General features: G+C 37.2%; 1 protein-coding gene across 1 annotated transcript; it reads left to right on the top strand.

Annotated features, from left to right (window-relative positions):
* The first annotated feature begins 60,480 nt into the window (after nucleotides 1–60,480).
* Nucleotides 60,481–123,821, top strand: LOC131033662 (probable NAD kinase 2, chloroplastic). Its single transcript, XM_057964928.2, has 8 exons — nucleotides 60,481–61,021; nucleotides 62,761–64,761; nucleotides 66,571–66,692; nucleotides 66,837–66,978; nucleotides 67,098–67,322; nucleotides 67,470–67,544; nucleotides 73,448–73,549; nucleotides 122,829–123,821. The coding sequence occupies exons 1-8, from the start codon at nucleotides 60,698–60,700 to the stop codon at nucleotides 123,036–123,038; spliced, it is 3,201 nt and encodes a 1,066-aa protein (XP_057820911.2). The 5' UTR covers nucleotides 60,481–60,697; the 3' UTR covers nucleotides 123,039–123,821.
* The last annotated feature ends 20,358 nt before the right edge of the window (nucleotides 123,822–144,179 follow it).

The following is a 144,179-nucleotide window of genomic DNA, read 5'->3' as shown; positions in this document are numbered from 1 at the left end:
ATTTTGCCCCTCTTTGAGACAATGCAACTTGTCACATTGTTTCAAAGAAGATAATATGAACTGATACAAAGTTGCCCCAAGATGGGGATGATATGCCCCCTCGAGAGATTGGATGAAAATGTCTGGAAAGATCGCAGACAATCTCTCGATAAAAAAGAAAGGCTAGAATGGACTGACCGAATAGGATAGAGTGACAGAGTCATGGGATAATGAAGACTGACTCGGCAAACGAGGGATAGGGCTAGGGTAGTCTATAAAATAGACCACGAGGAGAAAACATCCTCATTGTTATCTACACATCTAAGAGATCAGAGTGCAGAGAGAGAATAGAGCAGCAGCAGTCAGTAGTGATGGCATTGGTGCATAGATTCGATCGCGTTCACCAATTTCCGAGGCCAACAGATGCAGGAGAGCCGGTAAGTACCGCAAAACCTCCTTGTACTTTGTTGTAATAAATGTTGTCATAAATGCATGTCAGTTAGAGAAATAAATGCGCGTTTAGGTAATGTCAAAAAATGTTGAGGCATGTCTGCGTTGGTGCTAGGTGCGTCTAGGTTGGCTACGCACGTCTGTGTTTGTGTCAGGTGCGTCTGTGCTGGAAAAAGCGTCTGTGCAAAATGCGAGCGCGTCTGCATTGTGTAGGCATGTTTGTGTAGTGTGGGAACGTCTATGCAGAGCATAGGCACGTCTATGTATTTCAGGCGCGTCTGTGCAGAGCAGACGCTTTTATGCAGTATGTAAGCGCGTTTATGTCATGAAGGCACGTTTGTGTCAAAAATGTGCATTTATGTCTTCTAAGGCAAATCAACAGTTCTGTGATGAACATACGCTATCAATTGGATAAGCTGTTGAGAGGATACACTCAAGCAAGTCCTCCAGGGAAGACTATGATAGCAGATAGAGCTAGGATTGACAATTTTGTGATAGAACATACGTTGCCAATTAGGAAACTACTCAAGAGGATACACTCAAGCAGAGGCCCTAGGATAAGATAGATCAAGGCACTTTGTGATGAACAGGGAGTACTAATAAGAGTAGCACTTTGTAATGAATAGGGAGTGCAAATACACGTAGTACTTTGTGATGAACAGGGAGTACTAATATAAGCAGCACTTTATGATGAACAGGGAGTACCACTAGGATAAACAACAACACTTTATGATGAAAAGTGAGTGTCACTAGGATAGAGTATCATAAGCACTTAAGATAAAAAACAACATTTTGTGATGAACAGGGAATGCCACTATGACTGACATGATTGACTTGCTCGACTGCAGGAGTACCTACCTATGCTGGAGTCATGGGAGAGATTCCCATCGACTCAGAGGTTATGACCAAAGCTGACATTTGAGGATAGAGCCGCGATTGAGGTTATGGGTCTGCGATTTATTTTGTATGTGCTTGAGTTTTAGGAGAACATGGGATTGCTGACTGCTTTAGCTGAGAGATGGCACTCTGAGACATGCATGTTCCATTTGCTGATGGGTGAGATGATAGTCACCTTAGAGGATGTGTACATGATTCTGAGGATACCGATTGATGGGAAGTTGATTCCCTATGATTGAGATGGAGACGGGGAGGCATTGAGACGAGTGTTTCAGGATCTGGGACTGGAGATGAGGGCAAGACATGTCACCTGGGACACCATGACAGCGACAGGACTGGTGCTACCAGCAGTGCTAGGAGGAGTGATCAGCGGGTTCCTGTGTCCAGATAAGGTGACACGAGGGTTGGTTGTGGGATGGGGGAGCACCTTAGAGACACTGGTGACACAACATACCAGATATGCTTGGGGACCGTGCGTGCTGGCACATTTGTACTATGAGCTCCATCAATTCATTTACCATGGATCCGTAGGATTGGGCTGCAGATTTACTTTGCTACAGGTGTGGGCATATGAGCATCTGCCAGTGACATGATTGATACATTTCAGAGGGAGGGGTCATGGACCCAGCTTTGTGCATTTTTATGATATGATTTCGTCACAGCCACGGATTGGCAGGTTGGAGTACTAGCGTCAAGTCCTTGATGAGATTGATATTGTGATATGGAGGTCGTACCGAGAGTGCGAGTAGTGGGAGGATGACGCAGTGGATTTGCCATACGCTTTTAGGAGCAGATATCTGATTGGGCAGACGCCTTATGTACTGGAGAGGCAATTGGTAGACAGGGTGTGCAGGCAGTTTGGCAGGATCCAGCGGATACCACGGGGTTCCGGTATGTATGCACGGATAGTGCAAGACCAGTCACACTTTGGACCATTGTTATCATATGATCAAGCCATGATGCAGCTGGTAGAGATGGTGCCCATGCCATGGGATATGTGGCCTGAGATTGAGGATGTAGGGATGGATGCAGAGTATACTGCATATTGGGTAGAGCATCCATTTCCACGCCTGACAGATCCAGGAGAGCTGATAGATGGAGATGGAAGAGGGGATAAGGATGATGATGGAGATGGTGGGGGTACAGGCCGACGGAGGAGGTAGGGTGCAGTAGGAGAGAGGAGGGTGGCTCTGCGGAGAGAGAGTGGAGAGGACAGACAGGCTCAAGTGGTGAGGGGTCGCGGTGGGTTGCCATTATAGGTGCCAATAGCACAGGGTCCCATATAGGTGCAGGGACAGGGATAGGGGCAGGAACAGCCATAGGTACAGGCACAGGTACAGCCACCAGTACAGGGGCAGCCATAGGTAGAGCCATAGATACAGGGGGCCGAGGAGGAGGAGGATGAGCTATTTGAGCTAAGGGAGATCTGCCAGGGACAGGCAGATGAGATCCAAGAGCTGGAGAGGGAGAGGGATCGACTTAGGAGACAGCTCAGGGACACTGAGCGGGAGCGAGATCAGGCTATCCAACGCTACACTGAGGCTGAGACAGCATTAAGGGCTGGGAGGCAGGCGACAAAGGACACAGGGGCTGGATATGCCTATGTTTTGTGGGTAGGGGAGGAGATAGGTTATTGGCGAGACCTATACTATGGGGTAGTGCCACCAAAGCAACGGGCGAGGAGCTTCCGTAGACCATCGCGGACAGCGATGACTACTAGAGGGAGTCACAAGAGACAGGCATCTAGTGGTGGGTCATGGGTCCTCCACCACCACCAGATAGAGGGGACAAGAGAGATGATCCTAGGGTGGGTCCTTCCAGGGCTCAGACTCTGTCGAGGCCAAGCGGCTCTAAGGGAGGGAGTTCATCATAGCCTCAGAGGGCTCCCTATGTATCAGTTTTGTACCATTTTTGTATGATGATGTAGACACCTTCGAGTGATTGTAGCCATATGATTTTGACATCATTGTATCATGACACTTATGATTATATATATATGAGATGATTCATCTTTGCGGCAGCTATATGCATGTGTACCTATGTGATGCTTCTATATGTTTTATGTTGTATGTTTCTATGTGAGGATTATGATATGGATGCAAATATGTACATAATGAAATGCAATATTTTTTATCTTTTATGTTTTTAAAATGTTATGCATGATGCAAATGTGAATGTATGAAATGCAGATGAATATGATAATGCAAATGATGAAATGCATGAGTAAAATGTAGAATGTGCTAACATGTGTTATGTGCAGGATGTGATGCAATTGTGATATCTATATGTATGTATGAAATGCTTATATGTGGTAATGTAGGTGCAACTACATGAAATGCAAATATTTTTGTCGTGTCACTATACTCAATCATGTGATAGCAGGCTACATAGATTCAGGAAGGAAGATGAAAGTCGATCAAGAATGGGGGATGGAAGACAGAAGATATGAAAGTGAAAGAGCTTCTTGTGTGTTATCATCATTGAGCTTTATTATGTCAAAATAGGTTATGACAATCGAGGCATATGTTCAACCCGAAAAGTCATTGTACCTGTTTGCATGGAGATAAGACAGTCATAAACAAGGAATGCCCCAGTTCACACTAGACTCACAGTGTCCTCATATCCTTGGACAAGTCATAGCATTACTAAGAGATAATCCATAGACAACAAAGAAAATAGGTGACGATACCCCATCCTCACCTTTCTAGTCAAAGACATCCTAGAGATAAAATCTCTAGTCAGAGATGTCCTGGAAAAGCTAAAAGACATGTCAACAAAAGATAAAATCAAAAGAAAATCAAGACTTGACACCAACATCCACTGTAGTCCTCAAGTTTAGTGTCTCTTGTCACTTGTATTAGTCTATTTGATTGTGGTCACAATGTTTACTTTCACAAACGGATAGATAACCATAATGTTGTCTGAGTCCGTTGAAAGATTTGATTTGTTGAAGCCCATTGTTGTTGTTGTGTCTCATCTGAAACTGATACTTTTTTGCCAAGAAGACAGAACTTTATTGTGGATTGACGAGGCAAGTTTTGCTTTATTGCGGATTGTGTGTGGATAGACTAAAGAAAATTGGAAGAAACTGTACTCCTCAAAAACATGTGATGCTCTCAGTTCCACACCCATGACTAGACGTAGGATTTTCCTTAGCCACAGATAGGAGCTAATTTATTATGAATGGAAAGGGGTGAAAGGAATGTTTATTATGAATGGCTAACCAATCTTAGGTAGATCAATAACAAGCCATGATGGGAATGTGTAAAGTTTATTATGGATAGATAGGCTGTGAGTGTGTGCAAAGTGAAAGGATGAGATGGAATCCTGAAGGAGGGAGGAGCAATGTCTCTACGCATGGCGCTGGTGACCCAGTTTTTCACCATGGTACTTGCCCAGGGTGCCACCAAAGTGGTTTTCACCATTGGACGAAATGTTTTTTCTTTACTTTTTTGAATTTTTTGATTTTTTTTGTTGTCACAAGGCGCCTATTTGCCAGGTTTTCACCAAGTAACGATTTTTATGTTTTATGATTTTTTTTGTATTTTTGAATTGGGATACTCTGAAGAGCTATGTGTAAAACCTGTGAAGGTGCATGTTGTTGATAGGATCATCCAAAGGTTCACTCTCTGTGGTTGAGAGCTGATATGCACCAGATCCATATGTTGTTGTGATGATGTAAGGACCAAGCTAGTTCAGCTCGAACTTGCCCTTCCTCTCTCTGTCTTGCTGTTTTTTAGGATTATCTCTGAGAACTAAGTCACCTACCTTAAATGTGCGAGGCTTTACCTTATGATTGTAGTTGCACTGTTCCTTGACTGAATGATATGTTACTCGAGTGACTGTCTTCCTTGATGAAGGGACTGAGATAAAATTACTAGTGTGTGGACTACGTAGGCCCATATGCGTGTCACCTGAAGAAGTTTGGGCACCCATGATAACAAATTCCTTTGAGGAAGCTCCATTAAAGGTCCATGATGTATCACTAGAAGGGAAAGGATGTGTGGAACAAGTGGATGAGTTATGAAGGCTTATGATTGTGAAAAGAAGTGAAAGTAGGATAGCATGATGGAGACTTAGGATCAACAAGTATGCTTTTTGGCTTGAAATTTTAGAACTTTTGCCCCCAGTTTTTTTGATATTAGGGGAGATCATCTCTTGCTCTTTTTTCTTCATAGGAATTTTATCCTTGACTTTGATTTTTGCAAAGTCCAATATAGCTTTTTATTTTGATTTGGATTGAAGGACTTTTCTTTATTTTTGACTTTTAGATTTTTCTTTTCAAAGCTTGATTTTTTATCCCTAATGAGTAAGGTCTTTTGTAATTCTTGTTGATCCAAGTCTGGAAGTGGAGTGGAAATGGAAGGAGTGGATGAAATGGTAAAGCTATGTGAGTTCTCAAGAGGGTTGGTGATACACTCAATAGATTCTTTCTTGGAACCACTCTTAGGACTATTGATATCAAGAGGTGCTTGCACCAGTAGAGGAGATTTGCATTCAGACTTAGTAGCCACAACACTAGGCGATTCACACCCAATTCCTTGCAAATTGTTTATAGATTGTTCATGTTGACTGAATACCTTAGGAGATAGTGGGAGTTGATCAACATGAAAGATATACTCACCACATCCAATGTCTTTAAACTTGAACTTTTCTTTGAACTCTGTTTGTTTTGATGTAGAAGCTTTCAAGGATTCTGGATCCACATATGCCGATGAAGGAATAGCCTCTCGATTGGCTAGAATTGTTATTTCTGATCTAGGTCGTAGATTATTGCAATAAATGAATGGATTTGGGTCAACTTTGACGGTCACTTCAACTCCATTGTGTGGAAACTTGATAAATCGATGATATGTAGATGGTACTACGTTCATCTCATGAATCCATGGACGTCCTAGCAATATGTTGTATGTGAGCTCTAGATCAAGGACTTGACAAACCACATCCTTTGTAATTGGCCCAACTCTGAGAGGCAAGGTGACTGTGCCCTTGGATGAGCGCTCTTCGTCATCATATGCCTTTATGGTAATTTTGTTTGTAGAATTCACAGCTTTATCAGAATATCCCAATTGTTTAATAGTGCTCAATGTACACATGTTAAGACCAGCTCCTCCATCTATCAAGACTCATTTTATTCGATGTTTGTGTAGGAAGGCTTCAATGTGTAAAGGTGCATTATGTGGTTGGGTTACAGAGGTGTCGTCAGCTTCTATGAATGTAAGGGAGTGTGGAATGGAAAGATATCCCACCATGGCTTGAAACTGGTCCACGTTCAAATCAGTGGGGATAGTAGTGTCTCTCAAGATTTTGTCAAGAATGGCTTTATGTGTAGGGGATATGCGTAAGAGCTCAAGGATGGAGATGAGTGTGGGTGTCTTCCCTAACTGTTCTACAAGGTCATACTCAGGATTGGTTGATGAAGAAGCGGTGTTTTTAGTGGGAGCACCTTACAAAGTGAATTTACCTCGATGAGTCGTAACATTACATTCAGAGGTAGGTTCAGAAGAAGATCCAATGCCTTTTAGAACAATCTTGTGTCTATGGGTAGAATTCTTAGGCGTTTTGTCCTTGATGATAATGGTAGAGACATAATTGTCCATCGAAATGTGATTGATAGTTGAATCATACTTATAAGATGCTCTGGTATAATTGGTTTGGTCATCTATGGCTTTAGCTTTTCCCTTGTCATGTTTTGGGAATGGTTCCTTAAACATCTCATGTTCTTGATTGGATGAGTGCCCTTCAATCTCAATGTCACCTCTATCAATGAGATCTTGTATGATGTTCTTCAGCCGATGGCAATTTCCTGTTTTATGTCCTTTGCTCTTATGAAATTCACAATACTCATCATCATTCCACCAATTTGGTTTAACCTTTGGCTCATATGGAGGAAAATCTGGAATTGTGATTATCTTATTTGCCACTAGCTTTTTGAAAACTGATTCAAGTGGTTCTCCCAATGGGGTGTACTTCCTTCGTGATTTGGAAGTTGTTTGAGTATTCACTTGATTGTTTGTAGAACTTGATCCAGAAAAAATGATTTTTGGTCGTATCGTATTGGCATCCACAACACCATCATTGACTGTGTTCTTGTTTTTATTCCAAAATCTTGGCTTATCTTTTCCTTTAAAGTCATCTTTGTTTTCTTTGAATATCTTAATGATTCCTTGTTCAATTAGGACCTTCTCTGTTGCTAAGCCTTTTTCAATGACATCCTTGAAGATGGACAAACAAGCTTTTCTTAGATCATAACCAATGTCTTTGTTAACATTTTGGGTGAACATCTCTACCATTTGTTTTTGTGGAATTTCACAAGAGCATCTACTGGCTAGATTCCTCCATCTTTGTAAAAATGATGAAAAAGACTCTCCATCCTTTTGCTTGGTGTTGCACAAGGTAGTGACTGATATGTTTGTCTCTATGTTGTATGAGAAATGTTGGATAAATGCCTCTGCTAAGTCACCCCATGACTTAATTCCAGGTGGAAGTTGGGAGAACCATTCCATAGCTTGATCTCCTAAGCTTTGTGGGAATGATCTCATCAAATATGTCTCTTTTGCTCCTACCTCAATTCAAGTTGTGAAAAACTATCTTATGCGTGCCTTAGGATCTCCTTTTCCTCTGTACTTATCAAAATTAGGTGTCACAAAGTGTGTAGGAAATGGAGGCATTGGAATGCTTTTGTCAAATGGATATGGACATATGTCTCTCATTGTGTAAGTTGGCTTTGGTGTATTTATGTCCTCCATTTTCTTTTGTAAGTCCTTGATTTTCTGCTCCAAATTGTTCTTAGGTGGAGATCAACTTCTTGGACCATACCCCATGCCCGAACCACTGGGTGGAGGAGCATGTTGCATATATGGATGGTATTGATCATACACATGTTCATATGGGGGAGGTCTATAATGATGCTGCGTATATGGACCACTTGGTATAGAGTCATGATGAGGAACGAAATATCTGCTTTGTCCATGTACATATAAGTCAACAAAATGATTTTGCTTTCAAGACAAGCTGCACCAATTTCGTTAGCTAGATCTGAAGATGTTAGCTCAAAATAAATGAGATCTGAAAATCTGAATGATGAAAAACCAAATCAAAGAAACCCAAAATGTAACAACCACACACAGACGCGGTTATCAGAAACACAAACACTATATAACTTCACAGACGCGCTTAGATCCGACACAGACGTGGTTCTAGAACATAGACGCAGCTCCTGGACACAGACATGCCTGAAGACTTCACAGATGCGTTTCCCGGAATCTACAAAAAAAAAAAAATACTATCAAGGGCCCAGATGCGATTCCAGATGTCACAGACCCGACAGAAAACCAAAAACACGATCCGAAAGCACACAGACGCGAAAATATCAAAAGTTTGTCGGAAATGTCAGATCTGCAACTTCAAAACACAAAATCTGCAACAAAAGATGTTAAATGCAAAAGGGACAAGGGTCCCACCGGGCATGCCAAAATGTATACGGTGAAAATGGATAACAACAATATTGAAAGACCAAATGAATTCAACCACAAAACTCTAGCCTAACAACAACAAAGATCCACCATAACATATGAAGATTACCTAAGACAATGCAAATCAAATGAAATCACAAAAATTATACCATCACATGTCCAATAGGGTTTGGATCTCCATTCTTCCTATCTCCATTGATCTTGCTTGATATATTTGCTCTCAGATTTTATGTGCACAAGAGCTCAACAAAGAACGGAAGTGTGGTTGCAAGTAGGCTTGATCGCATATGAAAGAGTGTAGTCAATCGATCAGGACGCATAGATTGATTAGGGTTGATAATGAAGGAAGTATCCTCTTATATAGAAGACACTATAAGAAATGGAGTGATAAGATTGAGAGGTGTAAAATATAAATGGTCGGCTATGATTAGAGGGTAGGTAAAGAAAATAAGAAAATAATGAGAGGGTAGGTAGTGTATGAATTAAGAGATGAATGACATGTGTCATGGGTAGAAAAGGCTAATGAATTAATTAAATAAATAAAGATTCATTTAATTAATAGAAAAAGTGGGATCAATTAAATAAATAAGATATTTATTTAATTTAGGAAAAAGGATAATTTAAATAAATAAATGTATTTATTTAAATGAGAAATAAGGCTAGAAGAGGATAAATGAATTAATTAAATAAACAAGGATTTATTTAATTAATAGAAGAATTAGGTTAAAATAATTAAATAAATTAAATATTTATTTAATTAGATTGGACAATTTTAGGTGTCTACAATTTCATATGAGTGAAAGTGTTGTAAGCGAAAGACAAAAGAGTTAAGCTACAGAGTATGTAGAAGAGTAGTGTTAAATATGTTTAGAAGGATCTGATCAAGCAATTATTGTGCTACTCAAATAGATCAAACCAATCCTGTTGTTTTCTAACAATCACAACAGAATTCAAATTCCCTAACTAGGTAAGCTCTAACAAGCTTCTTTGTATAAATCCTCTAACAAGGTGATCCATTAGTTTGGGTTCAGAAATCCTCCACTGAGGTTACTCCTAATAGGGTACTACCTTTAACAGGGTATAAGCTTCTAATCAAGCTTTGGGATCTCTAACAGGATTCGCTCCTAGCAGAGCACTTTGTAGACCCTAACCGGTCAGTTATCTATTACTGTAGATAGTTAACTTGTGAGTTCCATCTCATCGTGGTTTTTACCTATTTGGGTTTTCCACGTACAAACACTTGTGTTGTGGTGGATGTTTTACTTATTGTGGATGTTGTTATATCATTTTGGATTACATGCATTATGTTTAAAAGTTTTGTTAAGTTCATCTACCGGTTAGTGTTTGAAGTAGTTTTATTTTTGGTGTCACCGATTCACCCCCCCCCCTCTCAGTGTTTTTCAAGTCCATCAAGGACCACCCAGAAGGATTGCCAGGGTTTATTTCCTGCTTGCCATCACTGCCTTTGTTCTTCTAGTCCTCATCCTTAGCCTTCGGTCGATCACTTCCTTGTCCCCTGCTTCCACCCAAGCTTGCCGAATCACCTCCTCCAGCTCCATAATTTGTGCAAACATCTTCAGCACCTCCCACCCTCTCCTCACCACCTCTTTGAATCTTGCCTTCACCACCTCCCATCTCCTAAGAAAGGGGATATACTTGCCTCTCAATTCTTGATGGACCTCCAACTCCCTTTCAAAAAAATTTAAACCCTTCGCTCGGAATAGCCCACTCCAAAAGTGACTCCATATTGTCAAGGAACTTTGCTGTTATTATTGCCTTCATTACCTGTTGGACCTGCTCGCATGAAGAATCCAACTCAAGTCCCCATGCCATGATAAGGGAGTATAAATCCACACAGGTCTAATATAGATGACCAATCACACCCATTTCTTCACCAATGACCAACTGCACACTCTTAATCAACAATGGGTCCTTAGAGCAAAACATGTTCTTCAGTGTTCACTCTGAGATCGGTCCCCAAAAAGCAGTGAGAAGTTTGGATGTCTTTGTATACCTGAAAGAGTGGTTAGCCAATAAACAAAATAGACAAGAAAGTATAACAATGAAACATAACAAAATAAAGATCTAAATGAAAAAGAAAGCTAAATCATCCATCTCCTAAGATTGTTCCATTGTTCTCTATCTCCAAGGATCCTTCAAATCAAGGTGGCTCTTAGCTTGGATGAGCACTTGATCTCTAGGATGACTACCTAAAGAATGAGGGATATATGATAAAAGATCTAAATGCAAAGCAACTAAGATCTTAGCATGATATTGATATGAAACTAGTTATGATATGATACAAGGATGATGATATTGATATGAAGCTAAATTAGCATGGAAATGAAAATAACATGATATATTACTAACATGATAAATCTATGCTATGGTGCTAGTAAAATGATCTAATTACTATTATCAAAGGGAAGCTAAAATGCTTGATGAGATGAGACTATAAACTATATGCATGAAGACTTGGATTGATGGATAATGAAGGAAATGAAGCCTATTTATAGAAGAAATGGGCAATTGGAGGGTTAAGATTGAGTAATCTTAACAATGGTTAGTATTGAATGATCTTCAATCTTTATGATATTTTCAACCCAATCCTAGGTTGACAAGTGTCACCATGAGGAGGCTTGAGAGGAGATGTAAGAGGCATTAAATGCCTAAGAAGACATGGTGGTTACCTTAGGAGGTAAGGTTAGGGTTGAGTTATTGGATAATCATTTTGTCCAAAGGATAAACTCTTGTGCAAGGGTTAATGGGATAACTAGGGTCAAAGCAATGAGTGCTTGAAGAAACCCATGTGTTGGATATGGGTTAAGTTAGAGAGAAAGTATCTAACCAAAGGTTGAGGTTGAGTTAACCATTAACGATTATGAAGACTTTAAGGGTTAACTTGTTGGAGACACAAAGCCTTTAATGGTTTATGAAGACTTTGGGGGTTTTTGAGAAGTGACATTCTCTTAAGGATTGTGCAAATGCTTGAGGGGGGGGGACTAGGCTAATTAGAATGGTTTAGAAGAATCTAGAAGGGGGATTAGACATGCAAGTGGATTTGTTAGGAGAATGCAAGTGGGAAGATATTTTTTATTTTAATTAAAATAAAATGTTTTATTTCAACTAAAATGGATGCAACTTGCATTTGTAAGAAAATGCAAGTTGGGGTGGGTTTATAAATAAATATTTATTTATTTATATACAAGAAAGGATTTTAATTAAATGTAGAAAGAGGATTTAATCAAGTAAATCGAATTTATTCAATTAATAGAAGAAAGGGGAATTAATCAAATGTTGAATTTGATTAATGGCTCAATAGGAGGAAAGGGGATATTAATTAAACCTTCTTTTAATTAATAGGTGGATAAATGATAATTATAAAAATAAAATTCATTTAATCAAGTGGACAGAAATAGGTGTCTACATTTTGCCCCTCTTTGAAGTGATGTGTGTGCACATGTTAGTTCAAAGAAAAGTCATATGTTGATGTTGCTAAATTTTTTGATATGGTGCCCCTATACTGATTTGAATGTCGATATGATATGATGATGAGATTGACCGGATTTGCCCCAGTATGTTGAGAGATGGTAATAGGATTCCCCCTCGAGATATTGTTCATGCATTTAAAGGCATGAATGATCTCTCGAAAGAAGAAGAATTTTATATGAAAGATAGAAGAGTGGATAGTTGATGACATGCATGGATTTGATTGGATTGATAAGATTGGTCAAATTGATTGGATTGATAAGATTGATTGGATTGATGAGGTTGGGATCAAGACTGGTTTCAAGAAGGACACATCCTATATAAGACAAAGATGATCAAAACATTTCATTTCAGGAAAGATATATCCTGTATAAGACATGATACATGATTGTGTTTGGTTTCAGGAAGGATACATCATGTATAAGACAAACATAGATGAACATGTCTGGTTTTAGGAAGGATAAATCCTGTGTAAGACAAAGATATATGATTGTGTCTGGTTTCAGGAAGGATACATCCTGTGTAAGACAAAGATAGATGATCATGCCTGGTTTCAGGAAGGATACATCCTATGTAAGACAAAGATAGATGATCATGTCTGGTTTCAGGAAGGACACATTTTTTATAAGACAAAGATGATCAAAACGTCTAGTTTCAGGAAAGATGTATCTTGTATAAGACATTATAGATGATTGTGTCTGGTTTCAGGAAGGATACATCTTGTATAGGACATGATAGACGATAGTTGGATTAATGATGAAGATATTAAAGTGAAGAATGATACCATGATGATGTGATATATATGCATATGATGGATGCAATGATGAATGTGGCTAAATGATGGTGATTAAATGCTTTTTAAATGATACAAAATGCAACTAAATGCACTTTAAATGATATGATAATGCAACTAAATGCACTTTAAATGATATGATAATGATATGAAATCTTCCCTCTGAGATAGTCATCCTTTCGATCAAATTTATAGTGCTTCCTTTTTATCATCATTGAGCTTTTTAAATGTTGAAAGTTAATACAAGAAACATGGTATATTTGAGCCATGTTGACCTGAGTATAACTTACATGGATTTTGATATTGCAAGATGACACAAGTGTTGAGGTATAATTGAACCAAGACGACCTGAGTGTTGGTTGAATAAAATAGGCAAGAGTTAATCTTCATCCTATACAAATTCGAAATGTCCTCGATGATGCGTTACCAATCATTTCTTGAGATAAATTTACATAGTATCAAGGATTAACTCACAAACAACGGACAAATGAAAATATCAAACTCCCTCCTTGCATCTCTAGTTTCAAGACATCCTTGAGTTGCTTAGGAGATTTGATAACAAAAATCAAACTACTATAGATGAACATGCATGCTACCCCATATAATTGTCAGATAAAACATCTTGCAAACGTATCTTTGTTTTTGTTGTAGAAATTAGTTTGTGTGTCTAGTTTTGGTGTTGATGTTTACCATTGATAGTCATAATTTGCTTTTGTGAGATATGCAAGATCATAAATAGTGATGGATTTAGATAAGGTAATGGATATTGGAGGAAGGATAATGGAGGATGTGGTAGGAAGAATAAAGTGGATGAAACTTGCCCCTAAGTATAGAGGTATCTATTTGCAAAAAGGTGATATGTAAGATTGTCACAACATCGAGCACCACCTGAATAAAAGTTCCTGAACATTTCAAAGATAGAGACCCAACCCACACTTAGAACCTCCAAAAAATTAAACTGAACATGTCTAGGGAATAGGAAGCATACTTAAAAGGGAAGAATAATCCCAAATTGGATCAAGGTACTTAGTTTTTGATTACCCATGTGTGGGCAAGTGGGTTTATTCCAGTTCATATGATCATGCCAATCTTTAGAATCCGACGTGACTAGCTACATGATTTACCCTGACTTGAAAAGCATCTTGGATAGAGCCTCACTATCAGCAAGCATCCATAGCCCTGACGAGGTTATCATTATAATATCACAAATATTGCTCCATTGCCAGTCAGTCATCCATAATCCCGATGGAGTTATTTGCATGTTCCCATAGCCAAGCATTTTGATATTGCATTTCATTGCATTTTGCTTTTCTTGATATTTATTTTCTTGCTCATGCTTTTGATCTTTTGGTATTGCCCTTTGATCTTGTTATTTTTCTTGCATTGGCTTGTAAGTGATGAAACCTACAAAGGTTTGGTAATTACAGTGGCGCTGAAGCAAGATTTTAGATTTTTCACTAGCCATGTTTTCAACTAAGAGATCACAATGATTTAGAGCAATTGATTAAGTGTATGAAATATAATAAACAAAAAGATGTTGGTACCAAGATATAATAAGTGGTTCCATTTTGGATTGAGTATGCATCCTAACCAAAAGATAATGTTAAAGAGGAACAACCTCAGATTTCGAAGCGTTACATGAATAGATATCTAGGAAATAGGAAATGGACTGAACAAAAGATTGAGCATGGGCAAGTGTGTGACAAAATGACACAAAAACTTGTTTCACATATGAAAGATTTATGCAAAGGAGTGAATGGGAGGGATGGAAGGATGAAAAATAGGTGTTCAGTAATAAACGAGATGTTGGAAGATTTGTGCAAGGATAGATGGAAATGTCTTCAAGATTAAAGTTGGCACACACCTTGTGAGGTGATGAAGTGATGGAGGAAAATTAAATTTTGGGACATGAGGACCCAAAATAGATGAAGGGGATGTTGGACTTAAGATAGTGTATTTTGAGAGGTAAGGGCCCAAAATGGATTTTGAAGATGGATAATTGTTAAATGGAGGATTGGAGGATTTATGAATGGAGGAAGCTTGTGCATTAGCAAGTTTGGATGCCAATTCGGATTTCTCTTTCAGATGCATTTCTTCTATGAGTTGCTCGGGAATCTACATGGTTTCTGATTATTTTTTTGGGGGCTTTGAGGCTTATTGGATTTTCCTTTCTTTTGGATCATATTTTTATATTGTTGAGCATGTATTTTTGATGGGACATGTTGATCCTTGATTTTTTGTGAATTTCTATCTTTATGCATTTTAGATTTGGCACATAATTTTTTTTCAATAGAAATGATATGGGTGCATGAGAATGGATGACTTGGTATTGTATGGATGGGATTATGGAGGGAGAATGTTGGAAGGATTTCAAGGGTGTGTGCCTTTGTTGATCTTGCTTATGGATCATTTGAGGTGATGGTATGGTGGATGGAGGGAGGTAAGGAACCAATATTGATGGAAGGAATGAAGGGTTTGACTTTGGAATGAAAGGACCTAAAATAGATTTGAAGGATGAAGGGATACCTTGATCTTGACTTAGAATAGGATCATTTGAGTTTGCCCTTTTCTCTTTATTTTGAATTTGATCAGTGAATGGGATGGAAGGGATAGCATGATCTTGCATAAGAGGTGGATATTGAATGGGACTTGAAAGGACACTCTTCTCTTGAGATGAAAGGGGATCATCATGGATGGAATACCAAAAGCTTAGGGGATCAACGTAAGATTATTTACATGTGGGATCTTGATTGAAAATGGGATTAGATTGGAAAGTCGTGATATCTTGATCATGATTTATGCTAGGACTCATTTCCTTTGACTAAGTGTCTTCTTTTTAAACTTGGTCTTTTTACGGTGAAGATGTGCAAAATGTGAGAAGAGATGGAATGGTTAGAATAAAACAAGAAACAAGCATAAGAACATAAACTACCAAAACCAAGTATACCTTCCCAAGCTTGACTCCTTCCTCAAATTGAGCCTTGGATGAAGTGGAGGTGCCCTTGTGCTCCACTTGATTGGATTGTATCATTTGATGTGGATGTGGATTGCTCTCCTTTTCTCAACAAGATTTCCTTATTGATTGGATATGAATTTGAGTTTGTGATTATGATGGATTTGGATAGATTTAGATTGGAAAATTGAAGGATTATGAGGGAATTATGATGGTATAATAGGAAGAAGATAGAAGAGAAATGGGCAGCATAAGATTAGGAGAATGATGTTGTTGTTTGGTGAGGAAATGATCCACAATTTATAGATTGGAAGAGGCCAATTGAGGGCCAAGATTGATTTGGTCATGAAGGGCTAGGATTGGTTTGAGGTAGTGGGCATGGGTCAAGGATACCTTGAAGGAATAAAAATGAATATAAAATTCCTTGGGAAAAGGGGGGAAAAGGAATTTGAAATTCAAAATGAGGATGCACAGGGGGATTCAAAGAAATTTGAATTTCTTTGAGAGGCTCAATGTTGATGTGACATGAGTGGGAATTTAAAATTGGAGAATAATTATAAGTGGGATGAAGAGGACTTCTAGAAGAATTGATTAGGCTAAGTGGGGACTAGGAAAGTGATTTGTAGGAATCACATGACTAGGTTAATTAATTAAAATTAATTAACTAAGTGGGTTTAGAGGAAATAATTATTGGAGGGACTTTAGAAGAATAGGGGAATAATTAATTTATTTGATAAATTAATTATTGGACAATAGTGACATGATTAATTAAATTAGATTTAATTATTACTGAGAAGAATAAGGATAACACAATTAAACTAATTAATTATGTTGACAGACTTAAATTGATTAAATATTGATTTAATTAATTTTAGGTGTCTACATTTTGCCCCTATTTGATATAGTGTCATGAAGTGGTGTTATATCAAAGAAGAATAAAGCATAGTGGAAGAAAAGGATAAGGACTAGTAGCATGATGCCCCAGTCATAAGATGAGGAAGAATGATGAGGAGGAAGGATGACGAGGAAGTAGTTGTATGCCCCCTCGAGAGGACATGCGGGTTCAAAGAACACGGGTGTGCTCTCGAAAATGGATTAGAAGACGAGGCGATAAAAGAATGAGAGTGATGAAGAAGGAAAGAGGATGGATTGGAGCCTTGTGAATGAAATCAAATAAATAAATGATGAATGGAAGGATTTTTTATTGAGAAAATATAGAGAGCAAACCTAGGTTTGATATTTCCATGGATAGTCGACACCACTGATTATAAGAACCAAGATGATATGAAGATCCGAGGCATGGACCGACGCTCAGTCAAACAGGTATGCCTTGCACACAATCATGCAAGTGTTGATGAACACTAATGCAGGGTTGCCGGTTCATACAAGGAAAACCTTCAAACACACCATACCATGAAAACTATGCCCCATTATACCCAAGCCAAGACATACCAAGATATAGGATGATCAAGGTGACCATGAACAAGTATAGTCCTGGGACACAAGACGAAAATCAAAGAGAAAAGCTCAAGCATGCAAACAACATGCAGATGACAAACTAACATCTCTTGCCAAGAGTAGGACATGGATTTGGATAAACTGTCTGACTAGGGAAGGATGCATCCCGATGGGCAAGTGATGGATTTGGATAAAATACCAGACATGGGAAGGATTCATCCCAATGGGAAGGGTGTGGATAGATTGATGGATGACAAGAGACAAGTTGGATGGGAAAGGTCTGCAGATGAGAGGATTGCCACTTGGATTTGATTAGCACAGGTGCTTGGATTAGGTATAAGTCAGTGTAAGCTTGGGTAAATGGGAAAAGCTTAGTTTGATGAATTTGATAGGATGGAAGAAGGATAAATGATTAGATAGGATGAAAAGGGGGATGGATGATTGAGTAGGATTGGATTGGGGATGGGATTAATGATTGAATTGGAAGAGATGGAGAATATGATTGGATGAGATAGGATTGGATTAAAAATATAATTGGATAGGATGGGGTGGATTAGTGGATAGGATTTGATTGAATGGAACCAATGACAAGAGAGAACCAAGGATTGGTAAGAGAATGGATGAATGGATGGAGGGAGATATTGTTTGGATAGGAGACAAATGGATTGAGTGGATAGATATGGATAGGAAATGGAGGAATAAAGGATGGAGGGTAGGATGATGGAGACCCAAGGTCTATGTTGAAAAGGAGTACAATGCCCCACACTAGAGGTAGTGGAATTAAGGATGGGAAAGATGGTAGATAATAATGTATAAGGTGGAAGGATAATGTGTAATGGATATGGATGGATAGAGGTATTAAGGCTTGTGTGTTTCAAAGCATGCATGCGTATACATTATTTTGCCTCTATATGATCAAGACCAAAGATAAGAATGGAGGATTCATTTGGATAGGATGAGGGATATGAGATTGAGGATATGGATAGGATAGTAAAGATCAAACATAAGAAAGGAGGATGGACTTAGATAAGGAATGTGGATGGTAGGATTGCGTGGATGAAGCTTGCCCCCAAGTGTAGAGTGTAAGAGGATGAGGGGATTACACATGATGCTTGTTTGCTAAGTTTTCATCATGGTACTTACCCAAGGCACCATAAGAAGTAGTTTTAACTAATAACTCAATGATGAATAGTGAGTACCAAACCGGTACTGAGAGGGGGGGGTGAATCAATACAGGCACAAAATCTTTTTCTGAACCAGTTTGATTGCAGACTGTAAACTATTGGCAATCCCTAACATCGATCCAAATCAGATTCCTACCGATTAAACACAGTGCAACCATGAAAGACACGAACCAGTCAATCTTCTTAGTTTTCCATACAACCTACTCCCTCATTTCCACGTTGTCCTTATGCATAAACAGATAATCTATCATCAGAAATATAATAACTTACTAGATCAACATGATTCACCACTTGATAGAAAACAACAAAGCATCACATGAAAAAGAAATCACATATGACACACATATTTTTCACGTGGAAACCCAACTGGGAAAAACCACGGTGGGGATGAATACCCACAAGCTGTTTTGAACTCTTTAGAAGTCCGCTTTGTTAGGAGCCTAGTCCGGTTAAAGACTGTTACATCAGGTTCTGTTAGGAACCGATCCTGTTAGGGATCACCCGGTTAAGGGATGGCTAGAATACCTGGTTAAGGGTTAAACCCTGTTAGAGGTTACCTTGTTAGAGGATTTTATGAACTCAATGGCTTTGAGTCACCCTGTTAAAGGATTTACAACAAGCTGGTTAAAGCTACCCTGTTAAGGGATTTTCCAACTATTGAAGTGATTAGAGATCAATAGGTATTACAATGATCTGGTAATAGCACTCAATGCCAATGCAGATCCGCTTTAGTTCCTTCCTTCTGCACACACACTATGCAAGTATCAATCCTCCCAACTGGTCTGGAAAGAATCACGTATCTCTGCACATAGATACACACACAACATTTGCCAACAACCTCGGCATGAAACACCACATCGACCTTATAGGAAACAGATAGGTCAGTAGCATAAACCCTAAACCCTAAACACTTAGGTTGAGAAATTTAGTCAGTTCAATCCTGACCATTGAACACTTTGCATTTGCAAACAATGGTCTTGAACAGATCTCAAGACATTCTCCATCGTTCATTCTTCGCCGCTTCTTGGAGGTGATAACCCATCACATGTTCTCCACCATTTATAGAGACTTCGCACATTCCTGAGGTAGATAGGATCAATCTCCTTCATGTAAGATCCTTCACGTGCACGAGGCTGACGTGGCAACACGATCTGATCTCCATTACAATGCTAACTCATCACATAATGCCATCGGTTGAAACACACAGGCTCGAAACACTTCAACCGGAAACCCTAAAGCTAAGACTACAAACCGGTAGTCATGCCATATGAACCCTTGATACAAAACATTCCATATACCGGTTCTCGTTCCGACATACCAGTTTCAGTTCACAACATCATACCGGTTCACTTTGTCAGTTGCTTAACTTCAATAATCCTGTTCACTCTTCATCATGTTACTGGTTCACTCTTCAGCATATTACCGGTTCTCTTTCAGCATATTGACATCAATGACAACACTATATCATCATGTCAACATATTCTGCACATATGCCAACATTAACCATTGGATGGAATGATTTTTCTTTACTTTTATTGATTTTTTCTTTTTTTTTGCTTTTTCTTTTTTTTGGTATTTTTCTTGATTTTTTCATTTTTTTGAATTTTTGGAATAGTCTGGATGGATAAGGATGAGGATGACTGGATATGGAAGACAGTGGATGCGTGAAGGAGGAAGGGAGGACTCAAGAATCTATCTCCATGGATGGTATCCCTTAGTATTTCTTTGAACTGGAGGTATGCTCATAGATGTTGGTAACAATAATTGGGGAGATGAAATGGATAGGGGATGGAAGATAAGGATTTGCAAAGGATTGGACTAACATAATGGGATTGGGAAAAATGGATGGTGGATAATGGATGGGGTTTTGAAATTTTTTTGGAAGATCAACATTGGCATACACCTTAAAGGGTGGTGGAGTAGTGGAGGAGAGGATTTTGAATTGGATGGAGGATAAAGTGTGGCTTTTGGGACATGAATACCCAAAATAGAAGGGGATGATGGAGTTGGGATGGTGGATTTTGGGACATAAGGACCCAAAATGGATTTTGAAGTTGGAGGAGTGTTAGATGGAGGATTGGAGGACTTATGAATGGATGGAGCTTTTGGATTAGCAAGTTTGGATGCCAATTTTGATTTTACTTTGAGATGCATTGCTTCTTTTGGTAGTTTGGGAATCCACATAGTTTTTGATTTTTTCTTTTGGGGTCTTTGTGGCCTTTTTTATTTTTCTTTCTTTCGGATCATATTTTTCTTTTGAGCATTTTGTTTTGAGGGGACATGTTGTTTTGAGGGGACATGTTGTTCCTTTGATTTTTGTGGATTTTGAGATTTATGCTTTTTAGATTGGGCATCCAAATTGCTTCCAATAGCAATGGGATGGGTGTATGAGGATGAAGGGTTGATGGATTTTATGGATGGTGGGATGATGGAAGGAGAGTGTTTGGAGGCATTCAATTATGTGTGCCTTTGTTGATCTTTCTTAGGGATTATTTGAGGTGATGGGGTGGTGGATGGATGGATGTAAGGACCCAAAATGGATGGAAGGAACAAAGGATTTAACTTTGAAATATAGGGTCCCAAAATGGACATGGAAGATGAGGGATGGTGGGATTTTGATTTATATGAAGGGCCTTTGGATTTAGGAGGAATGGGAGATGTACCAACATCTTGAGTGTTATCTGGAGGACCCTTATTATTTTGGAAACAAGATGTGAGTCCATTTTGAGGGGGATGGGATGTGGAAGGAAGATTAGGATCTTTAGATGGATTGGGATCATGACATAGAGATGAAGGGATACTTTGATCTTGAATAGGGAGGGTCTCATGAGATGGAGTGGGAGGGCTGATTAGATCATGAGATGGAAGAGGATCATGTGGTGGTGGGAGAGGGTTGGATAGAGGAATCATATGATCATGAGAGGAAGTGGAGGGGATGATATCATTATATGGATAGGATTCTATGCTAGCATGCTTTAGAATAAGCTTTTGGCATGTTTGGAGTTGTGGGGGTGGTGTGATAGAGGAGAATATGGAAGCTTTGATGTGAGTAGATGGAGGAATGGAGGTATCATGAAGTGCTAAGGATTGGGATTTGTTTTGAGGTTGAGGTGATTGGGGTGGATGGAGGACTTGAGGAGACAAGGCAACTTGATTTCGAGAAGGGGATTTTTTCTCCTTTGCTAGCATATCTTGGATAAGATTATGGATGATGGACTTGGAGGATGTGGATAATATGGATTTTGGAGGATTAGGCTTAGATGGATTGGGATAATGGATTGGGAGATTAGGATTAATGCTAGGAGGATTATGGAGTAAAGGATTTGGATGGGGAGTAGAGGTAATGAATGTGTTGTAAAAGGATGGGGATTGGGATATGGATGGGAGGGGAGATGAAGATATATATGTAGATGAGGGATAATATGGAGATACAGATGGGGAATAAGATGGATTTCCCTTGTCAAAGGTAGAGGAAGGATAAGAAATATGATATAGATTAGGATTGGGTATAGTGTGTTGGGATGAAATGGATGAGGATATGATAGATGGATGGGAGGTTATAGGATTGACTTGGTAGACAGGTTGAGGAGGTTCTTGAACTTCCATGAGCATCTGCTCATTCCAAGCCATGAAGTTATAGGTAGCCATGTTGAGAATAATGGATTAGATTAGAATTGGATGAATATGTTTTGAAGGAGAAAGATGATGTTAAATGGGGATGAGGATTAGGACTTGACTTCAAATGATGATGGATTGGATTGAGGATTGATTGGATTTTATTTTATTTGACTTGGACTTGATTTGATTAGATTGGTCCTTGGATTAGGACTTGATTGGATTGGATTGGATTGGTCTTTAGATTGGATTTGATTTGATTGAGGACATGATTGATTTGGATTAGGATGACATCTTAGCCTTTAGATTAGGACTTAGATGGGAATTGATGATGGATTAAAGGATTGGATGATTGATTGATGAGGGATTGGATAACCAGATTAGAAAGATGGATTGATTTATTGATTGGAATTTTGGAGATTTGATTAGATTAGAAAAACAATGATTATGGAGAATGTATAGATAATAGGAAGGAAAAATGGGAAGGCTACCCAAAGTCGGATAAATAATTTGGACAGAAATATTGGTTGCAGAAAGATGATTGTTTGAATGGATGAAAGTGGATTAGAGAATTACTTGGATAGATTGATTGGGGATTGTTTTGATGGTTGAAAGAGGAAAGGTTGATTGGTTTGAGGAAGTATGGACTTGGAAAGAGATATCAAGCAATGAATACACGTTGACCACACAACGCACTATTCTAGGAAGTTGGATGAGGAGGAAAACCTTTTCTTGTTGACTTAGGTACACACCCAATAGCTAATCAGAATACGCCCATTGAGTCTCATGCAATGGATTCTCAATGCTGTATTAGCCGACTCCAAATGCTAATGGGGGCACAAAATGGAAAGTCTCTTGGGGGAGTTACTATCTCCCTTGCACAAAGATTGCCCCTTTCGAAGGTGAACCAGGTGGCTTCTATTCCTAGGGCTCTTAGTAAGGATTTCCGTTCGAAGACTATCCTTTTTAGTCATGCAAGCACGATTGAGGCTTATAGCCCTACAAAGTAACCAACACAATGGTAGTCACGCAAGTGTGATTTAGACCTCAAGGGGTCCTACAAAGTGCTTGATATGAGTATAAACTCAAATAGCTCCATCCTTTGAGATTTTCATCTCAAAAGGCCTATTTATTACAGTGAGTTGGAATGCTTGGGTTTTAGTCGTACTCACTTGGGTCATTCCCCTCTCACCAAATCAGGAGGGCACGCCCGCTAAGGGTATACACACAATAAACTAGAAAAGTTTCAAGGGTGTGGATTTTTGATTGTCTATATAGACAAGAGCATACTCTCCTACCTCTACACTTTTCTCAGACACATAAAGAAAGTTGTTCTTTTACCCCTAATTAGATCTAAGTGCCTAAGAAAATGATTAAAAAAACACAATGTTTTCTTGCATCTCCTTAGGCAACCTGCAAAAATGATGGATGAGTAGTTTAAACACTAGATTCTTTGACAAGCGTTAGTTTGATTGATAAATTCCTTGACAAGCGAAATCTGCAAACACTTGTTAGGCTGTCAAAAAGATCAGAAAGATAGGGAACAAGGAGAGGTCAGCATTAGCATTAGCAAATTGATATCAAAAAACCCCTAAAACTCCCCTCTTTTTTGATACAAGTGAGCAAAAACAACTCGTACGAGCTTTCTCACATGCCCATACGAGTTTTCTCACCTAGCCATACGAGCTTTCTCACACATCCATACGAGTTAGGATAGACTCTTACGAGTTTTCTTAGGCACTAGTACGACAAAACATATGGACCCGTACGATGAAGAACAGAAACTCGTACAAAGTCAGAAAGAAATTCGTATGAGTATTAGTAGAAATAAGAAAAACAGAAGACAAAAACTCGTACAAGCATCCACACATGACCTTATGACAATTAGTAGATGCCCATACGAGTAATGAAACAGTTGTTCTACGTGCAATAGAAATTCATACGAGCTTTCACGCTGGAAATGTAACCTGCAACTTTTCAAAATATAAAAACTTGCAAAAATGTCAAATTAGGGACGTGGGTCCCACCGGGCATGCCAGAATGAAGACATGCAAAACGTGAGAAGGGATGGAATGGTTATAATAAAACAAGAAACATGCATAAACACATAAATTACCGAAACCAAGTATAGTTTCCCAAGCTTGACTTCTTCCTCGCATTGAGCCTTGGATGAAGTGGAGGTGCCCTTGTGCTCCACTTGATTGGACTGGCTCCTTTGATGTGGATGTGGATTTCTCTCCTTTGCTCAACAAGATTGGGTTATTGATTAGATATGGATTTGAGTTTGGGATTATGATGGATTTGGATAGTTTTAGATTGGAAAATTGAAGGATTATGAGGGCATTATGATGTTATGATAGGAAGAAGATAGAAGAGAAATGGGAAGCATAAGATTAAGAGAATGATGTTGTTATTTGGTGAGGAAATGATCCTCAATTTATAGATTAGAGGAGGCCAATGGAGGGCCAAGATTGATTTGATCATGAAGGGATAGGATTAGTTTGAGGTAGTGGGCATGGATCAAGGTTACCTTGAAGGAATAAAAAGGAATATAAAATTTCTCGGGGAAAGGGGGGAAAACGAATTTGAAATTCAAAGTGAGGATGCATAGGGGGATTCAAAGAAATTTGAATTTCTTTGAGAGGTTCAATGTTGATATGACATGAGTGGGGATTTAAAATCGGAGAATAATGATAAGTGGGATTAAGAGGACTTCTAGAAGAATTGATTAGGCTAAGTGGGGACTAGGAAAAGTGATTTGTAGGAATCACATGACTAGGTTAATTAATTAAAATTAATTAAAATAATTAACTGAGTGGGTTTAGAGGAAATAATTATTGCAGGGATTTTAGAAGAATAAGGGAATAATTAATTTATTTCATAAATTAATTACTGGACAATAGTGACAGGATTAATTAAATTAGATTTAATTATTACCAAGAGGAATAAGGATAACACAATTAAATCAATTAATTATGTTGATGGACTTAAATTAATTAAATATTAATTTAATTAATTTTAGGTCTCTACAGATGGAGATTCTTCCTTCTTAAAGGTTGAGGAGTGGTTATACAAGTGATCAAAGTTGATGTTGTTGATAGATTGATTTGATAACAAATACCTTGTTTGGATACTCAAGCCTACTAAGTCGAATAGAGGGTTTGATATGTCCCTATTGATGTGACTAAGTGCGTCAAATGATATAATAAAGCTCCCTGATGAAGGATGATGTATCTTGATTTTGGTAACGAGATTGATTTGGCTAACTTGAATATCTAGACTAAGTATTCTAATGTTGATATTGGTTGAAATTGTGTCACTTGGATAAATAGTTGATATTCCTCTGATTTTGTTGGAAGAAAGCTGATTTCTGCAATTTGTAAAGTGATTCTTGATTTTGTTGATATTTTTGCAAGATGTTTGTTTGATATCTAACAAGAACATAGCAAACACACATGAAACTAATAGTAGTTTTGGTTTTAATATAACATGAAGTGTATGTTCTTTTGAGGATATTTTCAAATCCTCGATGTTTTCACTAGTTTGGTACAAGAAAAACACACTAAGAAGACTCTTTATTCAAGGGTCATAAATAATATCACAGCCCACAGTTCGATCCTCCTTCAGCTCAAACAACCCTATCACACCCTAGGGTGCGCCCGTTGTTTTGCCTTTTTCCAAAAGTTGAACCAAAGAAGATTGCTCCTCAATCAGATCATTTTCTTGGGAGATGTATGGTGAGTGTATTGGGGGTGGATTCTTCCCCACCCTTGCACTATGATATTATAAATGTCTGGTTACTGACTCGACGAGGCTTCTAATTCTAAGACTCTTTAGTAAAGGTTTTGTAGACACCTAAAATTGTCCAGTCTAATTAAATAAATATTTTATTTATTTAATTACTTTAGCCTAATTCTTCTATTAATTAAATAAATCTTTATTTATTTAATTAATTCATTAACCTTTTCTACCCATGACACATGTCATTCATCTCTTAATTCTTACACTACCTACACCTTTCATTATTTTCTTATTTTCTCTACCTACTCTCTAATCATAGCCGACCATTTATCTTTTACACCTCTCAATCTTATCCCTCCATTTCATATAGTGTCTTCTATATGAGAGAATTTTTTGGATTTTCTTACATTTTTGGAAATCTCTCATAATTATACACAGGATCTGTTCTTTGTGATTTTAATTTTGATGTAAAATATTTCCCTAAAAATTGGATATTTAAAAATTAGGGCTTTTCCTTATTTTGATCAGATCTCACAAACGGATTCGAATTTTGGCATCAAATTTTTTGTGCAGGTCAGGAATAGTATCAAAAGGATTCAGTAAAAATTCCAAATTTTTTGGATCAAATTTTCATTTTATATGAATTTTTTATGAGTTTTCATAAAAAATTAATTTTGAGAGAAAATTATCGAATTTTTCAGATTTTCTTACATTTTTGGAAATCTCTCAGAATTATACACAAGATCTATTCTTTGTTATTTTAAATTTGATGCAAAATCATTCCTCAAAAATTGGATCTTTGAAAATTAGGGTTTTGCATTATTTTACTCATATCTCACAAACTGCATGGATTTGTTGCAGAATTCTTTTTTATACAGGTTTGGAAGACTATTAGGACTCTCCAGTAAAAATTTCAGATTTATTGGATAGATTTTGCATTTTATATGAATTTTTTATGATTTTTCATAAAAAATTAATTTTTGGAGCAAATTAGCAATTTTTTTGGATTTTCTTACATTTTTGGAAATCTCTTAAAATTTTATAGGTGTTCTTTTTTTATGATGAATCAGATCTTTGAATTGGTCAACAAAACGCATTGTTGAAGGCCCCTATTTCACAAAGTCTTTTGGATCTAAAATTTACCTAACTTGTGTGCTTGCAAGAAGGGGTGATCATTTGAAACAATCCAAACTACTAACAAATATTTGTTGCAGGACCTTGACAAGGATTTTCTTTTGACCTTTATTGTGTGCCTTGTTTTCATAGATTAGCAAACACTTCAATTGGTGCACTAAAATTGAACCATTGTCTTTTGTGTCTTGAGCAATAGGCTCTTTTGTTTAATCTTTAGAGGGTCTGTCTCCCCGTGTGGTCATTAGGACTACTAGTGAGGAGAGAACGACCCAAGTGGTAGCAAAAGAAAATCCATCTTCTTCCAAACCACTATAAATAACTGTATCCATGGTGAAAACTATGGATAACGTGTGTTGATTAGTTCATACCGACACTATGTCTCCCCATAAACCCGTTTGATCAAATTTATTTGATCAATTGTAGGGCGTAACCCCTTTCAGCTGGGAGCCTTCTATATTTACAGAGCTGAAAGTACCGCATGTATGGCCACATGAGTGGATGCCCTTACTAGCACCTTTTTGTTTTAGAAGCCAAAATCCTTCTAGTTGTTGGGGCAGGAGGTCGGACCTCTGGTAGCGGCCCACACACATACGGTTCTTAGTAGAGATACAAAGTTCGCCACAAGGAATTTTTGTGGGGACTGATGCTTGGCTGCCCCGAGAAGTGATTGTCGAGGGTGGAGCCAATGGGGTCAAGCATCTAAGTATCCGCTCTGAATAGCGTAGCCTCGGGGGTAAAACCCCATGTGGGATCAACAACTATTGTCTTGGCCAGCCATAAGAATTGTGCTTGACTTATTTTGAACAATCAAACATTCAAGACCAAACATCAAAACATTGTGTCTTTTGTGTCTTCAAGTATATGCAAAATAATTTTACATCAGACATCACACTTTCTTTGAGTCATTTTTTAGTCTAAAACTTGCAAACATTGAGTCCTCATCAACATTGTGTCCTCTTGTCACTAAAAAAATAGTCAAACATTCAGATTTGGTCACAACAAAGCAAATTCACAGATTGGAAAAAATTGCACAAATTTTGTAGAAACGCGTCTGTGTCTGACATAATAGCGTCTGTGTCGTATAACCGCGTCTGTGAAGGGCAGAAACGCGTCTGTGTTCTCAGAATCAACATTGCAGTTACAAAATCTCAGACTCGTGTCTATGTTAAACAGAGCCACGTCTGTGTCAGGAAATCACGTCTGTGCAGTATACAGGCACATCTGTGTTCAGAATTGAAAAACTTTTATAGTCCAGCAAACAAACACAGTCAGTTTCAGAATTCTTGAGCTTCCTAGGTTATTTCTCCAGGGTTTCATCTAGCATTCAACCTGTCTTTGGGTCTCACAAAGTCCATCATTGCTTTACACCTTACATTACATTCATATTTGTCTAAACTTGAGTCAAAAGGTCACTTGCTTGTCCTCATCATACTTTGTCAACACACTACATACAACAACATTTTTCTAAGTGGTCCCTCATCAAGGTCTATCACCTTTGGGTCTCATTTGGTCTTACTTAGAGTCAAGGTCAACTTACCTCATCAAGAGAAACTATCCTCTCTTTGGAAGTCACACCCACTCTACTACATACATACTTGGTCTTACATTTTGGACATTGCAAGTACACCTCAGATTCATTTACATTCCATCCAAACTCTTGGTCTTCCATACTCTTTCCATTTTCATCTAGTCTCACAAATCTTGGTCAATACCTAGTTCATGGTTGAAACCCGTTCCCAAAAATCTAGAAGAGAAACTAAAGAGGCTCAAGAGTCCGCAAACACGAGCTCCTATGAGTATGACAATGATATCTTTTTCAATTCTGATCATACTACATTACTTGACATGGATGCTTATAGAAATGTTCCAAATGCTGAGCACATGGACACTACAAACAACAATGATACACACAATGACAATATGGACAACTTTTCAGTACATTCAGTAGAAGTGGGTGACACCATTATGGATCCCCGTTTCAATCGATTGGTTGAGGAAATAATGAGGAGAGATAGACAATATTTCTTACAAGTGATGGCACAAAGTGGAGCCGAGATCCCTCGTGATTTTGACATGTCTCAAATAATGGAAAATCAACCTTTGCAACAAACTCACTCCAACATTGATCACAAGAGGCCTAATAGTGGAGGCAATAGAGGACCGCATCTTGTGCCTGAATCACCATCATCTTTGTTTCAAAAACCAGAGGTCCCATACACACATGGTCAAGCATATGATACTCATCTTCGCAGACCATTATGGAAGTCTTATGCAGAAAAATATGCTCAATCACATTCCAATGCTAAGGATCAACCACCAAAGCAATTGGATATTCAAAGGCATGCTCAAAATTTGGACACAAGGAAACCCTGTGTCAAATTTGGGGGCAACACACTAGAACAAACCCATGACATGCCTATAGAGTATGGTATACATGTACAAAGCAGATATTCCATTCCTCAACATGACTCTATACCAAGTGGTCCATATACGCAGCATCATTATAGACCTCCTCCATATGAACATGTGTATGATCAATATCATCCATATATGCAACATGCTCCTCCTCCAATCGGCGCCTCAAGCATGGGGTATGATCCAAGAAGTTGGTCTCCACCCAAGAACAATTTTGAACAGCAAATCAAGGATTTACAAAAGAAAATGGAGGACATAAATACACCGAATCCAACTTAAACAATGAGAGACATATATCCTTATCCATTTGACAAAAGCATTCCAATACCTCCATTTCCTACACACTTTGTGACACCTAAGTTTGATAAGTACAGAGGAAAAGGGGATCCTAAGGCAGATATAAGACAATTTTTCACAACTTGCATTGAAGTAGCAGCAGAAGAGACATATTTGATGAGATTATTCCCACAAAGCTTAGGTGATCAAGCTATGGAATGGTTCTCCCAAAACATGACAAAGGAATAGCTAAAGCCACAGATGACGAAACCAACTATACAAGAGCATCTATAACTATGATTCAACTATCAATCACATTTCAATGGATAATTATGTCTCTACTATTATCATCAAGGACAAAACCCCTGAGAATTCTACCCATAGACCCAAGATCGTTCTGAAAGGAATTGGATCTTCTTCCGAACCTACCTCTGAATGTCATGTTACAACCCGTCGAGGTAAATTCACTTTGCAAGGTGCTCCAGCTAAAAATACGGCTTCCTCATCGACCAAGCCTGAGTATGACCTTGTAGAACAGTTAGGGAAGACACCTGCACTCATCTCCATCCTTGAGCTTTTACGCATATCTCCCGCACATAAAGCCATTCTTGATAAAATCTTGAGAGACGCTTCTGTCCCTACTGATCTGAACGTGGACCAATTTCAATCCATGGTGGGATACCTTTCCGTTCCACACTCCCTTACATTCACAGAAGCCAATGATGCCTCCATAAGCCAACCACATAATGCACCTTTACACATTGAAGCCTTCCTACACAAACATCAAATAAAATGAGTCCCGATAGATGGAGGAGCAGGTCTGAACATTTGTACATTGAGCACTATTAAACAATTGGGATATTCTGACAAAGCTATGAATTCTACAAACAAAATTACCATCAAGGCATATGATGATGAAGAACGTTCATCCAAGGGCACAGTCACCTTACCTCTCAGAATTGGGCCAGTTACAAAGGATGTGGTTTGTCAAGTCCTTGATCTAGAGCTCACATACAACATATTGCTAGGACATCCATGGATTCATGAGATGAGCGTAGTACCATCTACATATCATCGATGTATCAAGTTTCCACACAATGGAGTTGAAGTAACCATCAAAGTGGATCCAAATCCATTCATATATTGCAACAATCTGCGACCTAGATCATAAATAACAATTCTAGCCAATCGAGAGGTTATTCCTTCATCGACATATGTGGATCCAGAATCCTTGAAAGCTTTTACGTCAAAACAAGCAGAGCTAAAATAAAAGTTCAAGATTAAAGACATGGGATGTGGCGAGTATATCTTTCATGTTGATCAATTCCCACTATCTCCTAAGGTATTCTGTCGACATGAAAAATCTATAAACAATTTGAAAGGAATTGGGTATGAACCACCTAGTGTTGTGGCTACTAAGTCTGAATGCAAATCTCCTCTAGTGGTGCAAGCAACTCTTGATATCAATAGTCCTAAGAGTGGTTCCAATGAAGAATCTATTGAGTGTATCACCTGCCCTCTTGAGAACTCACATAGCCTTACCATATCATCCTCTCATTCCATTTTCACTCCTCTCGCAGACTTGGATCAACAAGAATTACAAAAGCCCTTACTCATTGGGGATGAAAAATCAAGCTATGAACAGAAAAAACTAAAAGTCAAAAATAAAGAAAAGTCCTTTAGTCCAAATAAAAATCAAAAGCAATTGGACTTTGAAAAAATCAAAGTCAAGGATAAAAATCCTATGAAAGAAAAAGAACAAGAGTTGATCTCCCCTAATATCAAAATAACTGGGGGCAAAATTTCTAAAATTTCAAATCAAAAAGCATACTTGTTGATCCTAAGTCTCCATCATGCTATCCTACTTTCAATTCTTTTCGCAATCATAAGACTTCATCACTCATCCACTTGTTCCACAAATCCTTTCCCTTCTGGTGATACATCATGGACCTTTAATGGAGCTTCCTCAAGGGACTTTGTTATCAGGGATGCCCAAACTTCTTTAGGTGACACACATACGGGCCTCTGTAGTCCACACACTAGTAATTCTATCTCAGTTCCTTTATCAAGGAAGATATTCACTCGAGCTACACATCATTCAGTCAAGGAACGACACAACTACAATCATAAGGTTAAGCCTCATACACTTGAGGTGGGTGACTTAGTTCTAAGGAAAAATCCTAAAAATCAGTAAGATAGACAAAAGAAGGGCAAGTTCGAACCAAATTGGCTTGGTCCTTGCATCATTACAACAGCTTATGGATCCGATGCATATCAGCTCTCAACCACAGAGGGTGAACTTTCAGAGGATCCTATCAATAACATGCACCTTCGAAGGTTTTACACATAGCTCTTCAGAGTATCCTAATTCAAAAATACAAAAAATTAAAAAAAAATTAAAAAATAATCAAAAATACAAAAAATTATCAAAAATACAGAAAAAATTAAAAATTCAAAGATACAAAAAAATCAAAAAATTCAAAATACAAAAAAAATCATAAAATAAAAAAATCATTACTTGGTGAAAACTTGGTGAACAGGCGCCTTGTGACAACAAAAAAAAAAAAATCCAAAAATTTAAAGAAAAACATTTCGTCCAACGGTGAAAACCACTTTGGTGGCGCCCTAGGCAAGTACCATGGTGAAAACTGGGTCACCAGCACCATGTGTAGAGACATTGCTCCTCCCTCCTTCAGGATTCCATTTCATCCTTCACTTTGCACACACTCACAACCTATCCATTCATAACAAACTTACTCATTCCCATCATGGCTTGTTATTGATCTACCCAAGATTGGTTAGCCATTCATAATAAACATTCCTTTTCACCCCTTTCCATCCATAATAAATCAGCTCCTATCTGTGGCTAAGGCAAATCCTATGTCTAGTAATGGGTGTGGAACTAAGAGCATCACATGTTTCAAGGAGTACAGTTTCTTCCACTCTTCTTCAGTCTATCTGCACACAATCCACAATAAAGCAACATTTACATCACAAATCCACAATAAAGTTCCGTCTTCTCCGCAATGAAGTATCAGTTGCATGGAGTCAGTCAGTTTCAGATGAGACACAACAGCAACAATGAGCTTCAACAAATCAAATCTTTCAATAGACTCAAACAACATTATGGTTCAGTGCTATCTATCCTTTTCTGAAAGTAAACATTGTGACCAAAATCAAATAAGACTCATACAAGTGACAAGAGACACTAAAACTTGAGGACTACAGTGGATGTTGGTGTCGAATCTTGGTTTTCTTTTGATTTTATCTTTCTGGTGACATGTCTTTTAGCTTTTCCAGGATGTCTTTGACTAGAAAGGCAAGGATGGGGTATCGTCACCTATTTTTTCTTTTGTTGTCTGTGGATTGTCTCTTAGTAATGCTATGACTTGTCCAAGGATATGAGGACACTGAGAGTCTAGTATGAACTGGGGCATTCCTTGTTTGTGACTGTGTTATCTCCATGCAAACAGGTACAATGACTTCTGGGTTGAACATATGCCTTGATTGTTATAACCTACTTGCCATAATAAAGCTCAATGATGATAACGCACAAGAAGGTCTTTCACTTCCATATTCTATCTTCCATCCCCCTTTCTTGATTGACTTCCATCATCCTTCTTGAGTTCGTGTAGCCCGCTATCACATGACTGAGTATAATGACACACCAAAAACATTTGCATTTCATGTAGTTGCACCTGCATTACCACATATTAAGCATTTCATACATACATATAGGTATCACAATTACATCACATCTTGCATACCACACATGTTAGTACATCTTACATTTTCATCATGTAAATAGTTATTTGCATTATCATATTCGTCTGCATTTCATACATTCACATTTGCATTGGCATAACATATTAAAAACATAAAAGAACAAAAAAATATTGCATTTAATCATGTACATATTTGCATCCATATAATAATCATCATCATAAAACATCTCATAAACATCACATAGAAACATACATCATGAAATATCTCATCACATAGGTACGCATGCATATAGTTTCCGCAAAGATGAATCATCTCATATATATAATCATAAGTGTCATGATACAATGATGTCAAAATACATATGGCTACAAAATCACTCGAAGGTGTCTACATCATCATACAAAATAGTACAAAACTAATACATAAGAACCCACTAATCACTCCTGTCAGTACTACTAGTAGTGCTAATCCTATCCATGTCATGGTATCCCACACCACATGTCCAGCCCTCATCTCTAGTCCTGGATCCTGAAGCACTCATCTCAGCGCATCCCTATCTCCATCTCAATCATAAGGAACTAATTCCCCATCGATCGATATGCTCAGTATCTTGTATACATCCTCTAAGGTGACTGTCATCTCACCCATCGGTAAATGAAATGTACAAGTCTCTGAGTGCCATCTCTTAGCCAGCGCAGTCGGCAACCCCATGTTCACCCGAAACTCGGGCACATACAGAATATATCACAGGCCCATACCCTCAATGGCAGCTCTGTCCTTGAATGTCAACTCTGGTCACAACCTCTGAGTCAACGGGAATCTCTCTCGTGACTCCAGCATAGGCAAATACTCCTACAGTCAAGCAAATCAATCATGTCAGTCATAGTGGCATTCATTGTTCATCATAAAATGTTACTTTTTATCTAAGTGCGTATGGTACTCTATCCTAGTGACACTCACTGTTCATCACAAAGTGTTGCTTCTATCCTAGTGGTACTCCCTGTTCATCACAAAGTACTACGTGTTTTGCACTCCCTGTTCATCACAAAGTGCTGCTCACATTTGCACTCACTGTTCATCACAAAATGCTGCTCATATTTTAGTACTCCCTGTTCATCACAAAGTACTTTGTCTTGGTACTCCCTATTCATCATGAAGTGCCTTGATCTATCCTATCCTAGGTCCTCTTCTTGAGTGTATCCTCTTGAGTAGTTTCTCCAATCGACAACGTATGTTCATCATAGAATTGTCGATTCAACCTTGAAGATATATTACCCTACCTAGCATGCATTTATGACAACAATTAATGCGACAAAGTACAAGGAGGTTTTTGAGGTACTTACTAGCTCTCCTGCATCTGATGGCCTTTGAAATCGGCGAACGCAATCGAATCTGTGAACCAATGCCATCGCTGCTGATTGCTGCTGCTCTATTCTCTCTTTGCACTCTGATCTCTTAGATGTGTGGATGAAAATGAGGATGTTTTTCCCCTCGTGGTCTATCTTATAGATTACCCTACCCTAGCCCTAGCCCTCGTTTCTCGAGTCAGTCTTCATTATTTATGTGACTCTGTCACTCTATCCTATTCGATCAGTCCATTTTAGCCTTTATTTCTTATCGAGAGATTGTCTGCAATCTTTTCAGACATTTTCATCCAATCTCTTGAGGGGGCATATCATTCCCATCTTGGGGCAACTTTGTATCAGTTTATATTATCTTCTTTGAAACAACGCGACAAGCTGCATTGTCTTAAAGAGGGGCAAAATGTAGACACCTAAAATTGTCCAGTCTAATTAAATAAATATTTTATTTATTTAATTACTTTAGCCTAATTCTTCTATTAATTAAATAAATCTTTATTTATTTAATTAATTTATCAACCTTTTCTACCCATGACACATGTCATTCATCTCTTAATTCATACACTACCTACCCCTTTCATTATTTTCTTATTTTCTTTACCTACCCTCTAATCATAGCCGACCATTTATCTTTTACACCTCTCAATCTTATCCCTCCATTTCATATAGTGTCTTCTATATAAGACGATACTTCCTTCATTATCAACCCTGATCAATCTATGCATCCCGATGATTACTCGACTACACTACGCTTTTGAACTTTCATATGCGATCCTACTTGCAATCACATTTCCGTTTTTTGTTGAGCTCTTATGCACATATAAAATTTGAGAGCAAATATATCAAGCAAGATCAATGGAGATAGGAAGAATGGAGATTCAAACCCTATTGGACATGTGATGGTATAATCTTTGTGATTTCATTTGATTTGCATTGTCTTAGGTAATCTTCATATGTTATGGTGGATCTTTGTTGTTGTTAGGCTAGGGTTTTGTGGTTGAATTCATTTAGTCTTTCAATATTGTTGTATCCATTTTCACCATATACAGGTTCCATTCGACGCGATGAAACATAAACTCCCTCAAGAGGCTTTCCAACCTTTAAAACAAAGGCTTTTCGTATCTCCGAGATATTGGGGAAAGGCTATCAATGGACACTGTCATTAGAGGGGATTTTCATCAACCTCCACATTTGATTATAGTGGGTTGGTAAACTTGTCTTTTAGTCGTTCCCCACTTAGGTCGTTCCCCTCTCATCGGCCTTATGGGCTTCTCTAGAGGGCAGGCCTACTAAAGGTTGTATCTTATTTTCATGAATTGAAAGAAAGCTTGAAATAGTGAGTTTGACTTTTTATTCACCCAATTAAGGGGAGAGCATATACCTATCACTTTCAAGACAAAGAAATCAATGGTTCATTTTAATCCTTCATAGCAATGGTTCTCTAACCTCTATTTGGAGATGTTGCTCCAACAAGAATGGTGTTCATTTTAGTCCCACATAGCAATTTGTTTTTTACTTGAAAACAAACCTGGTCAATAAAAGAAATTGCGAAAATGATAACAACGATTTATCTTGAAAGTGAAGCTCCTAACTTTGATGTGGATTGTTCTTTGTTACCTTTGCAAAAATTGAAAGATGGCTTGTTCTTTTTATACTTTGGAAATAAAGAAAATTGTTTTGTTCTTTTTATGAGCACCAAAATAAGTGTGATCTACTTTGCAAAAGAAAAGGAAAGATTTTTTTGGTTGTTCTTTTTACCTTTTGCAAAAATGGAAATGAAGTTCTTTTTAAAGCACCAAATGATCAATGAAGTTATTTTTAGGGAGCACCAAAGAAAAAAGATGTTCTTTTTAAGACTATGCAAGAAATGAAGTGTGAGTTCTTTTTAAACCTTTGTAACAAAAAACTTGAAACAAAAGCAAAATAAAACTAATCTAACTCCTTGAAAATTCACAAGAAAAGTTAGAACCTACAAAACCCTCAAAATGTTAATCCAATATTGTGGGCTCACAAACCTAAAATTTTCATTTGTGTTACGAAATTGGGCTCTCTATTTGTGTGGATAAATCTGCACAAAAAATTTGCGTGAAAAACTTGCGTGAAAAACCAGTGTGAAAAACTTGCAGAAAACCAGCATGAAAAAATTGCTAAAAAACCTATGTGAAAAACCTATAGAAAAACCTATGAAAATGTTAAAATTATGGGAAGAGCCCCATGGTGGGCTCTAGAAATGTATACCTGAAAGAGTGGTTAGCCAATAAACAACACAGACAAGCAAGTATACCAATGAAACATAACAAAATAAAGATCTAAAAGACAAAGCAAGATAAATCATCCATCTCCTAAGATTGTTCCATTGTTCTCTATCTCCAAGGATCCTTCAAATCAAGGTGGCTCTCAACTTGCACGAGCACTTGATCTCTAGGATGACTACCTAAAGAATGAGGCATATATGATCAAAGATCTAAATGCAAAGCAATTGAGATATTAGCATGATATTGATACGAAACTACTTATGATATGATGCAAGGATGATGATATTGATATGAAGCTAAATTAGCGTGGAAATGATATTGTGTATGGTGAAAAGTGGATAATGAAGACAACGATATTGAAAGACTAAATGAATTCAACCACAAAACCCTAGCCTAATAACAACAAAGATCCACCATAACATATGAAGATAACCTACGACAATGCAAGTCAACAAAATAAAAAAGATTATACCATCACATGTCCACTAGGGTTTGAATCTCCATTCTTCCTATCTTCGTTGATCTTGCTTGATATGTTTGCTCTCAGTTTTTTATGTGTGCACAAGAGCTCAACAAAGAACGAAAAAATTATGTGGTTGATAGCTTGACCACAAAAAGACTTGATTGCATAAGATTGATTAGAATACTTAGAATGCTTAGGAGGATTGATAATGAAGGAAGCATCCTCTTATATAGAAGACACTGTAAGAAATGGAGGGATAAGATTGAGAAGTGTAAAAGATAGATGGTTGGATAGGATTAGAGGGTAGGTAGAAGAAATAAGAAAATAATGAGAGGGTAGGTAGTGTAGGAATTAAGAGATGAATGACATGTGTCATGGGTAGAAAAGGCTAATGAATTAATTAAATAAATAAAGATTAATAAAAGTATTTTTTTAATTTAGGAAAAGGACAATTTAAATAAATAAAAGTATTTATTTAAATGAGAAAAGGCTTAGATGGGGATTAATGAATTAATTAAATAAATAAATATTTATTTAATTAATAGAAGACTTGGGATAAAATAATTAAATAAATAAAAATATTTATTTAATTAGACTGGACAATTTTAGGTGTCTACATTTTGCCCCTCTTTGAGACAATGCAACTTGTCGTGTTGTTTCAAAGAAGATAAGATAAACTGATACAAAGTTTCCCTATGACGGGAATGATATGCCCCCTCAAGAGATTGGATGAAAATGTTTGAAAAGGTTGTAGACAATCTCTTGATGAGAAAGAAAGGCTAGAAAAGACTGACAAGATAGGATGGAGTGACAGAGTCATGAGATAAAGAAGACTGACACGGGAGACTAGGGCTAGGGTAGTCTATAAGATAGACTACAAGAGAAAACATCCTCATTGTCATCCACACACCTAAGAGATCAGAATGCAGAGAGAGCAGAGAGCAGTCAACAGTCAATAGCGATGGTATTGGTTCATAGATTCGATTGCGTTCGCCGATGCCAGAGGCCAACAGATGCAGGAGAGTCGGTGAGTACCACAAAACCTCCTTGTGCCTTGTTGCATCAATTGTTGTCATAAATTCATGTTGGGTAGGTCAATAAATGCATATTAGGTATGTTGTAGAAACTTGTCAAGTGGGGCAAAAGAAGTTAAGGTGCATCTACATTGGTGTCAAGTGCATCTTGGTAGGTTAGGCACATTTGCGTTGGTGCCAGACGCATCTGGGTAGGTTATGTGCATATGTGTTTGGTCTAAACACATCTATGATGCGAACGTCTATGTCAAATGCGAGCGGTTCTATGTGGTTTAAGCGCGTTTGTGTAAGGTATAGTCACGTTTGTGTGTGTCGGGTGCGTCTGTGCAGGGAAGACACATATATGCATGACAGAGGAACGTATGTGTAATCCAAGTGTGTCTATGAAATGTAGGAATGTTTGTGTAGTATTCAAGCATGTTTGTATCATGAATGTGTATTTATATCTTCAAGGTCGAATCAACAGTTCTGTGATAAACATACGTTGTCGATTGGATAAGCTGCTAAGAGGATACACTCAAATAGGTCCTCTAAGGAAGACTAGGATAATAGATAGGGCTAGGATTGACAATTTTGTGATAGAACATATGTTGCCAATCAGGAAACTACTCAAGAAGATACACTCAAGCAGAGGCCCTATGATAGGATAGAGTGAGGCACTTTGTGATGAAGAGGGAATACCATAGAAATTGACAATTCTCTGATAGGACATACATTATCAATTGGATTAGGTTGAAATTGACAATTTTATGATGGAACATACATTATCAATTTGATATACTACTCAAGAGTATACACTCAAGTGGGTGCCCTAAAAGATAAGATAAAAGCAACACTTTGTGATGAACATGAAGTAATACTAGGATTGACACAATTGATTTGCTTGACTACAGGAGGACCTATCGATGCTAGAGTCACGGGAGAGATACCCTTCGACTTAGGGATTATGACCAGAGTTGACATTGGAGGATAGAGCGGCAATTGAGGCCATGGGATTACAATACATTATGTATATGCTTGAGTTTCGGGTGAACACGGAGTTGTTGACTGCATTAGCTGAGAAATGACACTCAAAGACATGCACGTTTCATTTAGCGATGGGTGAGATGACAGTCACCTTAGAGGATGTGTACAGGATACTATGGATACCGATCGATGGGGAGTTGGTTCCTTATGATCGAGAGGGAGACAAGGAGGCATTGAGATGAGTGTTCCAGGATCCAGGACTGGAGATGAGGGCAGAACATGTGTCCTGGGACACCATGACAGCTATAGGATTATCTCTACCAGTGGTGCTGGCAGGAGTTATTAGTGGGTTTCTCTGTTTGGATGGGGTGACACGAGGGTTGGTTGTGGGATGGGGAGGACTCTGGAGACATTGGTGACTGAGCACACTAGGTTTGCATGGGGGTCGTGTCTGCTGGCACACTTGTATTATGAGTTGCATCAGTTTGTGTATTATGGATCATCAAGATTGGGATGTGGAGTGACATTACTACAGGTATGGGCATATGAGCATCTTTCGGTTACATGATCAATATACTTTAGAGGCAGGGGACATGGGTGCAGTTATGTGCATTTATATGATATGATTACTTCTCAGCCATAGATTGGGAGACTAGAATATTGGCACTGAGTGATTGATGAGGTAGACAGTGTGGTATGGAGGCCTTAGCGAGGTTGTGAGGAGTGGGAGGATGACATAGTGGAGTTGCCATACATGTTCAGGAGTAGGTATTTGATTGGGAGGACACCATATTTTATTGAGCGGCAGTTGATTGACAAAGTATGTAGACAGTTTGGTAGGATACATCAAATGCCACATGGCTTAGGAATGTATGCGCAGATAGTGAGAGATCAGGCACATTTAGGTCTATTACTGTCTTATGATCAGGCAGTAGCACGAAATGCAGGAGATGGTTCCCATGCCTTGGGAGATTTGGGTAGATGTGGAGGACGTAGGGATGGATGTTGAGTATAATGCATATTGGGCAGAGCATCCATTTCCATGACTGACAGATCTGACAGAGTCGATAGAGGGTGATGGTAGAGATGATTGTGGGGATGGTGGAGCCAGAGGCATACAACAGAGGTGAGGTGCAGTAGCAGAGAGGAGGGTAGCTCAGAGGAGAGATGGAGGAGAGGAGAGACCGACTCATGTAGTTAGGGGTAGAGGTGGACTACCTTTGCCAGCAACACAGGTTCCAGGATAGGGATAGGGTGAGGAGGGAGGAGAGGAGGATGAGCTACTATCCTTGAGAGAGATATACCAGGGACAAGCATGTGAGATTCAAGATCTAGAGAGGGATGGGGCTAGACTCAGGAGACAACTGAGGGATACTGAGCGAGAGAGGAATCAGGCTATTCAGTGCTACATGGAGGCTGAGGAGGCACTGAGGGAAGGGAGACGGGCAACAGAGGATACTGGGGCCAGATATGCCTATGTCCTACGAGCAAGGGAGGAGATAGCCTATTGGAGATACATGTATTATGGAGTTGTGCCACTTGATCAGTGGGCTAGGAGATTTTGGAGACCATCACGGACTACGACGACCACTGGAGGGAGAGACAGGAGAAAGGCGTCTAGTGGTGGGGTCATGGGTCCTCCACCACCACCAAATAGAGGGGGCAGGAGAGATGATCCTGGGGCAGGGACTTCCAAGGCTCAGACTTCGTCGAGGTCGGCTGGCTCCAAGGGAAGGAGTTCATCATAGCCTTAGAGGGCTCCCTATGTATCAATTTTTGTACCATTTTTGTATAACGATGTAAACACCTTCGGGTGATTTTGTAGCCATATGTATTTTGACATCATTGTATTATGACACATGATTTTTGATATATATATATATTTATGAGATGATTCATCCTTGCGGTAGCTATATGTATATGTACCTATGTGATGCATGTTTCTATATGATGCTTATGATATGGATGCAAATATGTACATGATGAAATGCAATATATATTTGTTCTTTTATGTTTTATACATTATGCAAAATGCAAATGTGAATGTATGAAATGCAGATGAATATGATAATGCAAATAACTATTTACATGATGAGAATGTAAAATGTGCTAACATGTGTTGTGTGCAGGATATGGTGCAATTGTGATATCTATATGTATGTATGAAATGCTAATATGTGGTAATGCATGTGCAAACTACACGAAATGTAAATATTTTTGGCATGTCATTATACTCAGTCATGTGATAGTGGGCTACACAGACTCAAGAAGGATGATGGAGGTCAATCAAGAAAGTGGGATGGAAGATAAAAGATGTGTAAGTGAAAGAGCTTCTTGTGCTATATCATCATTGAGCTTTATTATGACAAATAGGTTATGAAAATCTAGATCTAGGTTCGCCCTAGAAAGTCATTGTACCTATTTGGATGGAGATCAGACAGTTGCAAACAAGGAATTCCCCAGTTCATACTAGACTCACAATATCCTCATATCCTTTGACAAGTCATAGCATTACTAAGAGACAATCCACAGACAACAAAACAATAGGTGAACATATGTCATCCTCGCCTTTCTAGTCAAAGACATCTTGGAGATAGAATCTCTAGTTAGAGACATCCCGGAAAAGCTAAAAGACATGCCACCAAAAGTTAAAATCAAAAGAAAACCAAGACTCAATACCAACATCCATTGTACTCCTCAAGTTTAATGTCTCTTGGCACTTGTATAAGTCTATTTGATTGTGGTCACAATGTTTTTGTTCACAAAAGGATAGATAGGACCTAACTATAATGTTGTCTGAGTCTACTGAAAGATTTAATTTGTTGAAGCCCTTTGCCACTGTTTATATCTCATTTGAAACTGATCGAATCCATGAAACTGATACCTTATTGTGGAGAAGATGAAACTTTATTGTGGATCTGTGATGCAAGTGTTGCTTTATTGTGGATTATGCGCGAGTAAACTGAAGAAAACTGGAAGAAACTATACTCCTCAGAACATGTGATGCTCTTAGTTCCACACCCATCACTAGAATTAGGATTTTGTCTTAGCCACATATAGGAGCTGATTTATTATGGATGGAAAGGGGTGAAAAGGAGGGATTATTATGAATGGCTAACCAATATTGGGTAGATCAATAACAAGCCATGATGGGAATGGGTAATTTTATTATGGATGGAAAGGTTGTGAGTGTGTGCAAAGTGAAAGGATGAGATTAGATCTTGAAGGAGGGAGTAGAAATGTCTCTACACATGGCATCGGTAACCCAGTTTTCACCATGGTACTTGTCCAAGGCGCTCGAAGTTGTTTTCATTATTGGACGAATTTATTTCTCTTTACTTTTTTCAATATTTCAATTTTTTTTGTTTCACAAGGTGCCTATTTGTCAGGTTTTCATCAAGTAACAATTTTTTATTTTTATGATTTTTTTATATTTTTGATATTTTATGATTTTTTTGTATTTTTGAATTATGATATTCCAAAGAGCTATGTGTAAAACCTGCGAAGGGGCATGTTGTTGGTAGGATCTTCCAAAGGTTCTCCACTTGGTGTTGAGAGATGATATGCATCTGATCCATAGACTGATGTGATGACATAGGGACCAAGCCAATTTGGTTCGAACTTGCCTTTCTTTTTTTGATCTTGCTGATTTTGAGGATTCTCTCTCAATACTAAGTCACCCATCTCAAATATGTGAGGCTTTACCTTATGATTGTAGCTACATCGTTCCTTGACTATATGATATGTTGCTCCCTTGATTGTCTTCCTTGATGAAGGAACTAGGGTAGAATTACTAATGTGTGAACTACGTAGGTCCATATGCGTGTCACCTAAAGAAGTTTGGGCATCCTTGATAACAAAGTCCCTTAATGAAGCTCCATTAAAGGTTCATGATGTATCACCAGAAGGGAATGGATGTGTGGAACAAGTGGATGAGTTATGAAGGCTTATGATTGCGAAAATAAGTGAAAGTAGGATAGCATGATGGAGACTTAGGATTAACAAGTATTCCTTTTTACTAAAAAATGTGGAACTTTTGCCCGCATTTATTTTGGTATTAGGGGAGATCAACTCTTGCTCTTTTTTCTTCATAGGATTTTTATCGTTGACTTTGATTTTTGCAGAGTCCAATAGCTTTTTATTTTGATTTGGACTAAAGGACTTCTCTCTTTATTTTTTACTTTTATATTTTTCTTTTCAAAGCTTGATTTTTGATCCCCAATTAGTAAGGGATTTTTTTATTCTTGTTGATCGAAGTCTGGTAGAGGAGTGGAAATGGAATGAACGGATGAAATGGTAAATCTATGTGATTTCTCAAGAGGGTTGGCGATACGCTCAATAGATTCTTTATTGGAACCATTCTTAGGACTATTGATATCAAGAGTTGCTTGCACCACTAGAGGAGATTTGCATTCAGACTTAGTAGCCACAATACTAGGTGGTTCACACCCAATTCCTTGATATTGCAATTGTTTGTAGGTTATTTTTGTCGACTAAATGTCTTAGGAGATAGTGGGAGTTGATCAACATGAAAGATATACTCACCACATCCCATGTCCTTAATTTTGAATTTTTCTTTGAGCTTTGCTTGCTTGGATGTAGAAGCTTTTAAGGATTCTGGATCCACATATGTTGATAAAGGAATAGCTTCTCGTTTGACTGGGATTGTTATTGTTGATCTTTCTCATAGGTTATTGCAATATATGAATGGATTCAGATCGCCTTTGACGGTCACTTCAACTCCATTGTGTGGGAACTTGACACATCGATGATATGTTGAGGGAACAACTCTCATTTCATGAATCCATGGGCGTCCCAAGAGTATATTGTATGTAAGATCTAGATCAAGGACTTGAAAAACCACATCCTTCGTGACTGGCCCAACTCTGAGAGGTAAGGTGACTATGCCCTTGGATGAGGTCTCTTCGTCATCATATGCTTTTATGGTGATAGCATGTGTAGAATTCATAGCCTTTTTAGAATATCCCAATTGTTTAATGGTGCTCAATGTACAAATATTTTGACCTGCTCCTCCATCTATCAAGAGTCATTTGATGTAGTTTTTATAGATAAAGGCTTCAATATGTAGAGGTGCATTATGAGGCTGGGTGGCAGATGCATCATCGGCTTCTGTAAATGTAAGGGTATGCGGAATGGAAAGGTATCCCACCATGAATTGAAACCGATCCACATTCAGATCAGTGGGTACATAAGTCTCTCTCAAGGTCTTATAAAGGATGTCCTTATGTGCAATGGATATGTGTAAAAGCTAAAGGATGGAAATGAGGGTGGGTGTCTTCCCTAGCTGATCTACAAGGTCATACTAATTCTTTATGGATGAAGAGTCTATGGGCTTGGATGGAACACCTTGCAAGGTGACTTTACCTCAATGGGTTGTGACATTACATTCAGAGGTTTCATTTTTAGAAGATGAGGAAGATGGTCCAATGCCTTTCAAAACAACTTTGCTTCTTTGAGTAGAACTCTTAGGAGATTTATCCTTTATGATGATAGTAGAAACATGACTGTCCATTGAAATATGATTAATAGTGGAATCATAGTCATAGGGCATCTTCATATAATTAGCTTGATTATTGATAGTTTTGGCTTTTCCCTTGTCATGTTTAGTAAATGGCTCCTTGAACATCACATGCTCTCCATTGGAGGTATGACCATCCACCTCTATGTCACCTCTGTCAATGAGATCATGTATGATATTTTTCAATATGTGATAATTTCTAGTAAGATGTCCTTTTCTCTTATGATATTCGCAATATTCATCATCATTCCACCAATTTGGTTTCACTTTTGGCTCATATGGTGGATTATCTGGAATTGTTATTATCTTGTTTGCCACTAGCTTCCTAAAAGATGACTTAAGTGGTTCTCCCAATGGGGTGTATTTCCTTTGTGGTTTTGAAGTTTCTTGAGTATTTACTTGATTTCTTATAGAATAATTTGATCCTAAAAGAATGATTTTTGGTCTTACTGTGTTCTTGTTCCAAAATCGTGGCTTGCCCTTTCCTTTAAAACCCTATTTATTTTATTTGAATATCTTGATGATTCATTGCTCAATTAAGATCTTCTTTGTTGCTAATCCTTTCTCAATGACGTCCTTGAAAGTGGACAAACAAACTCTCCTCAAGTCATAACCAATTTCTCTGTTGACATTCTGTGTAAACATCTCTACCATTTGTTTTTGTGGAATTTTGCAAGAGCATCTGATGGCTAACCATTCCAGGTGGAAGTTGGGAGAACCATTCCATAGCTTGTTCACCTAAGCTTTGTGGAAACAATCTCATCAAGTATTTTTCTTCTTATGCTACCTCAATGCAAGCTGTGAAAAACTGTCTGATATGTGCGTTAGGGTCCCCTTTGCTTCTTTATTTATCAAACTTTGGTGTTATGACGTGTGTAGGAAATGGTGGCATCAGAATGATTTTATCAAATGGATGGGGGAATATCTCTCTCATTGTGTAAGCTGGTTTTGGTGTATTGATGTCCTCTGTCTTCTTTTGTAAGTCCTTTATCTACTGTTCCAAATTGTTTTTGGGTGGAGACCAACTTCTTGGACCATATCCCATGCTTGAGCCACTGGGTGGAGGAGGAGGATACTGCATATATGGATGGTATTGATCGTAAACATGTTCATATGGAGGAGGTCTATAATGATAATGCATGTAGGGACCACTTGATATAGGGTCATAAGTCATATCATGAGTTTGCTCTTGTGTATTGCCCCCAAATTTGACATGAGATTTTCTTGTGTCCAAATTTTGAGCATGCCTCTGGATATCCAATTGCTTTTGAATTAGGTCTTTAGTATTGGTATGCGATTGCATGTATTTATCCGCATAAGATTTCCATGAAGGTCTGCGTAGAAAGAGTTATTCATGAGATGTTCTTTCATGAATATCATAAGCTTGACCATGTGTATTTGGGATCTTAGGTTTTTGAAACAAGGATGATGGTGACTCAGGCACGAAATGTGGTCCTCTATTACCTCCACTATTAGGTCTCCTTTGATCCATGTTGACTTGACTTTCTTGAGTAGGTCGATGTTCTACTATTTGGGACATGTCAAAATCGTGAGGTATCTTAGCTCCACTTCGTGCCATCGCTTGTAGGAAATATTGTCTATCTCTTCTCATGATCTCTTCAACCAATCTATTAAAATGAGGATCCATGATAATTTCTTCCAGTTCTGCTGAGTGTATTGAAATGTTTTCAACATTGTCATTTTGTGCATCATTGTTGTTTGTATCATCCATGTTCTCAACATTTTGAATGTTTCTATAGACTTCCATGTCAGGTAATGTGGTATGATCAGAATTGAAAAAGATATTGTTGTCATACTTATAGTCACTCATGTTTGCAGACTCTTGAGCCTCTTTAGCTTCCCTCTTAGATTTTTGGGAATGGGTTTCAACCATGAACTAGGTCTTGACCGAGATGTGTGAGACTAGATGAAAATGGAAAGAGTATGGAACACCAAGAGTTGGATGGAATGTGAATGAATCTGAGGTGTACTTGCAATGTCCAAAGTGTAAGACCAATTATGTATGTAGTAGATTAGGTGTGACTTCCAAAGAGATGATAGATCTCTTGATGAGGTAAGTTGACCTTGACTCCAAGTAAGACCAAATGAGACCCAAAGGTGATAGACCTTGATGAGGGACCACTTAGCAAAATGTTGTTGTATGTATCATGTTGACAAAGTAAGATAGGGACAAGCAAGTGACCTTTTGACTCAAGTTTAGACAAATGTGAATGTAATGCAAGGTGTAAATAAATGATGAACTTTGTGAGACCCAAAAATAGGTTGAATGCTAGATGAAAACCTGGAGAATTAACCTAGGAAGCTCAAGAATTCCAAAACTGATTGCTCTTGCTGATTGGATCGTAAGTTTTCCCAATACTGAACACAGATGTGCCTATAACCTTCACATATGTGATTATTAAACATAGACTTGAGTAGATACTACACAAGCGTGTTTATGAGAATCTTGTGAATAGACAGTTTACCGTGATGACACAGACACTGATGATATGATGAATCAATAAGGATCCAGACAGCTATTGTGAGGGGGAGTGAATCAGTAGATAGAATAACCAACTAAACTTTCACCTAACTCAAAAAACCACTCATAAATCAATCTTTGAACTAACTGGTTCAAACACTGAACTACAAACTGCAACTGCACTGTCAAGTTAACCAATTGTTTGGCATAACAAAATAACAATGTAACGAATCTAAAATTCTCAAACCATTTAACTAAAACATCAAACCACTTAACTTACAATAGTAAAAGCACATTTTAGATTATTGTCGGTCATCTTAACACATCTAAGTGGATTTATTAGTTAAACAAATTAACCATATCAAAACATAACCACAAAAACCATTCACCGCTTGACACAATGATTTTTGACATGGAAACCCAAATAGGAAAAACCACGGTGGGGATGAATACCCACAAGTATTCTAAACTCTTTTGAAGTTTACCCTATTAGGAGTCAAGCCTTGTTACAAGCTTTACAAAAATGTCTTGTTAGGAACAGATCCTGTTAGGGACCACTCGGTTAAGGGATTGACTATAATTACCTGTTAAAAGTAATACTCTGTTAGGAGTAACCTCGATAGAGGATTTGAAATGCAAGCTAATGCAATCTTCATGCAAATGCCAATAGACACATTTCTATCTTACATAGACGCGGTTACAGTACATAGATGCGTTTATAAAATATGAGTGCAATTTTTCAAATTTGTGAAGTTGTTGTTGTGACCAAATCTAAATTGGTGACCGTTTTTCGTGACAAGAGGACACAATGTTGATGAGGACTCTATGTTTGCAGGTGTTTGGACTCAAACTGACTCAAAAGAAAGTGTGTTGTTTGACGTAAAAAAAAATTGCATACACTTGAAGACACAAAAGACACAATGTTTTGATGTTTGATCTTGAATGTTTGAATGTTTAAAAAGAAGACAATCACAATTCCTATGGTTGGCCAAGACAATAGTTGTTGATCCCACATGGGGTTTCCCCTGAGGCTACGCTATTCAAAGCAGATACTTAGGTGCTTGATCCCGCTGGCTCCACCCTCGACACTCACTTCTCTGGGGCAGCCAAGCACTAGTCCCCACGAAAACTCCCTGTGGTGAACTTTGTACCTCTACTAAGAACCGTATGTGTGTGGGCCGCTCCAGAGGTCCAACCTCTTGCCCCAACAACTAGAAGGATTTTGGCTTTCTAAAATTAAAAAGGTGCTAGTAAGGGCATCCACTCGTGTGGCCATACATGCGACACTTTCAGCTCTGTAAATACAAAAGGCTCCCAACCGGTAGGGGTTACGCCCTACTATTGATCAAATAAATTTGATCAAACAAGTTTATGGGGAGACATAGTGTCGGTATGGACTAATCAACACATGTTACCCATGGCTTTCACCATGGATACAATTATTTATAGTGGTTCGGAAGAGGGGGCTTTGCCTCGCTACCACTTTTGTCATTCCCTCCTCAATAGTAGGCCTAGTGACCACATGGGGAGGCAGGCCCTCTAAAGATAAACACCAAAGAGCCTATTTCTCAAGACACAAAAGACACTGGTTAAATTTTATTGCACCAATTGAAGTGTTTGCTAATCTATGAAAACAAAGCACATAATGAAAAACAAAATCAAACCCTTGCCAAGGTCTTGCAACAAAGATTTGTTAGTAGTTTGGGTTGTTTCAAATGATTACCCCTTCCTACAAGCAAACAAGTTAGGTTTATTTTAACAAAATCCAAAAATACTTTGTGAAAATTATGGGCCTTCGACACATGATTCGCTTTCAAAGACAAGCTGCACCACTTCGTTAGTTGGATCACAAGATATTAGCTCACATAAACCAGATCCAAAACACTAAATGCAAGAAAATGGTGAAATGTAACCTTAAATGAAGAAACGAAAAAAGAAAAATGCAAACCAAACACAGACATGATTATGCCCACCACAGACGCGGTTCTGGAACACATACGCGTTTTTAACACCTCACAAACGCGTTTCTGTAAAAGTAAAACAGAAAATCCTGTAGAATACAGACGCGGTTAAATTTATCACATACGCAATTATATTTCCCACAAACGCGCCTATAATGAAAGCCTGCAATCCGAAAAATGAAAATACTGCCGAAAACACAAACGCGACAGAAAAGCAAAAATGCAGTTCCAGAAGGTCCAGACACGAAAAGTTGAAATGTTGTCAAAAAATGTTAGATCTACAACTTTTAAGAAAACAAAATCTGCAACCAAAAATGTTAAATGCAAAAGGACAAGAGTCCCACCAGGCATGGCAAAATGTGTATGGTGAAAAGTGGATAATGGAAACAATGATATTAAAAGACTAAATGAATTCAACCACAAAACCCTAGCCTAACAACAACAAAGATTCACCATAATATATGAAGATTACCTAAGACAATGCAAGTCAACAAAATCAAAAAGATTATACCATCACATGTCCACTAGGGTTTGAATCTTCATTCCTCCTATCTCCATCGATCTTGCTTGATATGTTTGCTCTCAGTTTTTATGTGTGCATAAGAGCTCAACAAAGAACAAAAATGTGGTTGATAGCTTGATCACAAAAAGGCTTGATTGCATAAGATTGATTAGAATGCTTAGAATGCTTAGGATGATTGATAATGAAGGAAGCATCCTCTTATATAGAAGACACTATAAGAAATGGAGGGATAAGATTGAGAGGTGTAAAAGATAGATGGTCGGCTAGGATTAGAGGGTAGGTAGAAGAAATAAGAAAATGATGAGAGGGTAGGTAGTGTAGGAACTAAGAGATGAATGACATGTGTCATGGGTAGAAAAGGCTAATGGATTAATTAAATAAATAAAAATTAATAAAAGTATTTATTTAATTTAGGAGAAGGACAATTTAAATAAATAAAAGTATTTATTTAAATGAGAAAATGCTTAGAAGGGGATTAATGAATTAATTAAATAAAAAATATTTATTTAATTAATAGAAGACAAGATAAAATGATTAAATAAATAAAAATATTTATTTAATTAGACAGGACAATTTTAGGTGTCTACAGATATTAAGATAACATGGAAATGAAACTAACATGATATGTAAAACATGATAAATATATGTTATGATGTTACTAAAATGATCTACTTACTATTATCAAAGAGAAGCTAAAATGCTTGATGAAATGAGACTATAAATTAGATGCGTGGTGACTTGGATTGATGAATAATGAAGGAAATGAAGCATATTTATAAAAGAAATGGGCAATTGGAGGGTTAAGATTAAGTAATCTTAACAAGGGTTAGTATTGAATGATCTTCAATCCTTGTGAGATTTTCAACCCAATCCTAGGTCGACAAGTGTCACCATGAGGAGGGTTGAGAGGAGATGTAAGAGGCATTAAATGCCTGAGAAGACATGGCAGTTACCTTAGGAGGTAAGGTTAGGATTGAGTTATTGGATAATCCTTTTGTCCAACAGATAAACTCTTGTGCAAGGGTTAATAGGATAACTAGGGTCAAAGCAATGAGTGTTTGAAGAGACCCATGTGTTAGATATGGGTTAAGTTAGAGAGAAATTATCTAACCAAAGGTTGAGGTTGAGTTAACCATTAATGGCTATGAAGACTTTAAGGGTTAACTTGTTAGAGACACAAAGCCTTTAATGGTTTATGAAGACTTTGAGGGTTTATGAGAAGTGGCGTTCTCTTAAGGATTGGACAAATGCTTAAGGGAGGGGATTAGGATAATTATAACGGTTTAGAAGAATCTAGAAGGGGGATTAGACATGCAAGTGGATTTGTTAGGAGAATGCAAGTGGGAAGGTATTTTGATTTTAATTAAAATAAAATGTTTTATTTCAACTAAAATGGATGCAACTTGCATTTGTAGGAAAATGCAAGTGGGGGTGGTTTTATAAATAAATATTAATTTATTTATATACAAGAAAGGATTTTAATTAAATATAAAATTAATTAAATGTAGAAAGAATATTTAATCAAATAAATCAAATTTATTCAATTAATAGAAGAAAGGGGAATTAATCAAATGTTGAATTTGATTAATGTCTCGATAGAAGGAAAGGGGATATTAATTAAAATTTCATTTAATTAATAGGTGATTAAATGATAATTAAAGAAATAAAATTTATTTAATTAAGTGGACATAAATAGGTGTCTATAGTCTTCAATGTGAAATTGACCTCCATTGCAATTTAGAAAACAGAGTGCCAACCTTAAACTTTCCGGTGAAAAATCACACTCACGGACCAAAAATATTCCTGAGTACGCAAGGAATGACACACACTTCTCCACTCTTTCCAAAAATGCACTCTCCTTAGGCTCCATCGCCATTGCAGGATAAATTGACATTAATTTCCAACTTCAGTCGAGCCAACCTATGCCCTCGAAAAGAGAACTAGGTGTCCTCATCACACACTTCACATTAACAGTCAAGTATGAAAACGTATAAGCCAATTAAGAATGCCATTGGACAATAGCGTCATCATCCCCCACCATCTCATCACACATATATCCAATTCACAGGCCACGTTGGATAATGCATCCACCACCACATTCCCCCCTCCTAATTTGAGAAATATGAAAATCTTGAAAAAACATTTAGTTTTGAGCAAATAATTGATACAAATTTATTTAGTTGCCAACTTAGAGACACTCCTTTCACAATTGAATCCACCACCACTTTAGAGTCTCCTTCTAGATGCACTCTCAGGATATTCATGTTATTGGCCAATTCCACCACTAATAAGGGAGTATGCACCTCAGCATCATTGTTTGTCCCATCTTTCAACATCTGCGCCCCTTTGAAAAGGACATTCCCCTCATCATCACGAGCTATGCACCTAACACCTGAGATGCCCCATCAAAGTTGATCTTAATCCATCCCTGCTCCGACCTAGCCCACACCTCTTCACCTCTCCTAACCATCTTACCCGAAGGACAAACCCTGGAAAACCCATGAACGGGTCAAATAAATTTACATTTTAAATATTAAGAAATATAATTAATTTTTTTAAAAATTTAATATACAAATGTATAATATTTTCACATGACAATTATAAGAAATTAAAAAATTTGGTTATTGTGAAAAGCATTAATAACATTCATTTTCTATTGAGGGAATTTTAGTTGTTAAATAATGTTGTATGAATTTTAGTGATGCTTGTCATTTAAGCTACTCTCATTTGTTTATAAAACTATCAATCACACGTTAAAATCTAATGGATATGTTGTTGAGAGCTTTAAAAATAATTGTATATTGAAAGACAAAATATTATTTTTTTTGTTTATTATTCTTATATTAAAGGGCAATACTACTATGTATTGATTGATTACAAAATTTGAAATTTCAGTGTCTAGGCTTCTCCATATGAGGGCCAATATTAATAGTATTAATTGTAACATTATTATGAAATATATAATATTTTCTTTGTGTAAGTCATCTCTTACCTAAATCCAAATCCATGTGTGAATAAAATTATAAATTGATGATTTCTAAAAGGTTATGTATTATTTATAAAATTATAAATCCATGGGCCTCTTATTTCTAGTTTAAATAAATATGTATTATTTATTTAATCTTTCAACCTCTTTCCTAGATTAAATAAATATATTTATTTAATTTATCTAGCTTGTTCGCTATTAATTAAATAAATAATTTTATTTATTTAATTAATTAATTAATTTTTTTCTTCTTATCCACGTGACAACACGTCTCCCTAAATTACCTACTCCTCAAACTTAGCCTTTCATTTCAATTTAACCTCTTAATCCTATTCATCCTTATCCTTTACCCTTCCACCTCTTAATCTCATCCCTTCATCTTTACCTACCCTCAAAACTTATTGAGTTTCTTTCACCTATGTGATTTTGGCCATTCCTAATCCCACCTTTTAATGTGGTTTCCTCCTTCCATTTGATCATCCACAATTAAACAATCATACCTACACTCTAGCATACATCATCACAACCACATTTGTTATTCCTTGAGCTCTTGTGCAAGTGCAACACAAATTTGAGAGCAACATCATCAAGGCAAGATCATAGAGGATAGGAGAATAATGGCGATAAGCCTATCAGATATGTGAAATATTACTTTGTTCTATTTCATTAGTATTTTCATGTTTGATAGATTCTTCATTGATGTTATGTTGAATTAGTTTGTAGATATAGGGTTAGTGGTTAGATCTAATTAAGTTTACAAATGGATTCAAAATTTGACATAATTTTCTTGGCAAACCTAGTGGGACTCTTGTCCCTTTTTTTTCTAATCATTTTCTTGAGTTTTATAGCGTAGTTGGAAGTTGCAGGTCGAATACTTGATGATTTCATGTTTTCAGAAGCTTTTGTTGCTTTTGTGGGTTTAATTTTTGTCGCATTTATGTTTTTGTTAAGATTTTTTGTAGTCACATATTTGGTTAGTTTTTTTGCATTTGTGGCAAGTCTTGGCACATCCCTGGTTGTTTTTGCTACCTTTTGGGTTAATTAGGCTTTCTACTAAAATGTTTTGATCTCTAATTTCATTGCATGTTTGGTATTTATTGTAGTGTATTTGGTGATTTCTGGCACATTTCTGGTTAATTTTGTCATGTCCGTGGTTGTTATTGTTGCATATCAGTTTTGTTACGTCACACCCCTGGTCCTTTCTGGCATGTATCTGGTTAATTTTGTCATGTCTATGGTTGTTATTGTTGTGTATTTGGTCTGTTCTATTACGTCTTTGTTTGTTTTTACATTTTCATATTTAGTCTCATCTTTGGTTAATTCTTGTCAGTGCTAAAAAAGTGGTGCAACTTGAAGGTCCCCTAAACTACTAACACCTTTCTTGTAGGACCTAACGTGGAAAAAAGGGGTTATTTTTTGCAACTACTAATTTGTGGTTTTGTAGGGGTAGCTATTTGTGTTTGTTCTTTCTTGGATTAGTTCACATTTTATTTTGGTGCTCTAAAAAGAACCTTTGTTTGTCATGTTTTGTGCGCTTGCACACTTTGTGTTTAGAACCCAAGTTTTTATGAATGTATCCTCTCCCCTCACCTTCATGGACCTTGGGTATAAGAGAAATCACAATATCTTTTTTTGCTCTTGTAGAGAGCTTGCCTTTGGAGAATGATGGGCATTCATGAAAGGAGGATATCATACATAGTGCTAACATGGACAAATGAAGAGACAACCATTAGGTCTAGATGTTAGATAACTAAGGTTGGCATGAGCATGAATAAATAGATGACAACCTAGCAAATAATAGAGAAGACTAATGTGAGATAAAAGTTACAATCCCAAAAAGGGCAATCTTGTAAATGGTGTCAAGAAGACTAAATGTTAGTAATTCTATGAGAGAGAGGACAATGTTATTGAGGTCATAATAGGTTTGTTAGTCATGAAAATCTATGACTAATCATTAAGTTTTTATTTCATGAAATACTCAAAAGTAACAATTTTCAAGCATGGAAAAGTATAACAACTTCAAGATTGATAATATGGTAGAATTGTGTGACATTATTTTTAAAGGTATAGTCATGAGAAGTAGGGGTTTTAATGCATAGTGAACTCCATACTTGAGATATAGCTCACAAGGTTGAAGTGACAATCCATAACAAAGTCAAGTGAACACTGGAATGCAATTGAATAATGAATAACTTTTAGATAGGCCACTTTTGATAGTATGTATAATGGATTGTATGCATGATCAACATATGTAGTTCAAAGGTTATTACAATCAACATTGAAGCATATGTGACAATGAGAAGTGGGTAGACCTTTAAGAGAGGGAGAAACATGATTGTTATTGAAGCTATCTAAATCCCCATCTTTGTGTGAAAACATTGGCTATGTAAATGGAACAATTCTCATATTAGTTGGAATGATAAGTAACAAATCTAAAGAAGATGCGACACTACAAATAAGAACACTGTGTAGATTAAAGTGAATAGAGTTTTCATGAAGATGACAATATTATAAGGATATTGAGATCCATGCAAGGGTAGTTATAAGACAAACAATGGAGGACATTCAAGAAACACTAGAAATGACCAATCTTAGATATTTTGTATATGTTAGGTAAAGGTATTTGTATACTTTACTGATATTAAAAACCAACAATGGAAAAACCTTATGTAAAAAGCAAGCAAAGAGTGTTAAGGGTAACCATATAAACAATGATTTTGTGGTGAGTACATAGTAAATGTGAGGATGAAGGAACTGCAATAGAGTGGATTAGTTGTCAAAAAACTTGTCTAAGAGGTCCTCTCATGCCTGAAGAGTCTTTTACTCACTCTAAAATTCTTTGCACATGTCTTATGATTAAGGGAATGTGAGTTACAATAGTTGAAGAGGTAAAAGCCAGTTATGTAACATATAGAGACTATATAGGACAATTTTGATGACTTGGGCAATAGTTTGGAGAGGTGGGAGTCAATTAGGTTCTTTTCCAAGCATATAGGGGCAACTGAGAGTAACCAAGTCAGTAAAAGTTATGATTGGAGAAGATTTAGGAGCCTTTTCAATTGACAAAGCAACAAGCCAACAAATTTATCCTTCCTCTATGCCACCTTCAAATCTTTTTGGCTAAACTCAAGCAAAAGAATAGTTGGCAAGCACCTAAGTGCAAGTTGGACAAACCACCCAGTCGATGTAGGACTCCTAAAAAGTCATAACGTTTTCCTATTTATTCTCCCACATTATTATGGAGATATAAGGACTTCAAGGTTGATTTTTAAAGCACTTATTACTTTTTTCTTAGCTATGAATTGTAACTTTATGAGTTCTTTTCAAGCATGGAAAAAATTGTAACTCAAAAGCATAGAAAATAGATTTGTATGTAGTTATAAAAAAAGTATCTCATGATCAATAAACCATTGTTTTAGCCTTCTTAAATTCTTTATCTTGTGTAAAATTGTGAGAGTGATATATGTGATTTTGTGATATTTGGTATATTCTTAATTGTATGCTTCATTTTTATTTCACCTTCATGAATACATACATACAATTGTAGGTCATTATTTATGTATTGAGCTATGAAGTTTTTAGTCGTGAAGAATATCTTATTTTCCTTCTAAAATCTTTAGAAACTCCAACATTACCATGAAATACTTGTGCACAAAGATGTAAAAGTTGAATTGTGCTTAGTTTACTTTGTTTATTGGGCATATTTTATATACCAAACAATTCTACAAGTTATAAGATTTTGGTGCATCACCTATTAGTTTTTTAGCTTGTTGTTTTAGGTCTTTTCTTTATTTTCTCAGTGAAAGTGGTAGTTAAAGTGAAGTACTCGAGCAGAGAACTAGCTTTGTAACTGGAGGTTGGTCTTAAACATCAGAGCCCACACTTTGTAAGACCATCCCATGTGTCACAAGGTTGCTGAGTTAATAGCTCAGTAAAGGGTGTAGGCTTTTGCAATAATAATAAAGAAGAAACAAAAGAAAATAGATATCCATTCATCCAAAAAATGGATATCCATTTTTTCTAACAAATTTTGTTGCCACAAGATTTGCCTTAGGATTACTTTTGGATTTGGCTTGGAGGATTACAAGTTTTCCTTGGTTTTTTAGACTTCGCCCTTTGTGCTGAATTTTTTTTTTATCTGAATTTGATGAAATGAAAAGGGTTTATTCAAGAAATTATTAGCTTTCCATCGATATAAGATATGCCTTAGTTTGAGTTTAATAGATAATTATTATTTTTTTTCTACATGCATTATTTCGAAAGTCTTGATTGATAGATTGGTTGAAAAACATCTATAAATTTCAAAAGATTTCACATTTTTTGAATCCAAAAGATGTGTCACACTCTATGCTTCATAAAATATAGGTTAAAAAAATTTAATTTCATATTTTTTTACCAAGTTAGGTTGGTTGGACAAACAATTCTTAATATTTTAAAAAAGTTCTAATAAAAAGTTCACATCTAATTATTTACTTAAAAAAATAAAAAAATATGTGTCACATCTAGGCATGTTTCCTCTACTTATGTTGCAATTTTTTGTTTGTTTGTACTTAGGTTAGTTGGATATACACTTGTTTTTTTTTTTTAAAAAAGCACCACGACATTGAAATTTCAAAATTTCACCAAATAGATTTACATTTTTTTTTTCCAAAAAACAGCTAGTAACCTACAAGCCACATTCAGTTTTCTATAAATTTCGTTCTTACATTTTTTTCAAATTATGTTAATAACCTATTCATATTTTTATCTGAAGTTGCCTAACTCTATTTGTTTGAATTTTCATTGCCACTTAAGGGCCTAGTTTGGACCCCATGATCCAACACTAACTCCATTATCTACATTCAATTCCTCTTTTTAAAGAAATAAATATCAACACTATAGATATAAATGATGTTTGTTTGTGAGGGGAATTTAAGTGCCTGACATTCCACGAGGGGATCTTCATCTCTCCCAAGTAAAGTATTAGACTCTTTTTGAAGATGATCTCAAAGTTTTGTCTAAGGTAGACCAAATACTAGTAGCAACTTTCTCATGAGTTGTAACCTACTTCAACTTTCTCCCCTTAGGCTTATGCTATTTATGGAAACGATTTAAATTTTTTTCCATGTCATTTATTTGAGATATAGATAGTATTTCAATGGAGTTTGTCTAAAGAACTCCAACCAAAATGTCATCATAATTTTCTTGTATACATTCTTCACCTAATTTGGCTACCTAATTTGTGCAAAAAGTAACTAGCCAAATTTCTTAGATCATCTTCGTTAGGTGAATAAAGTTTTAATAAGCTACACAAATTCTATCACTTCCAGAAAATGCACAAGGTGAGCATTAATGATAGTCATATGATCCATATATAATAGATTATTACTATCATTAGAAAAACCACCTTTTTTACATTGATGATAGTTATTTGGTCCTTAGAAACTTTTAGATCCAATCCGTTAATTCTTTCATCAATAAAACCCACTTTTATGAATAGTCTCGATATTATCCTTTGTGATGTTATTCAAAACTAGAACTTTAAGTAGTGTAAAGTTAGAATTCGTAAAGAAGTAGTGTTGTCAGTCCTCCCACCAACTATATTTCCTTTATCTTCATTATTATAGAATGATTTGGTTTAAGAATAGAATTTATTCAAGTGAACTTTCTTATAACATTTCAAAAAATTGGATCTAACCTTTTGACATGAGTTAACTGATGCCAAACTCTCAACTTATATATTAGAATCAAAGAACCTAGGATTCCTTTTGAAATATCTATTAGAACCCAATTTTTGACACACAATATTGAATAGTCTAGTCCATATTCTTATCAGTTCTTTGAAAAAAAAACCCAAAATACTCCCTACTTTCTTAAGAACATTTTAATCCTATGATTCTTTATGAAGATTAAGGAGCTCAATATAGATTGGAACAAAATTAATGTGAGTAGACCATATATAAAAAAATAGTTCCTGAGGTTGAACATAGAGAACCACTCCATTCAAAACCAATGTTCATTACTAAAGATTTGATTCCTTCAACTTCTCACTTGAAAAAGATCACAATAAAGAAACCTTGAGACAAAAGCTAATTTCAATAACCAATAACTAATAATCCTTAACCTAATTCAACACCATACATCTTGTAGGTTGAGACTTCCAAAATTTAGCTATAATAGCTTTAACTAAAAAATCATTCATCTTTGTAGATAAAGGTAGATCCAAGATATCCATAATTGGAGATGTATCTCTATTTTTTACAAAACTTTTCAAACCCTTCTATTTAACCATGAGCATATCCAACCTTAGAAGGATCCTCTAAAACATGAGATCTAGATATTCCTTTACAAGAAAACCATAATTGTTCTATAACCTCTAATTTTAAATATGAATGCGTCTATCCTTCGACTCCCAAGATCCAAATCTACCTCTATATCTTTCCCGAAAAGTAACACCAATCTTGACATTATTATTATTGTCCCTAGGGTTTGGATTTTAAAATCCTACTTGTTTCCTTCTTAATTTTTATGAACAACTCCTTCATAAGCTTTATGTGAGCATAAGATTTACAACTTTAAATGAAAAATCTTGGGGCATTTCTTCCACAATTCACAAATTGTTCTTCTTCTGGTTGAAGTCCCACTTTTGTTCCAATCTTTGCCACCCCATTACATCTAATGTAAGTTGTTGTAGTAGTTATGATAAATATAGATTTGTATGTTATTTTCCTAAATAAAAATAAATATAATGTTACGAATGTCTTATTTATATTATAAAACCACGAAAGAAATAATAACATACTTATCAATAATAATAGCATTGATCAACAAACTAGACACTTTTTGCTCATACAAAACATATATAATTATATTATTACCACTATTACAAATCAAGAATAAATTAAAAGATTACAACTAACCAACAACAATAAACACAACCCCATAAAATACATTTCATTTTCTTGTTTTTCACTATTTGTATTATAAAAAAATAAAAATAAAATACATTATAAAAACATAAAATACACTATAAAAACTTTTAGTTAAGATATAATATTTTAATATTTAAATTATAAAATTAATTAAACTATTAATACATAACTAATTAAACTTATTTTAAAACATACGGACTTGTTAAATACAAAAATTAAAAATCAAACATGAAAAACTTATATAATGCTCATCATAATCTATTTTTTTCACAAAGAAGTATCCACCACAACAATTGTTCCTTGCCATCCATACAGATCACCTTATCTTAGTTGCTCACACCAAAGAGAAAATTTGGCCTAGAAAATCCACTACAGTATCAAATTATTGACCATAAGATACCATACTTGCAATGGACAAACCAACCCAATAACAAAATAATGTCCATGTACCTTTAACGTGACCAAATCACCCAAAACATGCATTCCACAAGACAAAATTGTTGTCTACTGGGCGTTTATCCTTTTACTCGATCCGAACATATAAGTTTTTGTGTCGTTTTGATCTTGTGATGCTTTCCCTCCCCTGCTTGGTAACATTTCATGTGCTAGACTCAAAGTTTAAACAGATGATATGATCTCAGTTTCCATGTCCTCTTCTCCAACTTCGATTCACCAAACAGAAGCAAAGCTCAGCGCTAATTGCTGGGCAGCTTTACCTGTTTCATTAACTTTTTTATGGAGGCCCAAGAGGACTATATCCCCTTCCAAGCACAGATTATGTCCAAGGCCTGCTCATATAAACCTAACAACAAGCTCAAAACTGAACATACATTTGGGTATACGCAGTTCGAGGAATATACAGTATTGGAGCTGTTCAAGGCTAAGAATTAGGCCTCATGGACAAAGAGGGGTTGTAGCAGAATTAGATTGGAAGCAAGAAAATCTTCTCTCTGAGGTAGGCGCCAATCGCTTCATTCCCAGGTTATTTTGAATTGTGTGCGGTTGGGTATCATGTTTTTCATCCAGTAATGTGTAATTTGCATTGATTGAGGTGGGCACAAAAGTTTTCGTTTCTAAATTTTTTAGAACCGTATGTTGGATGAAGAATTACTTGTGGTTATCCGTTTTTTTAACGCACTAGCGTGGAATCTGCGTTGAATTGCTACGTTTGAATCGAAATGGGTACAACTCATTTCATTGCCAATTTAATGGTATTTACTGTGGCGGGTGGGGAATCGCTTGCGGGTATCAATTTTTTCCGATTCATTAGTGTGTAATCATTCAGTTGTGACATTTGAACTACGCTGGGTGCAAATCACCTCATTCCTAGATTTAAAAAAATAAAATTCTATGTTAAATGGAGAATTGCTTTTGGGTATCAGTCTTCTTGTGGGCATTACATTTTGAATCAATAGTGCGAAATTAATTTTGTGTTTTTATTTTAAAAAAAGACTACTTTCTGTGTATGGCAAAGAAAAGAGTCTATGTTATGCACTGTGGAAGCTTAAAGTTTTAAGTGACTGTTTTTTTCTCAGAATTTTTTCAGCTCTGTGAATTTGTACACTGTGGATGTGTTTTGGGTATTTGAAATTTTCCCTGATATCACAACCTTCCCTTGAGCCTTTTCTACTTTGGAGCCAACTCGAGCTCTATTTTATTCTGCGTACTTTCATATGCGTTTTCAAAGTCTGGAGATCATTATGCGGTCCTCTCTATTTTAAAGTCAAGTTTTCGTTATTTACAAACGTTTTGTTGTATTTCCGATACTATTCCTTTACATTGGAAAATTTTAGTAAGAGTAAGATTTTTGGATTCACTGTTTACCAGCGTTCACCCATATAAACTTGGGTTTAATACGTGTTGATAGGTTTCAGTTAATTGTTCTCTTACCCATATGTTATAACCCACTGAAACCTGGAGATATTTTTGGAGACAGTGCATCATGAAGACAGAAAGACCTAAATATCTGTCTCCCAACTGGATGAGCCCTTACCACAATGGACATCTGTTGCAAGAAACAAGCGAAAAGGAAAAGGAAGAAGAGTAATTCAAATATTCAAGTTCTAAAATATAAAAGAAAATTTCACCTGAGTTATTCCTTGGAAAGCATACAGTACATGTCAGAAGGATTTAAAAAACAATGTAGAACAATATTGAAAAAATGCAATGTTTGGACAGCATAGATTTGGAAGATATCAGACATCCCATACACATGTGCCTTGATTCTGAAAATGGTGTCTTTCTTTTCCATAACTAACCTCATCTGCACAGGCCATTTCCATAACCACTTATCCTGGTAGTGGTGACTATATGACGGCCATTTAGGTCTCTTCTTGCTCCCATCAGGCTTATCTTTGCCTTTTAGATCCTTTGGTCCCTTCAGACTCATTGATGGACTCTCAGAGCCCCTTGGAAAAAAAGAAATAGAAAATAATGAAAGATAAAGGAACCACAATTAAAATCCTCTCGCAATCCCCCTTTTAAGCAATTTAGCTGTGCCTATCAGAACAAATCATAAATTTCAGTTGATGCCTATTCTTTTAATCTGCTTCAATTTTCCAAACAATTCATTGGTAGCTTTCTGTAGAGAGGAAGCATGTTTAATTAATTTGGACGTAGATGTCAAGTATGCAAGCATTATGATATTTTTTCTGAAATAACAAACATTGTATCTGTTAACAAAATATTTTTCAGGTACAGTATGAATCTCAAAATTTTCGGATTGGACCGCTTCCGGGAGATCTTGCAGAAGTTGAAGGGTTTTGTCGCATCTTTAGAGTGGCTGAGCAACTGCGCTCTGCAATAATGAATGTTCTATGCAATCCAGATACTGGAGAATGCAGTATTACATATTTATCAGGTTCAGATGATCTTATAACTAGTGATGTACCAATATTAGAGGAGAAAGTTGTATCAGGGCTAGCTTGCATGGGTACTTTGCTTCATAGAGGGAGGCAAGATATTCTAGCTGGAAGACACTCCAGTATGAGTTCTTTTCACGTTACAGATAAGAACATGGATGATGACAAACTTCCACCACTTGCTATTTTCAGAGCTGAGATGAAACAGTGTTGTGCAAAGTTGCAGACTGCCCTTGAATGCTATTTTCTTTCAACTGATCAGCAAAATAGTGACGTTTGGAGGAGACTGCAGAGATTGAAGAATGTATGCTATGATGCAGGTTATCCTCGCAGCGAAGGAGCTCCCTGTCACACGGTGTTACCAAATTGGTCTGCTGTAAATTTATATCCTGGAAGAACTGGAAGAGCACGTGACACTGAAGAGGTGGCATTCTGGAGAGGTGGCCAGGTCACAGAGGAGGGCTTAAAATGGTTATTAGATAAAGGATATAAAGTCATTGTTGATCTAAGAGCTGAAAGTGTTGAGGATAAGCAGTACCAAGCTGCCATTAAGATGGCAGTTTCTTCTGGAAAGGTCCAGCTTGTGCATTTTCCTGTTGAGGTTGGAACTGCACCAACAAGAGAGCAAGTTGAGCAGTTTGCAGCTTTAGTTCTGAATAATAAGAACGAACCTCTTTATCTGCACAGCCAGGAAGGAGTTTGGAGAACATCGGCCATGGTCTCAAGATGGCGGGAACTGATCAGTAGTTCACACTTTGGCTCAACAAGCTTGTCCAAAGTTGATGGAATGCTGCCACCATTGTTATTGAACCATGTGGACAAGGACTTTGACTGTAAAGATTGGATAAGATCTCTGGATCCCCAAGATCCGAAACTAAAACATGGTCTGAATTCTTTGACATCGGAAAATGGTTCAGTTTTTAAAGTTGAAGACAAAAATAGCACTTTACATGAAACTGTTCAACCTGAATCTTCTCTATGTTTTGATAACAGCATGGGGCAAGACGGTATGCAAATGATGAGTCATTCTTTTGATTTGAATAATAAACAAAAGTTGAAGCAAGGAAAGGATGAAGAACAGAATGTTCTGAACCAACAGAAATTATATTTGGGATGTGATCCATTTAAAGCTCAGATACCACAGTGTAATTTCCTTTTGAAGAGAGAGATGTCTGAGTTTTTCAAGAATAGGAAAAAGTCCCCAAAGGCATTTTTTGAGTCAGGAAGAAAAAGATTTAAGATTTCTTCTGAATCAATCAATTCTGATATTAAGGTGGATGTAGAAAATCAAAATAATGGGATTGCAGGTGCTGCTGGACGCTGGGGTTTAGCAAAACTAGAAATCTCAAATGCAGCTTCATCCTGTATAGATCACAGTTCTCCATCTCCGGGTGTTAGATCTATGGAAGAACACACCTACGATGACAATAACTTGATTTCTATAGATAAAGGTACCAGTGGTACTCAAGGCATAAATGCCAACAAATCAGACAATGGTAGCATTGGAGGTGATAGATCATTTTTAGAACAGAATAAAAGCCTTGTTAGACTGTCTTCAGATTCACCTCCTGAGGATAATGATGATTTGGAACCTGTTAGTGGGAACATGTGTGCTTCTGCAACTGGTGTAGTGAGAGTGCAATCAAGGAAAAAAGCGGAGATGTATCTGGTCCGCACAGATGGATTTTCCTGTGCAAGGGAAAAAGTAAAAGAATCATCATTAGCATTTACACATCCTAGCACCCAACAGCAAATGTTGATGTGGAAGACACCACCCAAAACTGTCTTACTTTTAAAAAAACTAGGGCAAGAACTCATGGAAGAAGCAAAACAGGTGCTTTTCTTTTGTGATTTCTAACCTGCATCTTCAAAACTGATTTTAGGTGGATGTTTAGCATTTTGAAAGTTTTTCATCTTGTGTGTTATTTTCTGCATTACTTTGTCCCTAATAAAAAAATCTTTTCAAAAAATTGCTTGCTTCTCTCTTTTGTGACTGTTATTGAGGGAAATATAGCATGTGATAATGTATTAAATTAACAGTATTTATATGTTTTTTGCATGACTTTAATGTGAAAAGGAAACTGCCTGGATATTTGACATTGACAATTTTTTTTTGAAGGATTGTGTAAATTAATCACTTTCCCACATCAGCATTACTTATTTTTCCCTTTTATTCCCGAACATGGTTATTGTAATTTGAAAATTTCTATCAGGTGGTTGTTCCTTCCACTTTTATGTATTCTACTCTTATACAGTTAGATTATTCATGCGCGTGCTTTCCTATTTGGGCCATTCTTTAATACCCCACTTTCCATTTACATTTTCGTAAAAAAATGATTTGTAGATTAGAGCGAGTTATTTACAACCCGTAGACCCATATTGTCAGTGAAAATAAAGTTGTGTAGCATGCTCTGACTCACATTAGTAAAGCATCAAAAGAAATACCAACATCGGGAAATATAGTTGACACGTCATTAAAATTTGTTCAAATATCAAATAAAATATGTCTAACATCTAGTTCTTAATGGAAACAGAGTGCCTCCATAACAACACCATTTACACCTTTTCAAGTCATATTTAGTAATAGTTATTTTTTCACAGCCAAAAGCATAGAAATGCTGCACAACAGAAGGATATGGCTTGTAGTACATGTCTATTAGACACAACTATTTGTTTCGTTTCTACATGTTTAATTTAAATAAAATCTTAGTCTTCCGATGATTGTTAAAATTGCCTGCAGGGCTTGCTTAGCTTCAAGCCAACTAAACGGTTTTTCTTTCCAGTTTTTTCACTGTGCACGTTGATCTTAGAATTATTTAGCTGCATGTACCAGTGATGTAATTCAAATTAGTAGTCTAGTGCAAATGAGCGTTCTTAATATCTTTCATTGTTCTTCATTTGAAGTCTTTTATGCTTGACTTTCTTTTAGTGAAGATAAGAGATTACAATTTAGATATGCATTTCAAAATTATGTTCTATTTGAAAAACATTAATCTGTTGCCTTGGTTGCTCTGCACATTTCCTAACTGTGGCTAGCTAATTGTTGTGGATTGTATCTTACAAGGTGTTGCCTGTTCCATTTCTTTGTCAATTATGTTTAGCCATTTTGAGCATGCTATTGATAATAACTGTTTAATTTTTAATCAGATTTTATAACACAAAAATAGTAAGAATTTATGTAATCTATTGAGAAACATGCCCTTTTGTCAATTGGTTGCAGTCGCTGGACTTATTTTACTGATTAAAATCCTATATGATTTCAACATTTATGGAATGGTAGGCAGCATTGTTTCTTAAGCTGTCTTTGAATCATTAATCTTTCAGTTATGACCTTGAATCGTCATCATTCTGTAATTAGCCTAATGCCATTGACCTATGTCTCATTAATTCCAAGTTCTACACTGCTCTCTTTTTACTTTGTTCTCTCTAAATATTTACTTCAATTAATTATTTTTCAACACTTATAACCCAATGATTTCCAATTCCTAATGTGATTTGTCATATGATGAAAAACTGATCAACTTACACTTTTCTCGCTTAAGTGTGCTTCTATTTTTCCAAAATTTATGTAAAGAATTCACAATTGTCTTAATTCAGGCATTTACTTGTTTAACTGTTATCTTTATGTACATGTATGATGTAGGTAGCTTCATTCTTGTATCATCAAGAAAGAATGAATGTTGTTGTGGAACCTGAGCTGCATGACATCTTTGCAAGAGTCCCTGGATTTGGATTTATTCAGACTTTTTATAATCAAGATATTGGGTATAATTTTGACTTCAGTAAAATGAAGCTTATATGATTGACTCTTTTGGACATCATTACCCAACAATAGTATATGTGTGGAAACTGGAAAAATGGCGGCCTTCAATTATTTATCTATTCTTTGAAACTTGTCTTTAAGTGCAGTAATCTCCACGAAAGAGTTGATTTTGTGGCGTGTTTGGGTGGTGATGGTGTGATACTGCATGCATCAAATTTGTTTCGTCATGCAGTACCTCCTATAGTTTCTTTCAACCTTGGTTCTCTTGGATTTCTCACAGCACATCCTGTAATCATCGAACCTGAGTAAATTCAATACAACTTAAAATATGCCTTATGTTTTGGAGTATTTCCTCTTTCATCATTATGATTGTTATGCTATTGATTTTCAATTTTTAAATTCAACAGTTTAAAGATTTCAAGACAGATTTGAAGGCTGTCATCCATGGAAATAATACAACAGATGGTGTTTATATTACACTAAGAATGCGATTACGTTGTGAGATATTCCGCCATGGGAAGGCTATGCAAGGGAAAGTGTTTGATGTTCTTAATGAAATTGTGGTTGATCGTGGTTCCAACCCTTATTTATGCAAGATTGAATGTTATGAACACAATCGTCTTATAACTAAAGTAAGATTTTATGTTGCCCTCTCTACTTATGTTTTTGGATTACTATCATTTAGTTACTACAAGTGGAGTGATAGTGATTTTCTTGTTTTTTTGGTAATTGAGGTATGTTTTGGGGTCCATTGACTTCTTAATTTCCTTTAATGCTAGGTTCAAGCTGATGGTGTTATAGTGGCCACCCCTACTGGAAGTACAGCCTATTCTACATCAGCTGGGGGTTCCATGGTATGAAAGTTATACACTAGTGATACAATTGTAGTTTTAAGAGTTAAATATATGCTTACATTGCATGACTGGATGTGTATTCCACTTCATAGAGACTAAATAAGAATTGCCTTCTTAAAAGCAAAGTAAAATTTCATCTCAGAAAGCTGAATGCATGTGTGTGGATCCATGTTACTAGATTTGTCTCTTCACCTTGTTTCTTATCTGTACAAATTTTCTAGATTAAAACCCTTTTTTATTGTCGTGGGAGCATACAGAATATGAAATGGCCATGTGGCATTTGAGGACATTTTGGAGTTCATGAGGGATTATTTGTATGCCGCCCTTCCTTTAAATATAGAAAAAGCAATCTGAAAATAAAGAAAATGAATTGTTGTCTAATTTAAATGTTCATATGTGCTTGCGTACACACACATGTTGGAGGCAGCATATATATATATATTGGTTCTGTAGGGTTCTCTATATTGTTTTGAGTTTTCTATTTCCTCATCAGCCATTGTATAAAGTTTGTCTTCAGCTGTTGTGGATGCTTTTGGTGATTATGATTCCTTAGAGGATGTTAAATCTCTTGTCGTCTCAAGGATATCTTCTTGAATTTTCATAAATGGAAGGAATATTCCTAAGGTATCCCTCTGCTTCCGCATACAATTAAAATTGTGAGCTTATGGGATGCCTTCCTGCACTTTTTAGTTAATGATTGAAGTTTAACTCAAAATCTACTATTCCTAATGCTAAGAATCGAAGAACAATTAAACTAGTGAAAGCAAACAACTCAAAGCAAATAACTAGAAAAGAAATCTAAACTTAGAGGTCCTATTATTGAGTTAAAGTGTTCTGTTTGTTGCTTGAGTGAGGTTTGTGTTTGTTTGTTGAATGTGGTTTGTTGTGTTTGTTTGTGAGATGGGAGGTGTCACGTTAGGTTGTTGGTTTTGGATAAGTGGAATGTGATTTAAATTGTATGAAGTTGGGTTGGGTTGTATATTGTTTTGGGTAGTGATCGATTGATCCGTCACATACCCACACATACACATATACTTAGATTATGGTGCTATGGTGTGTCCACATTTTTAATCTATTGAAAGTTGTTATATTCTTAACTTCAAACATCCTATAAAATTCAGTTGTTATTGCATTTTAGATTAATTTATATATGAAGGTAATTGAGGTCACCCGTTTAGTTCTATAGCTAAAATGGATTTATGACTATTTGCAAAATTTAAAATAACGTTAGAAAGAAACTAGCATCTAAGGATATTGTCCTCTTCCTTGTTTGCTATTGTAACATGCATAGCCTAATTCTTTTGATTATCCGCAAAGCCTTTGAATGGAATTTCAATAAATTATTAGATTTATCTTCTTTGGAATTTTTTGTCAGTTAATATCTTTTGGTTTGTCCAGGTTGGTCTAGATTGTCCAATATGACTTTTGATCTTTTCCATTGTACATTTTCTCTGTTTGGAGTATGACCCACTGAAAATCAAGTGATCATCTCTCTGATCTTAGGCAGCACCAATTGTTGGTAGTATCATTGGACCGCTAAGCTTTCAGTTATTGTTGAAAGAACAAGGATTAATAATGGGAGAATCCACATCAACATCGGAATTTTCGGGGAAGAACTTGAGAAACACCCCAAGAAATTATTCTTTTAATTTCAGTGAATAAATCTTGCTGCCTTTATAAATATAGAGGAAGACAAAACTGCCTTAACTTCCAAACTAACACAACATGCTGATGACCAGTTATTAAGAAAAAATAGAAACGAAGTTACAAAAATGGATCATATAACATATACCCCCGCGATCCAAAGGCAACATCTGATCAAGTGAAAAAATAAAAACATTCCAATACAATCCCCCAGTGATCAGATAAAGATTTTTGGGATAAACACTAAGCTATTTCCAAATTTTCTAAACTTTGATTTGGTCAAGAGGCATAGTGAACATATCAGTTGTTTGATCCACATTAGGAAAATTCAAAGGGTTCAGTGTCTTATTTGAAACTAAAATCTGCAAATAGTGATACTTCACATCAACATGTTAAATGTGAGCATGAGAAACTTGTCACTTTTTCATCTTAATGGTACTCTGACCACGATACACAGAGGAGTACCAGGAATTTGTGAACATAAAAGGTCATCAAGGATATGCCTCAAATAAACAATCTCAAAAGAAACATCTGATAATGCAATATATTTCGACTCTGGAAGAATTAGCCAATGTGTGTCATGTCTCCTTTTCAAGGTTAGATCCTTGGAGAAGACCTCTAGCCTATCCTCTTTTCATGTAGGCTAAAGGGTAGAGCAAGGGGAGTGACATAATTATATTTTAAGTGGATCCTATCCATTTATTTTCAAAGGGGCAACTTAAATATTATTATGGGTACTACATAATATTTTAAAAGTGCTTTTTACACTTTATTCAAAACGTAATTCAAAAAGGGGCATTCAAGTGTTATATAAAAGTATTTTTAAATACTTAGAGGGAAAAAGACAAATAAAACTCAACAAGAGAGAGCCTGATGCAAAGCGCTTGTAGAAGGAAAGTCAATGCTCGCATCAAGGTATCATCTATCCATTCAAAATCATCTGTCTTGTTCATTCCATTTTGGCATTTTGAAGCACACAAGGATGGATCATCTTGGTATTGATGAACAAGAGGATGAAAACCCTCTTGTTTTTTCATAATTGAATTGAGGATGAAAACCCTCATTTCCATTGAGGTGGTTTGACTCAAGGAATCATATTTGAGTTCGTTGTTGGTGATTGACTGGTCTATATTTGCAGGCAAATTGTTTGAAGATCTTGGATATTCAAACATATTGAAGGTTTCCAGATTTACAGAAGATCTTGAGGATTTATATAAGCTGATTGTATTTCCAGAAATTGTGATTAGGGTTTTTTTAGATCTGTATTGTTGCGCTGCCTTTAAATTATATTTTCTGAGTGTGTTTATACAAATATTTGCTCAACTTTGGTTATTTACTGACTTAATGTGGATCCTATTCCTATTGTACAAGCATCTCAGCAAATACCACTAGATTGAAGTGTATCATCTTTGATATGGAGTGCAGCTTTGGATGTAGATCACAGTGTTATGAGTTGGAGGTTGCCATATCATAAACTAAGCTTCATTGCTTCCCTTTAGGTATTGGTTGCATCCTTGAGGTGGGGTCAGCCACGAGTTGGAGAATATTGTTTGGCACTATCCTGAATAATATCTGGCGTTTGGAATATTGTTGGTGATTTGGATAAAATCTGATTTTCAGTTCACTCATGATATTTAATTTTTTGATTTCTGTGATAAGGAAAGGCTGGAATTAGGATTGTGATAATATTAACATAGTTTTTATCAATCAGAATCAGATGAAATTAGAAAGATTATCATAGTAATTTAAATCTGTAGTTAGAATCCATTAATTTGGCATCTGGGAGTTTATCAAGGGTCCAAATAAGCTTATGAGGGTTTGTGTTTGCTGTTTGTGATTGCAAATTTGTTTGACAAGTGATATATGTTGCCAAACAGCATTTGTTTCAGTCATCTTTTTGGGCCTCTATAATTGGTTATCAGTATTTGTTTATCATATTAGCTCACACATTTTTTGAGATTCATTCATTTCCTAAGGGTGTCTGGTTGCGGACATTACACTGTGTCATGTTCCTTACTACACCAAACGATAATAGTTGAGCCCATTTACTTAGTGTAACCTAAAGTGGACACTTTGTCATAAACACAAAACCAAATTTGCATCAGAAAATCCAACAATACTCAAGGCCATAATTTTTTCTTGACTTAAGGTAATAATATATATGTTTGGCTATATGCCAATGAGTGTTGTGGGGTTCATGCGTAAATAAGATAGATCTCCAACTACAAAGCATATATCGGGTTGAGTAATCAATAAGTATATCAAACTCCCAAATAACTGTCTTACATGGTGCAATCAACAAAACACCACCATCATCTTTAAACAAATTCAAGTTGTTTTTCATGGGAGTTATGGCAGGATTAACATCTGTCATGCTGAACTTGTCCAGTATGGTTGAGCTATACTTAGTTTTGGGAAATGAATATATTGTGTGGACACGGGTATACTTCAATTCCCAAGTAGTAGTGAAGAAGACTAAAATCAGTCATGTCAAATCCCATCTTGAATCCCTTCTTCATAGAGCAATCTGTTGGGTCATCATTGTCAGTGTGGGTGAGGATAACAATGTGACTATCTTAAAATTGGATATACAAAGTATCATCTGAATCACTGCATTGAAATCCAATCTGATGAAAATTACTATCCATCTTGACACGCCAGCCCTAAGTGTCTACTTGAGTCTATGAAAGACTTCTACCATTTTGCATAAACCCTTCTGCATATACCCATTCCAGAGGGGATTCTTAACATCCATCAGATACACCTTCCAACCATTCTGAGTAGTATGAACAAGAACAAGTCTAACAATATTGCACTTGGCAGTAGGGGTAACTGTGATGTTCCCACCAAATTTATTTTCCAGCTGGTTATAATCCTAACCCCTTAACCTCATTTATTAATCAGATTTTCAAGTTTTACAGGCTAAATGAACAGAAAATTGAAAAACAATAACACTCTGATACCATTGGAGTAAATTCATATATCTCGCACTCAACAGGGTGTTAGCAGACCACTATGCATTGATAAACCAATTTACAAACTGAAACAGTCAATGAGGTTACTCACTAATGATCTACAAGCATTTTAACTACTATGCATTTCAACATCATTTGTGACACCTGATTTCTAAATAAGAAGCATGTCTCATGACTAGATTAGAATTTTGACATTATATACTGAGCTTTTGATTTAGCCATATAGTTAGGCCTGCATGAAATCTTATCTTTGTGATTCTGTTTGAGGCTTTGAGCAGATATAATACTGGAAGCAGTGGATCTGTGATGTATTCATATTGCTATGATGTAAATATTATTGATTAAATTGATGATAACAAAAGGAGACAAAAGGCTCCTTAAATAGAGAATACAATGTGATTTTTCCATAACGGAAACGATAGAGAATAGAAACACGAAAGACAGAAAGGAAACTAAACATCTAATTAAGATGACCATTGAGGGAGGGTATCAAAATCCCTTAATGGTCATCTTAGTTAGTTGTTTAGTTTCCTTTTTGTCTTTCATGTTTCTATTCTTGATTGTTTCTGTTCTGGAAAGATTGCCTTGTATTCTCTATTCAAGGAGTCTTTCATCTTCTTTTGTTATCATCAATTTAATCAATAAAATTTACATGGTATCAGAGTAATATTCATATGCACCAGATTTTAATGCTATCATTTTCTACGTAAAACTACCCTAATCCGTACACTAATGAAGTGCAGACAGGATAACAGTATTTCTTGGAGATGTTAAGGAAACACGTTCATTATCTTGTTCCATTTCTGCTCTACAACAGTATCTTGACATGCATGGCCATCTTTGACATTGCTTACACTATTTTGTCCTTAACTTTTGATATACTTCCTAAAACTTGAACCTTGCTCATGCATCACTATGTCTCCAGCCTCAAGTCCCATACTTCACTTAAAATACCTTAGTTTAGGTAGTAGCTATTCTGAAAGTATCACATCCAAGTTTAACTCTCATCCGATACACCTTCTAGATATTCTCTTTGCCCATCTTTCTTATATTTGTGTTGACCATATAATTCTGATCTGCACAGAAAACTGAAAAGCAATGCTTCTTTTTCCTCATACACTGCATTGCAATCCATCAAGGGTAAAAAAATCAAAGGGTATGGAATGCATCTAGTATATTTGATAAGGCACAAATTATAACAAAGATGTTCACACATCACTATCTTCATTTTTTTTACTTATTTGCTTATTTTTTTGCAGACATATGATGTTTTCCTTTTTTCAGGTACACCCAAATGTTCCATGCATGCTATTCACTCCAATATGTCCTCATTCACTTTCATTCCGGCCTGTGATACTTCCAGATTCTTCTCAGCTTGAATTGAAGGTAAGTTCCTTGCATCTGACGTTTTTTGTATACCTGGATCTCCTAGTAGTTATTATCATATAAAAATTGATCTTGGTAGTTTTTCCCATGTAATAGTTAATTTTGACTTTAGTTGAACTCAAAAATAGTTTTGTAAATTAATAAGTGGCCCTTTCTACTAACATTTTGACACAACTTGTACTAAACTAATCACTGTAGCAACTTTCAACTAATTTAGAAGCACCAACTGAAAATACCCACATTAGAATATAGTAAGCTCCTAATGTCAGGGTTATCCTTAGACTCTAACCTAAAACTCGAGGGTTCATTTGTAATGTCCTTGACTATGTATCCCTCTTTGGGAACTAGAGGCTCTATAGTTCATACTCTAGTGATGGAGAGATTTCATCTTCTCCTCTTTTATAAGTGTTAGTTTTTAGTGATCAGATTAGCAGTATAGAACAGACAATCAGAATGCATAGTAAATCATACGCGTAACACACATGTACCCTGCGAAAACCTCCCTTTTGGAGGAAAAACCCAGCAACCAAAGATCTTAGGTCTGATTAGATTAGATATAGCAGCAGATTACAATACTGCCCTTCTAGGGCATACAAAGAACTTATCTGAATCACAGTTCAGGTCAGACTTGAACAATCGCCCAGATTGTTGATTGCAGATCACGTGAGGGAGTTCGCTTGCCCTAGAACAGATGTAGCACAGCCTGAAGTAGGTTCAGCAGTGTTGGAGCAGGTTTGGCAGCCTTGGGGCAGGCTCGGCAAACCTAGGAGCAGGTTCGGCAGACTTAGGAAGATGCTCGCCTAGCTAGAAGACAATTTCACTGACTGAAAGTATCAAATTCGCTGTTTATCTTGTGCAGACCGGTTGTGACCATTTCACACATCGCCCCATTAAAATGGGGGCCCCCTCTTTTCGCTTTTTGTTTTGCCTGTTCTTCTCTCTGCTTTTAGGGTTTTGAGTGAGTGAGTGGTCTGTCTGGGCTAGGGCTAAGCCTTAAGGGTTTCTTTTGGATATTTTTCAAGCTGAGTCCAGTCAAATTTTGAAAGTTATTAAGCGTCCTTCCGAGGGTTGATTATTGAAGTAAGGTAAGTCTGTCGGGAAGTCAGATATGTCTCAGGTTAGGTCTAGTCAGGGTTTTTTGGGGTAAAATTCAAATTTTGTCTAAGTGTTAGCATTTTGAAGATGAAATTGTATATTCTTGCCTAGGTAAATTTTGATAAAATTTCGGAGGCAAGATGATGCCTGAAACAGAGAAACTGCTCCTGTCCTTCACTGGAGGCCCAGGGCGAATTTCATTCTAAGTGCAATTTCTTGTTTTGCGAGGGCTTGCTAACTGATTCCTGGCCTTGAAGATGACCTAATTCTGCCTTGTGAAATGATTGGAGACCTAAATTTTGAATATTTTAGCCAGAAAGGACAAAAGTGCTCCCGTCCCTCTCCAAGGGACCAGGGCGCCAATGTTATTTAATGCATATTTGTCACTGACTTTTCTATTTTGTTTTGTGCAGGGTCTCCCGGAGTGATATTTGGATGTGACTCGATATTTTTGAAGATTTTGAAGGCATGAAAATGGTGAATTTTGGAGGTTAAAGGGAAAAGTGCTCTTGTCCCTCTCCAAGGGACCAAGGCAAAGTGCTCCCGTCCTTCACTGAAGGACCAGGGCGAAAAGACTTAGTTGAGCCATTCCTGGCCTTGTTTGGTCAAATTGAAACATCAAAGGCATAGCGAAGGATGAAATGAACATGATAGAGCATCCATACTTGATCAAAAACGATGAAATGATGAAGTTTTTGCCTAGAGGGTCAAAAGTGCTCCTGTCCCTCACTGAAGGACCAGAGCGCTTTTCTTTATATGCAGAATTTTAGACCTTTTTTGGACATTAACTTTTATTCATAGCATGAAGTAAGAGGAAATCTTCCCTAGCAAAGGAATTTCGAGGTGAAAAGTGAGACAATTTGGCTTAGAAGGCAAAAAGTGCTCCTGTCCCTCACTGAAGGACCGGAGCTTGAATTTCAAATTTGCACTACCTTTGCAAGATTAAAGTGATTTTACGATTTGAAGAGGTCAAGGGAAGCATGTTTTGTCCATTGAATATAATTTAAGCGGTTCACAAAGGAGTAAATCAACCCAAATGACAAAAAGTGCTCCTGTCCCTCACTGAAGGAACATGGCACTTTTTCAAGTTTCTCCTCTTTGTTTGATATTTTATGGCAAAACTTGACTTGGATGGGAAGGACGAAGGATGTTTTATGCCTTGGACGCGATTGAAGGTTTAAAAGAACAAAGAAATACACCAAGATGCAAAAAGTGCTCCTGTCCCTCTCCAAGGGACCAGAGCGGTTTTCCAAGAAAGTGTAAATCTCTTGCAAAGACAAGGCAAGTTTGTGATTGAAATGAATGGAAGAGGACATGATTAGCCCATTGAAGATAATTTGGGAAGCTAGCAAAGGACGGATAAGCTTGAAGTTGAGAAAGTGCTCCTGTCCCTCACTGAAGGACCAGAGCGCTTAACATGTTATCTAGCCTTTCTCACCAATTTTGGACAAATTGAGGCCAAGGCGCAAGTTTGAAAAAGTGTTTAAAATGCCTTGAAGTGGAATTGAGATGCGAGAGTTGCAAATTTTGATGACAACTGGCAAAAGTGCTCCCGTCCCTCACCAAGGGACCAGGGCGCAATTTCTAAATATGACCATTTACCTTGCATTTTGAAATAATATTTTTGTTTCCAGGACCCAAGAAGAAGTGGGGAATGATGTTCTACGCCTTGAAGATAATTTGAAGTTGATATGATCAAGAATTCATGCAATGGACTCAAAAGTGCTCTTGTCCCTCACCGAAGGACCAGGGCGCTTTTTTATGAAACAACAAATTCCCTCCGAGATTATGCTAAGGCAAAGTTGTGTGAGATGGGAAGGATCTTCTAAAGCATGGTGAACAAAGGTTTGACTTCAAAAAATTGAGAATCCTAGCCTAAAAATGAAAGAGTGCTCTTGTCCCTCTCCAAGGGACCAGAGTGAAGTTATTGGCATTCATTATTTTTTGCCATATCCCAACGTTTACATCCTCCAAATCGCAAGAAATGCCAAAATCATCAACTTCGAAATAAAAAAAAAGAGAATTAATTAAATTGGCATTTAATAAAGGCGCATAGCATTTAATAAATTAATTTTGAGCCTCGAAAAATCGATTTTTTATTATTAAGGCATTTAAAATTATTTTTTATTAAATTAAAATTGAAAATGGGGTGCTTGAGGTATCATGTTTTATTATTTTATTAGGTCGGCCTCTTGTTTTTGCAAATTTATTTATTTTTTGGCCTATTTTGCCAAGTCGGCCTATGGGGAGGTGAAGTGGTGAGCGCCCTATATAATAAGGGTGTTTTGAGCAATTTTAATCATCATTCATTCATTACTTCAAGTGCGATTTGAGGAGCAAAAGAAAGAGGTGCGAAATTTGGTCTAGTTGGAGCAAATTATCCTAAGTGTTAGAGGCTTAGGGTGGTGGAATTGATGCTTGAGAAGACTAAAGGAGCCGAATTCTGCTAAAGGAAGGACTTCGATCTCCATTTCGCCTAGCGAATTCACCTTATTTTTGCATCATTTTTTAGAATTAATTCTCAAGTGGAGGTATGGCGAGATCATCCTAGTCCCAACGTTGAAGTTTTAAGTTTTGAACTTTAAGTTTTTGAAAATTGCGTAGTTAATTAGGAAATGATAACTCAAGATTTATCATGAAGTTTCCTAATTAAAATCTTAAATCTTCCTTTCTACTCTATATTTCTAAGTTGCAAAATATATTACTCATTATGAAATGTTGTGTAGGTGTCAAGATGGCGACCCCAAAGGCAGGAGCATCCACTAGTCGTCCAGCTCTCATGAAGGAAGATCAGAGGAATGAAGAATTGGAGACCAAGATCGTGTCAAAGTGGAGCAACGTTGGAGATACCAACTTGGGAAACTTCAGTGTGAAGAAGTTTCGAGAGGTCCCTTACATTGGAAAGCCATCACCTGTCGCAAAGAGAATAATTGAAAGTGGCATCATCAAGGCGGCCGGTTTCCCTCCAGCAGTCCAGTGCCATGAGCTGATGATCGAGTGTGCTCGCCATTATGACCCACAATCAAGATCGATCGTATCCAAGGAAGGGAACACTTTGGCTTACCTTTCGGAGGAGGCTATAAGTGAAGCTCTCCATCTTCCAGAGCATAAAGATATGATTTACAAAAGCCTAGAAGGAGCCAGGTCGATGTATGAAGATGATCCAGACTCTTGCTTGAGCATCATCAATAAGAGTTGGTTACTCAAAAGTCGTCCTTGCCTGAGCAAGATTCCCAACAAACCACATAGGATCGACTTCCAGGAGGAGTACAGAGATTTGATAACTTTGCTCAATCGAGTTACAGGGGCTCCTCAGGCCTTCTATTTTGAGAAGTGGATGTTCTACTTCATCCAAGTGATAGTTCAAGGAAAAGGAACAATTCATTGGGCTAGAATTATTAGCCATTGCTTGGACGTGCAGTTAAGAAGACTAAAGCCTACCAAGTCATTTCACATGAGCTCATATTTCATATATGCCTTGATCAAGAGTTTCGAATATGCAGGACTACCTCACAGAGGAGTGATCGGAAGAGGACCCGGAGAAGTCAGAGTTTGTGATTCTTATGTTCATTTGCATCATCCACCAAGAAGTGACTACAAGTTAGTCAATGATACCTTCACGATGAACATCACTAGTTTATTGCAAGGCGGGATTCACAATCGACTATCTCTAGATGCACAAGAGCTTGTAAAGAGGTATGGTGCTTGGTTCATCCAGTTTCCAAAGTTTACATATATCAGAGTCCATGGATGTCCTTCACCCCCCTACATGTTGCCGAGGTATCCGACAGACAAGATAGTGCTACTCGAGGTGACTAGGCAGTTGGCAGACTATGCGAAGGCATTCAGACACAGGCATAGGAATGGAGCTCCCGTGCCCATCATATTGGGGAATTCAATTGAGGTATGTCCTAATGCTCTAGCCTTAGATGATGCAGAGAGGGAGTTGGCCTCATAGTCATTCACGTTCTTTGCCTTGAGGGAGAATTTTGATCCTTATGGGTATATAGAAGAGACATATGGTAGGAAGTACAAGCACGAATTTCAGGTAGAAGACTTTTGGATGAATCTCTCAAGTGATTTAGAAGTGAAAAGAAAGATGCATTCCAGATTGCCTTTAGATTTCATTAGAAAATGTAAAGTTTACTGAGTGGCCGATCAAGCTCAGGACAGTGGCAGACATCTCCAGTCATCCTATGATAGAGAAGACAAAGCAGTGAAGATAGATTGGAACGAGCTTGAGATTACAGACTTGAGAGCTTTGATGGCTCCAGTTTTGTCATATACTCACAGATGGGTGGATGTACAACATCAAAAGTTAAGAGAACAAAACGTACCAATGACTTATACTTTAGAGGAAAGACCAGAAGAAGGAGGAGCAAGCGCAAGTGAAGACAATTCTCATCCTAGAGGCGCGAAGAGGAAAGAAAGACTCGAGAAAAGGGAACCCTCCAAGAAGAAGCAAGAGGCTAATCGAGATCGCTCATCAGGTACATCATCTCGACATGAGAAAAGGACAAGTCACGTTGAAGGACAAGAGATGACGATGCCTGAGGTGGATGAGTCTATGGAGTCAATAGTACAAAATGATAGACTTGAAAAAGGGAAGGCACCTCAGCATTCATCAAGTCGATCTCCCCAAGTCAATGAGCTACATGAAGACAAGAATGATGATGAAGTGACATCTCCTCTCCGGGAAGACGAACCATTGCCTAAAGAAATACAAGTCAGAGAGACAAGATCCGCCATTCCAGATTGGTTGAAGGAGAGATTGACAAGGGTGATTGTGATTGAGGATGAAGATAATGTAATTGACTTAGAGAGCCTTGTAGGAAATTCTCAGGAAGTAACGGAGAAGAAGAAGGCCCCCAAGATGTCCAAGATGATCAGAGATGAGACAGGGTCCAGGAAGTTGTAGATAGCTACACCAACAGTGGACAAGTATGAAGGTGAAATCCTTGCAGAAGAGTACGATGTAGAAACATTTGAGCTTGGTCCACTCACTGCTGAACAGGCATTGGATGAGGCAACCGATTCATTTGAGGTACTTAAAGATAAGCTTAAGGAAGAAATGGAAAAGAATAGAAAGCTTGAAAGAGAGGTCGGTGCTTGGAGAGGCTACTTTAGTCATCTCAATCAGCCCTTGGGACGTTAGGATCCAGCAGTGTCTCCTGTGCAAGCACTTCCCCTTGAATCAGTTGGCGAGGCAGAGAGAGTCAAGAGCTTGGTTCAGCTTATGAGCTCTTGGATTGACAAATCCCACACAATTGTCGTTGAATTTGCAACAAGAATGATGCAGACAATCCATCGAGCTATTCAGGTCCTTGAGATCGTCCACAACCTGATGATAACAGTAGCCGCTTTCGCTCACACTAGAGATGTTATCATTCCTGTTCTACAAGTAATCAGGCAAACACCAAGGAAGATCCTAGCACAAGAAAAGATAATGGATGGAGGAGCTCATAATTTACTCCAGTGGTCAACTCTACTCCAGATAAAGGAGGTTCTTTTCGAGGATATCAGCACCAAATGCAATCAAGTTGAAGGCGTCATCCATCCAATTCAGGACAAGGTGTTTGAGGTGTTATGTACCATTCTTGGTAGGAGGATCGAAGTTGAGACAGATGTGGACCTTCAAGAGTTGGAAGAAAGGGTCAAGGTCATCTTTTGCAAAGATGAGAATGTCATCACGGATGAGCAATGGGATCTAATGTTCGCTACTATGCTCCTGATTGAGAAGATCAAAGAACTCGAACATGGATGGGATGCGACTCTTCTCAAGGCCTTTGATCAGGTTATCCACTTGGAAGAGCGAATGAGGAATCTTCCCGAGATTCCTATTGCTGAAATTGAAGGAATTGTGTCCAGATTCATTGCATATGCTAAGAAAGAACATTGGAAAGGAAATAAGGTTCTAGAAAAGAGGTTGTTGTAGATGATGTGGCACCTTAATTATCATTGGTCTATGTTTCCTAGATTTTTGTGCCAATTAAATATTTGGCTATGCATTTAATATTGTTCAACTAAAAAGGGAATTTTTTGTAACAAACCCTAATTAGGGTTTAGGTGTCAGAATCTCAGCCGCTGATCTTCTTTTGATCTGGGCTGTTCATTGTAATTGAGGATGCTATATATACCCTCACTCATTTTCACTTTGTCATTAGAGGAGATATTAGATAGAGAGAAGCAATTAGATGGTCAGATAATTAGAAGATTAGAGCTTTTGGAGAGAAGAAAGTTATTTTGTAGCAAGATTGAGCATTGAAGAAAGAATTTCAAGCAATTGTTGTCTATTTTGGCTTTGAGATCAATGAAATATTGAAGTTATGGTGTTTTATTGCAATTCTCGTGGCTACTTTCAATGTTGTTTACTTTCTTGAATCATTCTCAGTCGAAGTAGTATTTAAGTTTGAAGGACTAAGTGTTGAGCTTGATCTTTGGTGAGATTCACGTTCCAAACCACTAGCTTCTTACTGATTGTAAGGACGCCTTGTGTGGTCAACTAGAGATATTTGGATTGCTTGAACCTTCAATCATTCTTGGACTATTGATATGTACCTTTATGGTAGTATTTCTAATTCTTGATGATTTGAAAATCACTAATCACCTTAGAAGATTGCATCAATTCCAGTAGAGTTGTAATTGGTTGGCAATACTGAAATTGGTAGAATCTTACCAAGTTTAGCCTACATTGAGTCATTCTTAGGATTAGATTAGAATTCATCTCTTGCAAACCCTACCTTTTGATCTTTTTTGAGAACTTGTTAGTTTTAGGAAAATTCTGTTCCTGCAGTTCGAAAACGTAAGGCCCCTTGATGAAACAACATTTACAACGACCACTGGTGCTTATCCACACGTAGAGACCCTACATCGAAGAACCTTGGAGTCATCCTGATTGATCCTTTTTCATGACATCTTCAGCAATCAGAGGCTTTATTCAAGAGAGGATAAGGTACCCTTGGGTATTTTATTCTGTGTTTGATAGTGTACAAAATACACGTCAACAAGACCACAATTACATAATTCGCGTATGTAGTAGAGATGTGATGCTTGATGTGTAGGTTCTATTTGTGACTTCAAGTCACTTCTTATTTATATGCCTCAAACTCCTTTGCCACTTAGGTCGGCCTTGGCGCCAAAATGCATTTACAATTTATATATTAAATAGGTCATGCCCCATAACATTTACATGACACATAAGTTGTACGCCCAAATAGGGCCAGATAAATATAAAGCCGAATTGCTAAGGCCAAAGGCCACTTAGCACTTAGATGAACTAGGTCGGCCCTAGAAGGGATCCGACCTAGCTACACAACAACACTTCCTCTTAGCTAGGGAGGATTCCTTCTAAATGACGAAGTCACATAGTGACTACTACCATGGCTACTTCCATGAATGAGACACACCATAGCTACTCCCAGAGGGTGAACAAACTCATCATGGAACGTCTTCCATGATATGCACCATACCTACTTGCAGAGGGTGGGTCCACCATGCCTATTCGCAGAGGGTGGAATGAGGGCTCTAACCTCAGACTTCTCTCAGAGAAGAATGCAATACCACCATGCTTACTTGCAAAGGGTGGAACGAGGGCTTTCATCTCAACCTTCTCCCGAAAGATTGCCTTGACCGAGGTCTTTCACCTCAATCTTCTCCCGGAAGATTGCCTTAACCAAGGATATGGCTTCCTCTGAAGCTGAATGCAACAAGCTCCCTCTGAAGCTGAACACAACAAGCTCCCTCTGAAGCTGAACCTGATCGTAGTATCACCAAGCTATGTCTCTTAGTCTTCAGCCTGTGATGCTTCCTCATAGGATGTCTCAAAACCTTCCTCTCTTGAATACAATCATCATCTTTATGCTCCTCAGTCTATCCTGAAAGCATTTAAGAGAGGTTACAAATAGTTCAAGACTATCATACATGATTCACTATCCAATGAATTGATAACAACATGAAAAATTCAAAAAATACTTCTCTTATAAGTTAGTTTTCAACATAACCATCCACTTAGATCACACTCAATCAACTGATGATGGCTGCGTGGCCTTCGGCCCTCACCATCACTTAGAATCCATTCTCATCCATAAGCACTTCATAAATACCCTCGTCACAGGAGTGTGAATTTAGTTTGAAGTCTGGACACTACATGACATTAGCAATCAATAGTTGTGAATTGTTTCCCAGTTTGTATGAGTAGAGCGATAAGCCTGATAGAATTGCATTCACGCTAATCTTCTTCAACACTTCTCTGTGCTACCTTCAAGCTGTTAGGCTTTATAGAAGGAACCCGCTCTGATACCATGTTAGTTTTTAGTGATCAGATTAGCAGTATAGAATAGAAAATTAGAATGCAAAGTAAATCATACGTATAACACACATGTACCCTGGGAAAACCTCCCTCTTGGAGGAAAAACCCAACAACCAAAGATCTCAGATCTGATTAGATTAGATATAGCAGCAGATTACAATACTGCCCTTCTAGGGCATACAAAGAAGTTATCTGAATCACAGTTCAGGTCAGACTTGAACAATCGCCCAGATTGTTGATTGCAGATCATGTGAGGGAGTTTGCTTGCCCTAGAACAGATGTAGCACAGCCTGAAGTAGGTTCAGCAGTGTTGGAGCAGGTTTGGTAGCCTTGGGGCAGGCTCGGCAAACCTAGGAGCAGGTTCGGCAGACTTAGGAAGATGTTCGCCTAGCTAGAAGACAATTTCACTGACTGAAAGTATCAAATTCGCTGCTTATCTTGTGCAGACCACAATTACATAATTTGCATATGTAGCAGAGATGCGATGCTTGATGTGTAGGTTCTATTTGTGACTTCAAGTCACTTCTTATTTATATGCCTCAAACTCCTTTGCCACTTAGGTCGGCCTTGGCGCCAAAATGCATTTACAATTTTAAATATTAAATAGGTCATGCCCCATAACATTTACATGACACATAAGTTGTACGCCCAAATAGGGCCAGATAAATATAAAGCCAAATTGCTAAGGCCAAAGGCCACTTAGCACTTAGATGAACTAGGTCGGCCCTAGAAGGGATCCGACCTAGCTACATAACAACAATAAGATCTTTCATCTTATTTTTAAATCACAAATATTCATCAAACTCATGCTTTCAATTTAATTCAATTACAATAGAATGGTATCAACATGCACCAAACCACACATGGAACATATTGTCCCAACATCATATATTTTCATAGTGATTGGCTCAAGAAAACATCATCTATGCACAATGTGGCTAGCTCTTGCTTGTGTCACACACATATAGGTGATTAGCTCTTATATGCTTCCCAAGTACACATAGGGTTTATCTAGGGATATGTCATCTATACATAGGATGATTGGCTTGTATGCACATCATAGATACACATGGTGACTAGCTTAAACATGTCATATATACACAAAATGACTAGCTCAAGCACCCAATGCATATACACAATGTGTTAAGTTTCACAAGTACACGTAGTGACTAGCTAGCAAGAAGTTTTTGCAAGCATCCTTTCCTTCTCTTTGTCCACTAACACATAAGTCTATACATACATCCCATCTAAAAGGGCATATTGGTGCATTCCATATTGCACTGTGGGTCCCATCCTTTTTTTCCAATCCACTATCTCATACTACTTGTCATCATCACTGGCAAAAGCATAAGTATAACAACATGCACAATAGTTGAGACCATTTTTACACAAGTACACATTGATGGACTTACACATACATGTGATTTCGCCATAGTGTCTGAGAAAGTGGGACATTGAAATTAACATTTTAGACGAAATTTTCACTTTCTATCAGTCATAGCAACTAAACCATTAAGAATTTGAAGATGATGTAAAATAATGATTTTTGATATTTTGTGTGTAGATTCTAAATATATTTGAATTTTTTTTTTTTAAAGCTGATTTGTGACCTTTTTAAAATGTATTAATAATTTATTTTTCATAGTTTACAACATTTTCAAAAAATGATATTTATTCCATATGTATAACTTTTTTTTACCAATAAGGATAAAATTATAAATTCTTAAACATAGATTGGGAATACCAATACCTAGCACATATATATTTTTCTCATAATTTTTTGGTCTGTAGATTTTTTTTAGTAAGTTTTTGAAGTTAGATTAATTATAAATAGTATAATTTACTATTTAGGAATAGGTTTATTCCATAACACAACTTTTTTGTATACATCCGAATTAACTTTTTTTGTCTTTTGAAATAAAGATATCAATACATAGTGCTTAGATATATTTTTGATTTTTGTCCTATATTTTTTCTTTTGCTTGTGTGAAATTAAAAAACTTTATATTTGATGAAAAATCTTTGGTCACTAGAAATAGAAAATATATATAATAATTAAATTAAATGCTTACAAAATATAAATTTTAAATTACTTCATTGGAATCCCCAAAATGTAAAGCAAAATTAGTTTTTAAGAACATTTTGATATGTATGGAGGAGACTCCATTGGGGTTTTGATTTAAGGTTGGGGGTGTTAATTTTAGCACTTTCAGATTAATCTAAACTCAGAAAATCAGAATTTAATTACTAACTAAATTGATTAAATGAAGGGTTTGTAGTTTTCCAGATTTAAACATAACAAAGAAAGGAACAAAATAAGAACAAGACACGGTTACCCCGGGAAAACCTCCTAGGAGGAAAAACCTAGCCAGAAAAGATCCTCAAATCTGATTATGAATTATGTTCATATGAAGGTTACAACACTTATCTCAAGTACTTGAAGGTGATTGTACTTAGGACTGATAATGTCTTCCACAAGACTGCACTTTCACAAGTATCAAGTAGTCACATTTGCACTTTTAACCCTTCCAACAGCAATCAGGTCCAAACCCTAGGTCTGTAATGTATGAAGTCTGCTCTTTGATGGACTGCAACTTTAGTTTGCTCTCCTCCAACCTTAGTTTGCTCTTCTCATGAATGAATTTCACACTTTTACTGGTAGAAGTAGTTCGCTGATATAACTGAGGTATTTCGCTCTAATGGCAGATATAATCTCCCTCCTTTAACTCGCAATGGTAGACACATATATATTTCACATGGAATAAATGAAGGATGAATGTGTTTGATTGAGGTGAGAAGTATCTTTATTTATATGGTGCATTGTCCATATATGTCGGCTTATCCTTTAATTTACATTATTTTCCCTTTAATCTGAAATGCATTGTTTATAGGGTTGGACCTTTGCATGTGGCGTGGTGTAGCGTGGGGGTTCTTAAAGATGTGTCGTGAGGTATAGGGCCCAGCCCTACACGCTAGAAGAGGGACCAGACCCTTAGGCGGATTCCAATGTTGCCTAAGGCAATTGGAATCCGCCATCCCTAATTACAAACAACACTCCCTCTTAATTAGGGAGGAGAATCATAATCATAATCTTCCATCTTGCACATAAGCAAAGAATGGAACTACATAATATAATCTTCCAGCTCGCACACAAGCATAGACTGGATCCACCTTACATTGCCCGCAGAGGGTGGAGAGGATCTTTTCTACCATCTTACATTGCCCGCAGAGGATGGTTAACAATTACACTTCTCCCTGAGAAGATTACAATACCATCTTACATTGCTCGCAGAGGATGGTTAACAATTACACTTCTCCCTGAGAAGATCAAAATACCATCTTACATTGCTCGCAGAGGATGGTTAACAATTACACTTCTCCCTGAGAAGATTACAATACCACCTTACATTGCCCGCAGAGGGTGGTTTGATACAACACAATGTATCACTGAGGTTGAGACTCCCTCTCAATCAGGGTTTCATTTTCCACAACACCGAGTCTGTCCCTGAAGTACACAAACTTCACTTTGGATAGAGGCTTGGTAAGAATATCTGCAACCTGCTCATTAGTGCTGACATATTTCATTTGAATGGTGCCTCTTTGCACCATATCCCGAATGAAATGATAATGAGTTTCCACATGTTTTGACTTGTCATGAAACATTGGATTGATAGACATTTTGATACAACTCTGATTATCACAATGAATAACTGTAGGATCCCAAGGCTAACCAAACAGCCCAACAAGAAGCTTACGAAGCCATACTGCTTCCCTAGAAGCTACACTTGTTGCAATATACTCAGCTTCAGCAGTACTTAGTGCCATTGAGGATTGTTTTCTGCAAGCCCAAGAGATCACTGCAGATCCTAAGCTGAAGCAAATGCCGGAAGTGCTTTTCCTGTCTTTGACGCTTCCAGCCCAATCTGCATCTGAATAACCTTCCAAGGTTATTGAAGTGTTAAGTGGATACTTTAGCCCATAATCAACTGTGCCTCGCAAGTATCTTAGGATATGCTTGGCTGCAATAAGATGAACATGTTTGGGCATGCTCATGAACTGGCTGAGAGCATTCACTGCAAAGCATATGTCTTGTCTAGTGTTAACTAGATACATCAGCGATCCAATCAACTGCTTGTACTCTGATGGATCTACAAAATCCGAGTTAGCTGCAGAAACACTTAACTTCTTTAAGTTAGATTCCATAGGAGTAGACATAGGTTTACAATCCATCATTCTAAATCTTTTCAAAATATCAATAGTATATTTTCCTTGACTTAGAAAAATTTCGTTAGATCTTTGCCATACTTCTAGACCTAGAAAATAATGCATTAGACCTAAGTCTTTCATTTCAAATTCTGAAGCTAGTTCTTTCTTACATCTAAGGATAAGTTCATCTTTACCAGTAAGAAATAAATCATCCACATATAGAACTAGAATTAGCATTTCATTATTGGATAACTTAAAGTAGATGTTAGAGTCAGCATCATTTTTACAAAAACCTAAACTCAACAAGTATTTATCAATTCTTTCATACCAAGCACGAGGAGCCTGTTTGAAGCCATACAGAGCTTTCTTCAACCTGCACACATGAGTTATTCTATCCTGAATCTCATAACCCTCAGGTTGTTCAATATAGACCTCTTCCTCAATGACACCATTAAGGAAGGTAGTCTTAACATCCATCTGATGTAGCTTCCAACCTCTAGCAGCAGCAATAGCTATTATAGTTCTAATAGAAGTATATCTAGCAACAAGAGCAAATGTTTCTTCATAGTCTATGCCTTCCTTTTGAGAAAAACCATGAGCTACAAATTTAGCCTTATATTTTTCAATACTACCATCAGCATTATGTTTAATTTGTGAAACAAATCTGCAGACAACAAAACTGAAGCCCTAGGCTGCAGTGAGATCCACACTTTTTTTGAAAAAATAATGCAAAAACTTAAAACCCCAGGAAAATATGAATTTCTGTTGTTGCATGGGCAGAAATCCGTTGGTCGCAGCAGTCGGATGCTTAGAAAAACAGGCCGTGTGAGAGGAAGAAAAACAATCCCGTGAAAACGCGACCAAAACCTTGAAATTTTTTTTGCATGATTTTCATAGAACTCAGCACAAGCAGAAGAGAAGAAAAAATGCAAGATTTTGGCATACAAAATGCTTGTGGCTAGACATAAAATTCATGAGTGGATAGAAATAAACACTTAGGCGAGGAAAAAAATGCCGCCTAGATACAAGACACTGACTATATTCAAAACGCCAACTAGATACAAAAAATTGCCCAGCAAAAAACGGACCAGATCGTGCCAAAAAAAACTAAAAAACAAACTGGGTTGGGCCCAAAAAACACAATAGAATGCATGTTGTGTAGAAAATACAACTGCGAAAAAATGGCCACGATTTTTTCGAAACGACATCAAATACCTTTAGAAAACCCTTGAAAAATTGCATAGACTACAACATTTTTTTTTTGCATAAAAAAATGATTAAAAAATTTCTGGAAAAACATTATAGGAAGAGGCCTCGAATTTTTATTAAAAAATTCACCAAACTTTAAAGAACCGCATCGACCCGCTCTGATACCATGTAATAGTAATTGTATATTTAATAATGAAAACGGAGTTTACAATATATAGGATATTACATTACGATGTTTCTAAACAAAACAAGCGTAAAAAGAAGCCAAAATTTGAAACTAACTCAACTAACTAAGATGATTGTTAAAGAAACATCACATTATTTTAATAATGACACCTTCAACTCTCTTGGTTGCCATTCCCTAATTAAATTTGTGGTCTCCTAAATAGCATTTTGTTGCTGCTCCACAATTAAGTTCGCCTTCTTCAATATGGCAATTGGTAGGTGTATCGTCACCCTTTAGTTTGTTTCTCTTCCCCCTTTTTTTGTTATTTTATTTCACTTTTCCACTCATATGAGGAATGTGACAATTGTATATTTTGAGAAGATGCACTATCATCCTATCAATCACTTCTATCTATCAATCACTTTGTATCTAGCATAGACCAAAGTACTTTCTAGAAATTGCTCAAAAAATTGGTATATTTGAAAGGACTGCTTTAGGAATTCCAAAATGGATTCAAACATGCTGAAAACATAGGTGATCGTTTGTGGAGATGTGATAGTTTTCTTGCAGGGAACCAAAATTGTTGTTTTTAGTAACTCGTCAATCTCTAAAAAAACACAATCATTACTATGTTTAATTATAGGGTAGCTTGAGAGAAAATGCATGGAATTGTTTTTCAATGGTCTTTTTGAAATTGGCAAAGGTGTGTAGTGTGTACAATCCTTGCATTTTGTTGACCGAGTTGGCTATTGCACATGATGTATTTGTTGACATTTGACTTGAGATGTGAAAAAAAAAAGTTTGCAACACCGCCAAGGGTCTTTTCCACTTAATATGACCTGCATCCTTGTTAAAATGAGCCTCCTATAATGTCCCCTTCCAGCCAGTGATCACTCCTGGTGAAGAATAGCCTATTCAAGAGGCCCGTAGGCTATTTTTGGCAAAATTAGGGTTTCCATCTTTCGGGAGGATTTTGAGTGGGAAGCAGTTGGAGTTTGGTAGAATGAATCAAGGTTTCCTTCTGGGTTTTTAGTAAGCTTCGCAGTGGTATGACATACAATCAATTCAGGGGACTTTGCAAAACTTACTATATTTAGTAAGTTGGTGGTAGCTGTTAGGGTTTTGAGACTATTCTAAGTTCTCCGAGCTTCTTCGCACAGTTCGAAAAACAGGTTGTTTGGAGTTGTTTTTGGGACTTACTATTTTTAGTAAGTGCCATTTCTGGCAGTTCTATTTTAGTAGGGCAGTTCAGAACTCCAGTTCAGTCTAGCTGTTGGTTCAGCACTTCAATCCTCAATCCAGTTGGTATTGATTAGTATTTGGCTTGCAAAATTATTTATTAAATATTAACACTGCATTCTAAAGTTAATATTTAATTATTATTTGGACGACTTTGGAAAGTTAATATTTAATTGTTATTTGGACAACTTTGGAGATATAAAGCATGTTTTATTTAAATGATTTTATTGCTCTCCTAAGTTGGGCGCCTTACTGAAATAATGTTTTAAGTCGTCAATTGTGGACCTTGCAAATGGGCGAACTTGTCTAGATGGTGCGAATTTCTCCTTGGGCACCCATGTGGTGAAATGAAATGGAAATGCAACGCCATTTTGAAATAAAATGAAATGTAATTTGCTTTGGGCGAATTTGGGAGCAGTTGAATTTGAATTTGGTGGAGCAAATGTTATAAATAAGAGCCTTGGGCTCTCATTTTGGGGATATGAAGAAATTAAATTGTTATGTTGCCGAAATGGTGAGCGAATATGAGCTTCGGAGTTGAGGCTTCCTAGCTTGCACAGTTTCGTACTTGCAGTACAGTACCTAGCTGATCAGTGTGTCTGCGAGTGAATTTTGGTGTGTGGATTTTCAATTTTTTGAGTTTGGTGTGTTTCCTGTGTTGCTGGTTTTGGAGTGGCTGAAGCGGATTTCTGTTCATAGCTCTCTGCCTGAGCATCTGTTTCTTCTGGGTAGAGGCTCATTGGAAGCGTCTTGGAGAGGTGACATTCATCTGGAAGGGCGTGGGATTTGATGCTGGGTTGAATTTTTAATTGCAAATCATACCTCCTAGCTGGGCGTACATTTCTGGGGCTGCCTCGGTTTGCGTGCTGTCCTTGTGTGGTGATTTTGGTGTTGGTTCGAGTTCCTTGCTTGTTTGCCTTGGTCTTATCTGTGGTTTGCCTCTGTTCGTGTGCATTTTGGAGCTGTTTCGGAGTTGTGTGCATATCAGTGTTGCTGGTCCAGTTCTGGAGTTGCTGGTATTTTATATCAGACTTGTTATTTTATGTTTTTGGCTTAAAAGCAGCTATAGTTTATTGTTATAAGCTTGTAGTACTTCATTGTAACCATCTTTGTATCATTGGTTAGTAATACTAACCTCTATTATTGAACTTGAAGTGCTCATTGTAATCCCCACCGCCTTAGTGTTTTAATTTCAGTTGGTAGCTTAGTCCTCCCGCTGCATAAGCGGTCGAGTGATATTTTGTTTGTAATGGTCCTCTCGCTGCATAAGTGGTCAAGTTGAGTTTTGTTATGTGTATTCAGTCCTCTTGCTGAAAAATTGCGGTAGAGTGATTCGTGTTGAGTGTGCTCTTTGTTCCCTTGGCTGGTTTACCGCCAAGTATCTTGTTTACCCGCTGGACAAGCGGAAGGGGCTGGGTTGCCGCCCAATATTGTAATCAGTACTTCAGCGGTTTGCAACTAACAATCCCATGCTACCGTATGCTTTCACCCTCCCAGTTTGGGTTCTCGGTGATCAAAAGGTGTAGGGTTCTGTTGACGTGTTTTTTGTACACGATCATACACAGAATAAAATACCATTAGGCATCTTATCCTCTCTTGAGAAAATAGTCTCTAACTGCTGAAGATTCGCGTAAAGGATCAGTTAGGTAGACTCCAAGGTTCTTTTAGTGGGGTCTCCACGTGTGGACAAGCTCCAGTGGTATGATGTGATTTGCTGGAATCACAAGGGGACTTACATTGAACTTCCGATCTGCTTTGCTGGACACAGGCTCTTACTAACTTAGATTAAAAAAAAAAAAAAAAAAAAATGGAAAAAGGATAAGGGCGAAGAGAGGATCTAATCCTAATACTAAGAATGTAGGAGCAATGACTTGACCTTTTGATGAAACTCTAACTAGATCTTGTTTTGACATCAATGGAACATCTACACAAGACTAGTGCGATCTTCTAAGGGGGCTTTATGATGTTCAAATCATCACCGCAGGCATAGATACCATCCAAGTTGATGCATATCAATGAAGAGGCGACAAATTGAAATTGAGCTTAGGCTGAATGATTCCAGTTGACTACGCAAGGCAAGTCTGCAATCAACAAACTGCTAGTAGTATGGATGTACGAATTCCACCATCAATCAAGCACATTTCCTCCATTCATCTAATTATCTACCATCTAAGATTGAAGACTCAACAAGAAACCATGCAAATTGCAAGAAAACGACATATTTCACCATTACTTCAATGAAAATGGAGTTTGTTTACAATCAATGGCAACAATTTCTTGCCTTGTCCTCCTATTCTACTCTAATTGCTATTCTATCAACTATATTCTAACTCTTCCAACTATTTACAACTCTCTCTAATCATCTAAAATTCTTTTTTACAAAATGAAATGCCTGGGCTTATATAGTGCCCACAATACAATTTGATGGCTTAGATCAATTCAAGATCAATGGCCAAGATTTTACAATGAAAACCCTAATTAGGGTTTGTTACAACCATTACATAACATTTAATGCTTGACCAATGATAAAATTGTATTGCTTGGACACATGTCCCTTTTAGAAAAATCGACCAATGGATAGCCGGGGTAGGTACATCGGAGTTTGTGCCACCTTCCATGAGTTAAGTACATTGAATCTGGACATGCTGAGATGGACTTCATTGACTGGAGGAGTGATGACTAGGACGCCACCTCATCTGACACTTGTAGCTTGCTAGATATTCAATTTGATGTCGTTGAGAGGCTATCTTTAATTAACTCTTGTCCTAACTCCTTTTGTCCTTGATGTGCAGGATGATGTACCTCGCCTTGGAACGCTGGATTGGAAGAGGTCGCCCTTGTCTTGGCTTGATCGTCCTGGCGAAGACCGTCCTGGATCCGGCTTGATTTTCCTTGATGAGACCTTCATTTGATGCCTACACAACATTTCAAAATTAGTACCATGATCTTGCAATACATAACATAAATTAGAGAGCAAATTTTAGGAAACTTAATGATAAGTCCTTTATTAATCATTTTCTAAAAATGACTCTTGAGCTAGGAATTCAAAATTTCAAAATTTCAAAATCTAAGCTATGACGATTAACAATCAAAATCAAAACAATAAATCCATATCGCCATACCTCACTAGAGAGCTAACTCTAGAATGCAAAATGAGGAATTTGCCTAGGCAAAAATCAAAATTCGATAGTCTTGATGTGATCTTCAAAAGAACGTTCCTCTTATCAACTTCGCCACCCTTCAAGTCTTGGACGTGATCTCCTCTTCAAGTTAGCAATTTCGCCATCCTTGATATGTCTTTGACGTCCTCCAATGCCTTGGACAATTCGCACTTCCTTGGATAGTACTAACGCCTTCCTTTGGATATAAATTCGCACCTCCTTGAACACAACTTCGCACTTCTCCCTTTGAAATTTGCTCCTCCCCTTGAATGATCTTGGCGCCTTCCTTTGTATACTCCAAATCGCATTTCTCCTTTGTCTTCCTCAAATCGCATGTAAGAGATGAAAATGATGATGTGAAAATGAAGATTTTCACCCTCCCTTTATAGCGCTCACCTCATACTTACCACCTTAGGCCGACTTGATAATTAATAAGGCAAATTAAACGTTTTTTTAATAAATAATAAAGGCCGACCTTGACAAAATAAACCCAAGCGCTCCCTTTTGATTTTTATTAAATTAATAATTAATTATTAAATGCCTTTATTTTTAATTAATAAATTTCGATTTTTTTACAAAGGCAAAAAATAATTAATAAATACATACCATGCGCTATTTAAATGCTTTTAATTAAATATCGATTTTTTCTAGCATTTAAATAAATTTAAAAAATGTGTTTTAAGCGCCAAAATGAAAAAGTGGGAAGATACGTACCTCATCGCCCTGGTCCCTGACTGAGGGACAGGAGCGATTTTGCTCTTGTGGGCCTCATTTCACTTCATCACCTTCGAAAATTATATTCAACGGATTCGCAATGCCTCCTTTCATTCATTCATGCCTTGAGATCGGTTGAAATTTGGCGAGAAAATCATCTACAACAAAAATCGCTCTGGTCCCTTCCTGAGGGACAGGAGCGAACTTAAGCATTTTGGTCCTTTGTTGACGTTTGATAATCTTCAATTTGTCTTCAACGGGTTCGATTGACCTCCTTTCTTGCCTTCGAACATAAAAGTTTGCTTGATCTTTGCCCAGATCGTACCTTATGAAGAACTTCGCTCTGGTCCTTCAGTGAGGGACAGGAGCGAATTTGACCCTCTAGGCAAAACTTCATCATTTCATTGTTTTTTGATCAAGTCTGGATGTTCTATCATGCTCATTTCGTCCTTCACCATGCCTTTGATGTCTCGATTCGTCCAAACAAGGTCAGGAATGGCTCAACTAAGCATTTTCGCTCTGGTCCCTTGGTGAGGGACACGAGCGATTCGCCTTGGTCCCTTGGAGAGGGACACGAGCGCATTTCGCTCTGGACCCTTGGAGAAGGACACGAGCGAAATTTGACTTTTCGCACTCTCGATCAGGACAATTTTAATGGAATATAACATTTAAGTATAAGTGACATTTCCTTCTATGTTTCTTCTTTCTTATACTTTAAGTTATATTCCATATATACTTTCAGGATGTTTGAGAGTGGTTTCAGACCTCCAGGAGTTATATTGCAAAATCTAGTTTTTGGAGGTTTTTCAGTTTCCAGACTTAGTCAAATTTCAAGATCAGGACATTCCAGACTTAGCCAAATTTCAGGATCAGGACCTCACTCAAGCCGGACTTGCTACCCTGTTGATCTCCCCGACAGCACTTCAAGTTATATTCATTTGATAAAATGTACCTCTTTGGACCTTCTCACATCGTCAAGACGTTAAAATCTTGCAAGGACAAAGCAAAATTGGATTTGTAGCTCCGGTCCTTCACTGAGGGACAGGAGCGATTTAGGCAATTAGCACTGTTATGGACGTCCCAAAAATCTTCAATTTATATTCAACGCATTTATCTCATGTTTTTCCTTGTTTTTGAACGTAAACTTGCCTTGACCTTTGTCTGGATTTTGCAAAATGAAGGAAATCGCTCTGGTCCCTGGGAGAGGGACGAGAGCTACAAGGTACCTCGCCCTGGTCCCTTGGAGAGGGACAGGAGCGATATGGTCAATATAGGTCATTCTCCTTCGTTTTTGCATATCAAATTATATTCATTTGGCAAAGCATCTTCCTTTGGACGTCCTCAAATCATTAAGTCATCAAAATCTTGCAAGGACAAGGCGAAATTGAATTTGTAGCTCCGGTCCTTCACTGAGGGACAGGAGCGATCTTTCCTCCTGGAGGCATTTCTGTGCTCATGAAAATCTTCAATTTATATTCAATGGAAAGATCTCGCCGTTCTCCATCACTTCAAACGTAAAATTTGTCTGGACTCTGCAAGAATGATGAGATATTTGAGATTGAGCTCCTGTCCTTCACTGAGGGACAGGAGCGATTTTGCTCCTACCGGCCAAAATATCATGATTTTACACATTTTATCACTTCACAAGGCGAAAACAAATCATTTGAAATGCCTAGGATCAAAATTCAAAAAAGTCAAAATTTGGTCAAAAATATTCAATTGGACAAAAATTCACATTTCATCTTCAACACTTAGACAAATTTAAGCTTTGCATCAACATTCCAATTGAAAATTAGACCATTCTGGCGAATTCATTTCATTCAAAATTTGCATTCTAGAAAAGGAAATTCAAAAAGCTCCCAAAACCGACTGGATTCTGGCCTGAAAAGACGGTAATTAAAACCCTAAGGCTTGACCCTAAATCCAGACAACTAACAAACTAACAAAACCCTAAAAAAAGCAAAGCGAAAACGAACAAAACGAGCAAAAAACAAGGGTCCCCATTTGCAATGGGGCGATGTGTGAAAACGTCACAACAGGTTCCTTCTTACTGGTTTTGGATTTCTTATTCTAACCCTAACGGGTGTTTGGTGTGTGGTAAAACTGGTAAAAAAAATAAAAAAATTATTGGGGATATTACACCTCCCAAATCAATTCTTGTCACTCTATCTCATGCAAAATGCACAAGTGCCCAAGGTAGTAGAGATGTCCATCCTGCTCAGACAATCTACAGCTAGATTGGTACTTCACTTCTTATGCTTGATGTTCAATTGGAACTGCTAAAGATAAGAAGACCATTTATGATGTTGTACTTATTGCAACTTGTGTTAATTGTGTAAGAATTGAAGTAGCTTTTTATCTGTGTAGATCACAGTCTCCTTGCTCAAGATATAATGTTTCCAATGCTTACATACATGCACGATGGCATAAAGCTCAGGTTCATATGTTGGGCAGCTTATAAATGTTTCACTTTGGTATGTAATCGGATGACCGTGTTGAGTGAGGACTGCTCCAAGTGCATATTTGGTGCATTGGTCTCGATCTGGAATTGTTGTTGAAGATCTGATAGAACATTACTGGTGTGGAACAGGGTTTGCTTTTGAATACCTCAAATTCTTTTTGTTGTGTGGTTGTCTAGATGAACCTTGCTTTGGAACCACCTCTAGTAACTTAGTTATTGTCCAAGTTACACGTGAAAAACCAAGTACAAGTTGTAACCATATGAATTTCAACTTTTGTGCCCTCTAAAATCCCTAGGCATTTTTTAGGAGTGGCATGGTGCTCAAGCTAAAGTGAATTTGAAAACATAACAAGATGGTGTGCTTTTCCCTTGATGTGGTCACCTTAAAACTCTGCCATACTCCCTGGTCAACATTGTGAGATTTACATGCTTAAGTGTAGAAGTTAAAGCAAAAGAAAAACAAACATGGTGCCCCCCTCACTGTAGTCAGCCCATGTCAAGGGAAAGCTGGATTTAAATCATGAACTGCCTATATATGCAAGTTGCCATTCATTCAAACTCATAAATAAGTTTGTTTCTGCTCTTCATAGCAGAAAATAGCTTCTGTTTTCTGATTATTGCAGGTTGAAAACTGATTTCAGGTGCTATAGTGAAGGGTCTTCTAAGGTTGCTTCTGTAGATGAAGTGTTTCAGTTTCAACATCTTATTATTCATATTCTCATCACTAATTACTGCTGGACAGCAAAAATAAATCTTTGCAGCTATGGAGTTGCATGAAGATGTTATTCAGCTCAAGACGTAATTATCAAATAGCTTACATCATGTTTGGAATACCTTTCTTGTCCACATGAACACATTGGAATTGAAGATGGAAGTGAGGGTTAGATAGGAAGCAACTTGGCCATCAGATTGGTAGAAAGTGGCCATTGGACACGGAAAATTTAATATGCAGCCTTGAATTTTTTTTTTAGTGTTGCGAGTTTGGAACCAATTTGTAATGTTTGAAGATTGTTTTGATTTCAGATATCATTCATAGAGAATATACAACGGAACATAAAATATTGCAAATAGGATAGCAAACATAATGCAACAAATTCATCATTAATCTTTTTCAATCTTATTCAAACCAACTGACATCAGATGTAATACAATTTGCAGACCTGAAAATGGTTTCCAACCATGAAATTCACTCTTAGAAAATAACCAGCAACCGAACTGGGCGCTAAACTTGAACAGGGGTGATTTGCTAGATATTTGCTAGATATCATTCATAGAGAATATACAATGGAACGTAAAATATTGCAAATAGGATAGCAAACATAATGCAACAAATGAACAAATTCATCATTAATCTTTTTCAATCTTATTCAAACCAACTGACATCAGATGTAATACAATTTGCAGACATGAAAATGGTTTCCAACCATGAAATTAACTCTTAGAAAATAACCAGCAGCCAAACTGGGCACTAAACTTGAACAGGGGTGATTTGCTAGATATTTGCTAAGTCTCCAAACCTTCACCGAATCTGCTCCCGCTCAATCAAACTCCAATCTGCAGTGTTAGGACTCGGCGAGGGTGACTTGACTTGGGACTTGCCGAGTCCAGGTAAGTTTTGGAACTCTTGTGTAGAGTGGCAAACTTAATTGCCTCATGCTCAGCCATAGGTCTAAGAGCTAGGTAATTGTCCAACTTCTATACCCATGCTCTAGCTGTGCATTTGTCAGTACCATCAAAATGAGCAAGTGTAACCTTGCCCAATGTTTGTTGTAGGTCCCTTTCAATTGCTGGTCCTCTATGATCAGCTCTTCCTCCACCTTTCTTCTTGTTTTGTTCCACGAACTCATTGAAAATCAAATTGTTTTTAAGAGCTTCAAGAAGGGTGTCATATTCTGCACAAGCATTCTGCAACTCATCTACCAATAGTAGAGGAGTCTCATAAGCAACTTGTAATGCATCGCTTTGTATAAAAGTGGGTTGGAAAGGCCTAGGTACTGTACTTGACTGTAATGTTCCCAATTTGGAGCTAAGGCAAAATCTAATAAGGAATGAGTGAATAATTAAAATAAGGCCGAAAAGCTTAAGTAATGTGCATAAATATTTTAATTATTCGTTATGACTTAAGTTGGGGCCATTTTAAAGTTATAACGTTCTCTCCTAGGCGACCATACTTGGGGGTCATTTAATAGTTAATACAACTTATATTTTTTGCCTAAGTCACTAATGAGGAGTCTTCTAGAGGCAATCGATGGCTTTTTTGGAGAGCATGGAGTTATTATTTAAGGGGTCGATTCACCAAAGAAATCATTCATTATGGTCTTCTTTTATCGATTTATGAGTTCTCTGCAATTTAGTATTCAAGCAGGAAGAAACCCCTGTTACCAGCAGTTCTGGATGTAGCCCCAGGTCTGCAACAGCATTCAAATTCATTCTGGAAGCAATAAATATCTGCTCAAAGCTTTATCACTAGGGCTGAAGGTGTTTATTTGGCGATTGGAAGGCAACAATATCAGTTTGGTTGATATCACAGCCAGGTAGAAGGGTTTGCAGCTCAGAACAAGGATTCAGATTCGCTGATCAGACATCAACAGCAGGAGCAGATCATCAACAGCATCAGCAAATCATATTGTGTTCAGCCATTCTTAGCGCCTCATTTTATCAGCACATGTCAGGGATTTGTAACCAGATTTTAGAGCGATATTTGGTATGCCATATGCTCAATACTTGTATTGATTAATCATAGGAATTTAATGCAGTCCCTGGCTATAGTATTTGTTTAATGGAAATTGTATTGGAGAACCCTTGTTGCATGTCCCTAGACATAAAAGCAAACTGCCTGTAATTTGAAAGAATATCACGAAATAAATTATCTTTTGGTTTGGCTTCTAGTTTATATCTGTGATTAGTAAAAAATCCCCAGCAAGCATATTTCGTTGACCCTGCTGCTATAGGTTGCCTCTCATTGTTACTTTGCTCATTTGTGGAACTGTTTTCCCCACTGTATGTTTGGTTGCCTCGTGAGTTGCTCTGATTTCCCTGAGCATTGATTTGTGTCAAATGTGGTATACTTTGTCCAAATTTATGCAAAAGTAGTGCCATCATGTCCATCATTGTATCAAATTTCCTCTCAATCCTTGAGTTGGGCTCAAACAAACTAGGTCGTCCCTTATCTCTATCCACCATGTCTCATATAGTGTTGTCACTATCTCTGGGAGGGTCCTGCTGTATCCCAAGGATACCTGAAATTGTTTCACCTTCTGGAACTTGTGGGGGCTGTCAATGAGTACTCATTTGTTCCCTGTTAAGATATCTTTGTTCTTTCTCACTCAGAGAAAGGATTGTATCTCAATACTATAGCATAATATAGGCTGGCAAGAAAGGTTAGCTCTGATACTACTATAATATGCAGCCCTCAATTTTTTTTTGGTGTTGCAAGTTTGGAACCAATGTGTAATGTTTGCTGATTGTTTTGATTTCAGATTTCATTCACATAGAGAACATACAATGGAACATAAAGTATTGCAAATAGGATAGCAAACATAATGCACTTAATGAACAAATTCATCACTAATCTTTTTCAATCTTATTCAAACCAACTGAAATCAGATGTAATATGATTTGCAGACCTGAAAATGGTTTCCAACCATGAAATTAACACTCAGAAAATAACTAGCAACCAAACTGGGTGCTAAACTTGAATAGGGGCAATTTTGCAAGTTATTTGCTAACTCTCCAAATCTTCACTGAATCTGCACCAGCTCAATCAAATTCCAATCTGCAGTATTGAGTGCTAATGCTAGAGGTTTTCAGACTTATGAAAGTGCAGATTTAAGATCTTGCAACACCCACATGCCCAAAGGAAAGATGTACAACCTGTTGTGACGTATTCACACATCGCCCCATTGCAAATGGGGACCCCTACTTTTTTTGCTTTTTGGGGTTTGCTTTCTAGGTTTTTAGGGTTTTGTCTATTAGCCTTTGCATTTTGAGTGTCACCAGGGGGATCACTAGGATGGCAGGCTTTGTTTTAGCTAAAGGTGAGTCAGTGGATGCTCCGGGTTAGGGTCATCTTTGAAAGTCTTCCTTAGGACAAAGTTTTGCTCTTGTTGCTAATTGTGTCTTGTTTGAGTTTGAGGAGGTCAATGAAGCTTGGTGAGTGAATATCCTCTTGAAGGTCTGAGTTGGGTCAAATTGGTGAGTGATGAAGTCTGGAATGTCATCCTGATCTTCAAATGTCCTGAAATTTGGCTGTCTGGAATGTCATCCTGATCCTGAAATTTGACCAAGTCTGGAAAATTGAAGAATCCTCCAAAAACTAGATTTTGCATTATATAACTCCTGGAGGTCCGAAACCACTCTCAAACATCCTGGCAGTATATATGGAATATAACTCAAAGTATAAGAAATCTTCTTTCTTATACTTAAATGTTATATTCCATATATGAATCCTGATGGAGAGACCAAAATGTCAAATTTCGCTCCTGACCCTTCCAAAGGGTCCAGAGCGAATTCCTCTTAGGACATTCTACTTTGATCCAAACTTAGAACTAACTCATTCCAGGCATTATTGAGGGCCAAACACTTATTTGGAGTGAAGAAATATGAAAATGAAGTCAGGATTTGAGCATAAGGAGGAATTTCACTCCTGACCCTTTCAAAGGGTCCAGAGCGAAATTCATATGAGACCCTTTTATCTTCACAAAACCTTGAAGTGAATGCTAACTTGGACTGGAGGATGATCAGGAGAGGCCTAATAAGTTATATCCAAGCCAAAGAAGGGAGGAAAAAGGTGAAAATGAGCCTAAAATGAGAATTTCACTCCTGACCCTTCCAAAGGGTCCATAACAAAATTCACTTTTCCTCTATTTTGCTCTTTGATACAGCCAAGTTTTGGATTTTTGAGGCATGGTTGAGAAGGCTTTGATGCATATTTGCCTTTGAGAAGAGGTTTGAGGCGATGAAGTGGTAGAAATCAACCCAAAAGGAGAATTTTGCTCCTGACCCTTCCAAAGGGTCCAAAGCGAAATTCCCTATAGGTCCTATCCTTGGCCTAGGTTTAGAGCAAAATCCTCAGTTTGACCCCCTATCTTGCCTAAAATGATGAAAACGACCTTGTTTTGAGCTAAAAGGATGGTAGATGGATTTGATTATTGTGAGGAGAAGTGAGTTTGATCTAGCTTGAAGCCAAAGAGAAGCAATGGAGTGTGAAATCAACCTTAGTCAAGAAGTTCGCTCTTGACCCTTCCAAAGTGTCCAAAGCGAAATTCCAAGAACACACCCAGTTCTTCCTTGTTTGGACCAAGATCTTATTTCCTTGGGAGTATTTGGAAGTAAATCAACATGTTTTGCCTTAGGAAGTGAATGAAGGCGAAGGGAATGAAGAATCAAGCCTCAATCTTGAATTTCGCTCCTGACCCTTCCAAAGGGTCCAGAGCAAAATTCCTAAAATCTATCTTTTCCTCTCAATTTTGTGTCTAGCCAAGTGTGGATCAAGATAGAAGAGGTCCTTAGGCATTGTTTTGAGTTGCTTATGATCACCAAACGTGAAGGAATTGAGCTAAAACTAGAATTTTGCTCCCGACCCTTCCAAAGGGTCCAGAGTGAAATTCTTGAAGGACACCTATTTTCCCTTGGAGATGGTCAAATCCTTGGTTTTTATGGCATAGATAGGTGTGGAGTAACGTGTCCTTGCCTTTTGAGGTGGTTTGGAGTTGAAAGAATGAAGAAATGTGCTCAAAACTAGAATTTCGCTCTTAACCCTTCCAAAGGGTCCAGAGCGAAATTCCCAAAATCCCTCTTTTCCTTCCATTTTTGTGTCAAGCTAAGTGTGGATCAAGGTAGATTGAGCTTGGAAGGACCCCTAGGCATGCCTCTGAGTTGATTGTGGCCACCAATGATCAAGATTTTGAGCTTAAACTAGGATTTTGCTCTTGACCCTTCCAAAGGGTCCAGAGCGAAATCCTAAATAGGTCCCGTCCCTGGCCATGATTGTTAGTGAAATTCTCCTTTCTGGCCATTTTGAGGGTCAAGCAAGTGTTGCATGCATGGGAGAAGGATCCAAATAGAGAGTCAAGGTAGATGAAAGTGAGAAGGATAGATAAAGGTGAAGGAAAACAAGCAAATCAAGAATTTCGCTCCTAACCCTTCCAAAGGGTCCAGAGCGAAATTCCCAAAATCACCAAATTTGCCCATGATTGAGATTAAGAGATCGATTCCCATGCCTTGATGGAGAGAAGACTAGTGTATGCTTGCCTTGGAAGGCATTTTGGAGTAGAGAAATGATAGAATTTGTCCTAGAATGTGAATTTCGCTCCTTAAAAACTCCACCTTGCTCCAATTTTGCATCAAACCTAGTATTGATTGAGATTAGAAACATCCTTAGACATGCATTTGAGCAAGTTGTAGTCACAAAATGTGAAGATTTTGTCCTAAAATGCAAATTTCGCTTCCGACTCTTCCAAAGGGTCCAAAGCGAAATTCCTTATAGGTCCTGTCCTTGGCCAAGGTCCAAAGCGAAATCCTCTTTTTTGGTCTTTTTGGAGGTCAAATCAATGATGTCTTCAGGAGAAAGTGATTCAAAGGTCAAGAGAAGTTCAAGGTAAGGAGATGATGAAATTTGAGTTAAAATGCAAATTTCGTTCTTGACCCTTTCAAAGGGTCTAGAGCGAAATTCTTATAGGGCCTGTCCCTGGGGAGGATTCTAAGGCAAATTCTATCTCGATGCCTTCTTGTTAATAATTTAAGGTAAGAAATGCTATGAACAGGATAAGTATACCATGTGTACTTGATCATCTTTTGGTTTGTTTTGCAGATGGAAGAGTATCAAGCCAGGACAAGGCCGACCTATTCTAAGCCCATCATTATCAAGGGCACTTCAAAGGCATGGAGGAGGACTCAAGGTGTTTTGAAGCGTTGGAAGACTACAAGTGTTCGAAGAGTTCCAGGCTATCCTCAAAAGACTCCATTCTACCACACAAAAGACCCACATGATGACAGAGAAGAATGACTTTACCAACACTTCAAGGCGAGGTATGCTATCGGAGAAGGAAGACTTGACAGTAAGGAAGCCTCATCAAGCACATGGGAGTAAAGGAGGTACATCATTCATCACATCAAGGACAAAGGAGGATCAACCAAGATACAAATGTCAGACAAGGTGGCATCCTAGTCACTTTTCCTCCAGTCAGATTGGTCCAACTCCACATGTCCAGATTCAATGTACCTAGTTTATCGGGGACGACACAAACTTCGGTGTACCTACCTATTGTGACGTATTCACACATCACCCCATTGCAAATGGGGACCCCTACTTTTTTTTTTTTGCTTTCTGGGGTTTGCTTTCTAGGTTTTTAGGGTTTTGTCTGTTAGCCTTTGCATTTTGAGTGTCTCCAGGGGGATCACTAGGATGGCAGACTCTGCTTGAGCCAAGGGGAGTCAGCAGGTGCTCCAGGTTAGGGTTTCTTTGAAAGTCTCCCTTAGGCCTAGTTTTGCTCTTGTTGCTAATAGTGTCTTGTTTGAGTTTCAGGAGGTCAATGAAGCTTGGTGAGTGAATATCATCTTTGAAGGTCTGAGTTAGGTCAAATTGGTGAGTGATGAAGTCTGGAATGTCATCTTGATCTTCAAATGTCCTGAAATTTGACTGTCTAGAAAATTGAAGAATCCTCCAAAAACTAGATTTTGCATTATAACTCCTGGAGGTCCGAAACCACTCTCAAACATCTTGACAGTATATATGGAATATAACTTAAAGTATAAGAAATCCTTACATCTTTCTTCTTTCTTATACTTAAATGTTATATTCCATACATGAATCTTGACGAAGAGACTAAAATGTCAAATTTCGCTCTTGACCCTTCCAAAGGGTCTAGAGCGAAATTCTCCATAAGACATTCTACTTGGACCCAAACTTAGAACTAACTCATTACCAGACATTATTGGTGGCAAAACACTCGTTTGGATGAAGAAATGTGAGAAATGAAGTCAAGATTTGAGCCTAAATGTGAATTTCGCTCCTGACCCTTCCAAAGGGTCTAGAGCAAAATTCTCCCTAGACACTATTTTCTCCCTTGTTTGGGCTAACATCCTTGTTCCTTGGACATGGTGGGGGTAAATTGGTCACGTTCTTGCCTAAGGAAGTGATTGAAAGTATTGAAAAGTGAGGGTTTTGTCCAAGAATGGAAATTTCGCTCTTGACCCTTCCAAAGGGTCCATAGCGAAATTACCCACAAACCTCATTTTCTTCCTTGTTTAAACCAACATTCTAGTTCCTTGGACATATTTGGGAGTGGATTAGCATGTCTTTGCCTTTTGAAGTGATGGGATGTAAAAATGTGAAGGATTTTGTCCTTAAACTAGAATTTCTCTCCTGACCCTTCCAAAGGGTCCAGAGCGAAATTCTTGGAAACTCATATTTTCTTCTTGGAGATGGTCAAATTCTTGAGTTTTGTGGCATGGTTGGAAAGACTTTGATGTGTTCTTGCCTTTGAAAATTGGATTGAGGCGATGGAGTAGTCAAAATCAACCCAAAGTGGGAATTTCGCTCTTGACCCTTCCAAAGGGTCCAGAGCGAAAATCCTTATAAATCTCATTTGCTTCCTTGTTTTGGCTAGGCGTTGGAGTCCAAGGCATGCTGGAGGGTAGATTGGTATGTTCTTGCCTTGAGAAGTAGTTGGACGCATTGAAAGATGAAGATTTTGCCTAAAACAAGATTTTCGTTCTTGACCCTTCCAAAGGGTCCAGAGCGAAATTCTTGATAAACCTCTTTTTGCTTCCATGTTTAGGCCACAAACCTTGTTCCTTGAGCAAGAGTGGTGTATGTTTGCCTTCCAGAGAAGATTGGAGTTGAAAAGATGAAATACCAAGCCTAGAATGGGAATTTCGCTCCTGACCCTTCCAAAGGGTCCAGAGCGAAATTCCCCAAAACCTCTCTTTTCCCCAAATTTTATGCCAAGACAAGTGTGGACCAAGATGAATTGAGATTGGAAATGTCCTTAGGAGTGACTTTGACTGATTGGTGATCTTCAAACTTGAAGGAATTGAGCAGAAACTTGAATTTCGCTCCTCACCCTTCCAAAGGGTTTAGAGCGAAATTCCTAAAAACACCAATTTTCCTTGCAGGTCAAGTCAAACTTTTGGTTTTTATGGCTTGGATGGGTGTGAAGAGGTGTGTCCTTGCCTTTTGAAGTTGATTAAGGTTGAAAGGATGAAGAAATAAGCTTAGAATCTTCATTTTTGGAGGCAACAATCCATTCAAAGGCAATCCTAAGGGCTTCTCCCACCTTGGTCTAGGCCTGTCTTGGCACAAATTTTGGAGGATAGGATGGATTTTAGGGTTTTCGCTCTGGACCCTTTGTTGCCTCCAAAAATGAAGATTCTAAGCTAGGACAAGGATTTCGCTCCTGACCCTTCCAAAGGGTCCAAAGCGAAATCCTGGATAGGTCCTGTCCCTGGCTATGATTTTGAGCGAATTCTCCTTTTTAGCCATTTTTGAGGTCAAGCAAGTGTTGTTATGATGAGAGATAGATCCAAAGGTAAGAATCAAGTAAGAACAAAGTGAGAGGAATGGAGTTGAGTGAGGGAAAACAAGCAAAATATGAATTTCGCTCCTGACCCTTCCAAAGGGTCCAGAGTGAAATTCTTCAAATCCACTATTTTCTCCTTGGGTGAAGCCAAAACATTGATTCTTGGGGCATGGTTGAAGGTGGAGTGAGGTATTCTTGCCTTGCAAGATAGATTGGAGTGAAGGAAATGAAATATCAAGTGAAAAACTTGAATTTCGCTCCTGACCCTTCCAAAGGGTCCAGAGCGAAATTCTCAAAATGTCATTTTTTCCTTCAAGTTTGTGCTAGGCCAGGATAGTGATCAAGGTGGATTGGACTTAAAGATGGCTATAGGCATGTGTTTGAATAGCTTATGAGTCCAAGAGGTAAGGATTTTGAGCTAAAGAATGAATTTCTCTCCTGACCCTTCCAAAGGGTCCAAAGCGAAATTCTCAATTTCACCTATTTTGCTCATGATGAAGGTCAAGAGATGGATTCCTAGGCCTTGGTGGAAAGAAGACTAGTGTATTCTTGCCTTGGAAGACATTTCAGAGTGGAGGAGTGATAGAGCTTGAGCCTATACTAGATTTTCGCTCCTGACCCTTCCAAAGGGTTCAGGGCGAAATCATTTGAAACTCCTATTTTTCACCTTGTTTGAGATAGGCAAAGGGCTAGTTGTGAGATTATGATGAGAAGAAGTTTGAAGGATAGGCCTAAGATTATGAAATGATGAAATGAGGTCTAAGTTGGCCAGGAATGTAAATTTTGCTCCTGACCCTTCCAAAGGGTCCAGAGCGAAATTCTTATAGGGCCTGTCCCTGGGGGGTAATCTTGAGCAAACTTCATTTTGATGTCTTCTTGTTGATGATTTAAGGTAGAAAATGCTATGTTAGAATGAATTTATTATGTGTCCTTAATCATCTTTTGGTTTGTTTTGCAGATAGAAGAAGACCATGCCAGGGCAAGGATGACCTATTCCAGTCAATCGTCATCAAGGATGTTCCACAGGCAAAAAGGGAAGACTCAAGGTGCTTTGAAGCATTGGAAGACTAGGGGGTGTTCAAGAAGTTCGAGCTAGCCTCAAGACTTCATTCTTTCACAAGATGACAAAGAAAGGGCTTTGTCAGCACTTCCAGGCGGAGTTGTGCTATCGGAGAAGAAAGACTTGACAGTAAGAGGGCCTCATCAAGCACATGGAAGTCAAGGAGGTACACTGTTCATCAAAGTACATCAAGGACAGAGGAGATCAACCAAGTCACAAGAGTTAGGCAAGGTGGCATCCCAGTCATCATTTTTCCAGTCGGATTGGTCCACCTCAGCGTGACCAGATTCAATGTACCTAATTTACCGGATGCGGCACAAACTTTGATGTACCTACCCCTGCTTCTTATTGGCCCTCACCCCCGAAATGTAATTTTCTAATTGGCTAAGGAAGTTTGTTGTAACAAACCCTAATTAGGGTTTCTATCTTGCAATCCTAGCCATTGGTTCCAAGTCAATCAGAGCCGTCAATTTGTAAAGGGCTCTCTATATAAAGCTCTGACTCTTCATTTGTAAAGGTTAATGGGGAGTTAATAGTTAATAGTCGGGGAATAGTTAGAAATAGTGAATAGTTAGCTGATAGAATAGCAATTAGAGTAGATTAGGAGGACAAGGTAAGAAATTGTTGCCATTGATTGTAAATAAACTCCATTTTCATTGAAGTTATGGTGAAGTGTGTTGTTTCTTTGCAATATGCATGGTCTCTTGTTGAATCTTCATTTTAGATAGATAATTAAATTGAATGAAAGAAGTTATTGAATGCACTTGCATGGAATCCACCTAGTCCAAACCACTAGCCTCTTGTTGACTGTAAGAGCGCCTTGTGTGGTCAACTGGCATAGAGCAAGCTTAATCCCGAGTCATAACACCTCTGTTGTTCATGCATTATCTTGAATGGTTATCAGTATCTGATGGTGTACAATTTGGACATATTTGAAACATCCCTTAGAAGATCACACTGAGTTGGTGTTGAATTGTTCAACCTGATGGTGAGACCCAGCCCAGTAGGACTCCACCTAGTCATTCATCCATCTTCTCGCATTCTAGGTCTTAGAGTAGACTTCTTGAACCTTGTATCTTTTGCCATTTCTTTATCTTCCAGTTAGTAAATAGGACTTGTGATTCCAACAAATTAGACGTTTAGGTCATCGAAAGTAAGTCCCCTTGTGATTCCAGCAAAATCACATCGTACTGCAAAGAGCTTATCCACACATAGAGACCCTACATACAAGAACCTTGGAGTTACTCCGATTGATCCTTCGGCGAGATCTTCAGCAGTCAGGAAACTTTGGTCAAGAGAGGATAAGATACCTTGGTATTTTATTCTGTGTTTGCATGTGTATGAAAAACACATCAACACTACCCCTGCTTCCTATTGGTCCACACTCATTGAATGTAATTTTTTCATTCGCTGAGGTGTTTGTTATAACAAACCCTAATTAGGGTTTTCATCTTGTAATCCTAGCCATTGATTCTAAGTCAATCAGAGCCGTCAATTTGTAAAGGGCTCTCTATATAAAGCCCTGGCTCTTCATTTGTAAAAGTTAATAGTCAGAGATTAGTTAATAGTTAGGAATTAGCAAAAAGAGATAGAGATAACATTTTAGAGTAGAGTAGAAAGAGAAGGCAAAGATTGTTGCCAAGAGATTGTTGCAAAAGACATGTAATCTTCATTGAAGGAATGGTGAATTCTATGTGTCGATTCTACAATTTGCATGGTCTCTATACTTCTCAAATTTAATTTCATGTTATTAGATGAATGGAAGAAATTTGTATATCCATACTACTAGCGGTTTGTTGATTGCAAACTTGCCTTGCGTAGTCAACTGGAATCATTCATCTTAAGCTTAACTTCAATTATCGCTTCTTCATTGATATGCATCAACTTGACGATGTCTATGCTTGTAGCGGTGATCTGAACATCATAAAGTTTTCCTTAGAAGATTGCACTAACCTTGTGGAGATGATCCTAGCATGTCAAAGCAAGACTTTGTTAAAGTGTCATCAAAGGTCATCCATTGCTCCTACATTCTTAGTGTTAGAATTAGATCCTTCTCCAACCCTTATCCTTTTCCCTTTTAAAAAAATCAAGGATCAGTAAAGACCCACGTTCCAGTGATATCCAAAGCAAATCAGATGCTCAGGTCATCAAATGTAAGTCCCCTTGTGATTCCAGTAAAATCACATCATACCGCAAGAGCTTATCCACAAGTAGAGACCCTACATACAAGAACCTTGGAGCTACTCTGATTGATCCTTCTGCGAGATCTTCAGCATTCGGGGAAGCTTTGTTCAAGAGAGGATAAGATACCTTGGTATTTTATTCTGTGTTGGCGTGTGCATGAAAAACACATCAACACAACCCCCCTAGAAGGGCGATTTGACTTTAAAATTCAAATCCTCACCAAAAGTTGCAAATAAATATCAAAATGGGTTGCCCAAATGAGACCAATGCTTTTGTAAAATATCTGGAACAAAATAAATCCTCTTCCAAGAACTATGAGCAAAATATGGTTTCTCTGAATCTTTGAAAATGAAGACTAGCACTGAGAATAAGCTTCCAAACACACCAAAACTCAAACAGCAGTCTCAAATTAATCACACCACAATAAGCTTCCAAACACACCAAAACTCGAACAACACTCTCAAATTGATCACACCACAAACCAAGAACCCACATCAAAATACTTAAAAGACCTTTATTATTAGCAAACCCATATCATCAATTGCATGCCAAAATCACTGAAAACTAAATTTGTGCTCTCCAATGAGCTAGGGTGGATATTTCACCACCAAAATCAGCACCACTAAAGAGGGTTTTTGTCCTCGCCCAGCAACAAGAGAACTCTTTGAGTTCATTCCTGTAGCATCTCCTTACGTTGTCAATTCCAAATGTTCCGAACGAGAGCCACAACTCATATTTATAACGTGGAGGGAAGAATGAGGGCAACACACTTTGAATTTGAATTATTTCCCTCACTTTATCTTTCAAAATGATATAATATTCTTCTCCTTGGCATCCCCTTTTTGGGATTATAATGTAAACTTTTAATACTTAATATTTGCCCTCTTACCTAGGCGCAGCACTTGAGGACACGTTATGAACACTTTATGTCACTTAAGTGTATAAAGTCAATTCACCTTTTTTAAAATACCTAATTGAAAATTATAAATTATTATTTCTCTAACCTTAGGAACCCACCGAGGCCTGAAATTGAAAACTTATCATTTTGAAGTTGAGAAGAAATTGAAGCTGAGACCAAGTGCCCAAAAATAGCACTGACTAAAAAATAGCATATCCTAAAAATAGCTACCCGAAGGGCTACTCATAGATAGGGGAGGGGGGCCCCAGAGACTGTGTAGAAGTCATCAGTCTGCTTTATCACAGATACTATAATGGATGGATGATGCATCAGAGTCGATGTCATATTGTGTAATATGATTCAACCTTCCTCTGGCATAAACGCAGCAACTTCCCTATATATGGCATTCATGCCCTCCCCCATCTAGAATTGATGAGGGTGCCCCTATCCCTTGTGTATGCCCCTATCTATTCTCATGCCGAAGAGATGTGCAACTATAGTCTAGTCTGCGATGGGATGGATGCGCTTCTATCTCTATCTATTGAGTGGGCATGTTATGTATATAATCCATCATGCAATGGATCAGCTTGGAATTCATGTCTTCTTAATAGAATTGATGGGGCTATCTATGCTCATGCCGAAGTGATGTGTGCATTATCAAATGGATCATTCCATTCACCAGATATAGATAGGGACGTATGTAATTTAGATAGACGATTCCAGTTGGAATACCGGTATGGTCATTCTCTATATGGGGGGTGCCCCTATCTATACTCAGTGATGTGCAAATCTGATCAACATGAACTATATGTTGTATTGTAGCGGCGTATATAATAGCGGATGAGATATTAATCACTCTATTCTGTACGGAGTGGAGCTGTAGAAATATTAGGGGCCTCTGTTTCATATGGGGTGGAGCGGACCAGTTAATAGGAGCGGAGCATCACTCTATTCTATATGGAGTGGACCAGTCAATAGGAGTGGATATCAATCTCTATTCCTGGTATGAGAATGCGAACCAGAATTGCTGGTATGAGAATGCAAACCATATATGAGATAGTAAGGTGAAACCAGAACCATACTGAGATCTCCCCACTTCCTTATCATCCCATATAGAGTGCGACATGGCCTGCATTGACTACTCTGCATTGGCCACTCATGTTACATACAAAGTATGGACTGCATCACTAGCACTAGTACTGCATTAAAGTGGGATGGACTGCATAGTCAGTCAAGTCATATATCTAGAGGGTTGGTCTCCTCGACTGCCGCTTGGAAAATAAGAGGGCTCTATAACTAGAACTCGTAGTGAACCACTCAATTTATGCTTGCAGCGAGTGCCCCTGGTAGGGAGCAGCGGGGGTGGCTGGGTGGGAGGCCCCTACTATATTAAGAGGCAGTGGCAAAAAGAAACTATGTTGGAACACACTAAAACCGTTGGCTTGAGCTCTCCACGGGACATGGAATCCCCTAACCAATTCCTCTTAGCCTATGGAAAGCTAGGAATAGGGTAATAGAAATCCCAAATTGACTAGATGCAAGAAGGGGACATTACAAAAAAGTTAACTCAAAAACCTCTAGTTTCCACAATCAGAGAGTTCATTGATAAATCTTGGGTGGCAAAAGAGAAAGAACACTATCTATTGAATTCACATATCCTTCAGATATGCCTAGTTCAGATTCAGATTTGGATGTTGATGGCTCACAATAGCTATTCATGGCCTTTTTCCATTTTTTGTTGATGTTTACTTTTGAGGAAAAAATGAGAGCCTGTTATTTTATTTTTGCTTTTTCTTTGCAGTTAAGGATAGGATTGCCTTAAAGTGGCACATTTGGAAATATTTTATTATTATTTTGAACCTTTAAAAGCTACCCTTGAGAGTTTATAAATAATTGGGGATAGGCTTGTGAAACGTGGCTTTTATGGTCCCTTTTGCTGTGTTTTGTGTTTGTGTAACTTCTACTCAATAATCACCAACATAATATGGTAATTAATGAATAAATAATGTAATCTAGAGTCACAAGAGTCTAAATTTTCTAACATATAAAATGATTCTAAAACCATTGCCATTAATACAAGTCCATTTATAATCCTATGACTTAACTACAAAACTCAAATTATTATATGTTACAGATGTAGGTACACACACCTTGAAACCAGATTAATGATATATGCAACAACCTGATTATATTTCTTCATAACATTTCAAAGGTATAGTGTTTTAAATGATAAATATAAACAAATAGTAAGAGTCATCTATTCATCTCAATCGGTAAGACACAAGAGAGACAATATATTATTATTTGCATCATTCAACCTTTGCCATTTCCTTTTCGTAACTTGAAGTGGAAGTGAGAGAGAGCATCATCGAGGTGATATCACCACTCTACCACGAAGCATTAGCTTCTTCATGCAATCCATCACAAAAGGATCTAGCAATATGTGGCAGCATGCATGATGGAATCTAGTTCACTAAGTGAATCTCTTATACAAATTTTAACTTAATTAAAACATTAATTGCCATTAACAACTTCTCCAAATAAAAACCCTGAATCACCAAAGCAACATTTAGTAATCTTTCCTCAAGGATAAAGCAATCAATCAACACACACGAACACATCCACACAACGAACATTAGATTTACCTGGAAATCTAGAATGGGACAAACTGCGGTGAGAATAGCTGCTTGGATCTATTGCCCAAATCCAGCCTCACAAAATAATGAATCACGTACAATATAAAGTAGGCACCAACCTACTGGAGACACCAATCCCCTATTACATTTGTAGGCACCAATCTATAGGGCACACCAATCCCCTATTACATTTGTAGGCACCAATCTACAAGGGACACCAATCCCCTCTTCCAAGATCTGAGCACCAGCTCTGCAGGTGAGACACCAGAATACAAAGATATGAATTGTGGACATTCAAACTGAATACCCAACTTGCACTTGATTTGATCAACCTTCAAAACACTCTCCCACACTGCATATGACCTTTTGATGAAATCGCACAATAATTGGAATGCAATTCACGCAATATCACCCTCAAATTCACACATCAAACACATTGGATAATTACACAGATTCCCATATTACAGAGCTTTCCAACATTCCAAGACAAATTCTAGATCACTATATATATGTATTACCATAGATGGAACACTCGCAGAGTACTCGATGGGTTTTTACCACTTTAACTCGGAGCAAAAACTCGCCAAGTTCGGCAAGTTTCTATAAAAAACTTGGCTAGACTAAAAAAAGAGGCCCAACCATGTCAAAAAATTATCTTTTTTGTTTTTTCAGGTCAGTTTCATTCTCTTCATCAGAATATATACATGAAATATAACATTTAAGTATAAGTTTCTTATACTCTAAGTTATATTTCATGTATATATTGGCAGGATGTTTGAGAGTGGTTTGAGATCTCTAGGAGTTATAATGCAAATTATACATTTTAGAAGATCTTTTAATTTTTCAGACTTAGTCAAATTTCAGTAATCATTATGCTCCTATCAACATTCTCTCACTCACTTTATCTACCTCGACTTTTAGACCTATCTATCTCCCTTTCACTCTTCCTCTATCCCCCTCTACCACACTCCATCTCACTCTCTCCCCTCTCCTCTCTCCCCCAAGATCTAGACCTATCTCTCTACCCCTCTTTTTCTCACCCGCAGATCCTGGCGAGGGGTGCTACTGTCAACCTAATTTTAATTTGCAGATGCTTGGTGGCAAAGTTGGGGTGGAAATACCCCAAGTCTCAAAAAATTTGCCCTCAGAATCTTATGTCAACCTTGTAGTTCATCCAGTTGTGAGCGCAATTAGAGCTTGTTTGAAGCCATCAACACGAAGAAGAGGAGCAAGTTAGCTAAAAAACGCCTCAATCACCTTGTCTTTGTGCAATATAATCTTCGATTGCGTGTAAGGAAGGTAGAGGAAGTAGCAGGTCGTCCACTTGACTTGGATGATATAGATCCTTACAGTGATTGGACATCATAGGAGCAACCTCCATTGTTTTCCAAGGATGACATCACCGATTTGGAGAGGCAGGCTATGGAGGAGGGGGGTGGATTTGGTTTCATGCTGGATGACATTGAGGAGGAAGAGGATGAGGATGAGGAGTCATTGCCATGCCACAAGCAGGTGGAGACATAGCTTCATCCAGGATGGAGGATGAGCCAGCCATACCGAGCGAGGAGGCACAGTCACGCCCACTGCGGACTTCTAGGACTAGACCCTCTAGTTCTACCTCTCCCCTAGTTTTTGTTAGAGCTGGGAAGAGGAAGTTGTAATTGTAATTTGTAATTTGTAATGATGTTTTTACTTTTGATTTTACAAAAACTATTTACTATTTTGCTTCTAGGCTTCCAGCCATCAGCATTCCTCATGAGGATGCGATTTTGTAGATACTTTGCATTTAAATATATCTAGAATCAGCTTGTTTCTTTTTTGTTTTCATTTATTGACTCGTTGGATGCATCTTCTCATTAAATTTTGCAAAAAAAATGCATTTTTATTAAATTTAAGTGTGTTTTTAAGTTGCCGAGTTTTTCCAAGTTTTTCCCGAGTTTTTGCCAAGTTTTTTTTCCCAGGGGCTTGGCGAGTCTAGCCGAGTCGCGAGTAGTCCAACTATGTGTATTACAATTACAATTACATTCACATGTCAGCCTAAAATAAAGAATATTCTATCTGCAAGTCGGCCACAAACATAACCCTTAACCAAACGTTTAATAGGCCAGGTCCAATAGCCCACTCGCTACTCTAGAAGAAACAACATTCTATGCATTTTCCAATGTAGCCTTATCTGGTTCCAATGGTCATCCACACACTACCTCTGGTGAGCACCTGTTACAAACCTTTGGTGCATCAAACTGGAACAACAACCCACTTGATTGACTAAAATGACCACTCTGTCACTTCCAATTTTTTGACCACAAAAGATAAACCCCAGAAATTCTCCTCCCGAACCACAGGTCAAAATACTCAAGATAGGCAGAATGTGGAGCATAACAAACTGCCAGTGTAAACACACTATCTGAGGAACAGACCTTATAAAAATAACATAGTAACTTCTGGATTACCACCAACACCAGGAATGGATGCAAGATGATACTACAATCAAACACCAACTGATCTTACAGCTTGACACTGTACTTCAAGAATTCAAATGCTCAAACATAGATATTAAGAGAGTTGTGGCTATACAATTATATGCTGATTTGACGACATAGTGAGCTCCTCTTAATTTGCTAAAACCTCTGTCACATCTTTGACACTCCTTTGACATAAATGACAACATATGTTCAGCACTATATACTCATGCAACACATATCTAATGTATCATCTACTGGTAAACATATTTTGGAAGACAATGTAATCAACTCAAATAATGTTCTTATAGGTATCATCAATGATAATCAAAGTTTACAGCATAGAATGTTTCGATCATCATACTATGATATCTTGGCATTCTACAAGGTGGATGAACAATATCCCAAAGACAAGCCTATAAGGGTATTAGTTCAGATAACGTATTTCTGAAAGCATTAACATTTACCAAGGAGTCTGCCAAGGAAACTATTTCATATCCCAAACAAAATTCTCTATTCCACTCAATAATATATATAAGAACACTGGTCTTATTTCCTCATTGTTAATCTTCAAATCTAGAAACTTTTATAAAATATTGTGGAAAGGATAATACCACTCAATAATTTCACACATAAATGATACGTTTATATATAAAGATAAATACCCATCGGAATCACATTTTTCCATCATACATTCACTTACAAATTTTGCAATCTGTTGTTACAGTGAAAACAAAAATGTTCAAATTATCATAACTTTCATGTCCCTTGGCCAAAATTAGAAGTTCAATATATTCTGGAAATGTGGGAGAATGAAGAACAGAACCCAGAAATGTTTTCCTAAGAATTGTAAGGAAGCAAAGGTGTGCGGAAACGCTTCCTACGCTAACCTTGAGAGGACGATTTTGCAAATTTCAACTTAACTATCACAGAGATCACAAGAAGCAAATAGAGTAGAAATAAAACAAAAAACACATAACACAGTGATTATCATGGGGAAAACCCATACGGGTGAAAAACCCCACACTCTAAAACCTGCATAGTATATTAACAAATCAACAAGAGATTACAATACACTTGCAATGCAAGTTCTTACAAGAGCATCACCTCAACTCAAGCTCGGAGAGACTTCACTAGCATCCTTCTAGCACCCAGCCTTGCAAACCAAACTCCATCATGCAAACTCCTCTCCAAGCCCTCATTATATAGGAATTTTACAACCTGGAAACTATTTGTGGTTTTACAATACCAAGGGCAAAACCTCCATGACATGTGTTGCCCACCCTTGACATTTGTTTTTCCAAGATAAGAAAACCAGGTTAAATATAGTTACTCACGTCCAAACTCTTATCCCCTATTTTTGACCCTCATAACTAACATGAAATGTGTCATATAATCTCTAAAAAAGGCCCTCCTATATTATACTATGGACAGGGCATCTTTTGACAACTCATATACCTTTTTTAAAGGCACCGACACATGGAAAACCTCCCAACTATATTTGGAACAATTTACTAAAAATTGCAAGGTTGAGACACATGTATCTCAACATTCTCCCACTAGTCGAATACCTTGCAAGAGTCAGGGGATCCATATTACCATGGATTCAACAGTCAGGGGCCAAGAGGCCCATAGACTCCGAACACCATCTGAACTTCTCTGTGCTCACAGGCTTAGTTAATGAATCAACAACATTCACCAAAGTTTCTACCTTCTCTAGCTTCACCCTGCCATTCTCAACCATATCTCTCACAAAATGATATTGTACATCAATGTGTTTGGTCCTGGCATGAAAAGTCGGGTTCTTCGCTAGGCAGATTGCACTCTGACTGTCACTATAAATTGTCACTGCACCCTATTTAAACTCTATATCTGAACACAATCTCTTAAGACAAATGGCTTCTTTGCAAGCATGAGTAGCTGCCATATACTCTGCCTCTGTAGTGGACAAAGCGACCACAGCCTGTCGCTTGCTCATCCAACTAATTGCACCACCAAATAATGTAAACACATATGCACTGGTGGATCTTCTTCTATCAACATCACCTGCCTAGTCTGAATCCGCAAAGCCACTAATATCCAAGGAATGTTCATTTCCTGTTCCATGAAAACATATAGAGTACTTTGAGGTGCCCTGCAAGTATCTAAAAACTCTTTTTACTGCATCCCAATGTGCTCTTCCTGGATTAGACATGTAACGGGAAAGAACTCCCACTACTTGGGCAATATCTGGTCTTGTACAAACCATAGCATACATTAAACTTCCAACAGCACTTTGGTATGGTACTCGACTCATCTCTTCCATCTCCAATGGGGATGTAGGACATTGTGAACTAGAAAGCTTTGTTCCCATTGTAACAGGAACACTCAATGGTCTAGAATCTTGCATATTAAATCTTCTCAGAATAGTACCAACATACTTACTCTGGCCTAGCCAAAGCTTTTTGTTTTGTCTATCACTTACAATCTCCATTCCCAGAATGTGTCTTGCTGCACCAAGATCTTTCATATCAAATTTTGCCGAGAGTTGAGGTTTTAATTCTGCAATCAAACCTTTTCCTTTCCCAATAAACAGCATGTCATCAACATACAAGGCAATAACCAGGAAACGATCACCATCAGATTTGAAATATATACAGTGATCAGATTTAGACCGCACAAACCCCAAACTCAATACATATGTATCAAACTTCTGGTACCACATCCTAGGACTTTGTTTTAAACCATACAAGGATTTCTTCAACTTACATACCAAATTACTTTTACCTTTTACCACATAGTTCTCTGGCTGCGTCATATAAATTTCTTCCTCCAAATCTCCATGAAGGAAAGCAGTTTTTACATCTATTTGTTCGACCTCTAGATCATAAGCTGCTGCAATAGAAAGTAAGAAACGAATGGATGTCATTTTGGCTACAGGAGAAAAAATCTCACCATAATCTACTCCCTCAACCTGGGAGTAACCTTTTGCAACCAAACGTGCTTTGTACTTCTCTATTCTTCCATCTGAACCTATCTTCCTTTTGAACACCCATTTGCAACCAACAGGGTTTCGTCCTTCAGGCAATGGTAGAAGGTCCCATGTGTCATTCTTCTTAAGAGCTGCCATCTCTTCATCCATGGCAATTTTCCAAGACTCTGAATCATTCATACCAAGAGCCTCTGCTACAGATTTCGGTTCATCAATATTAGCATTCAAAGCAAATATACATCTCCAATCATCAGGAGAATATCCATACCTTTCAGGTGGTTTTCTTTGTCTAGTAGACCTTTGAACAAGTTCAGGTTCATGTTCTTCTTCTTCCTCTGATGATTCAGAACTCGTAGAGCTCTCATCAACTTCTTGTCTTTCTAAGGGCCTCTATTCAAATTTTTCAAGTGTAGCAGGCAGTTGAATCACATCTTTCTTTTCTTCCTTTTGTTTTGGCTGCACTGTAACAGAAGAAGACTTAGTTTCTCTAAAAATAACACTTCTGGAATAAAATACCTTTTGTGTAACAGGATCGGAAAGCTTGTATCCTTTCACACTATAACTGTATCCAATGAATATACATTTAACAACTTTGTTATCCAATTTTGTCCGCTTCTCCTTTGGTACATGAGCATATGCCTCACAACCAAAAACTCTCAGATGACTAAGTGAAGGCTTGTGGCCCGACCACGCTTCCATTGGCGTTTTATCAACAAGAGCTGATATAGGAGACCTGTTTATCAGGTAGCAGGCAGTGGCTACAGCTTCAGCCCAGAACTTTTGTTCCAGACCAGCACCACTTAGCATACTCCTAGCCTTCTCCATCAAGGTCCTGTTCATTCTTTCTGCAACTCCATTCTGTTGTGGAGAATACGGAGTTGTCTTCTGTCTCTTAATACCACAATCTTTACAAAATGTGTCAAAATCATTGGAGCAATATTCACCGCCATTATCTGTCCTTAAACATTTTATTTTCTTTCTAGTCTGCAACTCAACCATTGCTTTAAATTCTTTGAAACGACTAAAAACTTAAGCTTTACTCTTAAGAAAATAAACCCATGTTCTTCTACTGAAATCATCAATGAAAGAAACATAATAAACTGATTTACCAATAGAAGAAATATCAATTGGACCAAATACATCCGAATGGATTAGATCCAAAACACTTGAAGACTTATAAGAACTGGAGTAAAACTGAATGCGGTTTTGTTTTCCACAAATACAATGCTCACAAAAATCAAATTCAAGATTGCAATCATTCAACCCATTAACAAGGTTCTTATTTTTCAAAGTTCGTAGACCCTTCTCACCTATGTGACTGAGTCTCAAGTGCCACAACATTGTCTTCTCTGCAGGCAACTTTGATTCTGTAGATAGAGCACCCTTGGGTACCCAAAAACCATGACCATCTGCTGAAAGAGACACCCTCTCCTTTTCCAACATAGTCTTTATCACATTCTTATCAGAAGTGCTATTGCACTCAACTGTGCATGCATCAAGCTGGTACAATGTACCCATTCTGCTTCCTCTTGCTATTACCATAGCACCTCTCACCATTTTCACACCTGCTTCAGAAAATTGTACATGCACACCCGCATCTATTAGTTTGCTAACAGATAACAAATTTCTTGCTAGTCCCAGGATATGCAAGACACCATCAAATCTTCTAGTTCTACCATCAAAAAATTTAACATGAATACTTCCACGACCAACAATATCAAGAAAGGAGTTATCACCCAAATACACCTTACCACCATCAAACTTTTCATACTTACTAAACCAGTTTCTAATAGGAGTCATGTGGAAAGATGCACCTGAGTCTATCAACCATGCATTGTCACCTGCACGAGTGGCCAAGGCTGCAATAAAAGCATCTCCATCTTCCTTTTCGGACTCAGAATCAGAATCTTGCTTCTTCTTCTTTTTCTTCTTTTCTTCTTTACAGTCCTTTCGGAAATGTCCGGGCTTTCCACAATTCCAGCAAATTACCTTGGACTTACCAAGAGATTTTGATCTCCCCTTATTCTTGGACTTAGAACGGCCATTTTGCTTTTCATTCTTGCCTCTTTCTTTTGGTCTTCCTCGAACACTCAGAGCCTCTTTGGCATTCAGAGAAACCTTCCTTCTCATCTCCTCAGAAAGTAGAGAACCAGCAACATCCTCCATCTTCAAGACGACTGCACTGCTCCCTATGGCCATCACAAGGCTGTCCTATGAGTCTGGCAACGAACATAGCAGGATTTGGCACCTTTCTTCTTCATCCATTGGTACCCCAACTGAGGTCAACTGAGTCACCAACATATTAAAACTTTCCAGATACTCAGAAATTCGTCCACCTTCTTCCATTCTCAAGGAATGCAACTTCTTCCTCAAGAAAATTTTATTCACAAGTGATTTTGCTTGGTAGGTCTCACTTAGCTTCTTCCAAAGCTTCTTCGTAGTAGATTCTTCGTGGACATTAATCAGAATTGAGTCTGCAAGGCACAATCTTATGAGACCTTTAGCTTTTCTATCCATTACATCATATTGTGCAGCTAAAGTCGGATTTGTGGGCCTCGACTTATTCTCATCGAGTGCATCCCATAGATCTCGATCAATCAACAAATCTTCCATCTTCAGCTTCCACATTTCAAAGTTTGTGCCAGAAAACTTCTCTACATCAATCCTCCTTGATATACTTGCTGTCTTTACGATCCTGCAATACAGAAATGAAATACTCTGCACAAGCTCCCACTCAAACCTTGATTAGCTCAAAAAACCCTGTACCCAACAATTAGAACCAAAACTGGTCAGGCTCTGATACCACTTGTAAGGAAGCAAAGGTGTGCGGAAACGCTTCCTACGCTAATCTTGAGAGGACGATTTTGCAAATTTCAACTTAACTATCACAGAGATCACAAGAAGCAAATAGAGTAGAAATAAAACAAGAAACACATAACACAGTGATTATCGTGGGGAAAACCCATATGGGTGAAAAACCCCACACTCTAAAACCTGCATAGTATATTAACAAATCAACAAGAGATTACAATACACTTGCAATGCAAGTTCTTACAAGAGCATCACCTCAACTCAAGCTCGGAGAGACTTCACTAGCATCCTTCTAGCACCCAGCGTTGCAAACCAAACTCCATCATGCAAACTCCTCTCCAAGCCCTCATTATATAGGAATTTTACATCCTGGAAACTATTTGTGGTTTTACAATACCAAGGGCAAAACCTCCATGACACGTGTTGCCCACCCTTGACATTTGTTTTTCCAAGATAAGAAAACCAGGTTAAATATAGTTACTCACGTCCAAACTCTTATCCCCTATTTTTGACCCTCATAACTAACATGAAATGTGTCATATAATCTCTAAAAAAGGCCCTCCTATATTATACTATGGACAGGGCATCTTTTGACAACTCATATACCTTTTTCCAAGGCACCGACACATGGAAAATCTCCCAACTATATTTGGAACAATTTACTAAAAATTGCAAGGTTGAGACACATGTATCTCAACAAGAATCCCAAACATGTGTGATAAGTTTTCTTTCTTTGCAATGCAGCTCATTAGCTCACCCCAAACAGCAGTTTGACCACTGGACAAATTTATACTATATTGATAATTATCTTTGAAAAGATGCTCTCATTAAATCAACTTAATTTTAATGATATAGAGCTTTGCAATACATATTTAAGGATTTTGGATTGTCTTTCACAAGTTCTACTTCTGAAACAAGAATATAAGTCATCTATTACTCCATATTGAAACAAGAAATGAAATTTCCACTTTGTTTATAGAATTGAATATATAGCTTTTGGGAGAGATTCTTTGTTGCATGCCTATGTTCTATGATAGAAAAAATCTAAGAGATAGAGCTTTGCCTTGGTATAGTCCTCCTAACATTGATAGCAGAGGTATTCTGACACTGATATAAGAAAGAACGTAACCAAGTTCAACTCACATTGGGTGATATGGTTTTGCTGGGTCAATTATAAAGACCACTTGCAAACTAAGTGAAATCGATGATGGATAATTGCTTACTTTTGCCTCACTTTATGTCTCTACCATCTGACTGTAACATAGTAACATTCTGGTAATGAGAATATCAATAGTTTTTGGAGATTATTTCTTATTTAAATTTGATAACTACCATATTTTCTTGTGGAGCCTTGGTTTGTGATCATTGTTTTCTGGATTTTGGGTTGGCATCCAATCTGTCCTGAAGTTGGGATTTGGACCTCTACAAGTCCAGGCCAGAACACAAGATCCAGTCTCTGCATAGACAGCCAGTTTCAGGATCTTGAATAAACAAAGTGCAAAGTAATTCAAACTTATATTTTACTCCAAATGAATACATAACCTTTCTTATACCAGTGTCAAGGATGATTTTTGTATGTTTCCTATGGTGGAATCCTTTCCAACACTGGGACTAGTTACACACTGACCTTTTCTATTGTGGGTACAACTCTTTTCAGCTTGTTGCTTCTAATGATGCAAATATACCTGAGCTTTCTTCTAATGTTGTTTCTCTTTCAATGAATACCAATACAACATCCTTGACAGGTAGAACATATTTCATTGGCCATATCCATCATCGTGATCATCACAAATTGGCTCTACCATTCACAATCAGGACACAATCTTGTCACTCAAAACTGCCCAAAAAGCGATCTATTCTCGGGTGTTTTTAATTGACAGCATCTGCCGAAACAAATCTTAGAAAGTCTTTGTATTACTTGAGTCTAATATATAATGCTAACAGCATCAATTGTTCCAAACTTGAAAGAGTACATTGTACCAGCTTTCTTGTGCATCAGTAAATCATATTTTATTACTTCTGATTTCACAGCTATATATATTTGCCTATTTAGATATTACATAATACATGTTAAGTGAGCTGTAAGAGTATGACAGGAAAATATTTGCTAAGGAAACACTTCATTGCTGAATAAATTTATGATGCTCATCGTAAACACAATTTCTATTGTTGTGTCTCAGATTCCAGAAAATGCTCGAAATAATGCATGGGTATCATTTGATGGTAAGAGACGACAACAACTCTCAAAAGGGGATTCTGTTCGCATTAGCATGAGTGAGCACCCTCTTCCAACTGTAAACAAATCTGACCAAACAAGCGATTGGTTCATGAGTCTGGTTCGTTGTTTGAACTGGAATGAGCGGCTGGAACAGAAGGTTCTCACAGTGTGATTTTGGAGAACTGCATAGCATTTAATCATTATATCCTCGAGGAAGATGTAATATAAGGACTTCCTTCCATACAGAGACGACACAGACAAGAAGAACCACTTGTTATACAGATTAGACTCTTGACATTAGTATTTAACAGCTATACGGGCATGTATTCATTTGTACATCTTGTACATTAGGTGTGTACCATAATAACCATTTCTTATAATTTCAAATTGGTAAATATTTTCTTCTTTTGACATGGAGAGGGAGGAAGGAAACCACATTTTAGTAATGCTTTTGTAAATGAAGAATTGAGTAATGGACAGCAGGCTTTCCACCGCTTCCAATCATCCAAACAAAGCAGATATTTTAAAGTTGTCTCTACCATTGACAGCATAAGAGTGCATGCTACATCAAGCAGTACGAGTAGTCCCATCTTGCTATATTGTTTCTGATAAATATACTCAATAGTTTATTCATTTTCTCTTGGGGAGTGAGGTTTCTCCACTGATAATTTAAATTGCCTACATCAATTTCGTATTTAGCAATAGCAAACAATGTTTGCTTTGGTTTCTTTCTTTATATCTCTACAAGGTAATGGGGAATTCCTTGCTATAGTGCTTGGTACTTAGCTTCTTGTTTATGATGCAAGCCTCTTTAACTGTACGGAAATCAAAATTACTTTGTAGCTTCTTGGTCATGATGCAAGGCTTTTTAACTGTACCGAAATCAAATGTATATTTTGAGTTCATCAACCTACTTTTGGTTAATTATGGACATTTAATATAATGTCTTTTTTTTACAACTCTATGTTATGATTTTTACTATTCTCTTTCAAATTGGTTAATTGTAATTTGTCAACTGCGCTAAGAATTGATCGTAGAGGAGTAATGCATGCAATCATAATGATTCATTTACATATTCATGTGAAATGAGCAAATGCAAAATATTAATGAAGAGCGTATTCACATAAGAAATTAAATTAGCAATCAAATGTTATATTATTTTGAACGGAGGTACGTGGTACACATTTTCACTAAAGATGGGATGTCAGCATTGGGATATCTTTTTGGTTGTCTATGTAGGATGATCTTGAACATAAACAGTTGAAATGGTAGATCTTTCAAATTCATTTAGCTTCTGCATAACTCACAGGATATAATAGTTGAAAGCAATCTTACTTTTGTTATAATGCTTATTATATAGGGGTGCTTAACATGTTTAGTATGATTTTATTGCAGAACGCCTTAACCCAAGGTTGAGAGCACGTCTCATGTATAATGAATGACCTAGACACTACTATTGTTCCAAGTGAAATAAGTCCTAAATGATGAGTATTAGTATCATAGGTATAAGGCAAAGGTAATTTTAATTTGGTGTACAAGACTACCATTGAGCAAGCCTGTCTTAAGGGTATAGTGTTTTTTTTTCTATATACCTTATACTAATCCTACCATCTTCTAGGTTCAAATACCTTATGTTAATCCTACCATCATCTAGGTTCAAATGTGACTCTTATGGAGTATGCATGTTTTCACCATGCTGGGCAGCTCATGATCTTAGAAATCTGCTTGCATTAGGATATTTGAATGATGGCTTTAATGATGACATTTTTTTTTGTTTTTGATTCTTGTGTGCTACTTTTAAAGAAACATATCAATGTTTCTAGGGGTAATGTTTTCTAGAGCATTTCAAATATTTTGATTTAAATTACCAAAAGGTAATGAATAAGAACTTCTTTTTCAATTGAAATATTTTCTGAAATAATGAATAGTGCACTTTTTATATTAAAATATAAAAATATCACACACTTGTTTGGGTTGGAATGGAATCACACCCCAAAAGTTTAATATGAGAGCCCACAAACAAAATAATTTTTTTCACATTGCTATCTGGCAAAATCAATTCTATTGGGAGGAGGGGCTTTTGGTTAGGATGGTTGCCCCAATCATCTATCCGTCCTTGTCCATCAAGAATATTCTTCCAATTTGTGGTGGTTTCCACTTTATATCTTTCTTTGTGTTGATCAACATGAGTAATTTGAATAGGAGATATAGCAACGTCTACTAGGGTACATTCCATTGTCATGCTAGCTAAGAATGCTATGATTATGGTGAGAAGTAGAAGATTGGTCATGTGGTTGAGACACCCAAGCATATCTTCAATGTTGAGGGGAGCTTGCTTGGGGCAAACACAATAGCTATGACCAAGTTGACGCTCGCCTTAGGAGAAGCACCCTCACTAGTAGGAGATGGTTGTCCATGAGCAATAGTGCATAGAGCATAAATGTTTTATAAAAATCTATATATGAAGTACTCCTAAAGCAACTTACTAGCCTAGACTTGTTTTTGTAACATAATATTAAAACATGTCAAGGCTTTAGTATACATGGAAAAAACATTTTCAATCCATTACCACTTAGTGGCACGACAAACTTTAAACAACTCTAATTGAAACATTTCACAATCACGTATACTAATAAAAATAAGAATAAAATGCTTATGAAGGTTCATAATAAAAATGCTTAGTTGTCTAGCATGACCCCCAAAAGCTAAACATAAACTATATTTATATCTTAAAACAGATCACCATCGCATTAAGCACAACCCCCAATTAGGAGGAAGGGGTTGTATATTGTCCTAGGGATGAGGATTAGTCCACTTAGAGGGCTTGCCTAAAAGAGGATCAACAACCACCCACCCATTCTAAGTATCTTGCCTTAAAAGAGGTACACGCACACCACACATAGGCAGTGGGTGGATGATGCATCCTTGCCACTACAACCTTAGATCAATCCGTCCCCTAAGGATGAGGCAAATAGTGGTTGTGATTGTGTGAGCAAATCCTCTATGAGGGCATAGGTGGTGGTAAATCTTAATGTGAATTATTTAGTGAAATTATGTTTATGGTGCAACTTATACTTACCTAGTGATTGTTTTTGGGTTGTGGAATTTTTGTTGTAGTTGTAGTTGGAGGTTTTTTTTTTCTTCGACTGAAATCTAATTCAAGTGATAGAGATCAAGGCTAACACATTTTTTGCAAAGATTGATAAGTTCAATGGCTCCAATAATGAGTTGGGGAAATTTTAAAATAATTAATCTCTTAAACAAAGAGATAATTGGAGAGTTTTGACAAACAAAGAAAAGCCAATCACAATGTTTGATGAGGATTGCAAGAAGCTTAACAAATAAGCTTAGATAACCTTTTGCTCGACTATGCAACTTTGTCATTTCAAACGTTTCCAAGGAAACTATCATGTTTAGTTTATGGAGAAGGATAGCTGAAATATATCAAACCAAGAGTTTGGTAAACAAACATCATTTGAAAAGAAAATTGTATTCCTTCAAATGAAGGAGAATCAATTGGTAAGCATTTAAATGGTTTTAATCTTATTTTGAGCCAACTACGGAGTATTGATGATTTAACGAAGATAATAAGTGTATTTGTTGCTTTGCTCTTTATTCAAACATTTGGAGAACCTAATATTTACGATTAGTGGTGGTAATGTAAAGCTCAAAATGGATTTTCTTGTTGCTAATTTGCCCAACGAACAAATGAGGATGAAATTCATGGATAGGGGTTCCAAGGATGTATTGCATGTTTGGGGTAGACCCAAGGAGAAATGTGGTAATAAAAATGGGATAGAGACAAATAATGTTGGAGTGCATATTCCAATTTTTACATGAAATTTACTTTTGGTTTCTAAAATGAATAATGTTGGAGTGCACAATCACATTTGAATAAAGATTTATTACATGTTGGATATAGGGAATTTGATGCCAGTTAAAGGCACTCGGTGCAGTACCTTGTTTTTGATTAAAAAGTAGCATTAACTAGGGCGTTGACCCTTGACAAAAGGCAACATCAAGAGAGATGATGTTGGAAGAGAATCACAACCCAAAGGCGAAAAGGAACAAACACAGGAACCAAACCAACCAAGGGACAAACCCCACTCAAGGGGGGGACGGGCCACCCAAACCCCCACAAGGGGGGGTATGGGGCAGGGGAGAAGATTTCCCCTTACGCCTGTGAGCAACCACATACTAGGCAATGCTAAGATCCATCGGAAGGGCCCTCGCAGGGTCAACAACACTGGTGACAACATAAGGCTGGAAGAGGGCCATTGGGGGCTGCATAACACCAACAACAACAGGTTGTGACAGAGCAACAGTAGCAGAAGCAGATCCAATAGCAGTGGAGGGTTGCAAGACAAGAGAAGTGGAAGTAGGGGCCTCCAGAGACAAGGCCACAAAAATATCAGTAGGAGCAACAAAAGCCGTGGGGGGCACGACATCATTCTCATGGGAGGAGCCAACAGACGCATAATCCATAGCATTAACTGTTAAGTGGTCAACAGTAGCATTCTTCCACTAGGTAGAAACCCCTTTGTGTTGTGGAGAAGAGAAACCTGAAGCAAGATGGCCAGTAGAGAAGCATCTTCTGCAGTGAAAGGGGAGGCCTTCAAAATCCAACAGTTGTGACCAAGGCCTATCCCCCACCATAAGAACCATATCACCCAGGAGAGGAGAAGAGATGTCGATATCAACAAGAATGCGGGCAAAGGTAGTTTGTTCCATTGAGGACGCAGCATCATCGACCTTCAGGAAATGACCAATAGAGTTACCGATCGCCTCATAGCAAGAGTGCTTCTAGAAATGAAGAGGGAGATTGATGAGCCGAACCCAAATTGGACGCACATTAAGTGGTTTAGTGAGAGGGTTGAAAGAGTTTGTCCAAGGCTTGATGCAGAGGGAGTGCACTCCCCAAGCCCACAACTTGCCCAAAATCAAATCCCTATCAGCGGAAGAAGTGAAGGAAGCAACAAAAAATCCTTTAGCATAGGAAAAAAGCTCGATATTGAGAGCAACCAAAGGCCGCTAGGAGTCACTTGCCCAACGGTGAAGGTCTGGTAGGGAAGGCCAGAGCCTAGAGAATCTGCACACCAAAGCACAACGTTGGTAAAACCCAATGTTGTCCACAACATCCTATCCGCAAACCACCACAGGGGAGGATTTCACACAAGGGAGAGGATGGACCCCCTTAGAGGGTTGGGCGGAAGATATGGCCACACGAGCAAAACTACGCTTCCCAGGAATTTTGGGCAAAGGACTAGCAACATCAGCGACAAGCGGCAAGGTTGTTTCCCCAGAAGCCAGAGAGCCGACAACAACAAGATCCATAACCAGGGAACCGGGTGGGGGGAGGGGGGGGGGGGTGGAAGCAGCACTAGGCACATCAACGACCGACAAAGGGGTCGCCGACCAAACAACAGTAGCATGTATCGTAGGAGTCGAGGACCCCGCACAAAGAAGGGGGGGAAAGCAGAGCCCTAAACATCCGCAAGAGATTCAAGGGCATTCAAAAAGAGGGAGGCGGGAGAGCCATGAAGATGTTCAACCTAGTACCTTGTTAAGCTGGATGCATCTACATATTATGACTATGCCTATATAATTGAGTTGTCTAATTCATATATGTTGTTCATCACAAAGTCAGTCACATTAGTGAAAAAGAGATTAAGTGTAATGTTCCAACTAATGATTTTATGAGCAATATTAGATTTGAGAAAGATGCAAATCAAATTGCACAAATACTAAATGAAAACTACACAATTTAGTCTACAAATCCACATTGCTAATGCACCAAAAGCAACTAAAACTCTGGCAACTTCTATAAATCATATGAAACTAATGATTATAGGAGAATGGATTGTCACAAAAACCAAACACTTAAAACAACAACAAAATAAAATCTAGAACAAATATTACACTTCTAACACAAATTTGGTGAATTATACATTGCAACTCTCAACTGTACATTGCCCAATTTCACACATACAACACAAAAAGATGCTTTGGAAAAAATAATTGAATTAAGGTATTGAAAACAACAACAAAATACACACAAAACAATCTTGGAATTGAAATTGCTAAACTCACTTCCACACACAACACTACACTAACTCTACCTAATTTGTACATTCTAATGAAGTTTCATTACACTCTTTGAGTCCATTCTCTAACCCTCACAACTCATGTGTTTTCATCCACAAGCTATAATCCTCCATGGGAATTTTTCCCCATAAGATGATTGTAGAACAATATGTTCATATAAAACTCCAATCCAAAATATATAGAAAAAACATAGGTATGAACCCCCAACAATTCCAATGCTACATTTGGAGGGATTATATTTTTACATTTGCGTTGAAACCTTCACCTTATTCGGTTGCCAGTTGACACTTGTCCTAGGCACACCTTAACAAACGAAAGGAATCATATGAAAAAAGCTTCTCATGGAAAAAGTGACCTCATGGAAAATCCAACACCCTTTTTGTATAATTTAAATATTATTTAATATTTAATGGAATAATTTATTTAAAAAATATAAATTAAAATAAGATTAATAAATATTAAATAGAATATGTCCTAATTTTATCACCTTAGCTCATCAAAAAGATGAAATATCAGCTAAAGTCTATGAAATTGAAAGTTCATCTGGTTTGGGACATTACAAGTTTCTCCTTCCCAAAATTGCTTGCCCTCAAGAAGTGCAAATTTGGGTGCTCCAAAATCTCAAGTCCTTCCTAGATAGCATCTTCTATTGGCATATTCTTCCATCTAACGAGTTCTCAATCTTGATATCAATTATAGCTTCAGGAATCAAGATTAGTCTTCCTTCATCATCTAATGGAGATGAATCAATTGAAGGAGTAATATACAAACCAAGTACTTTTTTCAAGCACAAAACATGGAAGATATTGTGGATTTTGCTATCTATAGGAAGCTCCAATTCATAAGCAACTTCTTTTAGTTTCCTTGTTATCCTGTAGGGTCCATAAAAATTGGATTTGAGCTTTTTGGATCCACTCATATTGATGGAAGATTGCCATAGTTTTTGAGATAACCTTCTATCCACTTCTTCACTACCTTTGTTTGCTCATTTGTTTGAGGATGGTAGCTTGTGCTTGGTGTTAGGCAGGTACCTGGTGGTGTAAACTTTGGAAATTCTAAGAGTCTAGTGTTGGTTTTCTTTTACCCCCCTCCACCACCCCCACCTTTAGTCCATCATTTATAATTGGTATGAGAAATCTTACATGGACCACCTTGCACGTGTTATGCCTTCTTTCCCTACTTTAGTCCCTTTTCCACGTCTTAGTAAAAAAAATAAAAAAATTGTAAAAAAACTTCAATTTTTTGGCTATCTGTAGAATTTATCCAAGACTCGAAACCATAAATCAATTGAAGTTTATCTGTAGAATTTATCCAAGACTCGAAACCATAAATAGATTTACATGAATGTCTTATTTAGAAGGATCGGGAAGCTACAAGGATCTTAAAGGAATTACAATAAATCAATTTGGGTTTGTGTTCCTATTTAGGTCGCTTTCATTTTACTGTTAGTTAGCTGCTGGAACTTTTTGTCTTTTGATTTTTGATAGCATTTTGATGTAAATGATTTTGGGATCCTTCAAAATCTAATTCACCTTAATAAAAAATATCAAGCACTCATCAAATTTTTGATACTCCAATCAGAATCCACCATTGCAGGCGGGTGATATTATCTATTACTAGTGACTTGTAAGTAATTATCATTTAATGGAAAGCAATGATCGAGTATTTTTGAGGGGTGTTCCTGACAAAGAGATATATTAGCTTGGTTCCCAAAACACATGTATCAACATTTACTGTCACCTGCGATGTAAGAGGTCGAGGAAGTCTCTAAGACATTGACGTTAGAGAAAACTTGATGAGAACGTGGAAATAAATTGCTGTTTAAAGAAGCGAATGATGGCTTCAAGAATGACTATGGAAAATTATATTGATGCAACCCATCAAAAGTAATTCTTCGATGCACTTGATATGAATCCCTTTCCAAAGTAATTCTTCGGTTCGTGAAGTTGATATATCTGCTATCTTTTGCTGTTGAACTTGCCCAATAGTTTTATGAACAAGTGAAGGGGAGAGACATTGCTTTCCAACCTGTTAAGCTTTTGTGGCTCATACACTGATTTTTCTTGAAGGAAGATATATACAACAAATGGAGAATGAAGTTCTTCAACAAATTTCTAATTTTTGAGATTAATTATGGGTGAACTTACAATAATTGTTTCCATTTTTTTGTCAACTTTGATACTGAGATGAACATTTTTAAAATAATCTTCACTTTCCAACTCCTATAACTTTTAAATCATTAAGAACTTGAAGATGATGTAAATTAGTGATTTGTAACATCTTGTTTGCAGATTCTAAATATATTTTTTCAATTTTTTTTTGAAGAAAATTGTTTTTTATTTTTTCATCTCCTTCGAAAAGTAGTTTTTTATAGCAAACAACATTTTTTAAGAGTGATGTGCCTCCCGAAACACTTAACTTTTTTTCTATAAATGATTAAAACTCAATTCTTTTGAATTTTAGTTTGTAACATAAATATTCAGGGCACGGAGTTGGTTTGATAGTGATATGTTGAATATTTTTTATTTTATTAAGTTTTGAAGTTCAACTAATTATATTTTAGACATAGGTGTACATTTGAACACATAATTGTTCTATATATATCGAAATTCAATTTTCTTTTTTTGTTAGAAAGAAGACATCAATACCTAGGGCATAGATAATTTTTTAGATATTTTTTGAATTAGTTTACTATTTTTCCCAATGCGTTGAACAAAGAAGTTCATTTTCGATGAAAAGCCTATATTTAGTAAAATTTAAAAAACAAGATCATAGTAAACTCACAATGTAATAAAATTATAGTTGTTGGAAAGATTGCTTTGACACTACCATCCTATATTTTGGGTTGTCAAAATTCTTTCATTTGAGCCTTGAACCAGAGGTTTCAAGGCCAAAATTTTGAAGAAATCTGAAGAATTTGGGAGAGAGATGTCTAGGAAGTGGGTTCGTGCAAACAAGGGTTCGTATGAAGGGGGTTTGCTTGAACCCTACGTAGTTCACTGGAACCCTGTTCGTTCGAACACAAACTGCACAAACAATGATGTAACTAACTGGTTTGTACGAACATGGTTTTTTTAACGACCGACGTTCGTACGAACCCAGACTGACACAATTTTTTTTTTTTTTTACAATTATGAATCTCATATAAATATAAATGGTTTATTTCATTTTTTCAAACATAAATTATCAAAGAATTCCTCATTTTTTAGTGGAAGAAGACATAAAGGTTATTTTAAGGCGACAATTTGAAGATCATTTTGTGGGCAACAAATTTAAGTCATTTGAAGATATCTGAAGGTTATTTTAAAGGCACGAGGAACAAGAAGACAAGGCAAAATAAGACTTCAAGAAACTATTCAACGGAGACGAAACAAAGATATTGAGAATTGATAATGAAAAGATATCATGCACGTATGTATCTTTACTTAATTTCTAATTAATTTTACATGTATTACATACCGAGAATTGTGTTTATTTGATTCTAAAGTTAAATATTTTTATGTAACAATTTTATGAAAATTATTTAATTTAATTAAATTAATAATTTAAAAAAATAATTCTATCTTAATTATTTCTAAATTATGTTATTTTATTAAACGTTGTTAAGTATGTTTTGTGCTTTTTTAAATTATGAGACATTTTGAATAAATGAATTAAAAATAATCAAATGTGAAATTAGTCTATGGCGCTCTACTTAAATTAGTCTATGATGTTCTCCTGAAATTGGAAATGGTTGGATTAAAAATAATTTTAATTAAAAATAATCTTGTTTTAATTTGAAATAATGTGTGTCTTTGCATTTCAAATTCCTAGTCTAATTAGGCTAGCATGATTTCATTGACATTTTCTTTGTTTGTTGAGGGTAATTAACTTGCTTGGTGTGTCTTGTGCCTTTGGCACATTGTGTTTAGTTTAGAACCCAAGGTGATAACAAACATATCCTCTCCCCTCACATTCCATTGGATCTTGGGTGTAAGAGAAATTGTTATTGTCTTTAGAGGGCCCGCCTCTTGTCTTGTGAGAGGGAACGACCCAAGCGGTATTTTGTTTTGGTCCGCTATACAAAAGATTGTGGTTTTGGATGAAAGTCCCTTATCACTTGGTGCTGATGTGTTATATCGACATCTATCTCCTCTAGTACCATTTGGTGCAATAAAACTTGTAGTGAGTAACCTTTGCAGACTAGGAGGCCTCATTTAACATGAGTGAAATGTCGCATGTATAGCCATCAGATGCCCCAGAACATGACTAGACACCTTTAGATTAGTAGCCCACCCTTTTTTGACCGAACATCGCGATAGCTTCAGTGTAAGGGGATAGCTGGTTTTCCCCCCAAGATACTCACCATAAGGCTCTCGTGGGATGAGACAAAAAATCATAATTGGTGTACATTGGTAAAAAAATCTCGAACAGTAGATAAGACCATTTCAAGAAGAGTGATTTTGACATCTTTAGTAAATGAAAGAATGCCTCAAAAAATTAAATCTCTTCATTGCCATTTGAGTTTGGTTTTAGTAGAAGGGCAACATCAAAATATGTGAAAAGGAGAAAGACTTTGGATGATACTACCTCAGAAGGGAATTGGGAAATTATGTGTAAAGCTCCTCGTTCTGATAAGATTGAAGATGTTGTTAGGAACTTGGTGACAAGTTTTTGGAATGATAATACCAGTCCTTCATCAAACAATAGAGATGTTATCAAGCATAAGATTGACCCTGATCATTATGATCTCCATGTAAAACATTGGTTAGACACAACAAAACATGAATTGTATGTGTCATCTACCCCTCACCTCATCCCTCAACTGTCTAAAAATGGAATCAATAACCTGTGGGAATACGATGTGTGGCTCCCTAGGCTATCCCTCAATTTATGCAAACTGTTGTAAATGGATTGGCATGTATGCTTGTACACGCCATCCATTTGTGGATCATCTAAAATGGATCTCAATTTCTGCATCTCGTGATCACTATGATGAAATATGGTACCCATATCCGACACATGTTCCTACTGTGCAGGCTGTGCATGAGGAGCTTGATCCCACATCTATCTAAGTGGACCATAAAGTTAAGAATTTATGTAAGTGTACATGAGCACACACACACACACGAAGAACAGTCAAATTAAAAAATTAAATTAAAATTGTTAAATTTATATTATTTTTTAAATTTTTTAATATTCAGGAGAGAGAGAGAAAGAGAGAGAGATTATTAATCTTGAATATTAAATTAAAACATGCAACTCACATAATTTAAATTAAAATATTATTAAAGAGAGGGAGAGATCACTAAAGATCACTAAATTAAAACACACATGAAGAGCATTCAAGTTAAGGGAAGAGAGAGAAAGACTAGATCATAATATATTAATTCAAACAATAAATTTATATTACAAACATGTATTAAGGGGTCATATGGGGTCGTAAGGGGTCACACATTGTGTTAGAACATCGTATGACCCCTTAGGACACCATGTGAACCATTAGGACATCATATGGTCCTAATGGTTCATATAGTGTCCTAAGGGGTCATATGGGGTCGTAAGGGGTCACTCGTGGTGTTAGAACACCATATGACCCATTAGGACACCATATGAACCATTAGGACATCATATAGTCTTAATTGTTTATATGGTGTCCTAAGAGGTCATATGAGGTCGTTAGGGGTCATAAGGGGTCACACATGGTGTTAGAACATCGTATGTAAAGACGTAAAACATTCTAATTTCAATAATAAAATGTAAAACTCTTTATTCTTTAAATAAACTCACAATTCCTTAAATAAGTCCATTTATTTCCACAAATTTCATCCTTAGTTCTAAATGATCATTTCCAATGATATCATTATAGACATGAGATTTCTATAAGGAGATAAAGATTCTTTATTCAATAAGAAAATGTAGTAGTATTTCAATCATATCTACATACAATACTCAGGCCTTTCTAATGCCTTAAGTTCAATAACAAGAAAATATGAAGTAAAGGATGAGATGCGTCCTTTGATCTGCAATCCAAGCTATCTTCAATGCAATCTTTAGAATGAAGACGAGAACAAGATTCGGCTGCTTTTTCCACCCAACCTTGAAGCTTACACTTCCCCAGAATTCTTGGTCAATCAAGAATACCTGACCCTGCACGAATTGCTTAGCAAAAAGAATTCGATAGACAAGTTGGAATCTGGTGCATGCCTAGAATGATACATGCATTTTCTATTTTCTAATTCCTTTAAGAAACAATAAAGATCAATCAAGGATATGGTAGAAAGCATAAATAAATCCATCTATTTCAATGGTCAATTAGTTACTTGACCGAGTATAATGCCATGCATAGCAATAAAATATGGTTTGGAAAAATAAACTATTCTCTCTATGATTCCACATTCGGCACCCGTCCCAGAAGGTAACTTTACTACGAACATAAGCCTATCTAGATTTTTCTATGTTCATATGAAACTTAGAATAAATATAAATAAGACAATCTTTCATTTTTCAATTCTAGCTTCTTATTTCTCGCATGATAAAAATACAATATTAAAGAAGACAATCTAAATCGTTAAATAGAAATAGAAAGAAACAATCTTTCGTTTACAACCAATTATATTTGGCAAGAAAACAATCTTTCATGGACAAACAAATATATATCCCAAAAGAGAACAATCTTTCATTTTTATATTTTCAAGTAAATCAAAGACACAAATTAAAATAAGGTGTAACACATGTATGTATGTATATTTACATATAAACGAATAGAATAGGAGTACACATTCTTTCATCAAATAACATATTAAATTTGACACTAACATGTGTTTTCTATGATTTATGAATTCAACTATCTAAATTCAGTAATTTTTCTACAACGAGTATTAAGTAAGACGACATTTCATAATACACGTACCTATATGGCTTCTTCAAACAAAATTTCTAAATAAATTATCATGTCTTCTAATGCATAAACTAGTTCAAAGTTTATCTCTTTCTTCATTAGTGATCGAAAATAAATAATTCTCAAGATAATTCTATTCTTAATATATAATAAACTATTGCTCGATTAAGAGCCTACCTCTGAAATTCGACGCTAAAACTGTGATGTTCAACATTAATTCTTCTTCTGAATCTGACCGCAACAATTCTAGATTTCCAATGCTTTTCTTCCTCTATGTTTTACAATTCCTTTTGCTGTGTTCTTTTCGTCTCTATTCTTTGTTCTATCATCTTTATTCTTTATTTAATCATCTCTATTCTCTATTCTTTCATCTATATTTTCTGCATATTTCTTCCCTCTTGTTTTTCCTCCAAAACCAAGAGTCTATATATATAGTGATCAAATCTATATTAATTCTTATTTTTGAGCCAATCTCTCATAGTGGTGGACTGATTTATTGGTATCTAAGTGACACCACACATTGTTTAATTGCAACATCACAATCCTAAATGGTTTGGAATACTTATGTTTTCTCCATGCAATGATATTCATTATCTACTACGTGACACCAAACTGCTCAAGCCGTTAAGTTCATTATTATTGGTGTTGTTATATGGGCTAGGCAATTGCTTAGTCGATATTACTATCGACTCCCACTACTATCAATGCAGTTTGTTAGATTCCCATGCACCACTGTTGGTATGTGAATTAGTTTGCATGCCATGCGATACTTATTCTCACGGTTTTTAGCCACGTCGATCAGTTCGAAAACAACCCAAACACTACATCGTGGTTGGTATTCCTTAAAAAGTCCATGTTCTATACAAACACTAAAAGTCTATTTTTCTGCATGGTCGATATTAATATCGACTCCCTTGCAAACGGTTTCCTAAGTCTTAGTGGTATTTAAGTCTATGCCAAGTCGACCTTACCAGAATCAACTTCCCTCATAACATGTAACATACTTTGTCGACTATGACTTGCATTAAAACCCGCCACCATATCAGATATGTGGCTTTCAAATAAGTCGCTTTTCATGTTTATATATATATATATATATATATATATATATATATATATATATATATATATATCTACGCGCACGCGCGTGTGTGTATATGACTGAATTTTTATTCGAACTCATATATATAATATGTATAATTATATATACATATAAATATAACTATAGTAATAAATCAATTCAAATTTAATCATCTTTTCTTCTTTAAAAGACATCATATATATATATAAACATCATTATCATAAATCAAGAAGTGGAAATATAAGCGCGACGTTTAATCCAATTCACAAGATACACATACAAACAGCAAAATACATATACAAATATTTAAATCAATCTATCAATTAAAACTACTCATTCCAAATTCATCATTCCAATTTAAACAAACACTCACATGAAGTCATTTAAACTATCTATCTTTGCAAGATGCAGATTATAAATTCTAATGTGGTGTGTGAGATTCCCATCTATTCTAGCAAAGTCCAAGAGCTAAAACAACTCTACCCGAATTCTGTTCTCGCCTTCATCCACGTTCACTTGTTCCTACATTCACTTGCACTCAATTGCTCATTAGCAATGACGATCCCCAGTTCAAAAAAATAATACTTATCATTCAATTGCATTTACATAAATAACGTAATGTAAATCTTTTCATTGCATTTGAATTCCTATTTCATTATCATCTATTTCACTAAAAATTCCATTTCCATTTCATTTCAATTTCATAAATAAAATAAGCATCATTTTCAAAATAAGTAATTATAGATAAATATGGTTCCTGACACCGTATGACCCCTTAGGATACCATATAAATCATTAAAACATCATAGTGTTGTAAGGGGTCACACATGGTGTTAGAACACAATATGACCCTTTCGGGACACCATATGAACCATTAGGACATCATATGGTCCTAATGGTTCATATAGTGTTGTAAGGGGTCATATGGGGTCGTAAGGGGTCACACATGGTGTTAGAACACCGTATGGCCCCTTAGGACATCATATGAACCATTAGGACATCATATGGTCCTAATGGTTCATACAATGTCCTAAGGGGTCATATGGTGTCATTAGGGGTCATATGGGGTCGTAAGGGGTCACACATGGTGTTAGAACATCATATGACCCCTTAGAACACCATATGAACCATTATGATATCATATTATCGTAATGGCTCATATAGTGTCCTAAGGGGTCATATGGGGTCATTAGGGGTCCAATGGGGTCGTAAGGGGTCACACATGGTGTTAGAACACCATATGACCCCTTAGGACACCATATGAACCATCAGGACATCATATGGTCCTAATGGTTCATATGGTGTCCTAAGGGGTCATATGGGGTCGTTAGGGGTCATATGAAGTCGTAAGGGGTCACACATGGTGTTAGACTACCATATGACCCCTTAGGACACCATATAAAACATTAGGACATCATATGGTCCTAATGGTTCATATAGTGTCCTAAGGGGTCATATGTTGTCGGTAGGGGTCATATGGGGTTGTAAGGGTTCACACATGGTGTTAGAACACCGTATGACCCCTTAGGATGCCATATGAACCATTAGGACATCATATGGTCCTAATGGTTCATATGGTGTCCTAAGGGGTCATATGGGGTTGTAAGGGGTCACTCATGATATTAGAACACCGTATGACCCCTTAGGACACCATATGAACCATTAGGACTATAACCATTAGGATATCATATAGTCCCAATGATTCATATAGTGTTCTAAGGGGTCATATGGGGTCGTTAGGGGTCGTAAGGGGTCACACATGGTGTTAGAACACCGTATGACCCCTTAGGATACCATATGAACCATTAGGACATCATATGGTCCTAATGGTTCATACGGTGTCCTAAGGGGTCATATAGTGTCATTAGGGGTCGTAAGGGGTCACACATGGTATTAGAACACTGTATGACCCCTTAGGGCACTATATGAACCATTAAGACATCATATGGTCCTAATGGTTCATATGGTGTCGTGAGGGGTCATATGGGGTCGTAAGGGGTCACACATGGTGTTAGAACACTGTATGACCCCTTAGGACACCATATGAACCATTAGGACATCATATGGTTCTAATGGTTCATATGGTGTCCTAAGGGGTCATAAGGGGTCACACTTGGTGTTAGAAAATCGTATCCTAATGGTTCATATGGTGTCCTAAGGGGTCATATGGGGTCACTAATGGTGTTAGAACACTGTATGACCCCTTAGGACATCATATGAACCATTAGGACACCATATAGTCCTAATAGTTCATATAGTGTCATAAGGGGTCATATGGGGTCTTAGGGGTCACACATGGTGTTGGACTATCGCATGACCCCTTAGGACACCATATGAACAATTAGGATATCATATGGTCCTAATGGTTCATATGGTGTCCTAAGGGGTCATATGGGGTCGTTAGGGGTCACATGGGGTCGTAAGGGGTCACACATGGTGTTAGAATGCCATATGACCCCTTAGGACACCATATGAACCATTAGGACATCATATGATCCTAATGGTTCATATGGTGTCCTAAGGGGTCATATGGGGTTGTAAGAGGTCACTTGTGGTGTTAGAACACCATATGACCCCTTAGGACACCGTATGAACCATTAGGACATCATATAGTCCTAATGGTTCATATGGTGTCCTAAGGGGTCATATGGGTTCGTTAGGGGTCATATGGGGTCGTAAGGGGTCATACATAGAGTTAGAACTCCATATGACTTCTTAGGACACCATATGAACCATTAGGACATCATATGGTCCTAATGGTTCATATGGTGTCCTAAGGGGTCATATGGCGTCATTTAGAGATCATATGGGGTGGCAAGGGGTCACACATGGTGTTAGAACACCATATGACCCCTTAGGACACCATATGAACCATTAGGACATCATATGGTCCTAATGGTTCATATAGTGTCGTTAGGGGTCATATGGGGTCACACATGGTGTTAGAACACCATATGATCCCTTAGGACACCATATGAACCATTAGGACATCATATGGTCCTAATGGTTCATATGGTGTCCTAAGGGTCATATGGTGTCGTTAGGGGTCATATGGGGTCGTAAGGGGTCATACATGGTTTTAGAACATCATATCACCCTTTAGGACACCATATGAACCATTAGGACATCATATGGTCCTAATGGTTCATATGGTATCCTAAGGGCTCATATGGGGTCGTTAGGGGTCATATGAGGTCGTAAGGGGTCACACATGGTGAACTAGAACACCGTATGAACCCTTAGGACACCATATAAACCATTAGGACATCATATGGTCCTAATGGTTTATATGGTGTTCTAAGGGGTCATATGGTCCTAATGGGTTATATAGTGTCCTAAGGGGTCATATGGTGTCGTTAGGGGTCATATGGGGTTGTAAGGGGTCACACATGGTGTGAGAACACCGTATGACCCCTTATGACACCATATGAACCATTAGGACATCATATGGTCCTAATGGTTCATATAGTGTCCTAAGGGGTCATATAAGGTCGTAAGGGGCCACTTATGGTATTAGAACATTGTATGACCCCTTAGGACATCATATGACCCCTTGGGACATCATATGGTCCTAATGGTTCATATAGTGTCCTAACGGGTCATATGGGGTCGTTAGGGGTCATATGGGGTCGTATGGGGTCACATGTGGTGTTAGAACACCGTATGACCCCTTAGGACACCATATGAACCATTAGGACATCATGTGATCCTAATGGTTCATATGGTGTCTTAAGGGGTCATATGGGTCATAAGGGGTCACACATGGTGTTAGAACACTGTATGACCCCTTAGGACACTATATGAACCATTAAGACATCATATAGTCCTAATGGTTCATATAGTGTCCTAAGGGGTCATATGAGGTTGTTAGGGGTCACACAATGTGGTGTTAGAACACCGTATGATCCCTTAAGACAACATATGAACCACTAGGACATCATATGGTCCTAATGGTTTATATAGTGTCCCAAAGGGTCATATGGGGTCGTAAGGGGTCACACATGTTGTTAGAACACCGTATGACCCCTTAAGACACTACATGAACAATTAGGACATCATATGGTCGTAATGGTTCATATAGTGTCCTAAGGGGTCATATGGTGCCATAAAGGGTCACATATGGTATTAGAACACTGTATGACCCCTTAGGACACCATATGAACCATTAGGACATCATATGGTCCTAATGGTTCATATAATGTCCTAAGGGGTCATATGGTGTCGTTAGGGGTCATATGGGGTTGTAAGGGGTCACACGTGGTGTTAAAACACCGTATGACCCTTTAGGACACCATATTCAAACCATTAGGACATCATATGGTCCTAATGGTTCATAGAGTGTCCTAAGGGATCATATTATGTTGTTAGGGGTCACACATGGTGTTAGAACCCCTTATGACATCATATTGTCCTAAGGGTTCATATGGTGTCCTAAGGGGTCATGTTGTGTACTAAGATATTAAAAGGGGTCATAGAGGTTCTAATTTTTCTAATGTTTTAATTTATTATCTAAGTTTTCTAATGTTATCTAAGTTTTAATTTATTATTTAATTTTTTTAACATTTTAATTTATTATCTAAGTTATCTAACATTTTTCTAATTTTTAATTTAGAATATAAGTTTTCTAAGTTTTTCCTAACGTTTTTCTAAAATGTTGAGAAAAATAATAAATGTACAATTATTTAATTAAAAAAAAAATTAACAAACAAAAACTATTTTATTTACTATTTAAAAAAATAAATTTAACAAAAAAAAAAAACAAAAAAAAAAAACATTATTAAACAAGAAAAAGGGTAATTTTGTCCACTTGGAACAACGTAGGTCGAATGACTGGTGCTGACAAGCGCTAACTGGTGCTGATGGGACTCACTCACAAAATCTCCACATAGGGTTTGCTCTAACCACCTTAGTGGAGCCTAGATGAGAAGTTGAAAATGACAGTTGAACTGTCATTTTCGGTTTAAATAGATAGTTAAAAAAAGAATGACAAATATGGGTTCGCTCGAAGGGGGGTTCGAGCAAACCCTTAATTATTATTATTTTTTTGGTTCAAGCGAATGGTTTTCCGGAATAGTGTTCGCTCGAACTACCCCTACGTCAGCGGGTTCGCTCGAACCCTAAGGGATAATTTGAGCACACACTATGAGTTGGTATGAACCATGCAAACTTTTTTCCCCACACCCGCGATTTTCTTTCGTAGATAAAAGTGGGAACCATTATTGTGAGTTCACCTGGTGTCTCAATCGTAGAGTCTAAATATACTTATTTAATTATTTATTTTATTTTCACCCATTTTGGAAGTCCTAAATTTTAGGAAACTAGTGTCATAGGTTGTTATATTGAGACTACGATGAATTTCTATTCTGACTATGACAATTTCTAGTTCAGTGGAAGAGTCATGGAGAGTTATTTTTTGGAAACGTGCATTTGTGGTTTGAGTTTACTTTTGACAAGTGGTGTTAGGTAAGGAACACCTATTTGGTCATGAAAACTTGTATGTTGTACTTACATCAGATTTGGGAAGATGACCATTATGGAAGGGATAGGTGTTGTATTAAATGCTATGTGCAACATGTCATTAATTAGCAAGATGTTGTTTATGACACAACTTACCTCTTGGGCATTGAAGATAGTTTTGGAAACCATGGGTGCATACTTCTTTGTGTTGAGCTTTGTTTATATGTTGATGCCTTAACTGTTTTGTGTGTGAGACAAGTTGATTATTTTCCAAGGCGTTGTTATGTTGCCAAAATTGTTCTCGAATTCCCTATTGTAGCTACTCCTAAAGAGCATTGACTCTATGCATTGTATTGTAATTGTTGGTGTTGCTAATAATACAATTAAGTCCAATATTTGGAGTGAGTTTATTTCCAAAAGTGTTTTCACGCATATATATGGTGTTGTGATTTTATTTGTTTAAATTTGATTTTATATGTGTTCATCTAATCTGCAATAGTTTAAGAGTTTGTAAGAATTTTTTGCATAATCTCTCCTATTAGATTTAGTATTTGAAGGCGTTATTCTATGCTTTGGCTTCCTTTCACCAATCTCAGTGGGAACATAAATATTGAGTAGGTTAATTAGATTCAAGAATCTTTGGCATTTATGGTGGAAGCAACACAACTTTTAGTTTACCACAACATCATCTATCGAGCACCAAACTTTGTAATATGAGTGATTTTGAAGTGGATACAAACTATGTAAAACAACATGAGGAGTTGAAGGGATTTCTCACTTACACGATTTAGGTAAAGATTGTTCAAAGGAAACATCCGAATCAGAAATATTTTTCATCATTTTTGACATAGATTCTTGAAGCTCTGAACAAAGGTGATATTCCATCTATAGCTTCACTTGTAGAGGGTTTGAATAAAAGAATAGTCGACCACTGCTTGGGGTCGTACAATTTAAAAAGTATTAGGTGTCACCTTACCACTTTTAGAGTATCTATCAAGATAGATGCATGCAACATGCAAAATTAGAGATGAAAGTAATGGATGCATTTGAAGAGCAACATTTTGGTTGGTATTATGTCAAAAAACTAGTTGAAATGCTTGTTTTTGAAATTTGGAAGGATTTGGAAAGTTTTCTCTTGACAAACGAGTATAAATATACAAAGTTATTCATAGATTATTAGAAGAAATTGTTGCCCATAGATATTTAGAATGGATTGTAGACTCTACAGATACTCTCAATTTAGTTGAATTGTTTGGTCCAAGATGATAGAGTTGACTGTTTGTTTGATATTTACAAAGCCAAAATTTATTGTCTTATTGCAATATCAATATGCATGCCACTCTCAAAATTAAGTTTTCGGTGATAAAGAGGATTATCATGTCTACATTATTAGCAATTAAGTTCTCTTTGAAAATAATGACTTATCCAAATTGCCAATTCAAGAATATAGAAATGAAGTTATTGATAAAATTACTGGTTTCTAAAAGTAACAAATTTTACCATGCTTTTTTATTGCATGTGATCCTTCATATTGAATGAACCACAAAGGTGGAGGAATGAATGGTCTTGATGGTGTTGAAGAATCTGTCAATCGCAAGTCAATAGAAAGGGTTGGAAATCTAGAAAATCAACATCCTTGAGACTTCTACTAGAGTTTCAAATATAGTAAGAATGTATATTCATCACAATCAAAAGTTATTGGTGTCACATTTGTTGGTGTTCTCAATATATACTTCCTTGCAAGATTTATATATTTGGAGATGTATGCATAGATATTGTTTATATTGATG

Source organism: Cryptomeria japonica, chromosome 5 (genome assembly GCF_030272615.1).
Source record: "Cryptomeria japonica chromosome 5, Sugi_1.0, whole genome shotgun sequence".
In the NCBI taxonomy this organism is placed as follows: domain Eukaryota; kingdom Viridiplantae; phylum Streptophyta; class Pinopsida; order Cupressales; family Cupressaceae; genus Cryptomeria; species Cryptomeria japonica.
The sequence above is the reverse complement of the archived record's forward strand: the minus strand, read 5'-3'. Positions and strand labels throughout refer to the sequence as shown.

Excerpts from the sequence above, each read along its gene's own strand:
- LOC131033662 (XM_057964928.2), top strand. The coding sequence starts at position 60,698 with ATGATCTCAGTTTCCATGTCCTCTTCTCCAACTTCGATTCACCAAACA. Across the intron at positions 61,022-62,760 it reads AAGAAAATCTTCTCTCTGAG|GTACAGTATGAATCTCAAAA; the intron begins GTAGGCGCCAAT and ends AATATTTTTCAG. Across the intron at positions 73,550-122,828 it reads CTTCTCAGCTTGAATTGAAG|ATTCCAGAAAATGCTCGAAA; the intron begins GTAAGTTCCTTG and ends GTTGTGTCTCAG.